At 50.6% G+C, this 117,382-nt stretch overlaps 3 protein-coding genes across 16 annotated transcripts; 1 reads left to right on the forward strand and 2 right to left on the reverse strand.

Moving 5' to 3' along the window:
• Positions 1 to 1,250: 1,250 nt before the first annotated feature.
• On the forward strand, positions 1,251 to 16,546 carry MAFF (MAF bZIP transcription factor F). 2 transcript variants are annotated; one of them, XM_060188962.1, is made up of 3 exons: positions 1,251 to 1,401; positions 14,574 to 14,639; positions 14,923 to 16,546. In XM_060188962.1, exons 2-3 carry the CDS (start codon positions 14,604 to 14,606, stop codon positions 15,367 to 15,369), a joined length of 483 nt encoding a protein of 160 aa, XP_060044945.1. In that variant the 5' UTR covers positions 1,251 to 1,401; positions 14,574 to 14,603; the 3' UTR covers positions 15,370 to 16,546. The 2 variants fall into 2 exon arrangements, with proteins under 2 accessions (XP_060044945.1, XP_060044944.1); XM_060188961.1 differs by having other exon boundaries at positions 1,274 to 1,406.
• Positions 16,547 to 17,953: 1,407 nt separating this feature from the next.
• On the reverse strand, positions 17,954 to 64,721 carry TMEM184B (transmembrane protein 184B). 6 transcript variants are annotated; one of them, XM_016186530.2, is made up of 11 exons: positions 61,245 to 61,437; positions 60,434 to 60,570; positions 39,417 to 39,665; positions 37,441 to 37,606; positions 26,077 to 26,167; positions 25,545 to 25,620; positions 23,619 to 23,710; positions 22,501 to 22,670; positions 22,209 to 22,403; positions 20,944 to 20,964; positions 17,954 to 20,159 (listed from the first exon to the last, which is right to left on the reverse strand). In XM_016186530.2, exons 3-11 carry the CDS (start codon positions 39,606 to 39,608, stop codon positions 19,918 to 19,920), a joined length of 1,245 nt encoding a protein of 414 aa, XP_016042016.1. In that variant the 5' UTR covers positions 39,609 to 39,665; positions 60,434 to 60,570; positions 61,245 to 61,437; the 3' UTR covers positions 17,954 to 19,917. The 6 variants fall into 6 exon arrangements, with proteins under 6 accessions (XP_016042016.1, XP_060044979.1, XP_060044981.1 ...); XM_060188996.1 differs by lacking the exons at positions 60,434 to 60,570; positions 61,245 to 61,437 and adding an exon at positions 64,559 to 64,721; XM_060188998.1 differs by lacking the exon at positions 60,434 to 60,570.
• Positions 64,722 to 91,703: 26,982 nt separating this feature from the next.
• On the reverse strand, positions 91,704 to 104,599 carry CSNK1E (casein kinase 1 epsilon). 8 transcript variants are annotated; one of them, XM_060188965.1, is made up of 10 exons: positions 104,467 to 104,599; positions 104,181 to 104,329; positions 101,644 to 101,872; positions 100,912 to 101,082; positions 98,833 to 98,981; positions 95,633 to 95,693; positions 94,841 to 95,033; positions 94,615 to 94,754; positions 93,968 to 94,033; positions 91,704 to 92,670 (listed from the first exon to the last, which is right to left on the reverse strand). In XM_060188965.1, the coding sequence occupies exons 1-9, from the start codon at positions 104,480 to 104,482 to the stop codon at positions 94,017 to 94,019; spliced, it is 1,125 nt and encodes a 374-aa protein (XP_060044948.1). In that variant the 5' UTR covers positions 104,483 to 104,599; the 3' UTR covers positions 91,704 to 92,670; positions 93,968 to 94,016. The 8 variants fall into 8 exon arrangements, with proteins under 8 accessions (XP_060044948.1, XP_060044947.1, XP_060044946.1 ...); XM_060188964.1 differs by having other exon boundaries at positions 91,704 to 92,673; XM_060188963.1 differs by having other exon boundaries at positions 91,704 to 92,824.
• Between the last annotated feature and the right edge of the window lie 12,783 nt (positions 104,600 to 117,382).

Genomic DNA, 117,382 nt, shown 5'->3' on the forward strand with positions numbered 1-117,382 from the left:
CCTGTCAATGCCCATGTTCAGTGGAGAAGCAATTACAGAAGCCAGACCTTCCACTTTCTGTACCCCATAATGATCCTGGGTCCATACTCCCAGAGGGATAAAGAATAAGAAAGATTCCAATGAAGGGGATGGGATGCGGAACTCTGGTATTGGGAATTGTGTGGAATTGTACCCCTCTTATCCAGTGAACTTGTGGATCATAAATCAATAAAATAAAATAAAGAAGTGCTGCAGAGAGTGGCAGAAAGTGAGACTGGAGAGTGGAGTAGAGACCACATAGCTTAAGGGCCTATAGGGCAAAGAGAGGACTATGGTTCATATTCTAAACACGAAGTGAAACTATTGGGGATGTTAAAAGGCAGAGGGTGGAAGTGTGTGGCTGGACGAGGGAGGACGGCTGTCTGGAGGCCACTGCCAATATGGGAATGAGTTGTTGGGGACTGGACCGGGTGTTGGGACCAGAAGTGGCTGTAAATGTTGAGGTGCAGGTGAGGTGGAAGTAGAGCCCCCTCACTTCTTGGGCCAGGAAGGAGGAGGGAGGCAACCAAGCAAGGTTTGGACTGATACTGGGGATGGGATAGGAGAACGGGAGCTGAGGTGGCATTGATGATTGGGAGTTACATTTTGCCCTTGGGTGTTTGCAGTCCCCATCTGGAACCCACGTGAAGGCTCGGTGGGCAGGTCGTTTGCTCTGGAAATACAAATTTGGGGCTCATGGGCATCTGGATGGCATTCACAGCCATGGCACGATTACAAATGAGATCATCAAGACAGGATGTAGGTCGAAAGGAGAAACAGCCTGAAACTGAGGACTGTGAAGTGAGATAAATGATACCTCCACCCACGCGGCTATCTCTTGGTGTCATGTGAATGAACGCACCTAGCCCGCTGGCCCGTAGACCTGAGAAGCCCGGAGCAGGTCCTGGCTGTGGGCGGGACTGGGCTTGGGGAGACGCTCCGCAACCCGCCGGGTCTAATTGTGGGCGGGGCTGAGATGTGGGTGGTTCCAGACAGCTGTAGAGTCTTTTGGTGGGGTGTGGCCTAAGTGAGGAAGGGGCGGGGCTGTGGGCGGGGTGGTCCTGTGAGGGGCGGGGCTTATAGGCCCGGAGGCCGCTCAGGGGCTGGGGGGCGGCCGGGGCGGTGACGTCACCGCATGACTGAGTTTTTATGAATGAAAGGAATCCTGTGAGTGAGTAATTCCGGGAAGCTCGCCTTACAACTCTGCGCTGGCCCCCCGCGCTGCCACTCAGCCCCATAACAAACGGCGCGGCGCTCCGGGGAGCCGGCTGGGAGCCACCCGCGGTGGGACCGGAGGGCAGACGAACCAGGGCGCGGGTTGGAATAGCAGCCGCGCCAGCGGCGAGACCTGCGCGTGTCGGGGCGCAGCGGGACGAGAGTCGGGTGAGGTGCGTGGAGGGGGCAAGGGAGGCGCGCCGCACCCCGAGGTCGCAGGGTCTCTGCGCCCCGGGAACCTGTCTGGGGCGGGGCTCTGGGGCTGGGTCGGTCGCCGTCCCCGAGCGTCCTGTCCCCGACGGCTGGCGGGGGCACCTGCGGGGGAAGGTGGGAGATCGAGACGGGGTCCGAGCCTGCTGGTCCGGGCGCCACGGGGATGGGCCGCGCTGGCTGGAGGCGCCGGAGCGGGGCAGGAAGGGGCCGTCCAGGCGGGGCCGGGGGCTGTGTGTGCACGTACGTGACTCGGTGAGAACAGTCGCTGGCCGGGTGCCCGCGGCCGTGCGTGCGCGGTTTGTTTACGTCCGGGGGGGGGGGCGTGCGCTTGAGCTCCTGGCGGCGCTCCCGGAGCCTGCGGTGCGTGTCCGTGTGCGCGTGTGTGCGCGCTGGGTTGTGTGTGCTAGTGTGCGTGTGCTGGCGTGTGTATGTGTTGGTGTGTGTGTGCTGGCGTGTGCTAGTGTGAGTGTGTTGGTGTGTGTGTGTGTGCTGACGTGTGTGTGTGCGCGCTCGCGCGTGCACGCGCTTTACTTTGGAGAGAGGCGTTGCGTGTTTGTGTGTCTGCGCACACTGCCAGACTGAAGCCCCCGTGTTGCGCACCTTAGGGAGAGAGAGAGAAGGAGACAGAGCAAACGCTGCCGAATAAGGATCTGAGCGCGGCGGCGGGCGGCGGATACTGGAGCGCCCAGTCCTCCCGGCCGCCCCCCAGCGCCCCCTGGAGTTCCCCAGGCCGCCGCCACGTGACCGCCGTGTTTGTCGGCCGCGCAGCGCCCGCAGCCACTGGGTGGCTGGGTGGGAGCAAGTGCCCCGGACTCTAAGTGGCTCGGCGGGGGCTGAGGCGAGGGAGTCTCCCCTGAGCCAGCACTCGGTGGGTCTAGCAACAAGGCGCCCGATATCTGGGTCTCTGTCCCCCGTTGTCCCAGCTACCTGAGAGACAGCAGGACGGGGGGGGGGGGGGGGAGGCCTCCCTCCAAGGTGGCCGCTCTGGCTGCTTGGTGAGATGTTGCTCCTGGGCCCGGGAGGGTGCGGCAGGAAGGTGGGGTGGAGCCAGTTTCTGCCCGCCTGGTAGTTTCAGTTCATAGGTGGGACTAGTCAGACAGACCTAGGGACAGCCAGACCTGAGCAGCTAGTTGAGGGCTGGGGCCAGCCTGCGGGCCCAGAGGCCTTATCCTTGGCCAAACCCTGGTCAGAGGCAGCAGGGACAAGGGTCTTGGTGTATGGAGGGTTTATGTAGGAGGGCCTCTGCCTCTTATTCCCCTCTCCCCCCATCCTGAAAAAGCTGCTTTATCCCCCCTCCCCCTGTGTCCTGAGAGATGGGCTGGGGGACCTAGAGTTTCCTAGATCTGTTCTGCACACACACACACACACACCTCCAGGCATATAAAATCACAGGTGGGGTGGGGGGAGACGTCTGTGTGTGTTTGATGGAACTTGCCGTGGTAAGAACAGATTATTATTATTACTATTATTACCTTCAGGGTTATCGCTGGGGCTCGGTGCCTGCACTACTAATCCACTGCTCAGCACCCCCCCCCCCCCCATTTTGTTGCCATTGAATAGGACAGAGAGTAATTGATAGAGGAAGGGATGACAGAGAGAGCAGAGCTGCAGGGCAGATTTTCCAGCCTGGAGCCACTGCCTGGCAGCCACCAGTATCACAGAGCAAGACTCTGAGTGACCTGATGTCACAGCCCAGGCCACAGGCTGTTGGGAGATGCAGGCCCCTTGGCTATGACCCAGCAGTGTGGGCCCCAGCTAGAGGCTTGGAGCCTCATCTTAATAGGGAGAGAAAGACAGACACCTGCAGACCTGCTTCACCACAATGAGTCGACCCCCATGCAGGTGGGGAGCTACGGGCTGGAACAGGATCCTAACTCCAATCCTTCCTTGTGCTTGGGTGCCATGGGTGTTTGACCCGTTGTGCTACTGCGCAGCCAGCCAGACTATATATATATATATATATATATATATATATATATATATATATATATCCCTTTTGTTGCCCTTGTTTTTTTATTGTTGTAGTCATTATTGTTGTTATTGATGTAGTTGTTGTTAGATAGGACAGAGAGAAATGGAGCGAGAAGGGGAAGACGGGGGGGAGAGAAAGATAGACACCTTCAGACCTGCGTCACTGCCTGTGAAGCGACTCCCCTGCAGGTGGGGAGCCAGGACTCAAACTGGGATCCTTACACTGGTCCTTGCACTTTGTGCCACGTGTGCTTAACCCGCTGTGCTATATATTTTTTAAGGATAAGTATAGGGTTTCATTTTAGAATCCCAATTACAAAAGGATATTTTTATTAGAGTTTTTAAAAATATTTATTTTCCCTTTTGTTGCCCTTGTTGTTTTAATGTTGTAGTTGTTGTTGTTGTTATTGATGTCGTCGTTGTTGGATAGGACAGAGAGAAATGGAGAGAGGAGGGGAAGATAGAGAGAGGGAGAGAAAGATAGACATCTGCAGACCTGCTTCACCGCCTGTGAAGTGACTCCCCTGCAGGTGGGGAGCCAGGGGCTGGAACTGCCGGTCCTTGTGCTTTGCGCCACATGTGCTTAACTTGCTGCACCTGCCCGACTCACACAAAAGGATATTTATATGAGAGAGAAGTAGGGAGAGTTCCTGACCTAACATCACTTTGGCACATGCAGTGCTGGGGATCGAAGTTGAAACAATGTACTTGAGAGTTCAGTGCTTTATCCACTGCACCACTTCCCGGGTTACATAAGTAACTTTTAAATATATTATTATTAGGGTTGACAAAATAGCTCACTTGGACAGTGTGCTGCTTTGCCGTGTGCGTGATCCAGGTTTAAGGATAAGCCCCCACTATGTGGAAGTGCTGAAGTCTCTCTCTCTCTCTCTGCTTTTTTAAATTTTTTATTTATTATATAGAGACAGAAATTGAGAGGAAAGAGGGAGATAGAGTTGGAGAGAGACACCTGCAGCCCTGCTTCACCACTCGTGAAGCTTCCCCCCTGCAGGTGGGGACCAGGGACTTGAACCTGGATCCTTGTGCACTGTAATGTGTGCACTCAACCAGGTGCACCACCACCTGCCCTCTACTTTTATCTACATCTTACATCTACATATCTCTGCTTTTATCTACATCCAAATATTATACATAGACGTATAATAATAATTATCATAATTATTTAAGAGAGAGAGAGTCCACAGCACCAGAGCTCCCTTCAATGCAGTGAGGACCAGGCTTGAACCTGGGTTGGACAAATGGTAAAAAAGCACACTATCCAAGCGAACTATCTTACTGCTCCTTATTTTGATTGTTTATGGAGAGATCAGTGCACCATTCCATCATATGTAGCATTTGGAGAGTTTCACTTAAGAGAAGGCATGGGCTCGTTAATAGTTGAACCACACACCCCCATGTCCATCTCATGAGCCCTGCCACCACAGTTGGAAACCTCAGTGTCCCCACCTAGATCAGGAAGGAGGACATGCAAGCTGGCAGGGAGGGAGGAGGACAGGGGGGTACAGCAGCCCCTATTCACAGCCCAGGGCCACCATGGGAGTGGACACAGAACACAGCAGCAGGCTCAGGCTTGGAGTCTGTGGAGTCCCAGGGAGGAAGATGGCAGCTGGGAACATCCCTGCATGTGACTGGGGGAGGGGGGCGGTGAGGGAGTTGGCTCTGCCCTGGGTGGAAAGCTAGTGTGAAAGACTTGATCTCCCCCAAGTCTCTTGTGGGTCTTCACCGGTGCCCCCACCTGTGGACCTCTCTTGCCCTGACATCATCAGCCTGCGTCAGGTGCTGGGTGTGATGGTGACAAAGGCAGAGGCAGAGCCTGCCCTCCAGGAGCTGAGGGCAGACAGAGGTGAAGAAACGAGGACTGGCAGCCAGGGAGGTGGCTGTGTGATAGGGCACAAGACTTGCACATGTGAGGCCCCTGCTTTAAACCCTGGCACCATATACGCTGGGCTGATGCTCTGCTTCTCCCCCCGCCCCCACCCCCCATTCATCTGTCGGGACAGTGCGCAGGCTCATCTGAACATCCGATTGCTGTTAGCGTGAAAATCCTAGGGAAGAGGAGAAGGAGGATGTAGTGGGGATCTGAGGGGGTGGGGGTGGGGAAGGTCAGCCGGGGTAGGTTGTGGTCAGGCTCGTGTCAGTGATGATTCCTCCAGTAGCCCTTGGGTAAGGAAGGACTCAGGCCTGTGAGGACGTGGCTGTGCTCACAGTTCTTCTGAAAGAGGAAATGCTCCCTGGCTGTGCAGGTGGGGCAGAGTGATGGTCAAGGCTGATCGTCTCTGTGGGTGTGTTTTTGTGTCCCTGCCTCCTGAAGCCTTTGGTGATTGATTTCCATTCCCTCTTCCAGGGCCTCCAGTCAGTTGTGTGCATGTGTGTTGGGGGGGGGGGGTGTTAGAGCTCTTTTCCAAAATCTGGCACTTTAAACTCTAAAAATTTTTTTTTATATATTGATTTATTTCCCTTTTGTTGCCCTCATTGTTTTTATTGTTGTTGTTATTGATGTCATCATTGTTGGACAGGACAGAGAGAAATGGAGAGAGGAGGGGAAGACAGAGAGGGACAAAGAAAGATAGACACCTGAAGACCTGCTTCACCGCTTGTGAAGTGACGCCCCTGCAGGTGGGGAGCCGGGGGTTCGAACCAGGATCTTTACACTGGAACTTGCACTTTGCGCCACCTGTGCTTAACCCGCTTCGCTACCGCCTGACTCCCCACTTTAAACTCTTGAGATTGCCAGTACTGGAAGGCACTGAGCCTCAGTGGAAGTATGGCATGTGGGGAAACTGAGGCCCAGAGGTGGCTAGGGGGTCACATTCCCAAAGTCATACAGTATGTTTGCTGGAGCTTGAGCTTCCAGCCGTGCCGCCCCCCCTCCCCCAAACACTGCTCTCCGCCCAGCAGGGAGGAGGCTCCACTAGGCTGGCTGCCAAGACCCGAGAAAACACATTTTTTTCCTCTGTCCTCACGGAGGAAGCAGCGTGGCCGGGCAGCCAGAGAGGAGCCTGTGCCAGCGGGTGGGCCGTCTGCAGGGTGTCTCTGGGTGGACTGAGGGGCCAAGCAGAGGGAGGCAACAGGGGACTCAGAGCTGCTGTCAGTGCTGGGGGAGCAGGTCCACTCTCCACAGGCACCTGCAGGTGCTGGGGGTCTGTTCTGGGTGGAAGGGCAGTGGGAGCCAGCCCTGAACAGAGCTGCAGGGCAGGCTTCCTGGCCCCCGAGTCACTGCCTGGCAGCCAGCCACCAGTGTCACAGAGCAAGACTCTGGGTGAACTGATGTCTCAGCCCAGGCCACAGGCTGTCGGCGGATGCAGGCCCCTTGACCCAGCAGTGCTGGCCCCAGGTAGAGGCTGGGGGCCTCATCTTAATAGCAAATTCCCCCTTCTCATGACTTTCGCTCTGTGGTGGCTTGACTTGGGGACGATCCTACAAACATGGGTGTCTCAGTTGACAGTGAGGATATGGTTGAGGGGCTGAAGCCAGAGCATGGGGGGAAATGAACAGAAGGAAGGGCAGGCCCAGAGCTTGCTGGGGGCCTGGAACCTCTTAGAATCGTAACCTGCTGAGTGGATGGGCCCTCTAGTTACTGTATAGACTCAGAGACCATTTTAGGGAGGGTTCTGAGGCCATGCCCAAACTTAGTGGATAGCACTGCAGGCTGGGATTGACTGGTTGGAGCAGAGGGAAGGCAGTGGGGGCCGGGGTGCACCTTATGCCACTCATGACCTTGCTAAGTTTTACACACTACTAACACCATGATCGGGCCCATTTCACCAGGAAACTAAGGTCCAGAGCAGACGGATGGCTTGTCTGAGGGCCAGGCCATGCTTCTGAGTACCCAGTATCCAAGCATAACCTACACCCCAGGTCCCCAAGCAGCTGACAGGGAGACCTGGTAATGTGTGTATTATTTGCATGTCCTATGCAGAGCCCACACAAACCTGGGCCCACAGAGCTGGGCAGCCCTGGACATAGGCAAGTCTCTTCTTCAAAGGAATGAGCAAATAGGGCCAGAGAGAGAGTCCAGGAGGAGGCCTGGGGTACAGTGGGTCTTTGGTCTGGGCCTCCACTCCATTAGCTGTGTGACTCTGGACCACTGAAGTGACCTCTCTGGGCCTGACTTTACAGAGCTCGCTGTTGGGAGGACTAGGATGATGGCAGGGGGAAAGGCATCAGGATTAGTCCTGATGGGGCCATTCCAGATGCTCCAGATGTTCAAAGCTCTGCCAGGTGTGGGGGAGGCAGACATTTACCGGCTGTGTGACTTCAGACCAGAGATGACCTCTTGGGTACAGTGAGCAGAGGGGCTGCCAGCTAGGAGATGGAGCTCCACAGAGGGTCCGGTGCTTGCTGCCAGATTCTCTGTCCCTCCAAAACTGCACAGTTGGCTTCCTTACCACCTTTATCCCAATCTCATATTCTCACTCAGTTCAGAACCCATGCCCCGAAAACACACACACACACACACACACACACACACACACACACACACCTTTGTCTCCCTCCCCTGCTTCATGCTTCTCCAGAGAGAAACTATCCACATCTATTGTATGTATTTCTGCAGTGAACACCTCAGAGTGGAGACCATGGCTTATCCCCCGGTGAGGATATGGGGGAGAAACCCGACCCCTCCTGCACAAGCTCTAGTAGCCCGTGGGTGCTCCCTGGCCTTTATGGCTTATACCAGTCAGTTTTGGTTTGTTTGTTTGTTTGTTTGTCTGCTGTTTGTTTTACCAGAGCACTGCTCATCTCTGGTTTATGATGGTACAGGGGATTGAACCTGGGACTTTGGAGCCTTAGGCATGACAGTCTCTTTGCGTAACCATTATGCTGTCTCCTGCACCCTACCAGTCAGTTCTATCAAAACCTGTGGTGGGCATTGTTTTTTTTTAATTTAAATTTTAATTATTTTTTATTTGATAGGACAGGGAGAAATTGAGACGGTTGGGGGAGATAGGGAGGGAGAGAAGGGCCAGACAGTGACACACCTAGGTAAGCACCACATTACAGTGTGCAAGGACCCAGGTTCAAGCCCCTGGTCCCCACCTGCAGGGAGAAAGCTTCACGAGTGGTGAAGCAGGGCTGCAGATGTTTGTCTCTCACCCTCTCTATCTCTCCCTTCCCTTTTTTTTAACTTTACTTTTTTTCCCCTTTTTGTTGCCCTTGTCATCATCATTGTTATTATTGTTGTTGTTACTGCTGTCATTGTTGTTGGATAGGACAGAGAGAAATCGAGAGAGGAGGGGAAGACAGTGAGGGGGAGAGAAAGATAGATATCTTCAGACCTGCTTCACCACCTGTGAAGGGAACCCCTTGCAGGTGGGGAGCCTGGGGCTTGAACCGGGATCCTTACGCTGGTCCTTGTGCTTTGCACCATGTGCGCTTAACCCGCTGCACCACCACCTGGCTCCCCCCCTACTTCCCTTTCAATTTCTATCCAATAATAAAAAAATAAAAACAATAAAGAGAGAGGAGAGAAAGAGAGAGAGAGGCAGAAAGAGAGATACCTGCAGACCTGCTTCACCAGTCGTGAAACTTCCCCCCCTATAGGCAGGAATCAGGGTCTTGAACCTGTTTCTTGAACATGGCAACATGTGCACTCAACCAGGTGTGCCATCATGCACCCCCTTCTTGGACATTGTTCTGATCCTATAAGTGGGAAAGTGGAAACCCAGAGAGGTTGGATAACTTGCCCAAGGTCACACAGCTTGGAGAAATCAGGGATGGGACCAAAGCTTGACTCTTGGTCCAGTGCTCCTCTCTTGTTATCCACAGCCCTCTGGGGAGCCAGGGGCATGGGGATGGAGTCCCTCCTACTCCCTTCCCATCCTCTTGTTCTCTGTGCACCATCCCCATATAGAGAAGCAAGGAGGAAGACTAGAAGCACAACCCAGGAGCTTTGCTCTAAGATGGACAGTATTGGCTGGGCTTGAACTTGACCTTGGCACTGACTTCAGACACTGACATGATGGGTGATGGGGGCTGGAGGCTCCACCCAGCCACACTTCACCAGAGCCTGTTCTGGCCTCCAGCTCTTGCTTGGCCTGGATCCTGCTGTGAGCTCCTTGTCTGGTGACTCCTAGGACAGGAAACAGACCATGACAACACAGGCTGGGAGGGCCAGGGAAGGTTCCCTGGAGGAGGAAGGTTTTGTATCCAGGACTGAAAGATGACTGACTAGGAGCCTGACTGATAAAGTGGGTGGGGGGAGCTGCCCAGAAACAAGAAATCGTGGGGGTAGGGAGGAAGTGAGAGAAAACCCACATGATGGAGTTAGTGTGGAGGCGGGCAGCCATGGGAAGTGAGCCTGGGCATGTGTGGATGACCTGGACTCTTCCCTGAGACAGCAGGGAGTCACAGAAGGGATGCATCTGGGTGACAAAGGCTGTGTAGAGACTAGGGGAGGCCTGTTGCAGAGCCCATGGGGTCTCTGAAGTGTCCGCTGACATGTGGGCCCAGGAAGGGGTGTGACTTTGAAAGCCCTGGACTGTCCCACCCTAGCCTGAGTCACACTTCAGGGGCGAGTGTGTGTCAGGCTCTGAGCACCAGGGCCATAGCAGTGCACACCCCAGGACCTCTGCTCAGGGAAGCCGGCATCCTCAGAGATGCTGTAGATGTCCACAGTGGGTAATAACACACAGTGAAAACTCCCTAGGGAAGTGTGAGGCAGGGAAGGGAGACAAGGGTGTGGGGTGTATGTACACACCCGTGTGTGTGTGTGTGTGTGTGTGTGTGTGTGTGTGTGTGTGTTTCCAGGACATGAACTCTTTTATTTTTTATCTTTTTCTTAGTGATTTAATATTGACTTACAAAATTAGAAAATAACAGAGTGGGAATCCAGCGGTAGCACAGTGGGTTAAGTGCATGTGACGCAAAGCGCAAGGACCCGCGTAAGGATCCCAGTTTGAGCCCCGGCTCCCCACCTGCAGGAGGTCACTTCACAAGTGGTGAAGCAGGTCTGCAGGTGTCTATCTTTCTCTCCCCCCCCCCCCCCGTCTTCCCTCCTCTCTCCATTTCTCTCTGTCCTATCCAACAATGACATCAATAACAACAACAACTACGACAATAAAACAACAAGGGCAACAAAAGGGAATCAATCAATAAATATTAAAAAAAAATTTTAAAAGAAAAAGGAAATAACAGGAGTATAATTCCATACCTTTCCCACCACCAGAGTTCTGTGTCCCATTCCTTCTACTGGAAACTGTAGCAGTTCTCCCAAGGTCACAGATATGGGTTGACTGTAACTATATATATAAATATATATATATGCCCATGTTTTTCTATGGCCCTGCTTTCTTTTCCTTTCTAAGTCACACATACTACTTCTAAATGTACTTCCTTTGCCCCCCCTTCTCTCTCTGGGTCCTGATGGAATTGAAGTCCAGAGCCCTCTGGCCATCTTCCCTTAACATTTACCCCTCTGGGAGTATGACCAAAAATTTTTTGGGGGGTGCAGAAGGTGGGAAGTCCAGCTTTTGTAATTGCTTCCCCACTGGGCATGGACATTGGCAGGTAGGTCTGTAACCCCAGCCTATTTCTTTCCCTACTAGGATAGGGTTCTGGAGAGGTGAGGTTCCAGGGTACATTGGTGAGGTCATCTGCCCAGGAAGTTCAGGATGAAATCGTAGTAGCACCTGCAACCTGGTGGCTGAAATACAGGAAGATATAAAGTGGGACAAAATGTTTCATGAACAGGAACCATAAAGTAGGGATAGAGCAGGTGGAAATAGGGACTTTAGGGTAGGTAGAAGCTAGGAAATCTATTTTAGGTATGTTGCTAGGAGCCCAAGATGGTGGTAATTTTTTGCTGGAATTTGACAGCTAACCTGCAGGTGGACTAAAAATACTGTTTGTGAAGATGTAGTCAGAGTTGAGAATAGGACTAGAAAACTGTATCAGGGCAGAAAGTAGCTCCCAAACTTGAAGAAACTATATAAACACAATGAACTATTTACCATGTAAACTGTTTACCCAGGGCCCATATCTGTTCATATTTAGCACAGAAGCCCGTATAATAACCTCCAAGTCCCTGTCTGTGTTTGTAGTCCATGGCCATAGTTGGGAGCATTTTAGGCTGCACTCATATCAGGACCAGTTTTCCTTGAGTGGCAGAGTAGGATGACACAGCCTTCCTTTGGAGAGTGAGGCAGTCCCTACCATTGGTAGTTCAGTCCTAAAAAAGCCCACAAGAGAGTTCCGGGGCAGGAATTCAAAGCTGAAGAGAAGAGTTCAGCTCTTGAAAAAGGTGAAGGTGTTGAGGAAGCAGACAATGAGGTTATGGAGGAAACGGTCTGTGCAAAGGCCGTGGAGAAGAACACATGTGGTGTGTGTTTAAGGAGGGGCTGGAGCACTGGGGGCCACAGGGAGGGAAGCCAGGGAGTGCAGGGAGGCGCACAGGGGCCACAGCATCTGGGACACTGTGGTGACTGCCTTTACTCCCAGTGAGACGGGAGGTTTTGAGAGCAGAGGAAAGCAAGCTGACAACACACATTCTATTCTTAGTAATCTGTAGCGAAACTGAGGCACAGAGTGGTTAACCAAGCTGCCAGAATCCCACAGCTAGTGAGCAGGAGGAGGGGTCTCTGTCGCCAGTGTCTCCCAAAGGCTGTCCGGGGCCTGAGGCTGTGAGGTGGCCCCAGGTGCAGGGCTTGGGCCTGGGGCGAGGGGGCTGCTTTCCTGCATCACACTGGGTTGCTGATGAGGACTGACAGGGTGAGGTCTCAGCTCTCACAGCATCTTTCTGGTTTGCTTTTGCGCTGGGGTGAGGGTAGGGGACCCAGGTTGCCACTCGTTTTATCATTTTTGTTTGTTTAGTTTTTTCCTGCAGAGGGAGGTCCTCAGATGCGGGATATCACTGCTCCGAGACTGCTTGTTGTAACAGTTCAGGTAGGGAGAAACACTGCAGTAGCAGAGCTTGCCCCATTTCTGTAGCGCTTCTGTGCTGCCTTACTGGTGAACTCTCACTCCAGCTCCCCCACACCAAATTTCTCATTATTTACTTAGGGTGACAAAGAGACAGGCACAAAGGGAGAGATACTATAGGACTGCTCCACTATTTATGGAACTCCCCCTGATGCCATCCACGTGAGGGCTCAAAACCCAGGGCCTAGAACATAGGAAGGCATGCACTCTACTGGGCGAGCTATCTCCCAACTGCTCAAAGCTCTTCCTTTGCTCATCACCACCATCCCTCCTGTGGGGATAGATCAGCTGGGGACAGAGAGGACTGCTACTTTAAGAGGGGCTTTGGGTGGCTCAGGAGGTAGCACAGTGGATAAAGCACTGAAGTCTCAAGCATGAGGTCCTGAGTTTGATTCCTGGCTGTGCCAGAGTAATGACCTGGTCCCCCCCCCCCTCATAAATAAATTCTTCAAAAGGTCGAGGAGGAGGAGGATTTTGGAAGACAATCCTCTTCTCGGGACAAAGCAATCATCACTGAGCCCCTGAATGTACCCCCCAAGCACATGCCTGCCAGGACCTTCAGATCCTTGAGAGACCCATTAAGGCCGGTGGGCGCCTCATCAGCCCAGTTGTGACCATTCAGTCTCCCAGAGCAGAGCTGAGTTAGTGCAAAGTGTCCCCCAAACACAGGCCTGGATGGGAGAGGCTTGAGCAGAGGCTGGGCATGGACTGACTGGGTTGCATTTTGATGGAGTGCTGGCTGGGTTCTGAGCACTTGTTGAGTAGAACACAGCTGTTACTGTATATAGGCTATACTTTAATGGGAAATCATTTTAATCAAGTAAAATGCACATGTCCAGGCCCTATTGGGGTGGGGTTATGGCCCATTCACCTGGCACATATTCATCGTGCCAGGCATTGACTTAGGCATCCTTTTTTAAAAAATTTCTTTATTGAGGAATTAATGTTTTACATTCAATAGTAAATACAATAGTTTGTACATACATAACATTCCCCAGCTCCCCATATAACAGTACAACCCCCACTAGGTCCTCTGAATCCTTCTTGGACCTGTATTCTCCCCACCCACCCACCCCAGAGTCTTTTACTTTGGTGCAATACGCCAATTCCATTTCAGGTTCCACTTGTGTTTTCTTTTCCTATCTTGTTTTTCAACTTCTGCCTGAGAATGAGATCATCCCATAGTCATCCTTCTGTTTCTGACTTATTTCACTCAACATGATTTTTCCAAGGTCCATCCAAGATCGGCTGAAAACGTGAAGTCACCATTTTTTTACAGCTGAGTAGTATTCCATTGTGTATATATACCACAACTTGCTCAGCCACTCATCTGTTGTTGGACACCTGGGTTGCTTCCAGGTTTTGGCTATTACAAATTGTGCTGCCAAGAACATGTGTACACAGATCTTTTTGGATGGATGTGTTGGGTTCCTTAGGATATATCCCCAGGAGAGGAATTGCAGGTTCATAGGGTAGGTCCATTTCTAGCCTTCTGAGAGTTCTCCAGACTGTTCTTCACAGAGGTTGGACCAATTTATATTCCCACCAGCAGTGTAGGAGGGTTCCTTTGACCCCACACCCTCTCCAGCATTTGCTGCTGTTACCTTTTCTGATGTATGACATTCTCACAGGAGTGAAGTGGTATCTCATTGTTGTCTTTATTTGCATTTCTCTGGCAATCAGAGACTTGGAGCATTTTTCATGTGTTTCTCGGCCTTTTGGATCTCTTCTGTGGGGAATATTATGTCCAAGTCCTCCCCCCATTTTTGGATGGGGTTATATATTTGTTGTCTTGTTGTGACTTAGGCATCTTGATGTAGCGGTAAGGTGAGCAAGGGCTCGGTCCTCATGGGCACACACAGAGGAGGCAGGCCACAAACACCGAATTGCAGACAAGGTGACTATCATGAGGGTTAGTACAGGTTGTTGATGTGACACAGGGCACTGCTTATGGGATAGTAACACCTCTCTGAAGAAGTAGCTCTGGGTTAAGATCTAAATGATGAAGACTTGTGACTGGGAGAGAAAGGGAAAGAGAACAGTGGGTGCAAAGGTCCTAAGGCTGGGACGAGCTCAGGAGGCCACTGTGACTGGCCCCTGGAACAGAGGAAAGTGAGTAGGGAATGAATCCTAAGACTGCTTCGATTGTTAAAGTAGTGAGACGGGTTTTACCTGAAGTGGAGAAAAAACGGTGACCACGGCCTCCTCTCTCCCACCAGGTCCCAGCACAGAGGACACCTTCTGCAAACATGTCTGTGGACCCCTTATCCAGCAAAGCCCTGAAGGTGAGGAGCCAGCCCCTGCTGCCTCCAGTTCTCCCCTCCCTCCCAGGGTGGCACCCCGCACTGGGTTTCTCTGGCTGCCTCTGAGCCCCACGGGGCTCCCTTTGCGGGCAGATCCTGCTTTGCCCTTTTAGGATTCCTGTTCCCCTTCGGGGTCCTGAAGCCGGCCCAGCCGTCCACGGCAATGGGAGCATTGGAGGGGCGTGGGAGGAGCTGGCCGGCGTCCACAGGCAGGCCTGGGGCCCAGGGCCTCAGTTTCCCCACGAACCCACCTTGCCGCCCGCAGATCAAGCGCGAGCTGAGCGAGAACACGCCGCACCTGTCGGACGAGGCGCTGATGGGGCTGTCGGTGCGCGAGCTGAACCGGCACCTGCGCGGGCTCTCGGCCGAGGAGGTGACGCGACTCAAGCAGCGGCGCCGCACACTCAAGAACCGCGGCTACGCGGCCAGCTGCCGGGTGAAGCGCGTGTGCCAGAAGGAGGAGCTGCAGAAGCAGAAGTCGGAGCTGGAGCGCGAGGTGGACAAGCTGGCGCGCGAGAACGCCGCCATGCGCCTGGAGCTCGACGCGCTGCGCGGCAAGTGCGAGGCGCTGCAGGGCTTCGCGCGCTCGGTGGCCGCGGCCCGCGGGCCCGCCACGCTGGTGGCCCCCGCTAGCGTCATCACCATCGTCAAATCGGCGCCCGGCCCCGCCCCCGGGCCCGCCCCCGGCCCCGCCCCCGCCGCCTGCTCCTAGTCCCCGCCCCCGCCCCTCCGAGCCTCGCCCCCTCCCGCTTCCCCAAGTGCCTGAGAGCGCCACCTCTGGCCACAGCTGCCACTTCTTTGCAGCCACCAGCCCCGGTAGTGGACAAGCGTCCTCTCATCTTTCTCTTGCTCAAACTGGGACCGAGTGGCCCCGGGAGGGGCGGCTTTGGAGAGATGAGGGATGAGACGGGGCTCTGAAGTTCAGCCATCTGAGGTTGGGCGGATGGGCTGTCGGAGTGGAGATCACTGCATATTTGTAACGTTGTGCCCACAACCCCTCCCTACACCCCTTCCACCACTCACAAGTTCGGCTGGGCCCTTGGCGGCACCTTGTGGATGTTCCCCCACTCTGCTGTGGGTCTGGGAGTCCTTAGGAGTCTCCAAGTTAACAGATAGGAGCAGGGCCTTACAGTGGTTGAACTGGGAGGAAGAGCCAGGTCTCCCCACTGAGATTCCAGCCATGGGGGCAGTGAACAGGGACTGGAAAGGGCGGTGGGAGGCCCTCGTGGGCCTGGAGATGGCTCTTCTGAGTCAGGGGACCCATGGCAGAAGGAGAGAGAAGGTGATGCAGATGGATGAGTGGGACAATGAGAGGGACGGAAGAAGCTGCACTGGCTCAGCCCAGGGTCTTCCTGTACCAGGGAGCCAGCCAGCCAAGGAGAAGGGGAAGCTAGAAGGTGCTGGCGGGGGAGATAAGGAGGAGATCCTGTGGCCTGGGGTGGGGATCCTCAGAAGGGAAGGCCCCCCATCAGTCCTCTTGTGAATGTCCACTGTAGGTGGGGCTGACCACTGCCACTGACTGCAATTTTGCCTGAAGGCCCAGCCCCCCACCCTGCACTGTATACTGCCCCCCCCCCGCCCCGCGCTGTTTATTTATTGCACGAATCTAAGTTATTCTTCCCTGTCAGTGTCCTGGTACCCACTTCCTGAGAAAAGTGGTGTACATGGCCCTGAGCTGGACTTTATATTTTATATCTGCAAATAAATCACATTTTATCTTATATTTAGGGAAAGTGGAGTGGCAACTTTAACCACAAAGGAGTTTTTTAATTACCTGGCCTCCAGAGTTTTATTTATTTTCTGACCTACAGTAAAGCGAGTTATACGCCTTCTGTATTTTGTAGACTTTCTGAATAAAGTCAAGTTCTCTTTTTCCACAGAGAAGTGTACTTCCTGGACTATAGATTTTTGTTTGTTTACTTATTTGTTTGTTATAGATTTTGTTTGTTGTTTCCTAGAGGCTTTTCAATGAGGGACTGCTTGCAACCCTAGAAGGACCCCCGCCTGGTGGCAGGGTTACTCCAGTCAACTAGCACCATCCCAATTAAGTGCATGGCCATGGGGGTGGGGACGGACAGAGGGATGTTGCTAAAACATCCCTCCTTCCATCTTGTTGCCTGGAGCCTAGGCGCCTCCCCTGAATGGCCCAGCCTGGAGGCCTTGGTGAAACGCAGTTAAATTCCCGGGCATCCTTTCACAGAGTAAACAGCTCTGCCCAGAGAGGAAAAGTCCCGGGCTCAAGAGTCATCTTTCCAGCACTTTCACATTGAGGTCTGCTTTTCTAGAGCCAAGCAGAAAATATTTTCCCCATGTTCCGGAAGGCACAGGGAGGCGGGGAGAAAGGCGGCTCCCTCAGTCCCAGCCTGCTAGTGGGAAATGAAACTGTGTCTCACTCTAGGCTTCAAGCTAACTGTGAGCTAACCTGCCAGCCCTTCAGGGCACTCCAGGAGGAGAGTGATCTGTGTCTGAGCGTCAGAGATCAGGGTTTGGATCCAGCTGTATCTTTTTCTAGCTGCATGAACTTTGCTGATTTAGCTCCTCACAGCGTCAGTTTCCCCATCTGTATGATGAAGGACACAGATGTACCAGGCGCTGAGGGTCTGCAAGTTTTAACAGGCACATTCAGTGGAGAGAAGGCTGGGGAGCCACTGGAAGGTGAAGGGGCATGAGGTGAAAGTTGGGGAAAGGTCAAATCAAATGAGTTCGTCGGACCCTCGGGGTTCTCCCCTGTAGTGATGGGGGGAGGCTCAGTGCTTCCCCTGCCAGACCCATGATCCTAGTCCCGAGGTGCTGAGCTCAGGCCTGGGGAAAGGGCAGCAGGAAGCTGGGGGGCAGCAGCGGCTGGGAATTTCCCCCGCCCACGCTACATTCCTGAGTGCTCAGGTCATCAGCGCCAGGCCCCAGGAAGGCATGTGTGCTTGTGGTGGCTCAGTGCCCTGCAGGGCCAGGCACCTGTGGGCAGACACACGGGGGTGGGGGTGGAGGTGGGCCCAGGGATGCTGGAAGTCGGCCTAGGAGAAGCGAAGACCCCCAGATAAAATGCCCCTAAGGGCCCCTGCAAGAAAGGTGGGTGCACCTAGAGTAGGTGGAAGCAATAGCAAAGCCCCTACTGGGGAGGGGGGTGCTTTGCACAGTGGGGACCTGGACCCCAGCTGTACTCTCGGGCGTTGAGTCCCAGTACATGCTGGAAGGAAGTGGGTTTCCTAAGATGCTTCTGCCCACAACCATTAACCACTGCCCCGCCCCATACCATACAGGGAATGGGAGGGAAGATAGAAAAACCTCACCCACAGGCAGATATTTCAGTACAATCTATATTGTCTCATATATATTTATATATATATTTCTTTCTCACTTTATTTGCTCACTTCTGTCGCGCATTTAAAATGTCACAGAGACCAAAATAGAGTGGCTTTCTGGTGGAATGCACGGCAGTCATACACAAGATACAAAACTAGGGGACTCTGTCTTCTCATACATCATACAATGAATTTTTCAAGTATTTTTATGTACAAAGAGCTACCCTAGGGGGGAAGTTTAAAAAAAAGAAAGAAAAATGGTTAGGTTATACATCCTAGAAAGGAGGGGTGGGTGGACACAGGCACCCCTGGCCTGCCCCCCCCCAGAGCTGCCAGCTCCCTGCTCAGGAGCCCCCCCTCCACGCCCCCCACACCAGCTGGCAGCTAGCTGCTGGGGACTCAGCAGCACTTTGGCCTGGAAGGAGTCAGGGAAAAAGAAAGGAAATGGCAAGGTGAGGACATGGGGGTGAGGGCCTCCCTGCTGCCTTTCCAGGGCAGCGTGGTGCCAGCAGGCCTGGCCCTCCAGAGGGGGGCCCAGAGTTGGTCCCTGGTGCCCCTGTGCTTGGGGGCTGAGTGGATCAAAGGGCTGATGGAGGCTTGGGAAGACTACTGGGATGAACGCTTCCCCCGCCCTGGTCAAGGTCCCCAGGAGGGAGCCTGGCCATCTAGGAGCATCCAGAAGGAAGGTTCTTGTGCGGTCCTGATGCCACGGGGCAAGGTGGCTCTACCCTCCCTCAGGCCCCAGTGCTCTCTGGGTTTCAAGTTGATGGCTCGCTCTGCCGGCGGAAACACGTCACTGTGTTACGTGAGGCTTTTCCTAAGACAGCGGCCAGTGCGCAGGCAGGAGGGGTATGGGGGGCTGGCGGTGCTGGCCATCCAGGTCAGTGCTGCAAGAGCCTCTGAATGCCAGCTACTTATCAGGGTGCCCCGAGGAGTCAGAACAGACTGAGGTCCTGGGAGGGGGCATTCATGGTGGCTAAGGCACAGAGGAGATGAGTCAGGGGCCAGACAAGGCAGGACACAGAGAGAGGAGTCTGGGACCACTCTTCCTTCCTTCTCTCCACTGCAGACTCCATCTCTCCTCCCTCCTGGTGGGCTGCATTCCCTCAAGCTGATCTGAAAGGTGGAGACTCAGACCTTTGCCCTGTAATGGGAAGGAGAAGCCCCAGGCCAAGACCAGAATGTGGCTGGTGCTGACCAATGGGTCTGGGAAGGAGGACTGACAGTCCCTGACCCTTAGAGCAGCCTGGAAGCAAGGCTTCTGCCCAAAATGTCCTCAAGATGTCGTGAGAGGGCAGCATGGGCCACTGGCTGCCAGCAGCAGGCCAGGAGGGAGGGATGAGGCAGCAGAAGGTTCGGCCACAGAGAGGCCTCCCGCTAGAAGAGCCACCCAAGCACCCTTCCTGGGTGGGCCCTGTGGCTCTGGATGTCTGGCTCTGATGGGTAGCCTGGGGCTGGGGGGTGGAGGGCTGCCCAGAGTGTCCAGGTTGCTCCCTCTTCTTGTCCAGGGTGAGGCTAATCTAGTGGACAAATGTGGACAGGGTGGGAGCAGGCCAGGAAGAGCCCAGGTTCAGGTATTGCACGGTGTTTGGGATAGGGGGCTGAGTAGGAGGGCAGGGGGCTAGTCCGTGACACGGGCTAACATCTGAGCCTTGGCCTGGCTGATCCCAATGTGTTCAGGGCACAGGGGTCGCTCCCAGTGTCCTAGCCCCCTGCCAGGGGGCAGTGCAAGCTTGGCCATGTATAAATATTCCTGAAGGCTCGTGGCTGAGCAGGGGCTGTCCCCAGGCAGACACATCTGGCTGTTGCTCTGGAAGCGATATGTGAGCGTTTCTGGTCCAATAAGTTAAAGGACAATGTCAAAGTTGTGCCAGCCTGCCTCCCAGCCCAGATGTGCGGCTGGCAGGGGGCATGCCCTGCCCTGGACCAAGGGGTCTGTCCTTCCCCACTGCTGGCCTCCCTCAGAACTCGTCATCAGAGCTGAGCAGGAGCGTCTTCTCATTGTCTCGGCTGCCACCAAGGCTGTGGGAGCGGGAGAGGCCATGGGCTCCACTGCGCCAGGCGGGCCCAGGCTCCAGGGTGGACTGCTGCGTGTACTGCTGGTAGGCGGGAGAGAAGTTGTGGATGGCATCCTGCACAATGTCATGTGGGTTCATAGTCTCCTTGAGGCTGCTGGAGATGCTCTTCATGGGTGCACAGCGGCCTGCAGGGAGCAGTAGGGAGGTCAGGGGGCTGGACAGTCCCTGCCCCTAATCCTGGGTCACCCCCCACCACCACCACCAGTGCATGGGTCTGTTAACAGACACCGTCTAACACGTCTCCTGGGACAGAGCACGGGTCTTGGATATGATATGGGCAGGCAGAGCATTGCAGGCGCAGGGCATGGCGTGTGGCTTTGAAGGGGTGGCTTCTGGGTGAACAGGGGGAGGTGAGCACCACTGAGGACAATCGCAGGTGGGAAAGGACCTGGGGTAGAGCCCAGCTCCTGGGGTAGAACTCAGCCACTGAGGAGAGGAAATCTGGAGGGGCCCAGGCTCCAAGTCTAGCCCGTGTACTCCCCTGGGGTGCCACCTGCAGAGGACACAGGGTGGGTCAGGAGCAGGGTAGGAGCTGCCTGCCCTTGTGTTCCTCATGAATTGTCCCCAGGGCTTAAGCCATAAAACCCAAAGGTGAAGGACAGCCCAGCTTGGGTCTCCCCTGGCCTTCAGGCTCCCTGCCAGGAAACAGCAGAAGAGCCCTGGTTCTCCCATGGACAAGTACAGTCACCCCAAACCTGAGTGGGGAAGATTCTGGAACAATGCCAGATCAGGACAGAAGCAGGCGGACTCCACAGAGGGAGGCCCTGGGCGGTCAGGTGCTCAGGGCTCTCCCAGCCAGGGGTGCCTGCAGGGGAGGAGACGACACAGATGGGGTAGGGAGAGGCATGCCAGTGACAATGACCAGAACTGACGTGCAGGACAGACGTGCAGAATGTGAGCAGAACCTACCGTAAGGGCCGTATGTTGGCACTGCCCACAACCAAACCAGTGGCAAAGCAGGGCAGGGGTAGAGGCAGGGGAGGGGGAGGGGGGTGCCAGAGAAATAGAGAAGACAAGAGACAGCTGAGTGAACACTGTTTGCCCACCACCAACCAGTCCACACACCCTCCCTGCACCCCCTCAGCACCCCCGCTGTCCCCCCTCCTGGCAGAAGTCCCTGCTTTCCCTTGGGGGGAGGGCACACCCCCAGAATGGTGGCTGCACCTGTCAGGAGCCCACAGTGCAGGCTGGACAGGCAGAGCTAGGCCTGCGCACATCCTTCATCTTATACAAACACACCACTGCTCAAGAGAATAACAGAGGGGCCCTGCTATAGCTGTTTCTGGCCACACTGCATCTTGTGGGGGTGTCTGGGCAGTGGCAGGGAAGGCGGCAGCAACTGGTGAGTCTGCAGGCCCACTGCACATGGAAATGCTTCTCTGCCATGGCCCTGGGCCCTGGGTGACTCTTGAGAGGTCTAGTGACTTTCTGTCAGGACCAGACAGGAAGGTCATCACCCTCCACACTGGCTGGGTCCTTGCAACTGCAGGCTGACAGCTGGCATAGTGCCTGCCCCAGGTAGGTCCACAGTCAAAAGGGAGAGTGCTCCATCTGCAGTGTGCACAAGCCTCCAGAGCAGCAGGGGCTGGAGGGCCTCTTCCCAACCAGGGAAGGAACGTGGCAGAAAGAGGTGGGGACATCTGTAGCCTGACTTTGGGTGGATGTGTTAAGCCAGGAGGTGGTTTAGTGGCTAGTGTGTGGGACTCAACGCTCTGACTCTCTCTCTCTCTCAAATAAATAAATGTAAAATAAAATAATAAAAACAGAACAGGAAGAGACCCTCCCAGCCCATCCCACCCCTGCTCGGCAGCCATGTCTGCATCCCAGCCTCCTCTCTGGGTCCTCCTCACAGGTCCCCTCTGCCACTGAGCCTGCCTCTTCGAGGGCATCAGGCTAGAGAAAAGGAGCTTTAAAGACAGAGACCAAATGGGCAGCAGCGTTTGAGAGCCAGGGCCCTCAGGGGCCTCCTGGGTCTCCCGCCCTGCCTCTCTGAGGGGACACTACTGCATCAACTCAGCGTCCCCACATTTCACAACTGCTGCAGGAGCCAGTGGGCCTGGCTCCCAGGACTTCTTTCTCAACCTGTGAGCCACCTGCTCTCATGCAGTTGGGGACCTCTGACCCATCAACACCTGCAGGACTCCAGGGGGTGGCCTGAGGAGGCTGGTGCGTACCCTGTGCATCCAGTCGCTTGTCAGCATAGACTTTGTAGGTGAAGGCGTGTCGCAGGGCCAGTGCTGCGAAGAACATCTCCACGCAGATGATAAAGTCCTGGTAGCCGGCCGCCACGGTGCCCTCACCCACCGACACTCGGGCGGAGTGGATCTTGGGGATGGCCCCGCACTTCTCCAGGATGGCCAGGAGCATGCCTGTAAGGGACAGTGTGGCTCAATGCCTTGGCCTGGGCCTCAGGGGAACCAGGGATGAGGAAAAGGATGAGGCTTAGGGGCCAGGATGGAGGCTCACCTTGCCAGAAGGAGAGGAAGATGACGGACTTGACCATGAAGAACTTGAGGACGGGGCTGTAGGGGCTGAGCAGCTCCCGGGTGGCGAAGTAGAAAAGGAAGAGAGCATAGAGGGCCAGGCTGACAGAGATGTTGTAGATGATGGTCACATAGAGGTAGCCGCTGGTGACACTGCGGGAACGGGGTGCAGGCTCAGCCTTAGACAGACCCTCCCAAGAGACAGGGGCCCCTCCTTCCATGGAAACTTCCTCCCCCCCCCCCCCGCCCCCCCCAGGCCACAGGACTGGCTCTCTGCAGTCAGTCTCCCTCCAGCAACTCTCACTGTGGTGAGAGCAGGTAACTGATGAGAACACCGAAGCCCAGCTGCCTCAGGCATGGGTGTATGAAGCCGCCCAGTTGCAGCCCTGGGCCCCCTGTCCCAGGTCTGAGCACAGGCTGGGCTGGGGCTTAGCCCGGGGGCAGACAGGTGGCAGATGGCACAGGCTCTACTCTGCTCTTCCCTCCTGAGTCCCTCCCAGGCCCTGTACTTACTTCCCTGAGTGCACAGTGTGGGGTGCAGGGGGTTGTGCAAAGTGTCTGCAGGCACAGGACCACACACACACCCATTTTCACAGATCCCCACGTGAGACGTGTGTGGGCAGTCTACACAGGAGAGGTTTGCTAGCTGGGGGCTCAAGGCAGGCCTGTCTCCCATGACCTGGGAAGTGGCTCAGTGGATAAAGCACTGGACTCTCAAGCATGGGGTCCCAAGTTGAATCCCTAGCACTGCAAGAGTGACGCTCTAGTTCTCACTTTCACTAATAAATAAACAAAAACAAAAATCCCCAAATGGGCTGGTGTGGATCGTTGCTTGGGGAATGATGCTCTCCCTTCTTGGACAAGGAGAAATGAAGGTGCGGGTCACCGAGTACAAGGCTCATTCTGTGCTGTGCCAGTGGAAGGAGGGAGCTCAGTGCCTGACAGCAGCTCCAGAGGTGAGGGGGAACCATCTTGCTCAGTCTCTGCTCTGGGGGCCCTTGTAGCTGCAGCACAGTCTGCCCCCACTGCCTTCTCTAATCCAGGACCACCACCCTGCACTGCTGTTCCTCCCCACATCCCCGTGGGGGAGCCACCGCTTACTCAAAGTCACCATCCCGGTACTTGCCGAAGGCCTGGAGGACCACAGTGCTCACAGCCATGAGTGGCTTCACCACACAGAACTGCAGGGTGGCCTGTGAGGGAGAAGGGTGAGCACAGAGAATGAGCTACAGTGGGGGAGCCCAATGCTCTTCCCCAAGGGGGACTCGGTCTGGAGGGACAGGCAAAGAGCAATGAGGCAGTGACAGGGCCACGAAGGAAGGAGGTGAAGGCAGGCTGGCCAGGTGGTGAAGGGAATAGAAGAACACAGACCGGAGAGACCCCCCTCCCCGAGGCAGCTTCTTGGAGGAGTCTCAGCAGGAATGTGCCAGAGAGACTAGGGAGACTGGCAGAAGGGCCAACTCCTAACCAGCCCTGAGGCTCAACAGACAAGTGTGAGGAGTTGGTCTAGGGAGAGGCAGCAGTGAGGAGCTGGCAGGGAGTGGTGGTTTGGGGACACACACACAGGTACACCAGGCCCCATGCAGGGACTGACCCCATGGGGAGCAGAGTGGGTAAGGGTTTCCTCTCCACACTCCAAGCCTGGCCTCATCTGAGGCCGAGCTGACATGTTACTGAGGATGGAGACGACCTGCAGGAGCTAAGACAGAAAACAGCCCCAGGAAGGAGGCCTGAAGCCCCGGCCTAACCAGCCCCTGCCTGAGCAGCCCCAGGTCACAGGGTCACTGTCTGAAGCACAAGGCAGGACAGTGTCCCCCACCTCTGAGCCAACTGAGCCGAGAGGAGCTGTAGGGCGTCCTCTGGAAGGGAGAAGAGGCTGCTTTGTCTTTCCTCTGACTAGGGCTCCCTGCCACCTCCTGGAACAAAGGCAGAACATCCAAGCCCACGGGGCTGGAGAGTCATTTAGAACTAGGCACTCTGGTTAGTGATCACGGGATCAAAACTTTGTACACAGTATGATCATCAAAGAAGACAGTGAGTCACTGCTGGGCCCTGGTAAACAATGGCTTGGAGAGGCCCCACCCTGAACCCAGGGCAGTTTTAACTCTTTCTCTGCAGGTCCAGTGGGGGGATCTTTGACATTTAGGAAGGACCTGGGGAAAGACAGCGGGAAGATGGAAGTGGGAGCTGTAGGCCAGTGCTCTATGGATGGGCCTGTGCCTCTAGGCTTCTAGCTCCTCAGGGAGGGCAGAAGGGGGCCCCCGGGACCAACTGTGGGTTTCATTTCCCCATGACACTTCTAAGAATGTTAAAGGGGCTGGCAGAAGCCCTGGGTAGCCCCAGAAGACTAATGGAAGTCATGACAGCACTTACTTACAGCACTTATATCCATTACTCTCCCTCTTCCATAAACAATAAAGCTGTCCCTTGAGAGATATTGAGCTACACCCACCTTACAGAAGAGGAAACTAAGGCTCAGAGAGGTTAAGTAAAGTATCTAGTGCCAGTTAGAGAAACTGGAAATCAAACTCAGACGGTCAGACAGCCAAGGCCTAGGCAATTAACCACCACCCAGCCCTGCCCCACCCAGGCTCCACACTCCTAGGGAGGGCAGCAGAGGACACCAGCGGCTGACAGGGAAATGAAGAGACCAAAGACTGTGCCTGTGTCTCTCAAGTGTCCCCTATACAAAAACCTCCCTGGCCTCCATGTCCTCTTGACTCTCAGACACCAGGACTTGGTCAGAATGATGCAGTCTAGGCCCTGAGAGGAGGCATCAGGCACCTGTCGCTGCCCCTCTGGGCACAACTGCCCAGTACACATGTATCCCTGGCAGCCTGAGAGGTGGATGCTGGGACTTAGGATGCCTGGCAGGAAACCAGGGCTTCCTAGAAGGGTCCCTCAACGGCCTGCAGAAGGTCCTTTCTGCCCACATGAGCCTGGCCCATGCTGCTGCTCCAGGGCAGACTTGGGCCCCAATAGCCCACCTGCACCACCCCCCGACCCGGGCAGTGGCTGGACACACACCTGCTTGCAGAAGCGCAGGAATCCAATGGAGTAAGTCTTCCCCCAGAGGCAGCATGTGCCATATACACAGCTGGACCTGGAAGAGACGAGTGGAGACCGGCTCAGCGACTCAGGAGAGTTGGGCTGGGAACACCACCCCCTCCTCACACTCAGACAAAGCCAGACAGAGCAGAGTGGGGTGGAGAAGGAAGGGACACAGATCCCAGCAGTCCTGGAGCCCAAGGTTCAATGCAAGGAGACACAGGAGGGTATTTGTACAGGCTGCACTGGCCTGGGGCAACACACCAATTTGAAAAGCGTTAAATGTGAAAGCTGCAAGACAGAAAGAGACTGAAGGGAAAAGCAAGAGGGAGCGAGAGCCACAGAGCCCTCCCCAGGCCCAGATGAACAGCCTGGCTCAGGAAGTGTGGGAGTGGGCCAAGGGTTCTTGCAGAGATAGTCTGTGTGTCCAGCAGACAGCAAGACAGCTGGAAGAATATGAAGCCGGTAAAACAGGGAGGTGTGGGGGTGCTCGTGGAGGCGTTACACTCACTCGATGGGCTTCCCTCGGATCTCAGACATGATGGAACTTTCTCCGCCGAGATATTCATAGCACAGGCTCAGGAAGTTATAGATGACCAAGGCTGTAAAGAGTGTCCAGAGAAAACCACTGAAATCAACAGGCTGGTTGAAATAAACAGATGATAGACTTGTAAGCAGCAACAAAAGTAAAAGAGGCACCACAGCCAGAGGCAACAACAGGGAGGAGCCGTGGGAACACAAGGACCCGCGCAGGAAGTGTCCACCTGTAAGTACAGCACGGCAACGAGAGATCCCTGCACACTGCACCCACGCTGTGAGGAGAAGCAGGGGTGCGACTGCCACAAAATGCAAAACTGTATGGGAAGGGTGGGCGGAGGGAAAGACCACCTTGGCAGCGGGGGGAGGGGTGGCAACGTAAACAACTGGGGGCTCACTGGGTATTGGATTTATGATTACATGTCAGTGTAATGCACTGCCCTGTTTAGGCATTCTAGATGATGACCTTACAATTAAAAAAACTAATCCAGAAGGGGGCCAGGTGGTGGCACACCTTGTTAAGCATACATGCACAAAGCCCTGGGTTTGAGCCTCCACTCTCCACTGAGGGGGGAAGCTTCTCAACAGTGAAGTACAGCAAGAGTCTCTCTTCCTAGCTCATCCTCCCCTCTCAATTTCTCTTTGTCATATCAAATACAGAAAGAAAAAAAAAAGACTGCTGGGAGGCTTTTAATTTATTTATGTATTATATTTATTACTCATACTTATTTATTATTTGACTTATCCTGCAGGCACTGAGCGCTCACCCAGTGATAACCCTGGTGGCAAACAACCCCAGAGGGCCCTCAGGAGAAATTCTAAGCAAGGCTGAGGTGGCAGGACTTTCCATGCTGTAAGCCGGAGCGTCTCTCACGGCGTGGCCCGCAAGACGTGACAGAACATCAGTATGTACAGAATACAGCACAAAAGCTGCACAATTTGCCCCAGCAGCATGGGAGAAGAGTGGTACAAATGCTCTAGAGGCCAGCCTCCTGGGCAGGGGTTTTTGCTGGGTCAGCAAAATGAAGGATTTCCAGGGGGCTGGGGATGAGGAAGGAGAGGGTGGAGGTGAGTGAGAACAGCTGAACAGAGGGCAGCATCGAGCAAAGGGACCCAAAGCACTATCACATACATGACGAGAAAGGTCTCTTTCCTCTGGCTCTTTCTCTCTTCAAATGCCTGCTTGAGACACAGTTCCCATGCTCTGAGGAGGCCCAGGCTAAACCATGTGGAGAGGAGCTGGGTCTCCTGTGTGGCTCAGACCCAGAGATCATGAGGCCAGGGCAAGCCATCACCTGAGCCCTTTCTAAACCCTTGGCCTGTCACAGCCATAAATAAACTAAGCCACTGTTATATATGAGCTTATTCTGAGGTGTCTGTGTACTCGGTCAGGGTGTATGGAATACTTGTCCATGTGCAGAACAACTTTCTAGTAATTTCTTAAAAAATATTTATTTATTGCGAGTTGGGCGGTAGCGCAGCAGGTTAAGTACATGTGGTGCAAAGTGCAAGGACCGGCATAGATCCTTGTTCGAGCCCCAGGCTCCCCACCCGCAGGGGAGTCGCTTCACAGGTGGTGAAGCAGGTCTACAGGTGTCTCTCTTTCTCTTCCCCTCTCTGTCTTCCCCTCCTCTCTCCATTTCTCTCCGTCCTCTCTAACAACAATGACATCAATAACAATAATAATAACTACAACAACAATAAAAAGACAAGGGCAACAAAAGGGAAAATAAATAAAAAATAAATTAAAATAATTTTTTAAATTTATTCCCTTTTGTTGCCCTTGTTATACTGTTGTAGTTATTATTGTTGTTGTTATTGATGCCATCGTTGTTGGATAGGACAGAGAGAAATGGAGAGAGGAGGGGAAGACAGAGAGGGGGAGAGAAAGATAGACACCTGCAGACCTGCTTCACCACCTGTGAGGCGACTCCCCTGCAGGTGGGGAGCCGGGGGCTTGAACCGGGATCCTTACGCTGGTCCCTGCACTTTGCGCTACTGCCCGACTCCCACAGAACAACTCCTAAAGCACCCAGGATGCACAGCGACCTCTCCAGCCTCCCCATGGCAGAGCAGTTTGCTCTCTCCTGCTAATCCCCAAGGCCAACACAGTGGAGGTATCATCTGTGGCAGTTCTCCTGGCTTCAAACACTAAAACGGCTCAGCCAATCCAGATCATCTTCCCCCCTCTACACCCCCCATATAAGAGAAGCATGAAGTGGCAGCAAAGTCTGGACGCTGGTTGCCAGGCTGCATGGAACTGGCATCGGGGGAGTCTCTCAAGCACACTGAGGCCAGGCCTCCCTGTCCACCAGCTGGGAAGAAGGGTTGCTTCTGTGTGGGGCTGCTGTGAGGACCGGTTAGCATGGCGTCTTAGACAAGGCCTAAGAGCATAGAGAACATTGTCATGTGTGCCACACACTGTCTTGTTTGTTTGAAGATCCTTAGTGGGTAGGGAGAGAACATAATGGCTATGCAGAACTTCCATGCCTGAGGGTCTGAGGTCCCAGATTCAATCCCCAGTACCTCCGTAAGTCAGAGCTGAGGAGTGTTCTAGTCTCTCTCTTTCTATCTCTCTCTCTCTCTCCCTCCCTCTCTTCCACTTTTCTCTGTATCTCTCTTATTTATATTTTTAAAAATATTTTAAATATATATTTTATTTTGCAAAACCACCAGCGGTTTTATTATTTATTTTATTTGATAGGACAGAGAAAAATTGAGAGGGAATCTGGACAGAGGAGAGGGAGGGAGGGAGAGAGAGAGAGGCATTTTGCTTCACTACTCATGAAGCTTTCCCCCTGCAGGTCAGGGATCAGGGGCTTAACCAGGTGTGTCATGGCCTGGCCCCTAATCTTTATTACTTGTTAATGGGACAGAAATAGAAAGACCAGAGCACTGCTCAGCTCTGGCTTGTGGTGGTACTGGGGATTGAACCTGGGACTCCAAAACCTCAGGCATGAAAGTCTTACATAACTACTATGCTGTCTCCCCAGTTCTTTATTTGTTAAGATTATTATTTTATTCTATTAATGGGGAAAGAGGGAGTGGGAGGGAGATATGGAATGAACCAGAACATCAACCTGGCACATGCATTGCAGGAGACAGAACTCAGGACCTCATGCTTGAAGATTCAACACTTTATCCATGGCAGCCAGGCTGCCTATTTTGTTTTTTAAGACTAAATTCCCCATGGGTAGGAAGTAAGATCTACCACTCAAAAACCAAAGGGCCTGAAATGTAAAAAAGAAAAAGAGTGTGTGTGTGTGTGTGTGTGTGTGTGTGTGTGTGTGTGTGTGTGTGTGTGTGTGTGTTAACGTGCGGACGCATGTGCACATGCTCGCTCAGGCGGTGGTATGGCCACACTCGGCCCTATGCTTAAGGAACTCACCCTCTTATAGGTCTAGATCAGGAAGCTGCACCTTCTCCAGGGTGATCAGACTTTCAGGTTCCAAGAATAAAACCCTTCAGAGAAGCCACAACAGCCAACTTCATTAGCCTGTGTCCGGAGCCACCCTTCCAAGCTGGGCCCTCCTGAGCAGAAGTGCGGTCTGAGCGCGCGCCGTTTCCCATGCTGTAATGGACATCAGCACCCTCCCAAACTGCACGGCCTGGCAGTCTAGTCACATCCAGCTTTGCAGGCAATGGGTCAGAATCATCAAATTCCATCCACCACCCTCTGCTCATGCATTTGCTCAACAGTGCTTTGAGGCCAGCCAGTCTGCACCAATATGGTGATAAGCTTCCTTAGAGTCACGAGTGAGTCAACAGTGCATTCTCAGAGAAGGGAGACAGGCTAGAATCTCAGGACGGCTCAGCCAGACCACAGCAGAACCCACTGACCATCTGGACAAAGCCATCCCCTTCAGAGGAAATTACGGTCACATAAAGCACCACACCAACACCCCAGGAGTGGTGCATACAGAGAACAACTCAATACTCACCCAGGAACCACGCACTCTCTAGGTAAGGGAGGATGGCCCTGGACACAGCAGAGCAAAAAGGCCAGGATGAGCCTTCAGTGGGTACGCCAGGCCTCTGACCACAATCCTAGTTCCCTGGAGAGACCCCAGAGAAGCAAAATAATGCTATACCACATTCTGTATTCAATTACAGCCTCGTGCCAGACTCTGGGGACAGGTGAGTGACCAAAGGGCCCACAGACGAGACCCTCCAGACTAGAGAATAGCAGACAGTGTGAGGGGAGTGATGCCCTCTCTCCTGTGCTGAATTTCCTTTTCTTTTTTCTTTTTTTTAAAAAATATTTATTTTATTTATTCCCTTTTGTTGCCCTTGTTGTTTTATTGTTGTAGTTATTATTGTTGTTGTCGTTGTTGGATAGGACAGAGAGAAATGGAGAGAGGAGGGGAAGACAGAGAGGAGGAGAGAAAGATAGACACCTGCAGACCTGCTTCATCGCCTGTGAAGCAACTCCCCTGCAGGTGGGGAGCCGGGGTTCGAACCGGGATCCTTATGCCGGTCCTTGTGCTTTGCGCCACCTGCACTTAACCCGCTGCACTACAGTCCGCCTCCCTGAATTTCCTTTTCTATTTGAGACTTCATGAGAGCCTTGTGGGCAAGGCAGGTGCCTCTATCATTCACTAAACACCCACTGGGCACCTCCTATGTGCTGTGTGTGTCATGGACCTGAGACCCTGGCACTGCTCAGCTCCTGGGCACACCCTGGTATCTGGCGCCAATCACAGGAACCAGCCTTTGCTGCACAGAACCACAGGTTGGCTATCTGCAGAAGCCTGAGGTGTTTCATGCTTCAGGAAACTCATGATGAGCCTGGAGAATTTCACTGTGATTGTTTTGAGCAGAAATCTCTGCTCAGTAAACAAAAGCCTCAGAACACCCCCCCCCCTTTTCAAAAGTGACAAGTGATCACAGTGGATAAGAATGGATGTGACAGGCCACAGCTGAGGGGGATGGGGCCCTGCCCTTCACAAATAGCCCAAGGCCCCAAGCTCCAGTGATAGCTCTCCAAACCTTTCGGCTTGGCTGATCTTCAGGCTGATTGATGCTTTTTGCCCCCTAGAATGCTGGTCTTGATCTCTTTCTTCCGTGGCTTTCTGTAGAATGTCTGTACTCTGACACACAGCTCCAATAAGTTCTGGCTTTGCTGGAACCACACTCAGCCAGAACCACAGGCAGCAAACAAGTCCTGGCGCATAGCAACCTTTGGGTCCTTTGGGTCCGAGGTCCGTGAGTCCTTGGCTGGGTCTGCACTGGCTGTATACTCTCTACCTAGGAAGACGCTTCACTTGTGGGTCAGATTCCAAATCTGAAATAGGGTGAATTCTTTGCTTCTTTCCTACATGTAAAATCTCGGGCCAGTGAGACAGCTCACCTGGGAGCATGTCTGCTTTGTCATACGGGCAACCCAGGTTCGAGTCCAGTGCCCCACAGTACTGAGGGAAGCTTCAGTGATGTGGTCTCTCCCTCTGTCTCTCTCCTTCTGTCTGAAAGAGTCAGCCCAGAGTAGTCAAGTCCCGGTGATGAATAAACAGCAAAGAAGACTTTGACAATCTCTCTTCCCTAACAAGGGCTCATACTTACCCAGGGAGATGGGTGCCTGAGATCCTTTATAAAACCTGGCCCAGCATACTTCCCGGGGAGGAGAGGTCCAGGATGAGTCTGGTCTCTGGTGATCACTCTGCCTAATCTCAGCTGTGTCTTCACCTATTCCCCCACCCCCACCCTAGTGCCACCCAGCTTTAGTTTATGGTGGTTCTGGAGATGGACCCTGGGACCTTTGGCACTTCAGGTATGCATAACCATTATGCTGCCTCCCTGGCCCTCAATTTCCTGCCACACTTGTGAAAATGGAAATGGTAGTACAAATACCACCAGATATACACCTGGGAGGTGAGAGCAAGCTAATGGTAATGAAAAATACGTGGGTTCCTGTAGGGTGCCAAACATAATGCAATGACCCAGGGCCTGCTCACCTCTTCTGAACCCTGGTCCTGTGCCTGCCCTGATCACAGAGCTCCTGGACTGTCTCTAAGTCACTTTCCTGGGTAGCCTCCCCTAGACACAGCTGAAGCCCGAGTGCGGGAAACCCAGTGAGGCGGCTGATGTTCACGCCCTCCTCTTCTGTCTGGCTGCCTGCATACCTGGTGACACATCCCATTCAGTGATGGCCTTTCCCAGATGACAGGTTTGTGACAGGGACCCTGGGCCAGCTACTTCATTCTCTGAGCCTCAGTGCTCTCCTTGCAAAGTGGCAACATGGCCTCCAGCAGCTTGTGGGGTGGGGTTGAGCTCCATTCTCTCCCCTGCCCTAGTGACAGAGATTCCACTGAACGGGGGTCAAGCACAGAGCCGACTGCCCCCAGGAGAGCAGAGGGAGCCCAGGAGAATCCCACTGGTTGGTGGGTGGGCTCAGAATGAGATGTTCCAGTGAGTACTGGTGGCTGTATGTGCAATGCCAAGAGGAAAACTGACTAGAAGTCTCCACGTAGAGCCACTGGGCAGCCTGGGCTAGCTGTCTGCAGAGAACTTGGCCCAGAGAGGTCAGAGGAAACTGCAGAAAACAGAGATGAAGTCTGACCACTGAGGATGAGATGTACTCCTGGTCCCCTCGCCTACTCTGCACCATAATTCAGCCTGCTCAGCAAGAGATGACAGGCACTGTCCTCTGGGGAAACAAGTACCAAATCCAAATGCCTTCATCTTGCTGGAGGAAATGCCCCATCACTAGGGTATCTATTGCCCAAGACTCTGACGGCTGTTGCTATGCAAAGCGAGGGCCTCTCCCAAGTGTGATTTCATCACTCAGGGCTACCTTTTCATTCTGATAAGAGGCAGAGAGGAGAAGAGACACCACCAGACTGAATTTCTTCTGGTTCCATGAACACCTGTATGGTACTGGGGCTTGAGTCTGGGTCACAGACACAGCAATGCAGGTACCACTTTTGGTGAGCCATGGAGAGGAGAGCTATCTTACCCAAAACCAGAAACAAGGGACTATCAAATAAAGAATGGGAGAGAGCTCCAGACACTCTACAGCATGATAAAGGAGGAAACCTTTGACAGAAAGAAGGGGAGGCGTGAGAGGGAAGAAAGTCTGAAAAATGGGGAAAAAACTAATCTGGAAAATTCTAAATTTGAGGCTCAATCCAGGACTACAACATCCTACTACTTGGAATTCTAGAAAGGCAGAATCAAGTAGAGGGGAGGAAATTATCATATTAAAAATATCCTAGAACATGAACTCCCATACTGAAAGGATGCATGAGGTACCCCACAAAAAGATAGCCTACCTCTTTTAGGATTTGAGAATACTGGCAGTGAAGATATACTCTTAGAAGCAAAGCAAAGCAAAACAGAACAGTCACACACAGGCATTAATGATTGACTTGAGCAGAATCCACAAAAATAACACTAGAAACTTCATAAAAGACAAAAAAAAAAATGAAGAATAATTTAGGATTTAGAACCACGTTCCCCTTGAACACTAGTATCCATTACAACAATATAATCAAGTCATTTTCATACAATTTTCAAATTTCCAAAAACAGAACTCCTATGCGTTCTTTTCCCCAGGAAGCTCCTGGAAGATGTGCTCTAGCCTTAAGAGAGGACAAGCCAGAGCTGCAGGGGAAGGAACTCCAGTGGGCAGGTGCCTGGGCTCTGGCAAGGTGCACAGCACCCCCAGGACAGGAAGAGAGGCCCAAAGAAAGAGCGGAGAGGTGGGCAGGGCTCCTGGGGGGTGCTCCAAGGGAGCCCGAGATAAAAGATAATCAACTGTGCAGCTGCACTGAGGGATGTCTTAGAAAATTAAGCTGGGGAGTGTGGAAATGAAGTAATGATAGGTACACTAAAAACAGGGCAAACTCAAAGGCCAGACAAGTAGTGACCGGAGGACAAACAGCTATACAAGGGCATGCAGAACTGGGACACACAGCTCAGCTCTAAACATGTACCAACGTACAATAATGCAATTGCTGGCCACAGGCTTAGAAAAGCTGGTGCTTGGGTGGTGGCGCAGCCGGTTAAGTGCATGTAGTACAAAGTGCAAGGATCTGGGTTCCAGCTCCTGGCTCTCCACCTGCAGGGGGGATGCTTCATAAGCAGTGAAGCAGTTCTGCGGGTATCTACCTTTCTCTCGCTTTCCCTTCATGATTTTTCTGTCTTATCCAGTAAAAATGGCGGGGGGTGGGGGGGAAGGCCACTAGGAGCAGTGGATTTCTAGTGCTGGCACTAAGACCCAGCACTAAAAAAAAAAAGGACAACAAATATGGATGTGGTGGGGCTTGGGAGTGAGACACCTGAAAGCCCAGGAGAGCAGGACATAATGCTGCACAACACTAACTGAGCAGGGCACTGACACAGCACAGGTCTACCGAGAAAGAGTGGAAAGAGAAGTGAGCTTGGAGTGAGCTTAGCCCCTCAACCACTACACAGATGACTTTACTAAAAGCAGACTTCCAGCCACTTTCACTCCGTTCGCAGGAAAGCTGCTGTCTGTGCTAAGGAGCCTGCTCGGAGGGGGCTTGTGGGTGGGGGGACAACTGGATGGGAAGGGGCTCTCTCCAGTCCTGCCAGTTTCTGGTCTCTTCCTGCCCATTTCCAGGATGCTGAGGAGGAAGGGAGGAGGGGCCCAGATGGGGGCTTCTTCCTGGATGTTAAGAGGCATGCCCGCTCCCCACACAGCTCAGAAGAGGCAACAGCTGTTAGCACTTTAGCTGAGGGGACAATGGACAGAGCCTGGGCTGCAGAGGTGTGGGTGGCCCACAGCACAGACCCGGCAGGCTGGTGCTCAGGGCAGCTGCGGTGCTGTTTGCTAACTCCCTCAGAGGCCGGGATAACAGAGTTGCTAGGAGATGGGCTCTCAGGGCAGCAGACTTCCTGGAGGTCCTTTCCGGAGCTAGGAGGAAAGTGGGAATGAACAGGACCTGAACAAAGACGCTCTGGAGTCAGGGGAAGCCTGCCAACCATCTGCTGCTGCCTCTGGGCCCAGAGTGAGGAAAGTACAGAGCCCCCCCACCCCCGCCACCATGCACCCTGGTTTCAAGGTCCAGCAGGGAGAGGCACCCCTTGGCAGGGTTTTTTTTTGCGGCTGGAGGAACCTGTGGGCAGAGAATGCTCTTGGGCTGCAAAGCTGCCCAGGCAGCTGAGTGGAAAAGGGGTCTCAATCCCAACCCCAGACTTTAAAGTCGCTCAGGTGCCAGGGCTTCCCCTGGGCACTACGGCTTCCAGAAACATCAGGCACAAGTGCCCCAGTCAGGCCCTGAGCAGGTCTCACCCAGCCTCAGCATTCTCATCTAGCAGAAACGTGAAGAACATCATCCAGGGACTTCAATGAGGCCTCACCAGGGGTAAGTGCGAGCATACAGCAGCCATTTAATAATAAAGGCCCTTATTCACTCAGAAACTCTAGAAGTGAGTGTCTTTGGCACACCTGTCTCTGTGGGCTTGTGTCTGCCCCCTACGCCTGTTCCCCAGAGCTAACAGTCTACGCTAATGGAAGATCAAAGTTGGACATCATGGTGAGGCCACAGGCACTCGATGGTACAGGACTGAGAGCCATGAGGAAGGCCTGAGGAGACACCACTGGGACAGCAGCTCTCCAGGTACCAGGCAGTGCCAGCACCAGAAGGAAGCCGGTGTCCAGTGTGGACGCAGGAGAGGGTGAGGGCTAGAGGGGCAGGGCAGCTGCAGCTAGGCGCCTGCACTTCCCGCCAAGTCCCAAGGCATTTCCTGAGTCTTGAGGACACACAAGTTCAAAGCAGTTCAGGAAGGCGGCAGGCTCTAGCTTCTTAGGGTCCAGCATGCTGCCCCACAAAATCCAAGATGAAAAATCCAGGAGGCTGGTGCTGGAGGAAAAGTCCCCTGTAGACTGGGCATTGGTTGTGCCCAAGCCACCGAGGCTCAGCAGAGGAAAGCTACGTCTGTCACTTTACCGGAAACCAGGAGGAAATAAGGAAACCACAGACATGAGTCTTCTCATGAGGGTGTGAGTGGCACCAACTGGAGATCTTGAATTCAGGACCCCTCCTTCCCATCCATACTGACCTGTTTGGATGCAGGCCCAGAAATTCCTGGGCTATGAGCTGTCTTAGGGCCTCTGGCCTCCCCTTCACCTACCTTCCACTCCTATTTCTTTCTCTTCTTTTTCTTTTTTTTTGTTATCGCCAGGGTTTCACTGCTTCTGACTGACAGTTTTTAGACAGACAGAGACAGAAGGACACCAAGTACTGAAGCCCCTCCAGTAAAGTGGGAACCAGGCTAGAACCTTGGGGCCACACAGGAAAAACCCTATCAGGCGAGCTGTTTTGCCCTCACCAGCAGGGTTTTCTAACCTGTTGTTTCCATCATATGTTTTATGCAGCAACAGGAAAAGGATTTGAGTTTCTCAGTATGACCTGCCAAGCTGTGCCCGTCCCCACCCTCACCTGACACAGCCCCGTCTCCTGCCACACTATCCTCTGCTCTGGTCACAGCCGCCCCAGCACAGGAACCCACACTTTCCAATTAGACACACTGGACCTCTCTCTCCCCACAATGAACGCTTCTCCTCAGCATTTGTGTGAAAGACACCAGCTCGTGCTCTGGGCAAGGGTGCTGGTCCGTGAGAGCAGCTTCCTGGCTCTGTGTGGGGATGGGCAGGCAGCACAGACTCCTGCAAGGCAGGCAGGGTGAGGCCAGGCTTTCCTCTTTGCAGCCTAGAGCATGGCACAGGGTCTAGCCTGTGGCGGTGGGGGGGCTCAGAACTCAAGCGGCTGATGGTGTTACAGAGGGAACAATGGGACACTGGGGACAGAAAGTCCTCAGACACATGGGGATGGAGGCCCAGCCTAGCCACCACCTGTGCCTGGGCTTTCTAGCCATTGACTGACAGCTTATATGCTGACTGTCTCCCTCACCACTGCCCCCAAGAACAGAGAAGTGAGAAGCAGTTATCTGAGGAGTTTGGGAATCCACATTACAAATACATCTGAGGGGCTGGGTGGTGGCACACTTGGTTGAGCGTGCACACACTACCATGTGTAAGGATCCAGGTTCAAGCCCCCAGTCTCCACCTATGGGGGGAAGCTTCACAAGCAGTGATGTAGGTCTTCAGGCGTCTCTTTTTCTTTCGCCCTCTTATCCCCCTTCCCTCTCAGTTTCTGTCTCTCTATAATATATGTATGTATGTATGTATATGTGGATATATATGATTTTTTTTAAGTGATTTTGCAACCCCAGCTACATCTGTGCTGCTGTCGATCTGGGCCTGAAATGGGGAAGGGAGTGAGTGAGGCTGGCTCCTCAGGGAGAGGGGCGTCTAGGAGCTGAGATACCAGGCAGGAGGGGTGCACAGCCCACGTGACCCCTCTGAAGTGCTCACCCTCATAGCAGTCCCGCACGGTGCCGAAGTACACGTAGTACTGGTCATTCGTGAAGAAGAGGAGGCTGAGCCAGGAGTCGAAGGCATAGATGGGGACGATGAAGAGGATCCGGACAATGTAGCGCTGCTCGTTGGGGCAGCTGTAACAGCGCAGGTGCATGTAGATCTGGGGGAGGGAGGGGATGGGTCAGCCACAGACCCCACTGTCACAGCAGCATGCTTCCCGCCTTCCCCCATTTCTGTTCCACCCGAGGAGGAGCCAGGCTGAGGGCACAGGAACCAGCTCTGGCATCTCGCTCTGCACTCACTTATCTGTGACAGACCCAGCCTGAGTGCCAGCAGCCTCCTCTGTGAAATGAGATGTGGCAAGGCTGCTGTAAACATAAAACTGAACAAGGTGCAGAGTTTGGGGGGGGGTGGTACATGCCAGGGATCAAGGTCAGCCTCTTCTGACCACACTCAAGTCAGAGTCAGCATCCACAGCTTTAACAAGCCTCCTGGCACTGTGTGCACAGCTAGAATTGGGAATGTGGTATCTGCTGGGCAGAGGGAGACATGGATCTAGGTAACCCCCTGTGCCTCCCTACACACCCCATCCCTGGGGGCAGAGTTAGCGCAGGGCTGGGGAGGGGGATCCACCGCACCCTTTAACTAGCTCACGGTGTAGACGTGGGGCAGACGGGGTCCTCTCTGTCTAGGGGACGTGGGGGCGCCCCCAGGATGAGTGGCTAAAGTGAGGGTCTCATCCTGTTTCATTCTCTCATCGGCCTGCCTCGATGAGGGACCAGGAGAATGAAACATGGTTTTCAGAAAGCAAGGGAGAAAGGAAAAGCCACAGAACACGGCCTGTCCCAGCCACACCCCTCGTCCCTGGCTGCCTGAACCCTCACCCCAGCTCTCATGACACTGCATCTGGCCCAGACACAACAGGCTCAGGAGGAAGACAACAGAATAGTCTCCATCTGCCATGGAGACTTGGAAGCAATAAGGTCTTGAAGGGACAGACACAGGGCAGTGGACGAGGAGGTGACAAGGGGTCTGCATGAGCTTGCTCTCCCCTCTCTACCAGGCAACCTTCAGCCTCTCCTTCCTGAGCAACAGAGGCACAGTCAGTCGGCTCACACCGGCATCCCCAGGGGCTGTGAAGACAGGGTGGAGGCGTGACTGCTACCCTAGCACTGCCACCGACCCGAATGTGACAGGGTGGAGGCGTGACTGCTACCCTAGCACTGCCACCGACCCGAATGTGACAGGCTGGTCTTCTCCCCCAGCATTCATCTCCTCATCTGCAAAGGGGCCACTGACCGCCATCTGCCCTCTACAGTACCCAGGAACCCCTCCCTGCAGCTTAGGCTGGACCTGCCTGTGTTGAAACCATGGAAAGCCAACAGTGACAAATATTGTTTCTGGGCTGAGATGGGTGAGTGTCAAGCATCTTATCCTGCCTCCCCCCCGGGGGGGGGGGGGGGCAGACCGATGATGCCTTGAAGCTCCAAGGGCTAGGAAATGAGCAAGCAATCAGCTCTGCCAGGGAAGCCCCTGAGATTTGGGGGTGTACTTTTTTTAACTCTTTGTTTCATTTATTTTTAAATTATCTTACTGGCTAGAGACAGCCAGATATTGAGAAGGTAGTTAGAGATAGGAAGGGAGACAGAGATACCTGCAGCACTGCTTCACCACTTGTGAAGGCTTCCTCCTGCAGGTGGGGACTGGGAGGCTTGAAGCAGGGTGCTTGCACGTTGTAACATGTGTGCTCAGCCAGGTGTGCCACCACCTGGCCCTTTTTTTTAACTTAATTTTTTTTTGGGGGGCACTTCTTATTGCAGCATAGCACAGCCTGTCCTAACCTATATGGCTGAACACACCTGTCAGGATCCTTCTAGAGAGCCTCTGGGGGCTCTCTAGAGGTAGAGGTGTGTGTGTGTGTGTGTGTGTGTGTGTGTGTGTGTGTGTGTCCGTCCGTCCAGTCACGGTACCTGGTGGCAGGTGATGAGCAGGGCTGTCCAGACAAAGAAGCCGGAGATAGCCTGAGCAGCTGTTGTCATCAGGAAGACGGGCTGCTCCATGGCCGTGGGGCTGCCTTCGGGGATAGTGGAGACACTGGGAGACGATGCAGCTGTGGTGGGTGATGCTGGGTCCGGGGCCAGCGCGGCCCCCCTCACCGTCATGGTGCCTGACGGCAGGGGGCTCCCAGAGAAAAACTCCTAGATAAGCAGTGAGCTGGTCTAGAGAGAGGAAAGAGTGACATTAGCCTCCTCCCAAGTCAGTGGCAGTGCTAAAAAGATCCAGCCCTCCACAGTCACCTCTGATCATGTCTAAGCTCACACTGGCCCCAACCACCACTGTGTCTCTCCTGATTAGGGGGACAGGCTCCTGACCAGCCTCTCCACTTCCGCCCTCACCTCCTCAGCCTCCAGGCACAGCCGTGGGATCTGGTAAGCTGTGCACCAGCCCAATGGCTCCTCTGCTCAGAGCCCTCAGCAGCTGCCGTCTCCTTTGACTTTAAGCCCCAGCTCTCCAATGGCCCAGAAGATGCCCTCTACAGTTCTCTAGGTTCACCTCACTCCCCAGCTCCTACTCAGTGCTCTAGCCCAGCCACACCAGCCTCCCGCTGCTCCTCAACATGCCAAGCCTGCCCCTGCTACAAGGCCTTGGCACCAACCGTCTCTCTGCCCAGCGTGAGGCTCTCAAACTGCCTTCAGGTCATGGCCCTGACCACCCATTCAGGCATGGCCAAGCCCCTGCTCCCCAACTCAGTGCCCCTCAGCCTGTTGCTTTATTTTATCCAGAACACTCACTATATCTGCACTCACTCATGCCGTTATTAGCTACCCCTCCTTCCACCAGCACGCACGCTCGCTCCTCAAGGCAGGGCCCTGCTCACAACCAGCTCTCAGCATCTGAAAGGAGCACACACAGTTCTGCATCCTCATCTCGCAAGGTCACTTCCCCAGTGAGGTCGCCTCTGCAGGCTCACTCCTTTTCCTCCCTGTGTCTCTTCAAGCTCCCAATCGCTGCTGCCCAGCCCCCAGCCACCCTGGGCTCCTTCTCCACATGGTATGCCCTCAAAATGCTCATCTTTAACTGGGGTTCATGCATCTCTCTGCCTAAAAGCCTGCCCCATGCACTTTTTCCAGATACTTCTATCAGTTTCACTGTCTTGCTACAGTTCTGTTGTGGGGTCACAGAGAACCCACAATTCTGTCAGGTGCTCCCACATATATCCTCTTAAGCTGTTCCCTCCTTGGGCAAGGCCATCTCTGACTCCCCAGCGTGAAAGCCATTTGAAATGTTTACTGTTTTACCTGGTCATTTTCACTCCTCACTGGATTCTATTTCATCTGCTTTATCCTTTTTGTGGTTTGATCAGAGTGTGGCTCAGTACAGACATGGAGTTACGGCGGATCAAACCTGGGCCCTCCCGGCGAGCAAGTCCCTTGCACTACCAGTGCACATTTTAAAGGGAATGTAGACAAAGACACTTAACAGAGAAGCAAAGAATGTAGGCAAGCAAACTGCCTCAAAGGAGGGTTCTGGGTAGGGACATATAAAGCTGAGAGAGGGAAGGACACGGGAAGGCTCTGAGGTCCCGTCCTCCAACACATGGCTTAGAGCCTCTCCTGCCTGCCCTGTGAGTCAGCCCTGTGAGTGGCGACATTAGCACTAACAATACCAAATCAGCGATTCCACACTGAAAAGCAGCCCACGTGCTGCTGGGAGACAGTTGCTAGGGCTCTTCTGGCAAATCGCTACACAGAGACCCTCCAAGGCTGAGGTTGCAGCCACTTTCAAAAAGCAAAGGGCTCCTGTACCTGTGCCCACAACCCTCAACAGTCTTTTCAGTGCTGCCACCTGTTGACAGGTTGGTCAGTGCCCACAGGGTCACTGAGTGTCTTGCATCAAATGCCCTAGAAGTATGAGCAGAGGAACATCTGGCCAAGGAGGGGAATGTGAAGAGACTGTGAGTGCTAGAAAGAGCCCTGCCTGGATGGGACTGAGTCCAGGGGTACCACCAACCAGCCAGAGGTCCCCACATGGGTTCCAGGGCCCCAGGGAGCCTCTACTGTCTCTAATACCCAGACACTGGCTAAACTTCATAGCTTTACCATCTCAGCATAAACCCCAAATCAGCCCAGATGACCCTTTCAGAGCTCTTCCAAACCTCAGCTGCTCTTCTCAGCCAGGACTGTGACACCACCGGCAGGGTGTCCACTGGTCCCCCACACTTCACAGCTGTCCACACCCCTCCCCCAAATTTCTGGCATCTGTCTCTGTTTGTATGTCTGCTCTGAGCTAAAGGCTTTCTCTTGAGGAGGGCCCTTGACATTGCTACTTTCCTAAAAAAAAATAAATAAATGATCTCTAACACACTGACCAGGAGAGGATCTGGATTAAAAACTCAAGACTGGAGAAGGCGTCTATATAAAGAAACTCAAGACTGGAGAAGGCGTCTATATAAAGACTGGTGGCAAGCTCTGAAAAAGAAACACAGTGGCATGTCTAATAATAGCTCCTGGGAGGATGGCTGCAAGGCTGAAAACCAGCTCCAGAAATATTTCTTTCAAAAGAAGATTTGGGTTGTAAATCATCTTTGTCTATCATCCCAAATTAGATGCACAAACATGCGGAAATGGTGGGGGCAGGTGGGGGAGGGGTAGAGGAAGTGCAAATACTCCCAAGTCTTTACCCTCCAAGGAAGGGTGGAGTGTGTCAAAGATCGTTTTGTTCTTCCAGTAAAGACTGTACCTAGGTCCCCGTGCAGGGTCCTGGACTTGGGACAAGGGCTGAGCTCTGATCAGCACTGTGGATGCTGGGAAGGGACTAGGCTGTACTCACTCAAGTGACCCTTCCAGTGACCCCAGAATGACACCTGACATGCAGACAGTTCTCTTATGCAGGCAATCAGTTCTTGAGAAGAAACTCACTCCTCCATCAGAGCTGGGGCTCCAGCCCAAGATCCAGACAAACTGTCCCCGGGGCTACCAAGTGGGGTCTGGACGGGCTCATCTCCCATTCCAGGGCCTTTTATCAAGACGCGCCTCATCTGCCTGCTCTAGCACAGCTCTGTGAGACTCCTGCAAAGGGCTGGAGGAGTGAGGGGGAATCCTTCCCACGAATGGGAAGCCAGAACCTCTGGGAATGCTCTGAGAACACTGCAGCTGACCCTGAGTCCCCCATGTTTATGCCGAGAACCTGTGATTCACAAAATATGGCTTGGCTCTCAGGCAGTCCTCATAGTTTATGGACTGCACCCATACACACAGACACGCTATCTCTTCCTTGCTTTCCCGGCGTCTCTGATGTAAGCAACACTACTGAGTTTTCCAAGGTAAGGAAAAGGATGCAGAACTTGGTGTTACAACTCCTGGGATAACACCAAATGGTCTGCGGGTTTACGTTAAATTCCACAAAATACTGAAAGCCACATTCTAACTCACAGATGCATGGCCACATGGCACCTAAGAGAGAAGAGACTCAGATCTGTGAAGTTGTTGGTCCCAGCGCTCACCCCCCTCCCAGATTCAGGCTGTCACACACGCCAGAGTCTGCAGGCTGGAGGCTGAGACTTGGAGTTGCATCCACTCAGTGGGGGTGTCTGGCCCACAGAAGTAAGATGGATGGAGGTCTGGTATAGCCTCTGGGCCTTGGAGAGCCAGGCTCCTACAGCCCCTTTGCTCCTGGGTAAGGGGGTTCAATAAGGGTCTTTCTTTAGTGCAGTCCATGTACCCCAAAGCAGGTGGAATGCACAGGATGAGGCTAGACGTCCAAATGCTCTGGTAGGTCTCCATTTTATCAATCCCTTTGTTGGGGTAATGGTTTCCAGTCCAGGCACTGGCATGGGTACAACTTCTCATCACCCATGACAGGTGTCTGCACATTACCTCCCCAGGCTAACTCCTTTCCACCATCATGCACCAGGACCCCAATGCCCCTCAACCCTGTCCCAACCTCTTTCCCCAAAGTCCTTTACTTTTAAGATTTTTTAATTCATTTCACAAGATGAGAGAGAGGTCAGAGCATCACTCTGGACTATAAAGTGCTACAGATCAAACTCAGGACCACATGCTTCAACTACTGCCCTACCTCCTGGGTCACCAGGTCCCCATTCTCATTCTCATTCTCTCTTTCTCCTTTCTCTGTCCCCATTCTCATCCTCTATCTATCTATCTATCTATCTATCTATCTATCTATCTTTTCTTCCTTCTGTTTTGACACTACTCAGCTCTGGTTAATGACGGCACTAGAGACTGAACCTGGGACTTCTTGTATATAAGCCCTGTGTGCTACCACTGTACCATCTCCATGACTCCCCATTAGTTTCTTAACTGACTGCCCATGGGATGTGGGAGAGAGCCCTGCAGGGAGATGCTGGAATCACTATTCCAACAAACATATCCTGAAGCCTCTGGGCACTGCTGAGCACAGGGAGACAAGCCTTGGCCCCCAGGAGCCTCTCCACTAGCCTGTTCTCCCTGGGAGGAGTGGCCTACACTGCAGAGGGACGTGCCCACCATGGACAGAGCTGGGAGAAGCCATGCTCCACCACCTTGCTGGTGTGGGCAAATGACTCCACTGCCCAGAGTCCAGCCTATTATAGCATTTCAGAGTAACTAGTTGCTGAGGGGTGTTCTTCTTTACCCAGGTGGGAGACAGAATGATGTATTAATGATGTTTTAAGTGACCATTTTGCAACTCTTAAGACATAATGGCTGTGGGTAAATGATCACAGATGAAAGGCTGATGAGGAGCCTGGAAGGGACGGCCCACATTCAAACTCAACATCACTAACATGGGGCAACCACAAGTTTCAAGCTTCCAGATGGGAGACACGGGGGCAGAGCACCAGTGGGGAAGAACCCGGGCCCTGAAAGTGAACTGGGCTCAGACCAGATCTCCAGCACTCACCACCAATGTCCTGAAAACATAAGAGGGTGGTTGAACAGATGAAGCCACACAAGGAAGCAGCAGACAGAGCCAGACAGTCTGCAGGACAAAAGGCCCACCTTCTCCAACATGTCAGCGGATTCAAAAACCAGAGCACCTGAGGAGCTGTCACCAGAATAAGAGACTCGAGAGACAGTAAATCTAAATGTGATATGTGGATCTGGTTGGTCCTGATGCTAACAACCCAATAACTTAAAGAGATCTTGAGCCAGGGTAGATAGCATAATGGTTATGCAAAGATTCTCATGCCTGAGGCTCCGAAGTCCCAGGTTCAATCTCCCACACCACCATAAACCAGAGCTGAGCAGTGCTCTGGTAATAAATAAATAAAAATGTAAAGAGATCTTTGAAATAGATAGCATATAACAACTCTTGTCTCAGCTGAGGAGATGGCTCCACCAGGAGAGCACTGGCCTACATGGCAGAGGTTGCTAGTTCAATCCCCAGCACTGCTTGTATTGGAGTAGTGCTGAGGTTTCCCTCCCCCTCAAGTTTCTCAGATGTAATAAATAAAATCAGTATTTCTTCAAAAGCTTAAAAAGGGGGGTAGGTGGTGGCACACCTGGTAAAACATACATATTACCATGTGCAAGGACCCAGGTTCAAGCTCCCAGTCCTCACCTGCAGGGGAGTAGTTTCATAAGCAGGGAAGGAGGTCTGCAGATACCTTTCTTTCTCTCTCCCTCTCTATCTTCTCCTTCTCTCTCAATTTCTCCCTCTCTGTTCAATAAATAAATAAACCATTAAAAAAACTTAAAGAATTCTTGTCAATGATTTTAGGTGTGACAATGGCATGGTAGATAAGTAAAAATAAAAGACCTTGTTAATGGAGGAAGAATATTATTTTCAATAAATAGTGTGATAAAATATTTCAATGAATCTTTTCAGTCAGAAATTCTGGGACAGGAAAAAAAAAACAACACAACAACACATCTCAGGCTAATGGTCTGGGAGGTGGCTCAGTGGATAAAGCATTGGCGTCCTCTGTTTGATTCCCAGCAGCACATGTATCAGCACATGATGTTTGGTTCTTTCTTTTTCTCTGTCCTCCTATCCCTCTCACTAATAAATAAAAAAATATTTTTTTAAAAAATATTAGGCTAAATTTTTATACCATAAGCAAACTGTAATCAGAATGCATCATGGATTTAAATAAAACACTGCAAAACTTTCAGGAGACATGAGAAAAATCTTTGAAATCCCAGCTAAAGAGATCTTAGACCTAACACCAAAAGCATGACCCATAGAAGAAAAAAAAAAAAAAAGAGAAACTGGCCATTAAAACCAAAAAATTTTTTGCACTGCGACTATTAAGAGGATGAAAAGACAGGTCACATGGGGGAAGAAAGTATTTGCTAGGCACATATCTAACGAGTAATTAACACCAAGAATATGCCTAGAATGTTCACAGCCCAATGGTTAAAGACAAACGTTTTTGAATTGAGCAAAATACATGAAAAGTTATTTCACCCAACAAAGCTGCACAGTCAGTAAACACACAAGCAGATGTTAAACATCATTCACAACTGGGGAAATGCAAAATGAAACTACAGTGTGATACCACCACACAAATACCATACAAATACAAAATAGTGACACCACCAAATGTTGCTGAGAATGTAGAGAAACCTGCACTGCTGGTGGGAGCACAGAAAGCAAAGCCATTCTAGAAGAGTTTGGCAGTTTCTTATAAAACCAACAATAAGGGGGACAGGGCAGCAGTCCATCAGGTTAAGTGATAGTGCGAAGCACAAGGACCAGCACAAGGATCCCGGTTCAAGCCCCCAGTTCAAGTGAAGCAGGTCTGCAGGTGTCTATCTTTCTCTCCCTCTCTGCCTTCCTCTGCTCTCTAAATTTCTCTCTGTCCTAGCCAACAACAACAGCAGCAATAACAACAAGGGCAACAAAATGAGAAAAAAAAATGGCCTCTGGGAGTCGGGCGGTAGCGCAGCGGGTTAAGCGCACATCGTGCAAAGCGCAAGGACCGGCATAAGGATCCTGGTTCGAGCCCCCGGCCCCCCACCTGCAGGGGAGTCGCTTCACAGGCGGTGAAGCAGGTCTGCAGGTGTCTATCTTTCTCTCCCCCTCTCTGTCTTCCCCTCCTCTCTCCATTTCTCTCTGTCCTATACAACAACGACAACATCAATAACAACAATAATAACTACAACAACAATGAAAAAGTACAAGGGCAACAAAAGGGAACATAAATAAATAAATTTTTTAAAAGTATTTTTTAAAAATGGCCTACAGGAGCAGTAGATTTGTATTGCTGGCATGAGCCTGATCAATAACCCTGGAGGAAAAAAAAAAAACTAACACATATGAAAGGCATTTGCTTTATCACTGAATTACATTCCTGCCCCTCCCATAAAATTTTTAACACCCCTGTAATGAGATACAGACTGAATTCTGTTAAGGGTAAAAAGTAACTCTTTTACAAAGGGAAAGAGGCAGATAAGACAAGGTTGCAATATGTTACTAACTATTAAACTCTGTACGACTCACAGTTAGAAATTTATGCATGTAAAAAAAAAAAAGAAGTAGAAAAAAAAAAGAAAAATGATGAATGAAATAGTGGGGGTTGTATTGTTAAATGGGAATCTGGGGAATGTTATGCATGTAAAAAAAAAAAAGAAGTAGAAAAAAGAAAGAAAAAAAAAAGAAAAAAAGAAATTCATCACAGGACTTGGTCTGTTTCTGTGTGTTTAAAATTTTCTATAGCAAACAGCTTTAGACAAAGTCCATAAAATTGACAATGACCATGACTTGGGAAATCCTCTGTAGCAGAAGTCTAACGATGATTATATATTGGGTGTCCAGAAAAGTAATGACACGTTTTTTGCAGAGGAAAACAGACAGATGCGTCACATTTCTGACAACCCAACAGAAAACAACAGAATTGTCAAGCAGGGAGAGACAGCATAATGGTCATTCAAAGAGACTCTCATGTCTGAGGTTCCAAAGTCCCACATTCAATCCCCTGTGCCATCCTAAGCCAGAGCTCAGTGATGCTGGTATAAGAAGAAAAAACTATCAAACCTAACAGTGGAGTTCAATACATCTTTCTTTTTCACATAAGCTGTTCCCAGTTTGTCTGTTTTTCCTATGACCATTGCATGTCAGAGATGTTTTTCCCAGCAACATTTTGTAAACTTCTGTTTGTTTGACCAGAGTACTGCTCAGCTCTGGTTTATAGTAGTACAGGGGATTGAACCTGGGACTTTGGAGCCTCAGGCATGAGAGTCTCTCTACATAACCATTATACTATTGAACCCTGTCCCATTTTATAAACTTTTTCAAGCACATTTACTAGAACCTTTCACAGGAAAGGCATAGCTCCACTGTAAATAAGACAGGACCTGTTCTTTAAAAGAAATTGAGCTGGGGCACAGAGTGCTGGGAGCACATTTGGAAATATTTGTACTGGGGTAGGATTTGCTGCTGAGAACAACACAAATCTGTAACTCACAAAAGCTTACATACTTAAACTTCTAAAATCCTACGTAACAGAAATTTCTAATCTGTTAAAGACATTTCCAAAGCACTTAGTAACTTTTGGACTCGTGTGTTAAGAAAGTTAAAATGAAATACCTTCCACTGAGCTTACAAAAGCATGATTGTCCTCCGGGAGGGTGGAAATGTACCAGCCAAATTCCACCAACCCCCTGCACATACACACAGTGGACGGGAAGGAGAATCAAGTCACCGGTTTAGAGAGCGAGCCAGAGGGGGCCCTTCCTCAGCGTGCAGCTCGGATGCCGGGCTAGCAGGGCCCTTTCTCAGGGGCATCAGTCATTAGCGCTAAGTATCTGAACAAGCTGAACATGGAGCCAGACTCCACATCTACTCTCACTAAAAGACAATTTCCAAAAACAATCTAGTCAGTTAAAAATAAAATCAAGCCAATTAAAAAAAGAAAATTAAGCTAGACTTTTTTTTTTTTTGTAACACCTATCAAATTTAACTTTTTTCAGATCATTACGTCCTTAGTGCATTATTATCACTTGGTGTAGGCATTGTAGATGTACACAGAATAACAGAAAGGCAGTACCTGTACCTGTAAACAGTTAGTGACACCAACGCCCACAGACTGCACCCACAAGGGTGGGTGAGGCAGGAAGCCTGAAGGCTGGGAGGTCAGGACCTGGCACAGCTCCCCTCTCCGATGTCGCTGCCCTCTCCTCTCTGGGCCTGTGTCACCCAGTGGGACAGAATGCACAGTCGAGCTCTGGTCCTGCCTTACTGGTGGCTCACCTGCCAGGGAGGTGGCTCCACACCTGTGTCCTCATCTGTGCGTCACCTCACAGGCCACACAGAGGTGAGGCTACACAGTCTGTACTTTGTCTCCAGGCTGAGTCAGGGGCCGTGGGCCAGAGTCTCAGCACTGCCACCCAGCTGTAGCCAGGCAGGTGACTCTGGCTACTGCCTGGGTGTTCAACTATAGCCAGGGCCCTGGGGACAACTGGACTGAGGAATTGCCAAGTTAAGACTTTAGACAGGATTATGGGGCTACATGTAGGGTCTGGACAGGGACCCCAAACCAGACCATAGCATCTCCACAAAAAAGCATGGCCAGTTACACCAGGTGAGGTATTTTTAAGAGACATAAATAGTCTCCCTTCAATTCAGGTCAGATTTTTACCACCAAATTAGCTTGCTGCAGACTTAGGAAGAGCCATGGGGACTTGGAATGTTCTTAATTTCAGAGAGATGGAGAAGGGAGGTGGGCTCAGACCAGCTCCTGAAGTCGTAGGGAGGCTGATGCTTCAGGAAGCAGCACCAAGTGAGCCTCCTGATCTGCAGTGCCCTGAGAACAAGCTCGAACCTGACAGGGATGCACCTCGGCCTATGGCAGGGCCCAGGGTCCCTGGCAGCTGTACTGACAATGCTGGCACTCATTCACACAACCTCCCCTCTGCCCCCTTAGCGAGTGCCAACTCTTCACTTCCAAATTACTCTAACCCTCAGGCCTCCCCGACTCAAGTTGTGCTCACAGCAAGGTACTGAAAGGTTGCTCTGGTAGCATTCCCCAGCACGGCCATCCCTCCTTAGGCCTCACACAGCACCAGGCACACAGCAGGGCTTTGGAAGAGAAGAATCCATTGATTGGCAGAATGCTGCCTGCTGCTGGCTTCCCATCACCTTCCAGAGCTGGGCTGAAGGACTTGATGCCTGGCTGAAGGCAAGGCAGGACCTGGTGAGGGGAGAGGTGGAGACTGAGCCAGGCCTATCTCATACCTTCCAACGTGGAATGGTCAAGCCAGCATGAAGAGGCCACACCAAGGAGGGCAAAGGGACTCATGCCATGTGCTCCATCGGGACACAAGCGGATCCACCCAGAAGGAACAAGAAGGTGGGAGACTCCTAGGTACAGTCAGATTCACAACTAGAACAATGTTCTGGTTACTAGTGGAATAAGGAAGCTCCTAATCAAATAGGTCCAGAAGTCCCCTGGGACAGTGACACTGAGCGAGGATCCTCCGTAAAGTTCCAGTTCCCACCACACTAAAGGAAGCTTCAGGGATGTGGTCTCTTACTCTTTGTGTCTCTCTCTCTATTTTAAAAAAGGGAAAAGGGAGAGAAAAAAGAAAGGGGGAGAGAGAGAAAGAGAAGGCTTGTGTGTCCATTTACATGTAAGAACAGAGGTCCTGGCTGCTCGCTCAGATGGTTTGCCCACAGTCCCAGGTAAGTGACAGAGCTCTCAAGTCCACAGTTTTCTGAGGGCTGTGAGAGACCATGGTTCTGGAGTCAGGCCAATGAGGCCCCACCACTAACACTGCCACTTTCTAGCTCTGTGTCCCTGGGCAAGTTAACATAGACTCTCCAAGGCAATAAAAATGGGACTGCAGGGAGTCGGGCGGTAGTACAGCAGGTTAAGCACACGTGGCGTGAAGTGCAATGACCAGCATAAGGATTCCGGTTCGAGTCCCAGGCTCCCCACCTGCAGGGGAGTCACTTCACAGGCAGTGAAGCAGATCTGCAGGTGTCTATCTTTCTCTCCCCCTCTGTCTTCCTCTCCTCTCTCCAATTCTCTCTGTCCTATCCAACAACAACAACAATAATAACTACAACATTAAAACAAGGGAAACAAAAGGAAATAAATATTAAAAGAAAAGAATTCAACTTGAAAAAAATGGGACTGCAGACACAAGCTACAGAGAGCTGCAAGGAACAAACGAGCGACTGTAAGAAAGTGCTCAGAACAGAGCCTGGCACTGTGCAGAGCCACCTACTGTCATCAGGCTCTAGTTTCAGTCATTTCATCCTTTGTCGGGTTGGGAATTCACATTCCTGACAGCTTCTGAGACCCTGGTCCAGGCTGTCTATGGCTGTTTGTTCTTTTTAAAAAATATTTATTTATTATTTATTCCCTTTTGTTGCCCTTGTTGTAGTTATGATTGGTGTTCTTGTTGTTGGATAGGACAGAGAGAAATGGAGACAGGAGGGGAAGACAGAGAGGGAGAAAGACAGACACCTGCAGACCTGCTTCACCGCTTGTGAAGTGACTCCCCTGCAGGTGGGGAGCCGGGGGCTCGAACTGGGATCCTTAAGCCGGTCCTTGCGCTTTGTGCCACCTGCGCTTAACCCACTGCACAACCACCCGACTCCCTGTTTGCTCTTTTTAAAAAACTGTCTGAGGTCATATTTTCATGAACTCCAGATCCAAACCTTTCTGAGCTGTCGCCACAAAGTGTTCACTCGGGTAGCTGCCACACACCCACAGACCCAGCTAAGCTGGCAGCGCTTTCACACGTGTCTCCAGAATGTGAATGCAACTCGGGGGGGGCCCTCCGCTCTCCTATTAGTATCTGTACAGAAACTCTGCTCCCCAGCCTCTTAGCCGCAGCTCACTAGGGAAAACTGGACAGAGCACCATCCAGCTGCCCTGGCCAGGCCACAAGCGTCTGTTCCAGGGGCTGTTGGGCTCTGTCAACTTCTGGGTGGCTGCCTGGGGTGGGGGTGGGGGTGCTCCCCCACATCAGAGCAGGTCAGCAGCCCACAGCCTGGCCATTCTCCAGAGGGGATTAGAGGGAAAGAAGGGCCCAAGGCTGGGCAGTTCTGCCTGGTTAGCCTTTGGGGGAGCAGCTCACCCCTGGCCACACCCCTGTAATCAACAGGCCAGGCCACTCAGTGCTCCTCAGTGGCCCCTTCTCCTAGGGCCAAGTTCTCAGAAATTCCTCAACCCGGAAGAAAACCACCCAATCATGGGTCTGTCCTTCACTTGGTAATAAGAAAAAGACAAGGGACTGATAAAGTCACCTAAGATCCAGCAGCGAGGGGTGCCTTAATTCAGTCTCATAATCATGTCTCCTTAATTTTCAATACATACAAAGTCAGATTTTGATCATTCCTGTCTTCTCCCCGAAAACAAACGTGCCAACGTCCAGTCCCTTTAGCTGAGCTTTGTGTCCCTCTAAATAAGACTACCTTTCCAGCCAGCAAAGCATCAATCAGCACTAAGCAAATGGGTGACCTCTGGCTGCAGACTCCTGAACCTCAACAGTCCTACATCCCTGTGGGAACAGGCTATCTGTAAATCAACACCCTAGAAGCAGTCTGGACCCCCAGCACCCCTCCAGCAGGGCTCTGGCTCTGGCCCTGGGCACCTTAGTGAGAAATTCCAACCAGAATTTTATTCAAGGTAGGGGAGACAGAATAATGGCTATACAAAAAGCCTCATGCCTGAGGCACCAAGGTTCTAGGTTCAATCCCCAGCACCACTATAAACCAGAGTTTAGCAGTGCTCTGGGTAAAAGTTTAAAAAGAAAAGGGAAGGGGCCAGCTGGTGTTGCACCTGGTCGAGCGCACATGCTACAATGTGCAAGGACCCAGGTTCGAGCCCCCGGTCCCCACCTGCAGGGGGAAAGCCTTACAAGTGGTGAAGCAGTGCTGCAGGTGTCTCTCTGTCTCCCTCTTAATTTCCCCTTCCCTCTCAATTTCTGGCTATATCTATCTAATAAATAAAGATAATAAAAAATTATAAGTAAAAAAAGGGGGAAAGGCTGAGGTGGAGGAGAAAGGAGGAGGAAGGGGAAAGAACAGGAAAGATTTGATTCATGCCAATCCCTTCTGAGCAGGATGAGCCAGTGCTCTACCCCAGCTAGTATGTGAGCCCCAAAGACAAGGAGACATTTCACAGTAGGCCTCTCACAACAGCAAAATGTTGGTGACAACCTAGAGGACCATCACTGGGAGAAAAGATAAACAGTGACAGAGAGGGCAAAGGTCTGGACACAGCCTGGGTGAGGCTCAGCAATGGAGGGAAGGCAGGCAGGCCCCAGAGAGGACTGTCTGTAGGGTTCCACAACCAAGCAGAGTCAGCGTGTGGTGATGAGGGGTGAGTAGTGGGGACTTCTGGGAGGGTGAGTCCCAGGGAGCCACCCGGGACTGCAGAGTTCTGCAGCCTGATTTGGCAGCAGCTTCCAGGGGCACTTATAAAGGCGGGACCCACTGTCCACTCATCACAGACTTCATTGCCTTAAGTGCAGCCTCCTTAACAAGCCTGGAAGTATAAACAGACACACCTCCAGGGACTTCTGTGCGCTGGATCCCAAGCGGATCTCAGGCAAAATTCTCAGTCTTGAAAGCTTACAGTCCAGCAGAGAAGCAGCAACACTCAGGTAGCAAGACTAGGTTGTCACAGCCAGGGGACAGGAAGTGAGTTTGCGGGGTACCTGCTTCACTTGAGATCTGGGGGAGGTGGCAGAATAAATTGATTAGACACAAAAGTCTTGGAGGCCGCCAGATCTGAGTCCAGATCCTGGATCTGGCATTTACCAGCTCCCTACCCTGCTGGGGGCTCACTGGAGCCAGGCATCAAAGTTTCTGTGAGGCTGCAAGAGCACACAGAGGGCCTCAGACTCAGGACTGCTGTCAGGCTTGCTGCCAGGGAGACTGGCCTCTCCTGTGCCAGGCACCAGGGTTCACAGGTGCATTCAAGGGTCTCCCCATGGTTTCCAAACACCCCTCCCCCCCAAGAAGGGGGTGGCTGCCATTCAATCGCTGGGCAAAGATCTACAAAATCAGGGGCTGTAAAGGTGCCTGTTGACCAACAGGAATCTTGGTCACCCGGACAGCGTCCAAGTTCTGAGGTGCTAGTGGCAGAGAAGGTGAAGGACAGGGGGCCTTGGAAGTAGGGGGCAGTACTGGAAAGACAGGTAGGATTTGGACCTGTGGAGCCTGCTATTGAGCGGACAGCAGAGGGAACTGCATGAGCAAAGGTCTGGAGGTGGGAAGATAAGGAAGCACAGAGTGGTTCAAGAGCGGCCTAGATACCCAGTGCTGAGCTGGATTTTATTCTGTCACCATGGGAGAAGCCCCTCAGAGTGTCAGGGGTCAGGAAGAAGTAAGGACCCTCCAAGCAGCATAATGGTTTTTCAAAAGACTCTCATGCCTGAGAATCTGAGATGTCCCAGGTTCAATCCCCTGTACCAACATAAACTAGAGCTGAGCAATGCTCTGGTCTTTCTCCCTGTGTATCTCTCTTTAACTAAAATAAAACTATTAAGTATTAAAAAGTGACAGCAGCATTTTTCAGAGGGGCCAGAAAGGGGGGGCTGTTCTCCAGGGCTAGAGTTGGGGCTCATATTAACTGAGAAGCACCCAAGCTTTACACCCGGCTCCCTTTAGGAAACTAAGCCGGTATTTTGGCAAGAGGCTGTCTAGGGGCCTGAGCTCCTGATGGTTCTTAACTGAACAGTACTGATCGAAATTTTTGAAAGCAAGTGCTATATTCACAATTTAGAGGTGCTCAGAAGTCGTGAAAGGCCCCACCCCACAGGTGATGCATTTGCCAACTCCCCAGGGACCTCAGCACAGCTGTGAGCAAACAGAGTTCCACATTCCATTCCCTTCACACAGCTGGGGCCATCAGACCCACACACGCTGTCCCCCCAGCCACCACTGTGTCCCCTCAAGTGAAGGCACTCACTTGTTGGTGGCTCGCACACTGCTTCATGGTCTACACAGGCCCGTTGGTTCCTGGACCCTGGTGGAGTTTAAGTTGCTTCCTGTCCTCTGCCATAAGGCAGCAATTGCTATGCCACGCTATTAACCCAGGTTTGAGTCTGACCCCGCTCCACTGGATGGAGGAAGCTTCGGTGCTGTGGTCTCTCTCTCTCTCTCTCTGCCTCTCTGGCTCTATTTGAAAAAAGTCATCCTGAAGCAGTGAAGCCTTGGTGATGACCCCCCCAATTAATTAATTAAGGCAGCAATGACTAACACTCAAAGAAATTATTTATTTACATGTTAGCACATCTGTAGGATAAATTCTTAAAAGTATAACTGGGAGGGGGTTAAAGAATATAAACATCTGTAGTTTCCAAAATGTGCATAAGAGGTAGGATATTTTAAATTACTCATCCAAGAAATATGTCTCCTTACTGGGAAAACACTGACACAGAGGCACCTGGGTGAAGAGATGTAGAGAAAGTCCCGTTAGGGCAGAGTGCTGGATCAGGAGAAGGTTCTGGGCCTGGCTCAGCCCTACCTCACCCTGTGTACTGCTCCTGCATCTTGCAGATCCTTGCCTGCAAGTGAAGGGCTGGACCCACTTGGGTCCTCCCAGCAGGGCCAGGCCAGGTGCAAGGGTGGCAGGTGACAAGTCACAACACCCAGGTAGCAATGGCTTTCTGTGGGCCCAGACAAGGGTGGCAGGTGACGAGTCACAACACCCAGGTAGCAATGGCTTTCTGTGGGCCCAGACAAGGGTGGCAGGTGACGCGTCACAACACCCAGGTAGCAGTGGCTTTCTGTGGGCCCAGACAAGGGTGGCAGGTGGCGAGTCACAACACCCAGGTAGCAGTGGCTTTCTGTGGGCGCAGACAAGGTGTGGAGAGCCCAGCTCAAGAGCGTCAAGTGCTCTGGTACAGCCAGCCATGCCAGCTGAGTGACCAGTGGCCTTGCCACTCCCCCGTTCCCCCCCCCCACCCCACAAGCTGCAGGGATGCAAACTGTCACACTCACAGGACTGTTATCTAATACGTGTGCCTGACAGCAACGGCCACCCACACCTCGCCCAGCAAACGGGTGCCTGACAGAAGACGGAGGTGGCTTCTGAATCCTGCCAGTCCCCTGGAGTGAGGACAGCAGGATAAACACAGGGAGCAAGGCAGGGCCTGCTCCTACCTGCTCAGAAGGGACCCAATGGCTGAGAGACCTGAGCCAAAGGGGTTTCTTGCCCCCAGCCGAGAGGAGCTGCACCTTGGGAAAACAAAGGCAGCATGAGCAAGAGGAAGCCCGGCCAGAGTTGCGCTTGGATGGGCTGAGAGGTCGGAAAGTTCTGCCACCTGGGGCCGGGTGGTGACACACCTGATTGAGTGCACATCTTACAGCGCACAAGGACCTGAACTCAAGCCCCTAGTCCCCACCTGCAGGGGGAAAGCTTTGCGAGTGGTGAAGCACTGCTGCAGGCGTCTCTCTCTCTCTCTCTCTCTCTCTCTCTCTCTCCCTCCCTCCCCCTTACCACCCCTTTCCCTCCAGATTTCTGACTGTTTCTATCCAATAAAAAAAATAAAATAATAAAAAAGATCTGCCGCCTAAATTAGACTTCCCAGCTTCTTCTAACATGAAGACCCCAATCTCATCTGTCAGATTCTTGCCTTTAGGTTCCTGAATATTAAACAGTTTGTTCTGCTTTATATCTTAATGCTTTTCAGCCACCAAGCTGCAGGTGCTACCATGATACCAACCTGACTTCCCTGGGCTGACGACCTCACCAATGTGTCCTGGAGCCCCACCTCCCAAGAGCCCTGCCCCACAAGGGAAAGACAGAAACAGGCTGGGGGTGTGGATTGACCTGTTAATGCTCATGTCCAGTGGAGAAGCAATTACAGAAGCCAGACCTCCCACCTTCTGTACCCCATAAAGATCTTTGGTCCATACTCCCAGGGGTAAAAAATAGGGACACTTCCGATAGAGGGGATGGGATATGGAACTCTGGTGGTGGGAACTGTATGGAATTATACTCCTCTTATCCTACAATCTTGTTGATCATATTAAATCACTAATAAAGAAAGTTAGTTAGTTCTGCCATGCAAGCTTAAATGCCCCCAAGTTATCACTGCCCAGATGTCTCTAAATCTAGATACTCAGATGTCTTATTTGTCTAAAAGCCATTGGGAAGCTTGTTACAGATGCACTTTGTTTTTCTAAATGGGAAGCTGTGACCCAAACGAATGGCAGTGCTCACTGGCCTCTGAGTGTGCCCTGGTGGCACTGCTACTTGCAAGGCCTTCCCCCACTTCTCCACTTGCAGTGTCCACTACCCACCTGGGCCCCCAGGCTGCTGGCTGCCCCCAGGAAGCACCAGCTCCTTGTCCACAGCAGGCCGGACAAACTGCTGCCTTCCCAGGCCGAGCAGCCTCTACCTAACCCTCTATTTATCCACTTTGCAGATCTGGCGACAATTCCATCTGTGGGGCTCCCAGCAGGACTGCAGGCTCCAAGGGCACAGCTATGCTGGGGGAGGCAGAGCTGCGAGAAAAACAGGGCACGAGCTTCATACCTAAAAGCCTGGGTGCTCTCCTGCCTCACAGGGTCACAGGCAAATTCCCCTCTGCTGGGTCTAGCTATCTGTGAAAGAGGTACACTGATTCTAGAGTCCAGACCTGTGCAGCATGTGGGGGTAGACAGCATAACGGTTATTCAAAGAGATTCTCGTGCCAGGAGCTCCCAAGTATCAGTCAGTATGGAAATTTCAGTTACTATCCTCACACATACCACTACACAACACCTATTATGAGCTTCAGGTACCATGCAGCACAAGCCTGACTGTGTGCATGTTCTAGAAGAAATAAAGGGCACAGAATGGACCTTTGGCTTGCTCACCTAGGAGGGTGTGTGCCTTACCATACACACACAATCCCAGTACCACACATGAAGGCCCAGCGCTATGGTATCTCTGTTTCTAGCTGATGCAAAAAGAGTGGGAGAAAAAAACAGTTGCAAGTGGTGAAGTCACACACACATGGCAACACACACAGAGAAGAGGCCAGTGGCTCCAGCAGCCATGGAGATGCTATTTTGCCCCTGAGGCTTTGCTGCAGATGGTGACCCAAAAGGTGTGCAGAACAGCACTGGCCTGCAGATCAGAGGTTCTCAGCCACCTGTCCACAGGGATTGTGGCAAGAGCAAAGTAGAAGTACAAACTTTACTCATGTCTGCAGGCTGGAGAGACTCCTGGTCTAAAGCCCTCTTCAGAGTGACAGAAGCAGTGACCTCCAGGGGCCTGACTCCACCTGATTTGGGAGGGGGGCAGGGGAAAGTCAACCTCAGGTACAGGAGGCCCCCCCAGTCATGGAGACATGGAGTCTGCAGAAGAGCCTCCAAACAAACTTCAAGGTAGAAAGGACGGACGGACGGACGGACGGACGGACACACACACACACACATCTTCTCCACACACCTTCAGGGGGTTAGGGGTAGGGGGTGGAGACCTGTTGTCTCTCCAAACATGGTCCCTCCCCTTGGCAGGGCTTCGGGCTTTCTAACCTGGGGCCTCATCTGAACTTGTGGCACTTGTGAGGTAGGCAGGGGAGAAGCAGGTCTTCCTAGCAGAGAACAGTGACTCGCCCAAGGACTGCTGATGTTTGTGTGGGGCTGTCTGCTATTTATAGCATGATGCCATTTAGAAAAAAAGAAGAAAAATGTTGGTGACATTATCTTTGCCGCAGAGAACCTGCGGAATGAATAGCTTCTCTGGCTGTTGTATCTATGACTAGTCTTTTTATTTTAAGGGTAAATGTTTCTAAGCCAGTGGTTTGTGAACAATAGGATGATGCGTGACTATCCCTAGAAAGGAAAGATGCTCAACCTTCAACAGTGATTATTTCTTGGTTATGACATTTGGGGTAATTTTCCTTCCTTGCTCCCTGTCTGTGTTCCATGTTGACTGTACTCAACAAATGCCAAATTATAGAAGCCTATTGTCTCCCAAAGGCTGACGCACTGCGATCAACACTGCCAGCTTCCCATTAAATACTGACTGCTGTGTGGGCTCTGTCGGACGTGGCGGAGCTGGAAGTGACGCCAGTTAGGCACAAAAGCTTTCTGGGTGGGATCTTCCCCCTCTGGTTCCTGTCACAGAGAAGAAAGGAAAAGGAAGTGTCTGAGAGGCTTCCTGCCTCCCGCTCAGGCTTGAGACATCCCAGGCCATGGAGAAGGCCTGCCTTGGACAGACCCAGGGCAGCGTAATATACCACGGGCTCCTGAAGAAGCTTGGTTCTAATAAACAGTCCTGTTCTGATTGCCTTCATCCCAAGTAGAAATGACCATTCAACAGTTCACTTGTTTAGACAAAAACACTTTATTTTAAATTGGCTTTTTTAAAAAGTAGATTTTATCATATTTGAGAGAGAGAGAGAGGCAGGGAGGGAGGGCTGCTCAACCCCAATGATGATGGTGCCAAGGACTGAACCCGAGGCTTCAGAAGTGCAAGTCTGGTGTACAAGCCACTGTGCATCACCCCAACCCAATGAAAAATACTATCCCCTTCAATTCTGAAAGGCGCAGTGCTGCACACCGAGCCTTCACTAACCTAAGACTGGGGAAAACGACCAGGCAGGGGCCCGATGTCGTCTTCCCAGGCATGTCAGGTGCACTGAGACACAGGGATGTGAACAAGTGCCCCCTGGGTATGTGGCCTCATTCCCCTCCTGCTTCCCTCTTCAGGCAAAGCAGGCTCCCAGACAAGCCCTGCTGTGAATGCTGGGAGCTCAGCTGCAACCCAACCCACCTGCAGAGCTGGATGTCACAGGGAGCAGATACAGGGAAACCCAAAACCCTGGGCCAATCTAATTCTCTACACAGGTCTCTCCTACATAACTTCTGCCTTTTCTGGTTCTCTTTCTGGCCAAGAAGACCACATTCAATTATCACACAGTGAGTGCTCATTCAAACTGGTCAGGTTTGGGGGCAAGGAGATAGCTCACCTGGTAGAGTTCATACTTCACCAGGCACAAGGACCCACGTCGAGCCCCTAGCCGGCACAGGGACAGTTTCAAGAGTGGTGGAGCAGTGCTGTGGTATTTCTTCATCTATGCCTGTCTGTCTGTCTGCCTCTCTCTCTCTTTCTCTCTCTCTCTCAAAATCCCTATCTAAAATAAACAAATAAAAAGTCCACATGCAGTGGTAGATTCATGTAGGCACAGATATCAACCCCCCCCCAAAAAAAGTTGTCAGTTTCCTAGAAACAGAATTAAGTGAAAGAATAAAAAAAAAAAAAAGAAAAAAGAAAAACAAACAAACAAACCAATCTGACTTTAGGCCAACTGATATAAGTAAGAGCTAAGTTCCTAACATGTGTTTCTGGTCACAAAACATCTCTGAACATCTAACTGAAGAACAAGAACACTGGGGAGTCGGGCTGTAGCGCAGCGGGTTAAGCACAGGTGGCGCAAAGCACAAGGACCGGCATAAGGATCCCGGTTCGAACCCTGGCTCCCCACCTGCAGGGGAGTCGCTTCACAGGCGGTGAAGCAGGTCTGCAGGTGTCTATCTTTCTCTCCTCCTCTCTGTCTTCCCCTTCTCTCTCCATTTCTCTCTGTCCTATCCAACAACAACAACAATAATAACTACAATAATAAAACAACAAGGGCAACAAAAGGGAATAAATAAAATAAATATTAAAAAAAAAAAGAACAAGAACACTTCTAATACTGGACGATAATCTGTATTCATTTAGTCATTCACTTCCCATCCCATTTGCTCCAGCTCAGAGTTGTGAATGATCAGAACCTCTGCCAGCCGGTCAGGGCCCAAGGAGAGAGACACAGCCCAGGACAAGACTCCCCTGGCACCTCAGGTGCCCTCAGACACACACCCACCCCAACATACACCTGTTCTAACTGGGGCCAGACACACAGTGAACCTTCGGGAAGTGGGAGAAAGCTGGAGGACCCAGTGGCATGGGAGGACACGCAAAGTCCTTTCTCACACATGATGACAGCACAAACATGATCGCGCCAGAGAAGGGCCTGCTTGCGCGGGGTTGCCCAACCTCCCTCAGCATGCCCGGGACTGTGGCTGCCCCCACACACACTGAGCTCACCTCCTGGAAGGCAGCTCCTGCAGGGCGCTCTGCATGCAGGTGTGTGGCACTTCTTTTACCAACACAGTGCTGGGAATACAGCCAAGACCTCGTGTGCAATACAGCCGAGAAGCTTTCTGACCCAATTGCTAGTCTTCCTTGAGACAGAGGAGAGAGGAGGGAAGAGGAGGAGAGGGAGAGAAGAGCAGGGAGAGAGGAAGAGATACCCAGGCAGCACTCCACCATCCACTCAGTCCTGTGGCACAGTCTCTGGTGATCTCATTGTAAAGAGCGCATGGCACCTACGGCCCCACCTCTGGGCCCCTTTGCTGAAGAGCCCAAGTGGCCTGTGAGTGACAGCAAAGCCAGTGTTCACAGAGCACACTCCCTACACTGCGTGCTGAGCCGCACTCCATGCGGACAGAGGACAGGCAGCTGCACAGCAGCTACACTCCTGCCACACCCACTTGACCACGACGGTTATGTCGCTGTCACCCAGTCGTCACCATCACCAGTATTACTATTATTATTCGCTACCAGGGCTATCACCAGGGCTCGGTGCCTGCAGACTGACTTCACCACTCCTGGTGGCTATTTTTTCCCTTTTATGATAGCGACAGTGAGTGGTCAGGAGGGAGAGAGAGGAAAAGAAGAGAAAGGCCTATAGCGCGGCTCTACCACTCATGAAGCCCCACCCCCGGCAGCTGGGGGCCAGGGGCTTGGGACTGGGTCTTCACACTTAGTCATGTGTACACATCACTGGGCCCACCACAACCCGGGCCCTGCCCCCTTATTCTTAAAGAACTAAACTTAGAACGCAGTGAGTACTTACCCAACACCTGGGGAGGCGTCTCCTAGTTCTCTCCCCTAGGCACAAGAAGGAGGTTCCTCATTTCTCTCTCCACAGTGCCTACAAGGGCATTTCTTTCTCTCTTCTTTTTATCCCAGGTACCATCTCTGTCCTCCTCCTGAATTCTCAGCCTCCTCTCCTAAGGACTCAGAAGTCTCCCCCAGCACATGCCCTCCCATCCCACTTCCAACGTGGGCTGCATTCCCTGTGCCTCTGCAGAGGTCATGTGCAAATACCCCCAGCCTTTCAGCCCCACCACAGGCCTCTGCTTAGCCAGCCCCCAGCCCACCCAGCAAAGCAGGTAGGCAGAACAGGCATATCCTCAGAGAACTCATGCACGGGATCTGGGAGTTAAACCCAGGCCCCACCCCCACCCGCTTTACAGCTGATGGGCTGGGAGTCTTATGGTCGGCCTCATGGCTCTCACTAGGCCAGAACTGCCCACAGGCTCTTCAGATCCCAGCGAGAGGTCATCAAGGCCCAGCCTAGAGAGTCAGGAAAGACTTCTTCAGCCCCAGCCCAGCAAGCCACTGCAGCAGGCCAGAGAGGTCAGTTTTAGCGCAGACACCATTACGGCAGTGGGCTCCAGAGGCCCAGCCTGGGTCATGTGAGGTTGTCAAGACCAGAAGCTATGGAGGAAGAGAAGCGAGAGGCAGCAGGGAGCAGCAAGGAAGCCAGTGAGGAAAGGGAAAGCCAAGGAGAAGGGCCAGGCCACGGCGCCCTCTGCAGGGAGACCAGGAGGCAACAGGCCTGTCCTCAACCATTCAGCTGGGGCTATCACTTCCTTCCTGAAGCCTTCAGGGGTCTCTGGTAACCATGTGGGGGTCATATTCACACACCTCAGCAGGGCTGTTAAAGCTTTTCAAGTCTGGGCCCACCACTACCTGAAGATGTCTGGGGTACAGGCTCACTTCTGGCACATCCCAGGCTGAGAGTGTGAAGTCCCAGCTCAGACTGCCAGGTTCCAAGCTCAGATCCACCAAGCAACCTGGTTTTAACCTCCAGGCTGCCTCCTCTACAGACTGAGAAAGCGTCTGTTCCCACCCTCCTGGCCAGGATGGAGTGCAAGAATTCATGCAAACGCTTTGAACTGTGCCTGGCACACAGGGTGAGCTTGATAAGCAAGCTGCTATGCCCATTGTCCTCTGGGTCCCCTTAGGGACCGGTTGCTACAAGTAGATTCTGTCTCGCACATATTCATCACACTGGTTTTCCCCGGCCAACTATGCCCTTCTGATAGCGGGCCCCAGGCCTAGCAGTACAGCAGGCATATAGTAGGTCTTCAGTAAGTGATGACCGCCTATGTAGGGACTGTGCAGACCTCACACTGAGCTCCCAGGACCATCTGCTGCCTTTACACACACACACACACACACACACACACACACAGAGAGAGAGAGAGAGAGAGAGAGAGAGAGAGAGTCTAAAGGCCCCATGGAGCGAAAAGGGCATTTTGCTGTTACTCAGTTTCAAAACAATAAAGGACCGCACTATGCTTTGCTGAGGCTGTTTCTACTCCAGGGAATTTATGGGGAGAAATGAGCACAGCAGGGACTGGAAATAGCACTGAGCCCCTCTCGGGGAAAGGGCTGAGCTGGCCTGCCAGAAGCCAGGAGCAAAACCTCAAAGGCAGAGGGGTGAGGGAGCCTCCAGACAGCTCAGTGCCACAAAACTCGGCCAACACCAAAGAACTAGGACAAGCTCCCTTACACCCATTCTGTCTTCAAGCTCTTCCTCCTACCCACAGGGAGAGCTTCAGAAGGGGGCTCCTTGTATAACCCATCGCTGTGGGAGAGCAATCTACCACACACGCAGACTCCTAAGTGCTGCACAAAGGCATTCTAGGTTGCGCTGACTCTTGGGGGAGTTAACGGCACTCTACCCACAGGGGTCATCATCGGGGGCTCATTTGAATTGGGGTCACTATGTCCATTTCCCCAGCAGACTGGCATAAGGTCTCACTCACCTTCAGACCAGGTACCCCTCTTGTGGTACCTGACACATCAGAAGATGCTCAGCAAAGTACAGAGCAGCAAGACAGAGTTCCTGCTGGCAAAATGATCCCACTCAGGCCATGGACAAGTGAGTCCCGCACTCCTCCTGGGCCTCAGTTTCCTCCTTGGCAAGTAGAGATAATAAGGGCTCCATACTCACACAGCTACGTAGAAACTGAAAGTATCTGTGGGAAGCGTGTGACCTCTCAGGCATCAACTCAGCTGTCCCCTTTGCATTGGAGGCTCCCAGGCACTGAGCCCACCCTGCACCCCTTCTTTTGTGTTCTGTTTTCAACATCATTGTGATGACTTCTTTCCATGTTTGCTTCTCTCCTAGCCCCTCCCCATTCCCTCCTCCATCTCCCAGGTGCTGGAGGCATTATGAGTTGATATCCATGGCCTGACTTGCAGAGGCCACCGCACCCCACAGTCCACGCTCTGGCGCGCGCGCGCACACACACACACACACACAGCACCCTCCGGCAAGATGCCCCGATGTACAGCGCCAAGGGGTCCCACCACGCACGCTGAAGAGGAAGGGGGCAGGAGGGGATGCGCAAGCATAAGCTGCGAGGGCGCCCGGCAGCACCTCTGAGCCCTGTGCCTCTGTGGCAGGTGCAGGGGCGCTTGTTTGCCCGGCTGATTGCAGCCCGGGGCCTCCGGGCCACAGATTGCTGCTGCGGCTGCTTCCCTTCCATAAAGCGCCCGCATCAGATAAAGCATCCACGGCCTTCGCCTCGCACACGGGTACCAGCGGGCGGACACCTGTCTGGGCTGCTGGGTGTGTGCACGCGGCCAGGCCTTGCCCGAGCCCGCGGGGGGCAGGGGGTGGAGACAGGGACCCCTGCGCTCCGCCTCGGCCGGGAGGCAGCCAGGAAGGAAAAGCGCAGCCCGCGGGCTGCAGACCCCCCTGCTCGGGTCTCCACAGCCCAGGCTCCTGCGGGGAGCGGGGAGCGGACCCTCCGGGCTTGCACTCCCAAAGGCCTCGCCCAGCCACAGGGCGCCCTCCCGGAGCACACGAACTCCTGCAGGGGTCCTCGGGGCGCCCCCCACCCGCCCGCACCTCGCCCCGCAGGTCCGCTGCCACGCTGGCGACCCGGGGCCGGGCACACCCAGGCGGCCCGGCCACCCGCACGCGGGCGCAGGGCGGGACCGCGGGCGCCGCTTCCTCCCCGTCCCCGCTGGGGGTCCGGCGGCCGGGGCGCCCCCGCGCGGGCCTCCCCTGAACCAAGCAGCCCGCGACCCCCGGGAACCCGCAGCCGCCCCCCTCTGGGCCTGGGGGCGAGGCGGACCAGCCAATACCTCAGGAGCCCATGGCGGCCGCGGCGGCGGGTGGAGCGACGTGCGGCTGCCGGGCGCTGCGGGCTGGGCGGGCAGGGCGGGTGCACAGCGCCGCAGCCCCCAAGTCTCGCCGCCGCCGGCGCGTCCGGGGCCCAGCGGACTGCCGCCGCGCTGCGCCTGCGCACTACCTGCGCCTGCCGGGGAGGGCGGGGCGCCGGCGCGCGGCTGAGATCACTATCCAGGACTTAAAGGGGCCGTGTCCTGAATCCCTCGTCTCGCCTCCAGAGAATGGTGGGCGACCAGGGTCTCCAGCCCCTCGCAGACCAAGCAGTCAAGAATCACCTCGGTCTGTCCCTGCCAATCCTGCCCACTGCACAACTTTTTGGCGTGTGGGGACAGAGTCCTGAGATCCCAGCCCTGTCCTCCAACACTGGCTGGCTGTCGTTTTTTTTTTTTTTTACTTCGCTTCATCCCAGTTTCCTCCAGGTGGGCCTGATTTTAAAATGAAGTAGTATTGAAGGGCTATGTATCCAGAGACCGGCGGTGACGCACCCGCTTGAGTGCACGCGCGTGTTACCATGCTCAAGGACCAGGTTCAAGGCCCCATCCCCACCTGCAGGGGGAAAGCTTCATGAGTGGTGAAGCAGAGCTTCAGGTGTCTCTCTGTCTCCCCTCCCCTCTTAATTTCTCCCTGTGCCCAATAATTACATATATAGCTGTGTGTCGAGTGCAGGACGCATGCGGGAAGTGTGGCTTGAAAGCACAGCGAGCCCAAACTGCTCTGTGTGCTCGATGGGCCTGCAGAACAGAGAAAAAGCCTGTTTTCTTCCCACTCTGCTCAGCGCTCAATGGCTCTTTCTTCCTTGCTCCACTTTGGTCGCCCAACCAGCAAAATTCTTCAGATATTAACCACCACGGTGTCAAACCCATAGATGCTTGCCAGGAACACACTTCACCCAGGCTAACTGGAAAACATAAAATTTACTCAAGTCCTGGGGTCAGTGTTTTCAAGAGCTCAAATTTATTTATATGCTCAGCCCAGATTCCTGAGTTCTATTCAATGAGGGTCAAGAGGCTACTCAGTGGCTACATCAGAATCTCTTCATCTGAGCATAAAGACAAGACCTGTTTGGGCTGGGGAGATGGCATAATGATTATGTTAAAATACTTCCATTCCTGAGGCTCCTAGATCCCAGGCTCAATCCTAAGCACCATGAGAAGTCTGAACTGTGCAGTGCTCTTGTGAAAATACATACATACATGCATGTATGCACACACACATACATACAATAAAATCTTGTGTTCTGGGGGAACCTCTCCATCTCCTAGCCCCCAGGTCACAAGTGTGCATGTGAGGGGTCATCCTCACTCCTCCCACCCCCTGAACAGCCCGGGCAGGAAATCACATTGCTCCTATCTGAAAAATAAATGTAGACTCCAAACTCTTAGGTCCCAAAAGAAAAGGAATTTTTAAAAGGCCCTCACATCTCATCAGATGTGGAAGTACATGCTTGCAAAAAAGGTTTCAAAGGACCTGCAGGCCTGGAAATTTTTATTGCCAACTTCCACACCTGAAAAACAATGGAAGGTGATTGACAGGAGATGAGCCAGCCTGCCAGGACCTTGCCAAGCCATCAGCCTCCACGACTGAAAAAAAGAACTCACTCACAGGAGGGCATGGAATGAACTTGCCTGGAAGCTTGCAGCAGAGACCTGAAAACCTTTAATGGGGCTAAAAGGACATTAGGGAGGAGGGAGTAAACTACATAATTGCCTGGAGTTTTTTTCTTTTGTTTTTATTTGCTCTAATAATACAGTTTCCCTGGGCGTTGGGCAGTAGTGCAGCGGGTTAAGTGCACATGGCACAAAGTGTAAGGACTGGCTCAAGGAACCCAGTTTCAGCCCCTGGCTCCCCACCTGCAGGGGGTCTCTTTACAAGCAGTGAAGCAGGTCTGCAGGTGTCTGTCTTTCTCTTCCCCTCTCTGTCTCCCCTCCTCTCTCCATTTCTCTCTGTCCTATCTAACAACAATGATATCAATAACATTCATAACAATAATAACCACAACAATGATTAAAAAACAAAAAGGGGAAATAGGATTCGACTTCCGGAGGCGGAGCTATGAGCAGCAGATCGCTTTCTCTACTCTCCTCTCCTCTCCCGGATCAACTAGGAATACCAAAGGAGACCACCCGGACCGAAACAAGACAGGACTAGAATGACCACAGAAACCCAGTAAATCACCCGTGAGTACAAACACGCGTGGCTGGTGACAGAGAGGAGAGAGGGGCGTAAGGAGAGATTAAGTGACTGCTAACAGTTCAACAGTTTGTCAGTGGAGACACCACCTCCAGTCTGCTCCACCAACAAGGGGACAGCTGAAGGGAGGAAAGGACTCCCCAGAGACTCACCAAGTACAACTCTGAGTCTCCATTGCTACTACCCTCAGAATCTGGAGCAGCAACAGGGAGGGACACCAGGGCACAGAGATCTAACCGGGAAACTCAGGAGAAGACCTATACCTAGGTGGCATAGCTGAAGGGCTGTGAAAGTCTCTTTGCATAAACACTGGATTATCTCTGCCACACCCTGCTTTATCTCTTGGTCAGGAGTCATTGATTAAGCCAAGAAGCCTATTGAGAGTTTAAAAGCCCTCAGGCTACCATAGCCTACAGGGGAAAAAAAAAAAAAGGCTTTTACACCACTGAACTCCAACTCAGGGATTGAAAAAACTGTTAACTTATATAAAATGGTTAAAACAACAAGAAAAAATAATGGAGACTCGAACCAGGACAAGAGTCCAGCTAAAAGTCCTCCAGAGGGCGAAGCACAAAACAACGAGTTCAACATCCAAACATTAGCTAAGGAAATAATAACAGGAGTGAGTAAAGAATTTGAAAAAATTGTAATCAGAACTGCAGGAACAACAAATGAGAATATGGAAGAAAATTCTAATAATCTCATGGTTATTAGAGAGCTGAAAGCTGAAATTGCTGAGCTAAGAAGGCAACTAGCTGAACAAGCTAAAACAGTATCAGAGCAGGGCAACAAAATAGATGAACTCCAGAAAGCAGTAGAGGGCAGAGAGAATAGAATCAATGAGGCTGAAGACAGAATTAGCAAGATTGAGGATGAATTAGAGACAACTAAAAAAGAAGTAAGAGATCTCAAAAAGAGATTAAGAGATGCTGAAAACAACAACAGAGTCCTATGGGATGACTTCAAAAGAAACAATATACGCATTATTGGCTTACCAGAGGAAGAAAGAGAAGGGGAGGAAGAAAGCGTTCTCCAGGCCATAATAGCTGAAAATTTCTCTAGTCTAGACAACACCAAAGACATAAAGATTCAAGAAGCCCAGAGGGTCCCAAATAGAATTAACACAGACCTAAAGACACCAAGACATGTCATACTTAGATTGGAAAGGAATAAGGATAAACAAAGGATCCTCAAGGCTGCAAGAGAAAAACAAAGAGTCACCTACAAAGGAAAACCCATAAGATTAGCAGCAGACTTCTCCATACAAACACTACAGGCCAGAAGAGAATGGCAAGATATCTATCGAGTACTCAATGAGAAAGGCTTTCAGCCAAGAATACTATATCCTGCTAGATTGTCATTCAGACTAGATGGAAGCATCAAAACCTTCTCAGACAAGCAACAGTTGAAGGAAGCAACCATCACCAAGCCTGCCTTGAAAGAAGTTCTGAAAGGTTTCCTATAAACAACCAGACCACCACAAATAGAACATATATCAAAACACTCTAAAACTCTACAAGAATGGCGTTAAAATATCTTCAATCTTTGATATCAATAAATGTGATTGGCCTGAATTCACCTATTAAAAGACACAGAGTAGGAAGATGGATCAGAAAACACAACCCAACAATATGTTGTCTACAGGAAACTCACCTAACGCAACAAGACAAACACAGACTTAAAGTGAAAGGATGGAAAACTATCATTCAAGCCAATGGCCCACAAAAAAGGGCAGGAACAGCTATTCTCATATCTGACATGATAGACTTTAAAATAGATAAGATTAAAAAAGATAGGAATGGACACTACTTAATGCTCAGAGGATCAGTCAATCAAGAGGACTTAACAATTATTAATATCTATGCACCCAATGAGAAGCCATCTAAATACATCAAACTTCTACTGAAAGAGCTACAGCAATATATTAACAGTAACACAATCATAGTAGGGGACTTCAACACCCCACTCTCTCAACTTGACAGATCATCCAGGAAGAAAATCAGTAAAGACATAAGGGAGCTAAATGAAGAGATAGATAAACTAGAACTATTAGACATTTTCAGAGTCCTTCATCCCAAGAAACTGGAATACACATTTTACTCAAATCCACATGGATCATTCTCAAGGATAGACCATATTTTAGGCCACAAAGACAGCATCAGCCTATTCAAGAGCACTGAAATCATCCCAAGCATCTTCTCAGACCACAGTGGAATTAAACTAACACTTAACAATCAACAAAAGATTAGTAACAGTGCCAAAATGTGGAAGCTCAACAGTACACTTCTTAACAACTTCTGGGTCAAAGAGGAAATCAAGGAAGAAATCAAAATGTTTCGAGAGTTCAATAAAAACGAAGACACAAGCTATCAAAATATTTGGGACACAGCTAAAGCAGTCCTAAGAGGGAAGTTCATAGCTATACAAGCACATATTAGGAAACAAGAAAAGGCACAAATAAACAGCCTGATTGCACATCTTAAAGACCTAGAAGAAGAACAACAAAGGAACCCTAAAGCAACCAGAAGGACAGAAATTACTAAAGTTAGGGCAGAAATAAATAACATTGAGAATAGGAAAACCATACAAAAGATCAATGAAAGTAAATGTTGGTTCTTCGAAAGAGTAAACAAAATCGACAAACCTTTAGCCAGACTCACAAAACAAAAAAGGGAGAAGACCCAAATAAATCGGATAGTAAATGAAAGAGGAGATATCACAACAGACACTGCAGAAATTCAACATATCATGCGAGGCTTCTATGAACAACTATATGCCACCAAGCTAGAGAACCTGGAAGAAATGAATGATTTCCTAGATACCTACCAACTTCCAAAACTAAGTAAAGAGGAAGTGGATAACATGAACAGGCCCATCACAGCTAATGAAATTGAAACAGTTATCAAAAATCTTCCCAAAAATAAAAGTCCTGGACCAGATGGTTTTACAAATGAATTCTACAAAACCTTCAAAGAAGAACTAATACCTCTACTTTTAAAAGTCTTCCAGATGATTGAAGACACTGGAATACTCCCTGCCAGCTTCTATGAAGCCAACATCACCCTGATACCAAAAGCAGACAGGGACACAACCAAAAAAGAAAACTACAGACCAATATCTCTGATGAACATAGATGCGAAAATATTGAACAAAATTCTAGCCAACCGGATACAGCAGTATATCAAAAAAATTGTTCATCATGACCAAGTGGGGTTTATCCCAGGCATGCAAGGTTGGTTTAATATACGTAAATCAATCAATGTGATCCACCACATCAACAAAAGCAAGACCAAAAACCACATGGTCATATCAATAGATGCAGAGAAAGCCTTTGACAAAATACAATATCCCTTTATGATCAAAACACTACAAAAAATAGGAATAGATGGAAAATTCCTGAAGATAGTGGAGTCTATATATAGCAAACCTACAGCCAACATCATACTCAATGGTGAAAAACTGGAAGCATTTCCCCTCAGATCAGGTACTAGACAGGGCTGCCCACTATCACCATTACTATTCAACATAGTGTTGGAAGTTCTTGCCATAGCAATCAGGCAGGAGCAAGGAATTAAAGGAATACAGATTGGAAGAGAAGAAGTCAAACTCTCCTTATTTGCAGATGACATGATAGTATACATGGAAAAACCTAAGGAATCTAGCAAGAAACTTTTGGAAATCATCAGGCAATACAGTAATGTGTCAGGCTATAAAATTAACATTCAAAAGTCAGTGGCATTTCTCTATGCAAACACTAAGTTAGAAGAAATTGAAATCCAGAAATCAGTTCCTTTTTCTATAGCAACAAAAACAATAAAATATCTAGGAATAAACCTAACCAAAGAAGTGAAAGACTTGTATACTGAAAATTATGAGTCACTACTCAAAGAAATTGAAAAAGACACAAAGAAGTGGAAAGATATTCCATGCTCATGGGTTGGAAGAATTAACATCATCAAAATGAATATATTACCCAGAGCCATCTACAAATTTAATGCTATCCCCATCAAGGTCCCAAGCACATTTTTTAGGAGAATAGAACAAGTGCTACAAATGTTTATCTGGAACCAGAAAAGACCTAGAATTGCCAAAACAATCTTGAGAAAAAAGAACAGAACCGGAGGCATCACACTGCCAGATCTCAAACTATATTATAGGGCCATTGTCATCAAAACTGCTTGGTACTGGAACATGAACAGACACACTGACCAGTGGAATAGAATTGAGAGCCCAGAAATGAGGCCCCACACGTATGGACATCTAATCTTTGACAAAGGGGCCCAGACTATTACATGGGGAAAGCAGAGTCTCTTCAACAAATGGTGTTGGAAACAATGGGTTGAAACATGCAGAAGAATGAAGCTGAATCACTGTATTTCACCAAATACAAAAGTAAATTCCAAGTGGATCAAGGACTTGGATGTTAGATCAGAAACTATCAGATACTTAGAGGAAAATATTGGAAGAACTTTTTTCCGCATAAATTTTAAAGACATTTTCAATGAAACGAATCCAATTACAAGGAAGACTAAGGCAAGTATAAACCTATGGGACTACATCAAATTAAAAAGCTTCTTCACAGCAAAAGAAACCACTACCCAAATCAAGAGACCCCTCACAGAATGGGAGAAGATCTTTACATGCCATACATCAGATAAGAGTTTAATAACCAACATATATAAAGAGCTTACCAGACTCAACAACAAGACAACAAATAACCCCATCCAAAAATGGGGAGAGGAATTGGACAGAATATTCACCACAGAAGAGATCCAAAAGGCCGAGAAACACATGAAAAAATGCTCCAAGTCTCTGATTGTCAGAGAAATGCAAATCAAGACAACAATGAGATATCACTTCACTCCTGTGAGAATGTCACACATCAGAAAAGGTAACAGCAGCAAATGCTGGAGAGAGTGTGGGGTCAAAGGAACCCTCCTGCACTGCTGGTGGGAATGTCAATTGGTCCAACCTCTGTGGAGAACAGTCTGGAGAACTCTCAGAAGGCTAGAAATGGACCTACTCTATGACCCTGCAATTCCCCTCCTGGGGATATATCCTAAAGAACCCAACACATCCATCCAAAAAGATCTGTGTACACATATGTTCTTGGCAGCACAATTTGTAATAGCCAAAACCTGGAAGCAACCCAGGTGTCCAACAACAGATGAGTGGCTGAGCAAGTTGTGGTATATATACACAATGGAATACTACTCAGCTGTAAAAAATGGTGACTTCACCGTTTTCAGCCGATCTTGGATGGACCTTGAAAAAATCATGTTGAGTGAAATAAGTCAGAAACAGAAGGATGAATATGGGATGATCTCACTCTCAGGCCGAAGTTGAAAAACAAGATTAGAAAAGAAAACACAAGTCGAACCTGAAATGGAATTGGAGTATTACACCAAAGTAAAAGACTCTGGGGTGGGTGGGTGGGTGGGGAGAATACAGGTCCATGAAAAATGATGAATGAAATAGTGGGGGTTGTATTGCTAAATGGGAATCTGGGGAATGTTATGCATGTAAAAAAAAAAAAAAAAAAAGAAGTAGAAACGCAAAGCACAAATTGACTGAGTTTGGAGTATGGCACCAAAGTAAGAAAGCAGAAGTATACTAGAGTTTGCAGTGAGTACCTCCCTAATACTTCCTCTCCACTTTTCCAAGCTTTGGGTCCATGATTGCTCAACAATTTGTTTGGCTTTGTATGTTAACTCTCTTTTCAGTCACCAGGTTCCAGGTGTCATCAGGATGCCGGCCAGACTTCCCTGGATTGAAGACACCACCAATGTGTCCTGGAGCTCAGCTTCCCCAGAGACCCATCCTACTAGGGAAAGAGAGAGGCAGACTGGGAGTATGGACCGACCAGTCAACGCCCATGTTCAGCGAGGAAGCAATTACAGAAGCCAGACCTTCTACCTTCTGCAACCCTCAATGACCCTGGGTCCATGCTCCCAGAGGGATAGAGAATGGGAAAGCTATCGGGGGGGGGGGGGGGGGGGTGGGATATGGAGATTGGGCGGTGGGAACTGTGTGTACCCCTCCTACCCTATGGTTTTGTCAATTAATCCTTTCTTAAATAAAAGAATTAATTAATTAAAAAAAAAAAAAAGGGGAAATATTAGCCTCCAGGAGCAGTGGATTGGTCGTGCAGGCAATGAGCCCCAGCAATAATCCTAGAGGCAAAAAAGAAACAAACAAAAGACCACATTTTCCCTAGCACAGATGGGGTTATAGAACTCTTAAGGACCATGGGCAGACAAGCCCAGAATTGCCTATATTTTAGACTATTTATTTCACTTCCACCCATTTGCACCACTACTACCATCACCTACCACCCAACACCACCCATCCCCCATCACCTCCTTTGTGTCTCATGGGGGGTATTGATTACAACACTCTAGTTATGAGCAGAAAGTCTTTGCTCACTGAATTTCATACACTAAAATCTATCCCCCAGTGTGATGGTCTTTGGGAGGTGGCCAGGCTATTAGAGTGGTGTCTTTGTGGACAGGCCAAGTGCCTTTATAGAAGGGACCTTAGAGCATTCTTCAGTCTTTCTGTGACATGAGCACAAGTCCAAAGTTGGTAACCCCAGCTAGCACCTGATTTCAGATTTAGGACCTCTGGAACTAGGAAAGATAAAATTCTGGTTTGTTGTTGTTATTGTTGTTGTTGTTGTTCAGAGCTCTGGCTTATAGTGAGTGGTGTGGGGAATTGACCCTGGGACCTGAAGCCTAAGGCAAGGGAGTCTGTTTTCATAACCATTATGCTGTCTCCCCCTCCCTAAAATTCTGTTTTTTATAAGTCTATAATAATTGTCACTGTAGCCCAAGCCAATTGGGGTTATTGCAATCAATATATGTACATTTTCTTTCAGCACTAGTGTTGTGCATGCGTAATCCCAACTTGTTCATTCTTTCCATAGCAGAGAAATGGTGGGGGGACCCCACACAGCACCACTCCCCCACCTCTGGAGCTTCCTACCATGTCATGGTGCCCCGTGTGGCGCTCGGTCCTCAAGCACGGGTGGCTTGTGCTCTGCCAGCTAGTTGAGCTCCTAGTCCCTATAACCTTCTCCTCATTTGTTCCCTTCTTCTGACCCACCACAGTCTGTATCACTGTAGGACTCAGTTGTTCTAATTAACTAATTCATCTTTTGCTGGAGAGATAGCTCATTGCTAGAACATAGAACTTGTATGCTTGATATCCCAGATTCAATCCCCAGAGCTGCATATGTCAGGTGCTCTGGTCTCTCAGCTTCTTTCTCGTTTGAAAAAAAAGGGGGGGAGAGCCAGGTGGTGGCGCACCTGGTGGAGTGCACACATTACAATGTGCAAGGACCCAGGTTCGAGCACCCAGTTCCTACCTGCAGGGGGAAAAGCTTCACAAGTGGTGGAGCAGTGCTGCAGGTGTCTCTCTGTCTCTCACCCTCTCTATCCCTCCCTCCCCTCTCGATTTCTGTCTCTATAAAATAAATTAATAAAGGTAATAAAAAAATTAAAGAAAGATAAGTTAGGGACTTTGTGGTGATATACCATGGGTGCAAATATTACCATGTGCAAGGACTTGGGTTCAAGCCCCCGGTCCCTACCTGCAGGAGAGAAACTTCATGAGTGGTGAAGCAGTAATGATGATGCCTCTCTGTCTATCTATCTGTCTCTTTATCTTTCTACCTCTATCTCCTTATCTCACCTTTTTAACATTTTTTAAACTTTATTTTATTTGATAGAACAAAGAGAGATTAAGAGGGAGGAGGAAGAAGAGAGGGAGAGAAAGAGATCTGCCATACTGCTCCACTGATCTGAGGCTTTCCCCCTGCAGGTGAGGGCCGGGGGCTTGAGCCCCCTCCCTGTGCATGATAATGCCTGCACTTAGCCAAGTGGCCACCACCCAGCCCTCAATCTCTTAATCTCTATCTCCTACTCCTCTCTCCCTCTCAGTTTTTCTCTGCCCTATCAAACAAAAGAAAAAGGGAAAAAAATAGCTACTGGGAAGAGTGACAGTGATAATCCTGGTGGTAATAAAACATTAAAATAAGTAAATCTTTCAACTTTTTTTCTTTCTTGAGAGCAAGCCAAAGTGCCACTCTGTCACTATGTGCTGCCACGTATGAAGGAGCCCAGAGCCTCATGTTTCCAGGGCACCGTCTTCGGCTGAGCCGTATCCCTGGGCCAGAAGGAGTATTTGAAATCTGCAATCCAGAACATGGTGCTTATTTGCTTGGATCCCTTCACAGGATTCACATATTGTTCTGTGAAAGAGTCAAGAGCTTTCTTTTTTTAAAAAAAACTTTTTATATTTATTTATTCCCTTTTATTGCCCTTGTTGTTTTATTGTTGTAGTTATTATTGTTGTTATTGATGTCGCGTTGTTGGATAGGACAGAGAGAAATGAAGAGAGGAGAGGAAGACAGAGAGGGGGAGAGAAAGAAAGACACCTGCAGACCTGCTTCACCACCTGTGAAGCGATTCCCCTGCAGGTGGGGAGCCAGGGGCTGGAACCAGGATCCTTACCCGGGCCCCTATGCTTTGCACCATGTGTGCTTAGCCCGCTGCGCTAAGGCCCAACTCCCCCCGCCCGAGACCCCCCATCCCCATCAAGAGCTTTCTAAAAGTCCTTCCCAGGTCCCAGCATGAGGCTCTTCCCACTCCAACATGTCTCCTGTATCAGATGTCGGCACAGCCACTGGGATCGAGGCCTGTCCAGCCACCGCCAGCTCAGCACCCTGCACAGGCTGCTCCTCTCACTTCAGGGCTTGGCGAAGAGGGCCCAAGGTGGGCGTACACACACACACACACACACACACACACACACGGCAAGGAGATCTCCTTCCACGGTCACCCTTGCTGTTTCTAGAACAAGCCAGGCACTCTCAGCCTCAAGCATTTTGCACTGAGTGTTCCCCCTGTGGGGTTGCTGTTCTCTTCCATGTTTGAGTAGCTCCTCCACCTGCTTCAAGGATCTGTTTAAACGTCCCTAGTGAGCCCTGCCTGACCACCTGACCACCTAGTCAAAGTGCCAGCCCACCCCCGACAGCTCACACTTTGCCATGCACTTGACCCAGATTGCGCTCCCTGGCATATTAGAGGAAGATTCAGAGTTGTGGGGCATATCTCTCTATATAGTAAAAAAGGTAAAAAGTGTGGAAAACAAAATGTTAATGAGAGTGCCAGACCTACACCTGTGCTCCAGACTCCCTCCTTACCTTGCTCCATCTTCCCCCAGATCACCCCATTTCTATCACACTGTGTCGTTCACCTGTCTTTATCTTCTGTCAGTAGGACTTAAGATCTGTGAGGACACAAGAGCCAAACAGTGGAAGCAGCTTAAATGCCCATCAACAGATGACGGGCTAGAGAAATTATGGGGCATCTACTCCATGGAATACTACCCCGCAACCCAAAACATGATTTGGTGTCCTTTGGGACAAAATGGATGGAAGTGGAGGTGACAGTGAAATAAATAAAGAGATAAAAGAAAACAACCAGATGGTTTCACTCATGTGGAATCTAGAGAACTGACACACATGAATTTGGGAAGAAAAAAAAAACAGTAACAAGCAAACTGTTTCTAAGATTTTGTGAGAAGTCTGGTGGTTCTCGTTGGGAGGTAGGAGGCTGGGGACACGGAACTCTGGTGGTGGGTGTGGAACCATACACTGTGATCTTACAGTCTTGTAATCCACTATTAAGCACAAATTAAAAAATGATCAAGAAAAGATCTATGAGGAGCAAGATTTTTGTCTTTTATGTTTCCTGACATAGTTTCAATATTTAAGACAACACTTTTTGTAGGCTGACAAAATTGTTCACTTGGATAGTCTGCTTCTTTGCTGTGTTCATGACACCAGGCTTGTGCCCAGCCTTCATTGCGAAGAAGAATGCTTTGATGCTATGGTCTCTTTCACTCTCTCTCTCTCTCTCTGCCTCTAGAAAGAAAGGTAGGAAGAAAGGAAGGAAAGAAGGAATAGAGGAGGGAAGGAAGGAAAAAGAAAAAGAAAAAGATTTCAAGCAGGGGTAGACAGCATAACAGTTCTGCAAAAAGACTCTCATGCCTGAGGCTCCAAAGTCCCAGGTTCAGGGCCAGGACCACCATAAGCCAGAGTTGAGCAGTGCTCTGGTCTCTTTCTGTATCTTTCTGTATCTCTCTAATTAAAATAAAATGAATAAAACAACTAAAAATAAATAAAAATTTTTTTAAAAAGAAAGAAAAAAGGGAGTCCGGCGGTAGCACAGTGGGTTAAGCGCACATGGAGCACAGTGCAAGGGCCGGCATAAGGATCCTGGTTCAAGCCCCCGGCTCCCCCCACCTACAGGGGAGTCACTTCACAGGCGGGTGAAGCAGGTCTGCAGGTGTCTGTCTTTCTCTTCCCTTCTCTGTCTTCCCCTCCTCTCTCCATTTCTCTCTGTCCTATCCAATAACAACGACATCAATAACAACAACAATAATAACTACAACAATAAAACAAGGGCAACAAAAGGGTATAAATAAATATTTAAAAATAAAGAAAAAAGGGAATAAGTAAATGAATAAATATAAAAATATTTTTAAAAGATATCATATTTTTCCCAGCAGAGCACTGCTCAGCTCTGGCTACTAGAGGTGCTGGGGAAGGAGCCTGGAATCCTTCACATGCCGAAAGAATTTATAGCATGAAGAAAGATCCCTACAGAAAAATCCTTTTGCAGCCCTGGGTAGGAAGTTCCTTGAGGATATCCCAGAACTGGAATGAGCCTTATCAACTGCATCACAAGCATTTGTGACACTCCAAGTCTTCCTTCCAATCTCCAACCCCACCAGAGTGAAGTCCTTATCCTGACTGTCAGTATAGCTTATGCTCAGGGTAGAAAGCAACAAACCAGACACTGTTCCTCCTCCCTCCCAGAGTCAAGTGACACCCAGCTTCAGATTCTTAGCCCCTACTCATCAAGGGCACTTTGGGGGTCTCAGTTTACAGAGGCCCCAAGCTGGCGAGGGCAGAGCCAGGTGATGGGTATTTTTAGGCCTGCACTGCCAGAATGGGGCTCAAAGACAGAAAGTCGCCCTTTGAGTGACATGGCAGGTCAGCTGCTGACATTCAAACCCTAGCTGTTGCTTCCCATGAGGGTGGAAGCATCCTTTTGGCAACCTCTCCTCCAGGTTACCCGGAGTGAAGCTCCTTGTCTGCTCCCCTCTCCACGCAACCATGCACCACCCATCTGGGCTCAAGGGTGCTGCTCACACTCACCCAGCTTCTCTTCGGGCCTGGCCCACTGCCTTGGTCCCAGTCACCCGATCTTCTGAAAAATCGTATCACTTCCCCAGCTCAGTTGTCAGCTTCACACCCGCCCACTGGCTACTGAAGGGATACTGTCCGACTTTCTTTCTCCAGCTCTACCTCTTGTTGTTTGTTTGTTTGTTTGTTTGTTTGTTTTCCTCCAGGGTTATCACTGGGGCTCGGTGCCTGCACTATGAATCCACTGCTCCTGGGGGCTAATTTTTTCTGTTTTTGTTGCTCTTGTTATTATTATTGTTATTGTTGTCATTGCTGCCATTGTTGCTGGATAGGACAGAGAGAGTTTGAGAGAGGATGGGAAACCAGAGAGGGGGAGAGAAAGATAAAACACATACAGACCTGCTTCACCACTTGTGAAGCGACCCCCCTGCAGGTGGGGAGTGGGGGGCTTGAACCAGGATCCTTATGCCGGTCCTTGCTCTTTGTGCCATATGTGTTTAACCTGCTGTGCTACCACCTGGCCCCCGCTCCCCCCTTTCTTTTTTTTAATTTTTTAAATAATTTTTAAATATTTATTTATTTTCCCTTTTGTTGCCCTTGTTGTTTTATTGTTATAGTTATTATTGTTGTTGTTATTGATGCTGTCATTGTTGGATAAGACAGAGAGAAATGGAGAGAGGAGGAGAAGACAGAGAAGGGGAAAGAAAGACACCTGTGAACCTGCTTCACTGCCTGTGAAGCAATTCCCCTGCAGGTGGGGAGCCGGGGGCTCGAACCAGGACCCTTATGCCGGTCCTTGCACTGTGCTCCACGTGCGCTTAACCCGCTGCGCTACCGCCCGACTCCCTCCCCTTGCTCCACCCCTTTCTATCCAGGAAGCCAATAGTGGGGTCACTGGTTGGTACCAGTGAAAGCCAAGCACTGTCACAGGAGCTTTTGCACATGGGGAAAAAGTTCCTTTATTGTCTTTTTTTTTTTTTTTTTATTAAAGAAAGGATTAATTAACAAAACCATAGGGTAGGAGGGGTACAACTCCACACAATTCCCACCACCCAATCTCCATAACCCACCCTCTCCCCTGATAGCTTTCCCATTCTCTAGCCCTCTGGGAGCATGGACCCAGGGTCATTGTGGGTTGCAGAAGGTGGAAGGTCTGGCTTCTGTAATTGCTTCCCCGCTGAACATGGGCGTTGACTGGTCGGTCCATACTCCCAGTCTGCCTGTCTCTTTCCCTAGTAGGGTGGGTCTCTGGGGAAGCTGAGCTCCAGGACACATTGGTGGGGTCTTCAGTCCAGGGAAGCCTGGCCAGCATCCTGATGGCATCTGGAACCTGGTGACTGAAAAGAGAGTTAACATACAAAGCCAAACAAATTGTTGAGCAATCATGGACCCAAAGCTTGGAACAGTGGAGAGGAAGTGTTAGGGGGATACTCACTGCAAACTCTAGTGTGCTTCTGCTTTCAGGTATATATTTTGCAGTAGTTTATGGATACGTGTGAACATATGCCCTCTCTCACAGAAACTGGTGTATATCTAGGTTTTGGGACTTTGTTAGAAAGTGAACCACCTGGGATGGAATTAGAGAATACTATGAAAGGGAAGGTCTCACCCGAGTAATGAAGCTGAAGGGTTGTCATTCCACACGTGAAGTCTCTGGACACAGTCTGAGGTGAAGCATGTTGAGGTGGCAATCGTTGTGTTGATTTCTTTTACTGTCATTCTAATGAGCACACGGAGGTCAGCCAGGACAGTGCTCAGATCAGCCTCCTTGCTCCATCCCAGAGAATGTTTACTCAGGTATCCTGGCTAGACATGGGATCAGGGCAAACAGAATGGAGCCAAAGCCATCAGGTCTTCCTCCTGGACCATGAGTGGCCTTCTGTGAATGTCCTAAAACTGAGTCAGTGACAGATTTGAACGATTTTTTTGTATGTGTCTCCAGGGTTATTGCTGGGGCTCGGGGCTGGCACTACGAATCCACTGCTCCTGGCGGCCACTTTTTCCCCATTGGATAGGACAGAGAGAAATTGATAGAGGACAGGAAATAGAAGCTCTTCTTGGGAGTTGGGCTGTTGGTATGCTTCTAATTCTGCTTCTAAAAACCCCTTCTGTTTCCCCCCTTGATTGGTTTAATCCCCCCTGATTAACACTGTATTCTATTTACATAACCACTGTATTCTATTTACATAACCACTGCAGGGCATTGGTTTAATCCCCACTGGTTCATGATGTGTTTTTGCTTCGCCTCCTCCTGTTTCAGGCGCCATTATGTCAGGCTGAACTTCACTGATGGGAGACAGACGACCAGGGACTCATGGCTGGGTTGTACGCAGTATCTCTTTATTCATGCAGGACGCAGAACAATCTAAGCCGAGCTAAACTAAAACTAAACTAAACTAAAACGAACAGTGCTGTCCTTATATATACTTTCCAAGTATGGCATGAACAAGATGTGACGTAGAGAGGGTGGAGAGAAAAGTGACTGGTGAAAATCAGGGTGTACTACAAGAGGGGGGCAGAGCAAAAACACATCATGAACCAGTGGGGATTAAACCAATGCCCTGCAGTGGTTATGTAAATAGAATACAGTGTTAACCAAATTAAACAGAAGGGGTTTTTAGAAGCAGAATTAGAAGCATACCAACATTGGGCGGTAGCGCAGCGGGTTAAGCGCACGTGGCGCCAAGCACAAGGACCAGCATAAGGGTCCCGGTTGGAGCCCCCGGCTCCCCACCTGCAGGGGAGTCGCTTCACAAGCAGTGAAGCAGGTCTGCAGGTGTCTATCTTTCTCTCCCCCTCTGTCTTCCCCTCCTCTCTCCATTTCTCTCTGTCCTATCCAACAATGATGACATCAACAACAACAACAACAATAACAACTACAATAATAAAACAAGGGCAACAAAAGGGAATAAATAAATAAATATTAAAAAAATAATAAAACCAGGTCCACCAGCACCACCGAGATGGGTTCCCAGAGGCTGCAATGCAACAAGGAAACTTCAGGGCTTATTACAATGTGAATATTTGAAAGGAAAAGAAAAGAAGGCCTTCTTGATATCCATGCCTCCCGCTACCCCCATTTTCCTTGGACCCGCTTAGTCTTGGCTATTGGCGAGGCTAAGGATCTGCTGGAGACCCCAGAGTGTGAGTCCTGCTGTCCTGCTGTCCTGCTGCTGCACACCTGCCGGCCCTTCCACACCAGAGAGTGAGTCCTGCTGTCCTGCTGTCCTGCTGTCCTGCTGCTGCTGCTGCTGCACACCTGCCGGCCCTTCCGCACCCCTTTGTCTAACAAAGCAATGGGGAAGATCTGAAAGTCATCACATAATAGTGGAGTAAAGTATGTGAATCCAAACAGTGGCATATTGTGTAGATACTTGTCTCTTTACACATTTAAAAAATTTTTATTTTGGATAGATACAGAAAGAAATTGAAAGAGAAGAAAGAGATAGAGAGGGAAAGAGAAAGAGAGACATTTGCAGCACTGTTTCACCACTTGGCGATGCTTCCCCTGAGAACGCAGCGCCTGAGCCAGGGTCACTCACTGATCACGATAATGTGTGTACTCAGTCACATGTGCCCCCACCCAGTCCCTCTTTACACATTTCTACTAACACTGGGGAAATAGGCAGGAATAATATTGTATGAAAAAAGCACTAATTGGCCAGGGAAGATAGCACAGTGGTTATGCAAAGATACTGTTATGCTTAAGATTCCAGTGGTTTATTCACTGTGCTATTTCCCAGATTGCAAAAGGTTTTATATTGTTGTTGTCATTGTCATCATCATCATCACTGGGGCTTCACTGATCCAGGCTAACTTTTTTCAGATAGAAAAAGAGACATAGAGTGGGGGGGTAGCATAATCGTTGTACAAAGAGATTTTCATGCCTGAGGCTCTCAAGTCCCAGGTTCAGTCCTCCACACCTCCATAAGCCAGAGCTGAGCAGTGCTCTGGTAAAAAAAAAAAAAAAGAAAAAGAAAGAAAAAAGAAAAGAAAAGAGAAACACAGAGACAGAGAAAAGTTACTAGGGCACTGAAGCTTCCTTCAGAATAGTGGAGTCCAGGCTTGAATCTGGGTCATACCTCTGAAAAAGCAAGCACACTATCCAAGTGAACTATTGACTATCCTGCTGACCCATTTTGTCTTGTCTTATCTTGTCTTAGAGCACTGCTTAGCTCTGGCTTGTGGTGGCCAGGAATGAACCTAGAACCTCAGAACCTCAGACATGAGAGCCTTTGATGGAGAGAGAGATAACATAACAGTTACACACAAAAATTCTTTCATGCCTGAAGGTCCAAAGTCCCAGGTTCAATACCCTGCACCACCATATGCCAGAGTTGATCAGTGCTTTGGGAGTAAGAGAAAGAAAAAAAGGAAGGAAGGAAGGAAGGAAAGAAAGAAAGAGAGAGTGGGAGTCGGGCTATAGCGCAGCGGGTTAAGCGCAGGTGGCGCAAAGCACAAGGACCGGCATAAGGATCCCGGTTCGAACCCCGGCTCCCCACCTGCAGGGGAGTCGCTTCACAGGTGGTGAAGCAGGTCTGCAGGTGTCTATCTTTCTCTCCCCCCTCTGCCTTCCCCTCCTCTCTCCATTTCTCTCTGTCCTATCCAACAATGACAACAATAATAACTACAACAATAAAACAACAAGGGCAACAAAAGGGAATAAATAAATAAAATAAATATTTAAAAAAAAAAAGAAAGAAAGAGAGAGAGAGAAAAAGAAATAAAGGAAGGAAGACTCTGACATTGTCTTTATGTTATCTTTCAGCTAATTTATGTGTCTGTATGTGCAACTGAAAATATAGAGAGGATAGAGATGTCACTCATTGCTTTGCAAGTATGAGATCTTAATTTAATCACTGGCACCCAAAAAAAATAGCAGCAAAATAAAATGCATAGAAAAGTTCTAGAGACCGGGAGGATAGCTTTCATTCTCAAGAAGGAAAAACAAAACAAAACAGCAAAAAAACTAAGTATAAATTCTTTGCATTTCTAAAACCAGACACAGGCTGGCATCAGAGTCTTCATCCTCTTCACAACCACTATTTACCAAAAATTATCACATGGCAGGCAACATCCTAAACACTTTATTATCTCAGCAAAGCCAGAGGGACTGCTTTTTGGAAGATGAAGACAATGAGGCACAGAAAAGCTTTGTTACCTGGTCAGGGTCACACCTGAGCAGCTGTGTCCACAGGACCCACACCAGTCTCCAAAGAGAACCGGGAACATCAGCCAGAAGAATTGCTTCTGACTGCACGTGGCCCTTTCTGCGTACACTTTCTGTAACAGTGCGTACACTTACACAAAAATCCACCAGTGTTTTGTGCACCCACCTTCTAAACAATAACCGCTATCGTTCTCACTAAGTCTTTGTTTACTTCTGTTTTCCAAGTCCATGTGTTTCAATTCTTGAGAGTCTATGGATGGCAGCGTCTTTGCTTCCATCCCTGACTTGCCAGGGCTGGGCCATGGCGCGCCTGGTTAAGCACATGGGATGCGTGTGCCTGTAGCTCCAGCACATAGGTGTGGTGAACCCTAATTCAAACTTACTGAGCCCAAACAAACAAGCAGAGAATTTAGGCCAAAGAGGACTGTTGCCAGTTTCATTGGAGCCACTGGGAACATGCTTCAGATTCTCTACAAACCCCCAGCTGGCAGCCAACTCTCCTTGAGCACTGCCTCTGGGCAGGAGGAGACCGACCCACAGGGTGGAGGCATGCAGGCAGTTGGGGAAGCCAGGTCCTGTGTTTTCTCAGGGACACTTTCATGAAGAAAGAAAGGAGGAGAAGAGATCCTAGCTGCCCCACTCCCAGACTGCAGTGACTTATAAACCTGAAGGTAAGACTTCAAAAGGGCCGCACCTTAATCACAGGTGCTTTGAAGATACTAGGATGAAAGACCTTGAGAGGAATAATTGCCAGGGGCCAGATGGTGGCACACCTGGTTGAGTGCACGCGTTACAGTGCATGAGGATCCAGGTTTGAGCTCCTGGTCTCCATCTGTAGGGGTAAAGCTTGTGAGTGGTGGTGAAGCAGGGCTGCAGGTATCTCTCTGCCTCTCTCCCTTCCCCTCTCAATTTCTGGCTGTCTCTATCCAATAAATCTAATAAAGATAATAAAAAATTACAAAAAGAATTTAAAAAGAGGAATAATGAACTACCTGGGGACCTCCTTAAAGGGGCAGTGTAGCAGCTCCCTCCTCCCAGAGGTCCCATCCCATCCTCCTCTCCTTGGTGAAGCCAAGTCTAGGACAGGCAGCTTCTGGAAGCTCACAGGCATTGAGAGAGGTGGGAAGGCAGATACTGTTGTACCCTGAGGTCAGGGGAAAAGAAGAGGTGGCAGGAGCTGGGCCGTGGCACACCTGGTTAAGCACACACATGTTACCGTGTGCAAGGACTTGGGTTCAAGCCCCTAGTCCCCACCTGCAGGGGGGAAGCTCTATGAGCAGTGAAAGCAGAGATACTGGATCCCCTCCTCTTCTCTCTCTATCTTCCTCTCCCTTCTCAGTTTCTCACTGTATCTATCAAATACATACATTCATTCATACATACATGCTGCAGGGAGTAGGCCAGGGAAACAGGGAAAGATGGGTGAGTCACTGTCACCATGGCAACATTTAAACCTCTGCACAGGGATGATGACTCAGCAGCAAAGCTTGTGACTTGCATGCGTGAAGCCCTGTGTTCAACCCCCACACATGAGAGCACCAGACAAAACAAGTGCAACTCCAAGAATAAGCGGTGCTCTCATCTCTCCTGCAGAAGAGGAATTGTCGGCTGGGTAGACAGTATAATGGCTGTACAAGAAGACCTTCATGCCTGAGGCTCTGAAGTCTCAGGTTCAATCTCCCTGCACCACTATAAGCCAGAACTGAGCAGTGCTCTGGTCTCTTTCTCTGTCTGTATCTTTCTCTCTGTATTTGTCTTTCATTAATAAATATTTTTTTCAAAAGAAGAGATTTAATTAGATTTGTTGACTCCAATTTTTTTAAATTTGTTTGTTTTTGTTTATGGTGATGCCAGGGGTTGAACCTGGGACCTCCAGCTGCCTGAGGCATAATTGTCTGAGATGGTGTATTTCCCCAGGCAGTTAACCCTAATTTGATTAATCACTTAGATTATTAGATTTGGTGGTTTTTTTTTTTTTACTGGATCAGCTCACCAATTTGTCTTGGATTAATATTGGTCCTTGTGTTGGATTAACCTAACACTCTATCTTTCATTAGATTTCAGGCTTTTGATTAGATTAACACAGCGATTGATCTTTGATTAAAATTATGGTTTTGCTGGAATCTAGACTGTCAGTGTATCTTTGATTAGATTTGGGACCATTTTTGAATGGTTCTTTCTACATGTCTTTGCTTATTAAAGTCTTCTTTAGAAGTTGTATAAACTCTGTTACATATATTTTTTTCTAGTTTAAAATTTTTTAATTTATTTTAAATAGAAATAGAGAGATAAAGAGGGAAAGACACAATAGAAAGACAGACCAAAAGACTGCTCAATTGTGCCTTATGCTGCACCTCAGCGCCTCAGACATGAAAGTCTTTTGCTTAACCAATATGCTGTCTTCCCAGCCCTTTTCTGGTTTCTTGTCTATATCCACCAGTACAGGTAATTTCCTCTGTCTTCTCTTTATGGTGTGCTCAGCAGTCACCAGGCTACCATGGACAGAGGCTCAGTTCTGAAGAGACTGGAACTTGTAGGTCTGGCAGGGAACAAAATCTGGTAAACAGTCAGCTAGCGAGGGAACAGAGCGGGCAGTGTGCCCTCTAACTAGATGGATATTCTTTGGAAGGTTTTGAGAGCGCTTGTTGTCTGTAATGTGTTATTTGCTGCCAGGCAGATGTGAACTGGCAAGGTCTGTCTTTCTTGATAAATTTCTTCCCTGATAAATCTCTGGGTGGGGTTTTCCTCCCAGAATTTTCCCCTACGGTCTGTTACTATGGAGATTGAATTCCAACATGGTGTCTATCAGCACTGCTCTCAACATGATTGCATAGCTCCCTGGGAAGGTAGCAGCCCTTCTTATCAAGTCTATAGCATGTGGTTTCTTGTCTTCCATTCTAGTGTTGTTTAAGTATAGAATTGCAATAGGATTGGGGTGCTGAAAGTTAGAATAATCCCCTGCTCCCTAGAGTAATATTCTGCACCTTAAGATCTCTTCCTGATTAGAGATTCTGGCTGAGTGGTGGTCAGATTTCTTTCTTGGAGAAGTCATCTGTTAAGTCACTTCATGGCCTGAATTCTGTCCTTTCGTCCCTTGCAGTGGAAGTCTGCTTCTCTGGTGTTCGATCTGTTCCTGTGCAGGTTAATCCACAATTCAGTGTAGATTTTCTGTGATTGTGGATGTAAGCCAGCAGAGGTTCTTCCTGTTTGGCAATCTTGTTCCCCCATATTAATTTATCTTTATTTAGATTTGGGGTCTTTGGTTGGATTAGACTATCAATTACAGACCTCTTTGACCTCAGAATCACCTCCTCCCAGCAGGTGGTCCCACAAGTGACCCCACTCAGGCCTTCTTGTCAATCTCTGTGATCACTACCACCATTCTCAACCCCTCTTTTGGCATTTTCCCCCAAAGATAAAAAGTCACCTATTGATAGTGTTGACAAGGTTGTTGTCTATGCATGTAAGGTGGGGGGTGGAGCATGAAGGAACCCTCCTGCTAGGTTATAGGCAATTGGCTATAGTGCCATCCAGAGATGAGCAGTAGAAACAGGTGAAAAATCATGAAACTGTACACTTGAGATGTGTGCAGTTTTTTCCTGCATAAATTAGACCTCAAGGAAGAAGGAAGAAGAGGAGAATAAGGAGCCAGGAGGTAGCTCAGTGAGTAGGATATACCATGCCCCACACCTCAAGTTCAAGCCCTGCCACCACATGAAAGCACCATCTATATGAGACAAATTGGGGAGCAGTAGAATCACACATGCACAAAGCCCCATGCGGCGGGGGGGGGGGGGGAGAGGGGAAGAGCTGGGGATATTGTGCAATGGTAGTGCACAGGGGCTACATGTGAGAGGCTCCAGATTCAAGCCCTGGCACTACCACATGCCAGAGTGGGGTGGTGCCCAGGTCAGCAACAAATGAAGGGGAACAAAAAAGACTGGGGATGAAAGTTCAGACAAGACCTCATTTCTCAGAAGCCTTGCCCGTTCCACCCTCCACTGCTGTGTGCTGAGCGTGCCCTCCTCCCACCTCTCACCCTGGCCTCCTCTGGATGCCTGAACCCTGCTTCCTGTTACCTGACCCTTCCTGCTGACCTGCCCTGAACCCTGAACGTGCTTCTCATTCTCTGGTGGCCCCTGCTTGGTTTAGGGCTGGGAAGGTGCTCTATCACCCAGGCTGGTCACCTTGGAAACTACCTGCCCTTTTCTCCGTTCTGAAGCCTGACTGTCTCCTGTCTGGTTTATGACCATAACTTCCTAGTTTATCCTCCTCCTCTTTTCTCCCCGTTTTTCTTCAAGACTTTTTTCTTTTTTGATCTTTTATTTATTACTGGATAGAGACAAATAGAAACTGAGAGGGGAGGGGAACATAGAGAAGGAAAGAGACAGAGAGACACCTGCAGACCTGCTTCACCACTCGTGAAGCTTTTCCCCTGCAGGTGGGGAAAAGCACCCTGCAGGTGGCTTGAACCTGGGTCCTTAAGCACTGTCATGTGAGTGTCTAACCAGGTGTGCCACCACCCGGCCCCTTCCTAGGTCTTCTCTCAACTTTTCTCGTCTTCAGTCTCCCTGCCCAGCGCTGCCTCCAGTTCACATCCATAGTTCCCTCTTCCCCCCATCAGAGGTTTTTCAGTGTCGGAGTTGGCAGGTGGAGTTCAGGCGGGTGAGGCTAATGGGAGCCAAGGCTCAAGGTTAAGGCGCTCACAAGTAGAGAGGTGGGGAACCCTCGGAACCCCTCCCACCGCTGAAGGTCTAGTCGCTGCCTTTGCCAGCTGCTGTGGCTTCCCTCTTTTCCTCTCACTCTGCTTGAAAGTTTCCTGAGTCAAGTGAGTAAGATAGTTCACCTGAGCAGATGACTACTTTGCCATATGTGCCAACTAGGTTTGAGCCTGGCCCCCACTACCCTGGAGGAAGCGTCCGTACTGTGTCTTTCCTTTCTGTCTCCGAGTTGGTCCAGAGTGGTGAAAGCCCAGCAACGGGGGTGGGGGTGGGGGGGAGCAACTCTTGATTCTGTCCAGTAAGTTTCTGTTGCTAGGTATTTGCACATGATGTTCCTTTGGGAATGATTTTTCCCTTTCACCCACCCTCCCCCTCCTTTTTTTATATCCCAGTAAATTCCAAGGTCACACTTATCCATCCCAGTCAGTCTGATTTCGAAATGCAGGTCAACGTCTTTGAAACACCTTATTGGATAGTATCTTCATCCTCTGCCCCTAGTTCACACTAGGTGTCTCACTGAGCTCTGGACTGGGACAGAACTTTCACTAGTCTATCTTTCCCTGAGTAGGTGTGAGGCCCCAGGAATCATGGTCACTACTTGCATGAGAATTTCATTCTGGGGGCCGGATGGTGGCACACCTGGTTAAGTGCACATATCACCATGTATAAGGACATGGGTTCGAGCCCCCACTCTCCACCTGTACAGGGAACGCTTCATGAGTGGTGAAGGTCTGTAGATTTTTTTTCTCTCTTCCTCTTTACCTCTCCTTCCCCTTTCAATTTCCCTGTCCTGTCAAATAAAAACAGGAAGAAAAAAAAAAAAGGAAAAAATGGCTGCTGGGAGCAGTGGATTCGTAGTGCAGGCACTAAGCCTCAGCAATAACCCTGATGAAAAAAAAATCCATTTCTACTAGGAGCCTGGTTACAGGGAATGCTGAGAGCATGGACTGGGGCAAGGCTGTCTGCTCTGTGCCTGTGTTCTCATCTCTAAAATGGGTGACAGAATACAGCAGCACCCTAGGATTGCTGTGAGCAAAGAGTGGGAACAGGCCAGGCCCTGACAACCTGTTGTCTTATGCTCATCTGTGGTCTTAATCCCGCAACCCTGGGGAGCAGCCTTATCCCCTCCACTCTACAGAGAAGACTGAGAGCCAGGTGTTGCTCAGTCAGAAGCCAAGCCAGGGCTCTGGACTCCCCACCTCTCACCCTGCTCTGTCTCAGCCAGGCACCAGCACTCCTGGTAAATACATACGCCCAGTCAACATTTGTTGCATGAATGAAAATGATTCACAGGGGCTGAGCAGTAGCGTAGCGGGTTAAGTGCACGTGGCGTGAAGCACAAGGACCCACCTAAGGATCCTAGTTGGAGCCCCCAACTCCCCACCTGTGGGGGGGGGGTCACTTCACAGACAGTGAAAGCAGGTCTACAGGGGTCTTTCTCTCACCCTGTCTTCCCCTCCTCTCTTGATTTCTCTCTGTCCTATCCAACGACAGCAATAACAACGATGATAAACAAGGGCAACGAAAGTGAAAAAACAGTCTCCAGGAGCAGTGGATTTGCAGTGCAGGCACCGAGCCCCAGCGATAACCCTTGAGGCAAAAAAATGAAAAAGAAAATGATTCACCAGGTCTAAGCAAAATTTCCTGATGACTACTCGGCAAACTTAATAAAAATAACCTTTGCATTATTGACACAGTCCAATCACCTTTTTGGCCTCCACTGAAATGTCTGTCCCTTCCTCAGAAGCTACCAGTCACCACCCTCTCCCATGTGCATTCTTATTCAGGGGAGCAAAGAACACAGGGAGGAGCTAGACATCAGCGAGGCTGGTGAGTAGGAGCCAGTGGTAGAGGTGGAAGGGCTTGCGGTGACTCTGCACCACTCAGGTTTGAGCCCTGCCCAGTGCACTGGGGGAAGTCTCCGTGCTGTGGTCTTTTGACCTCTCTCTCTCTCTGTGAAAGTCAGCCTGGAGCAGTATAGCCCCAGTGACCACCCCCCAAAAAATATTTTCAGATTATTGTTTTTCATATAGTTTAGTTTATGATATATGCAAATATTTCCAAAAACTAAAGTGTGAGGGGAGTATTAAGTATTAAAATTGGAAAAACAAACAAACAAAAAAAACCACACACACACACAAAATTACTTCAAGTAACTTCAAAGGTGGGGACAGGGGCTTGAACCTGGTTCCTTGTGCATGGTAGCATGTGTGATGTATTGGGCAAGCCACTGCCCAGTGATGAAAGTCTAGCAACAGCAAAAAATAAACTCGAGTCTGTATAGCAAGTTTATACTCCTGGATAAATCATTCTGATACTGAGGTAAGAGGACAAACTTAAAATAACGTTTTACTTAATAGTTCACTTGGATAGTACACTGCTTTGCTATGGTGACCCAGGTTCAAGCCCAGCCCACCACACTGAAGGAACCTTCAGTGCTATGGCCTCTTTTGCCCATTCCTGTCCTACTCTTTCTCAAAAAAAAAAAAAAAAAGCGGCTAGGTAGACATATTAGTATTATTAGGGATACATATTTTCACAAGAGCACCTGGCTCCTTGCGCATGGTGACGTGCACTTGACCAGATGGACCGCTACCCATCCCCTCCCCATTACTCTTAACAAACATGTACTAATGAGAGACGACCAGAACACCACTCTTGGCACATGCAATGCCTGGGATCAAACCCCGGACCTTGTGCTTATAGGTCCAGAATTCCACCACTATGTCACCTCTTGGGGCCACAAGAGTAGCTCTAGGGTCTCAGTTAATGAGAAAGTGTTGGATAAAAGTGTCTTGACAAATCCTCTTAGAAAGGCAGGCAGAGGCAGTCTCTTTACTGAGGCGTGTCACACACCCTCCACTCCCCTAGGTCACCTGGGAATTCAACTTGTGACCTCACTTGCAGGGCTCTGTGGTCGGTGAAAGAGAGGTGACAAACAATGACTCTGGAGAACAGTGACTCAGGTTCAAGTACCAGCTCTGCCACCTGAGTGCTATGTCATCATGGGTCACTTAAAAAAAAAAAATTCCCTTTTGTTGTTGTAGTTACGTTGTTGCTATTGATGTCGTCATCGTTGTTGGATAGGACAGAGATAAATGGTGAGAGGAGGGGAAGACAGAGAGGGGGAGAGAAAGATAAGACACCTATAGACCTGCTTCACCGATTTTGAAGTGACTCCCCTGCTGGTGGGGAGCCTGGGGCTCAAACAGGGAACCTTACACTGGTCCTTGTGCATTGAGCCACATGCACTTAACCCGCTGCACTACCGCCCAACTCCCGAGTCACTTTTTTAAAATACTTTTTCCCCCCTCCAGTCACTGGGACTCAGTGCCAGCACTATAAACCCACTGATTCTGGTGACCTCCCCCCCTTTTTTTTCAACAGGACAGAGAGAAATTGAGAGTGGAGGGTAAGATAGAGAGAGGGAAAGATAAACACACCTGCAGACCTGCTTCACCGCTTGTGAAGTGATCCCCCTACATATGAGGATGGGGGACTCGAACAGGGATCCTTGCGCGTCGTACTCTCTGCTTACCCGTGTGCCACTGCCCGGCCCGTGGGTCACTTCTAAATGGACCTAGGTCTGGATTCTCATGTACAGAAGACAGTGAGAAGGGCATTCTGAGCTTTGCTCTTTAGCTGTCCGGGCCATGGGCATCATCCAGAGCCCCTGCCAACCTTCTTGGCCAGAACCTCCATGTGAACCCCTGGGTGCCGTTTGCTCTAGAATGGCCCTAGCTCCTCAGGCCAGGCCACTCTGGGGAGAATCCCCTCGAGGAAGTGAACCAAAGGCCACCACGTCACTTTATCCTTTTCTACTTTATTACTTCAAATTAACAACCACAATAAAGCTCAAAAAAGTCCAATATTTACACAGGAAAAAAGTACAAAAGTCCCCCCAAAGTTCTTCAGATTTTTTTTCAGTTTTTTAAATTACAAAGTAATAAAAAGCTTTACTCTTTAATTAAAAAAAAGAAGAAAAGAGAAAAAAGGGGAAATAGAGGTAAATAAATTAGGAAATACACACATGGCAAAAACAACAAAAAATAAAAATAGGTGTTAACTAGGAGGGATGGATAAATCTGGCAGCCAGCCCTGAGTCTGGGTCCTCCTCAGCAAGGCTGAGCCAAGGAAGAGGGGCATCCCAGGTGGCCAACAGGATCAGGGAATTAATTTAGAGCCCAGGAGCCAGACTGCTTTCCGGAAGTAGTCTCTAGGGATTCTGCCCTCCATCCAGGGAAGGGGAGGAGGCTGCCACAGACTACACTCTCAGGGGTTGGTGAGAGTCCTTGTGCCCCTCCTGAGGGATGTGGACCTCGCTGGCCACCTGTGTCTGCTGGGGGTACGAGAATAGGCCAGCATGGCAGGTGGGGCAGGCACCGGCTGTCCCGGGTGACAGACCAGACACATAACACACGTGCACGTGGACACTTAACCCCACCCCACTTCACCACCCGCTCCAAGTTGCTGTTGAGAGGCAAAGGGGCCCAAATGCTCAGGGGATGCTGGGAGAAAGACCAGGACAGGAAGCTGGCCATGGTCATCCTGAAGGCAGGGCTGCATGTGTCTCCTGTGGTCACAGGCTCAAGAACAGGTGGCAGGTCCTGCTTCGAGTCAAGTCCACAGTCCCCTGGCCTCAGGAGAACCAACTTTGGCTCCCTCTAGGCTAGGATCAACTCCTTGTGTCCAGGAGTGCTGGGCAGCTTGACAGGTGGGGCAGCGGGAAATACAAAGGGACCAGAATCCTCTGTGCTGAGAGCATCCCATCTTCTTGACATAGGTTTAAAAGAAAAAAAGTCAAATAAAATCCATTGTGAGATTTGTGCTGGTTTTTTTTTTCCTTTCCCTTTTTGTTCTTTTGAGTGGTATTTCTCCCCATCTTTTTTTGTTCTTGGTTTAAAAAGAAAATACAGTGAAGACACTAAAAAGGAAGGGAGAAAAGACAGGTTAGTTGCTGGCGAGAGTGGTATGAAACTATACCCCTATCATCTTAGTATAAATCACTTTTAAAAAGGGGGGGGTGAGTCGGGCAGTAGCACAGCGGGTTAAGTGCAGGTGACACAAAGCGTAAGGACTGGCATAAGGATCCTGGTTCGAGCGAGCCCTGGCTCCCCACCTGCAGGGGAGTCGCTTCACAGGTGGTGAAGCAGGTCTGCAGGTGTCTATCTTTCTCTTCCCCTCTGTTTTCCCCTCCTCTCTCCATTTCTTTCTGTCCTATCCCACAACGACATTAATAACAATAATAACTACAACAATAAAAAACAAGGGCAACAAAAGGGAAAATAAATAAATAAATTAATTAATTAAAAAAAAAAGGTTAAGAATGCTTCAAGTCACTATCCATCACAACCCCTCCACAGGTCTGGTCTATAAGCCAGTCTTGTTTGAGTCACATACTCAGACACCCTGAGATACTGGGGTGACTCCAAGTTACCAGAAACCCCCAAATATAGTCATGTCTGCTAGTCTGCACATCCCCATCCAGTACAGACCTGTGTTGCCTCCAATATCCCTCTCCCCCACCTCATGGCCTTCTGCAGCCATGGGGGCCCCTTGAGGGTCATACTGACCAGAGGGCTTCACCAGGGCCTCCCTGACAAGAGATAAACATCTGTATCCAAGGAGCCTAGCTTAGAACTCTGCATGAGTTCACTGTTAGCCCAGAAACTGAGGGGCACAGGAAATGTGGAGGGTGAGGGCTTGGGTGTGTGTGTGTCAACATGTGGGCCCAGAACATTCAAGCAGAGAAGATGGAAAACTGGCTGAGGCAGAGAATGGCTGTCCCCGCAGAGATGTGGCAGTGTGGCTGGGTCTGCTCAGCAGATGAAGACAGGCAGACTTGGGGTTTCTGTCACCCTCCCCGTATGAAAGTGCTCAGCAATCTGGAAGTTCCCTGAACCCCCTACTACAAGGGTTTTGTGGGGCTCTATTATAAAGGCATAAATGATTGTTACAGCGATTATTCTGCTCCCAGGCCGCCCTCCTCTCTTCCTGGCTCTCTCCTTCTGGGACCCTGGGCGTCTCTTAAGCTGGTGGGCTGTAGCTGCAGTGAACACGAACTCACCTAAGCAAATACTGGTCCAATGGCGGCGGCTCCTCACTTCCCGAGATGGTCAAATGGCACGCTTGTCTTTGGGGTGGGAAGGAGGGATAAGGGGCTGTCAGCGGCAATCTGGCAGTTTCCCCCCACTGGGCTATCCCAACCCCTTGCCTACAGAGGCCTGGAGCCAAGGCAAGGACACTGCCTGGAGAGGCCGAGCAGCTGCTTCTGGCCACCAGGCTCCTGGCTCTGGCCCTGTGCTGAGGCCCACTGTAGGCAGAAGTGCCAGGGCAGGTCCCCCTCCTGTCACTGCCACAATACTGGCCCTGGACAACCATGGAGCCCTCCTTCCTTGTCCATTGTTTCTGATCGAAATGTGGCCTGTAAACTGGGCCACTGGAACAGGGTTCACCCACTCCACAACCCAGCACTGACTGGAGGGCCTCCCTGACAGTGGAGACCATGGAACCCTCCTCTCCACACTCCCTGCTGCCTACTCAGCTGCCCCCGCCCACTGCGTCTCCCCGCTCTCCGTGGGCCCACTCAGTAAACTAAATGAGGCTCCATTCCTGCTCAGCAAAAGGCACTGGGTCCAAGAGTCTGGAGAGGCAAGTGGTAGAAGAGAAAGAGAAGGATGAGGTGTGAGGGGCCAAGTCCTCAGGGCTGCTTACCTGTGAGGCTGAGATCCGAGAGACCTCTTGCCGCCCAGTGAGGTCTGAGGAGGAGACGTTGGCGGGTGCGCCCCTGTGTAGCCTCATGCTCACCTTCCTCTCTCTGTCCACCCGTGAGATCGCTCTGGGAGAAGTATTGCCTGGAGGGCGAGGTGGGGGCTGTCATGCTAACATCCAGGCCCCAGAGTCTAGGAGCCCCTCCCCACTGCCAGGGGTCCCCACTCACCGGCTTGCTGGATGCGGGAGGCTGGGGTGGAAGCCACAGGCTCTGCGGTGTTGCGGAGCCGGTTGGCGGTGGCCCCCGTAGGTGGGCCAGGGGGCAGGGCACGTGTAGCGGACCCCCGGAGCTGCCCCATCCTCTCCTCTCGCTCGTGTTCTCGCCGCTCCCGGTCCACATCCTCCGGGTTCCGGGCTGCACCCTGCAGGGGACATGAGAGCTGATCAGGCCCCCAAGGATGGTTCTATGCGGCGCCTCAAAGTGGCAGCAGGTGGCCATCTGGGAAGAGGTATCTCAGAAACCCACTGATCCAACCTCCTCCCAACAGAGCCAGAAGCCTGAGGCCTAGAAAGGACCCACGACCATACAGCAGAAAGCAAAGCCACATGACTGCTGGGAGGAAGCTCGGCCCCCAGGATGACCAGGGGCACCTGGCACCTCTCCAACCCTCCAAACAGCAGGGCAGGAGCTCAAGGGCCCAGTCAGGAAGACTTGTTGCTGAATTAAAGGTCAGGACTGGAACCAGGGGTCCCCACGCCCAGGCAGGGGCATCTCCTCAAAGGGTACTTCCTCCCTTGTCCTTGCCAGTGGCCTCTGGCAGGATGTGGCCTGCCCTGAGATGGGAGCTCAAAGGAAAGGGGAGTGGAGTGAAGATGGGGAGAAGTTCCAAGGAGGCAATGAGGCCCAGCAGGCTGGGGCAGAAGAGAAAGTGAACCCCGGGACCGCCTGCCAATGTCACTGCCTGGGCAAGAGGAAAAGACAGGCCCAGAGAGCAGCACAGGGGTGGCCTGGCTGAGTTACCTAGTTGGTCCTGGGGTCGTCCACAGGGAAGGGCAGGGGGCTGGCATGGGAGGGGCCGCATCTGTGAAGGAGAGAGCTGGGGGCTGAGTTGGGGGGCCCTGGACCCCATGTCTCTCCCAGGGAGCTGGCTAAAAAGGCCCTGCTACCCTTGGGAAGTGGGGGTAGCCTTTGCTTTTTTTTTTTTTAATATGTTCTCTCTTTAAACATTTTTTAAAAAATTATTTATCTTCCCTTTTGTTGCCCTTGTTGTTTTGTTGTAGTTATCATTGTTGATGTTGTAGTTATCATTGTTGATGTTGTCGTTGTCGGACAGGACAGAGAGAAATGGAGAGAGGAGGGGAAGAGAGAAAGAGGGAGAGAAAGACAGACACCTGCAGACCTGCTTCACCGCCTGTGAAGCGACTCCCCTGCAGGTGGGGAGCTGGGGGCTCGAACCAGGATACTTATGCCGGTCCTTACGCTTTACGCCATGTGCACCCGCTGCGCTACTGCCCAACTCCCTGTGGCCTTTGCTTTTAAGCAACTCGGGAGTGGGTAGAGGTTGAGGTCCAGAATAATCCTGAGCTGGGAAGTAACTGTTTGCATGTCTAAGGCTCTGGGTTCGATTCCTAGTGCCAAAGCAAACAACAACCCCCAATTACACGAAGCAGCCAGAATGACCTTTGAGTCCTAGCCAGGAATCAAGTGGTCAGAGGCCTCATTACTTGCTTGGTACCAGGGCAGAGCTAGGATTTGAACCGAAGCCTCTGCCATTCAAGGCAGGCCTGGAACCACCTCCAGGCCTCATTTTACTTAGTTGTAGGCTGGCAGACAAGCAACTGAACTAGAGCCTTAGTCCCAGGCAATAAGCCTTCTGCAGGCAGGTTAAACTTACACCCAGGTGGGAAATCTGGGGCTTAGAGGAGCACGGCACTTCCCTGGGAGTTAGCCTGGGCTCAGAGGCTGAGGGGAGGGCTGGAGCCCCTGGCAGGCCCAAGGTGGCAGTCCACTGAACTCCAACCCCGTGACACCTCAAGAAATGCAGAACAGTGAGGTTTCTTGGCTTTTATTTGCCCGCAAGATACAAAAGGTCAACAATAGAGTCACACAGGCATCCACTGTCGTGTGGGCCTGTCCTTGGTTATACTGATGTTCTTAATGGCAAGATCTTGGGACACGGAGCTTCTAAGTCCCCGCTGTCAAATAAGACGGAGTAGCCACTCCAAGGACAGACACTCTCCATCCAGGGCAGGGTCCTTCCCATGGAAGACCTATATGTGGTGCATAGCAGGATGTCCAGCCTGGGGGCAGGTGCTGGCGAAGGCTTTCTGCAGATGTTGTGGCAGGGGCCTGGCTTGGGGAAACAGGTGTGCGAGGTTCCCAGCATGTGTCTGCAGATGATTCTGTCAGGAGCCGGTGCTCAGCTAGGAACTCCAAGATCTACTCCAAAGGAGGTCTGGGAGCAGGTGTCAAGAGACCCAGCAGTGGCAGAGGTGGCACTTTCTGGCCTGGCTTGAGGTGACATCTTGTCAGATACACAGTCCCGAGTGGCCCTGTGGTGACCCCTCTGTGGTAGTGCTGTTCTAGAGAACTGACTGGGATAAAGCCACTGCTGGATGTCTGCCTGGCCAGGGAGGGTCACCACCAGCCCATGTGGCTCTGGGAACTCGAAACTACATTTTCAGTGTTGGTTAAATTTTAAATCATTAACAATGAGCTGCAGGTATCCCGTGGCTCCCATGCCAGAGGACACAAGGCTGAGACAATGCCAACTGTTCTTGGGAGCTGTGCTGGGAAGGGCCACACCAATCATGGACCAGGTGTCCCCAGGCCAAGCTCCCAGACAGGGTATTTGAGGTGAGTGGTGCCCCACCGCCTGTAAAGCTCCCAACCACACCTCTTGAGGTCCGTGGTCAATGGACCCCATCCTCAGCCTGATCCCAGCCTGCTTGCTGGAGGACAGTCATAACAAGCCACCATCTGAGGACCCCCGTACACAGGAGAACTAGCTTCGGTGCAGAGCATGTGACAGAGGGCTGCAAGCATGCCAGGATGAAGCTGGGCTGGGCTGTTCCTGAGTCCAGATGCCACCGAGGCTGTGTTCAGGCCTGGCTGCGTTGTGCCTGCTGCCAATCCCACCAGGCCCCTCCAAGGCAGAGCATGGCTCATCCCTCAGGCTCGAATCATCAGACTGATTTATTTCTGAGAACCCTGGGGCACCTTCTTCTCTGCCACGCCCTCTCCACGGCACCCCACCATGCCAAGGGATGCCTCCTCAGGCCTGGCCCCCGCGGGCTCAGGAGCACCTGGAGACATCAGAACTGGGGTCCCGGAGTCCAGACCATGGGCCAGTAGTTTTGAGGAGGCAGCTCCTCCGCCTCCTCCATGGGCCTCTCTGGAGGGCCCTGGGTGCCCAGGAGCGCCGGGCACCTGGAAGGGACAGAGAGAGCACAGCAGAGGCTCAGCTTCTTGTGCCTGTCCGACCGCGTGGCAAATCTTCGAAAGGCCAGGACACGGAGGGTTCTTACCAATATGTGGACGGGTAGGTGGTCCCGGCACAGGGGAAGGGGCGGGGGCAGGGCAGTGCGGGAGCGTCGCTGTCCCGGGGCTGAGCCTGGCTGGAGAGAGCCCCCTTCTCCAGAAGAGACAAGACATACGATTTCACAGACTCGGGAGCATCAGGCACGGCCGAGGATGCCCCACCCCCACCCCTCCCACCCCCAAAGCCCTTAAAAGAGGGAGGCAGAACAACTGCCTAGCAAGACCCAGGGGCCCATGACCAGGAGCAAGGAAAGCAGAGTGGGCGGGTCCAGGGTGTCCAGAGAGGCCCCAGTGAGGGCCGTGGCCTGGGCTGTGCAGACCAGCAGGAGCAGAATGGTGTAGATGACAATCAAGACAGCAGGGGACTGCAGAAGTACCATGCACATCCAGCTGCGGCCACCCAGGAGGGACCCAGGGCCAAGCCAGGGCCTCCTGGGGCCGGTGGGAGGCGGTGTCCTGCTTGGACACTGCTGACCACCATGGAATACAAGGCCAGCTCTGCTAAGAATGGAGTGGGAGCACCAAGAGGGCTCAGGGACCCCCGTGAGGTTGCTTGCACTCTCCAGATCGTAGCTCCCACTGTTGGGGAGCCCTGCCCACCACTGGGCCACTTTGGTCCTGTGAGTCAAGGCCTTCCCCATCCAGTCCCCCAAGCCCGCCTCAGCCTCTAGGTGACTCACGAATTTGAGCATGTTCCAGTCGAAGACGTAGTCGTAGGAAAAGCCCTGTCGGTGGAAGAGGTTGCGGAAGAGCTGGCGCAGGTAGGAGTAGTCAGGCTTGTCATCAAACCGCAGGGAACGGCAGAAGTTGAGGTATGTTGAGAATTCAGCTGGTGGGGGTGACAGGGGGACAGAAGAGGCCACCATGAGGCTCAAGCACCCAGGGAACCTGTTGTACTACCATGGCCCCCTCCCTAGAAAAGCTCTCAGTCTAAGAGGAGGCAAGGTGGAAGGTGGAACCACAGCCCTCCCTGGGGAGACAAAACCCCAACCTGGTTATGAGCAGAGTCTCTGAAGACTCACCAAGAATAAATGGAGCCCCAAGGACAATGAGCAAGGGATCCCTTTTCAGCAGGAGTCAAGTTCTGCTGCTCTAGTCTAAACCTCTGGGTCTCACTGATCACTGACAAGCATTAATCTAAAGAATGTTCGAGAGTCTGATAAAGGGCTGGGAAGACAGCACAATGGTCATGCAAAAGACCTTGATTGCTGAGACACTGAGATGCCAGGTTCAAACTCCAGCACCACCATAAGCCAGAGCTGAGCAGTGCTCTGGTCTCAAGTCTCTCCCTCAATCTCCCTACCCACCCACCGTATAAAATAAAATATTAAAAAAGTTTGACAGAAATTCTCCATTCACACATAATAGGAAAACTCCCACTTCTTCCTTCAGAAACAAAGAAAGGGAGAATGCCCTGGTGTGCCAACAGGGTATCGGTATGTCATTCTCTGTTCCCAGTTCCTAGCAGAGCTAATAAAACTAATCTCCTCGGTGCTAAGAACACCTCTCATCCCACTTGGTCTCTAACCACCTCTCTTTCTCTCTCTCTTTTTTTTTCCCCTCCAGGGTTATTGCTGGGCTCGGTGCCTGCACCATGAATCCACCGCTCCTGGAGGCCACCTTTTCCCCCTTTTGTTGCCCTTGTTGTTGTAGCCTCATTGTGGTTATTATCATTGCCATTGTTGATGTTGTTCGTTGTTGGACAGGACAGAGAGAAATGGAGAGAGGAGGGGAAGACAGAGAGAGGGAGAGAAAGACAGACACCTGCAGATCTGCCTCACCGCCTGTGAAGCGACTCCCCTGCAGGTGGGGAGCCGGGGCCTCGAACTGGGATCCTTACGTCAGTCCTTGCGCTTTGCGCCACATGCGCTTAACCCACTGCGCCACCGCCCGACCCCCGCCACCTCTCTTAAACTCGGTTCCCCAAACCCCTTAGTCCCCGGATAGGAGCACCACGAGTAGCTTGGCTCTAATGAGGCAACTCTGGGGGAGCTTGGGAATAGAGACTGGTTGGCAGAATGACCACAGCCTTGGAATTTTCAGCGCCTTCCATCTGGGCTGGGGTGGGGGTGGAATAATCGCTTTAGCAATCTCTTGTGCCTTTATAAAAGAGGCCCCACAGAAGCCTGTAGTAGGGGTTTGGGGAACTTCCAGGTTGCTGAACACTTTCACATGAGGAGTGACAGAAGCCGCTGCACTCAGTCAGGTCCCTAGCTGACCCCACGCCGTGTGCCCCTTCATCTGGCCGGCAACTGTGAGCTTAAACCAGCTGGTAAACAAGTCCCTGAGGTCTGCAAGCCACGCGAGCAAAGGAAGGGCTGTGGGAGACTCTGATTTACAGCCAACTAGCAGGAAGCACAGGTGACATGTGGTGTCTGAAGTGAGATAGGAACCGGTGGGGGGGGGGGGCAGTTGAGCCCTTAACCCATGGGATCTACACTCTCCAGGTAATGGTGTCAACACTGAGTGCATTACAGAGCGCCGCACTGGTGTTCTAGAAAATGGGAAGAGGTAGAGAGGCCATACACATTTTAGTGACCAGAAGAACAAGTGCTCTGTATACGAAGGAAAAGAGACTCAAGGAATCGAGCTGTTGCCAACACGGGGCCTTGAGAACCAGGCCAGAGCACAGGTCAGGGAATACTCAGTACGTAGCAGGCCCCAGCAGCTCCAACCGCCTGCCTGTGTGCCTGGCTTCACTTCTCCTCTCAAAGGCCCTCAGGGGCCCCAGGCCAACCAGACCCCGGTGGCATACTCACAGGGGTAGCCTTTGCAGAGGACCTCGATGGGCGTTGACATCTTCTTCTCACTGATCCGCTCGTACTTCTGGCGCTTCGTGGCTGCCTTGAGGCCCTGCCAGGGCAGGGAGCCCAGGTTGAAGTACATAAGCACATAGCCCAGACTCTCCAGGTCGTCTCGGCGGCTTTGCTCTGCAGAGAACCAAGGACAGGTGAGGGCAAGGTGCACCCTGGCTCCCAGCTGGGAGCACCAGTAACCCCTTCCTCCAGGACTTCCTCTTCAACTAGAGAGAACCAGAACTGCCTCTCCCCTCCTCCACAGAAGGGATCTAAGGCTGAGCTCCTAGACTCAACACGGACCTGGTGTTTCCAGATCAGGCACCTGCTCATGTGACAACTATGTGCTTGGCAGCCTGGCCACCCTGCAGACGGGGCACAAGCTGCTGCAGCTGGCAGGGCTGAAGCAAAGTCAACCCTGCACCTGACAACCTAAAGGACTGTCATCAACTTGTGCTCTGCCTGCGAGTCTGTTTCTAGCCCTACGAAATGAAAAGACACCCTCACCCACTCTCCTAAGACTGCTGTGGGAATCAAGTAAGACACGTGGAGGTGTTTGTCATGCTGGCACCCCACTTAGGATGGGAGAGACTCAACTCTGTGTCCAGCTGGGGGAATTAAGTCCAGACTGCAGCAAACTCGGGAGAGGGCTGGCAGCCCGAAGGTATGCTCTGCCCCTGGGCCTCGCCCACTCACCGATGCCCAGGTGGGTGTTGATGGAGGCGTAGCGGGCAGTGCCAGTCAGGTTCTTGTTTTCCCGATAGGGGATGTGCTGGTGGGTGCGGGCGTCCCGGTACTTTTTGGCCAGGCCGAAGTCGATGATGTAAACCAGGTTGCCCTTCTTCCCCAGTCCCATGAGAAAGTTGTCAGGCTTGACATCTCGGTGTATGAAGTTCTTGGAGTGGATGTACTCGATGCGGCTGATCTGGGGAGGGAGAACAGAGAGAGTCCGTCAGCAGGTGGTCTGGGAGGAGGCCTTCACCCCCATGCTTCAGGCCAGGCCCTGGACTGGGGACTGACAGCTGAAAAGCACACGTGGGCCCTGGGAAGGGCAGGGGCGCAGGTTTCTGGAAGAAGTGATATCAGTGAGGGCCTCTGGAGGAAGAGGCCACCAAGCCTCCCCTGAGTGAGGGGAAAAGGACGCAGGGCACGGGGACACCACCACCAAGTGGAACGACCTGGCTGAGGGCTGGGAAGGCATCGGCCCCGACGGAAATCCTGGGGAGCTGGGGTCTCAGAGGCAAGAGACATTTAGAAGGCTGCTAGCCTGCTCTAAGCCTGGGCAGTGATGCGTCCGGTAGAGCATACACATCACAATGTGGAAGGAGCTGGGTCCCTGGTCTCACCTGCAGAGAGGGGAAGCTTCACAAGCAGTGAAGCAGGTCTGCAGGTATCTCTCCTTCTCTCAGTTTCTCCAAAATAGAAAATGAGTAACATATATAAAATAAGCTTGCTTTGGCAGTCAGACTGGGAGGAGAGTAGGACAGGCTGTGCCTCAGTTTGGCAGTGGGGAGATGCAGCACGACAGCCAGCCAGTCCCCTGGCTCCCAAAGCACATGGAGCCCGGACAAAGTGGCCTTTCTTTTCCATTAAATAGCTTGCTTGTTTGTTTTTAAATCTTCCACTAAAACTAAACCTGCCTGACAAGTTCTCCATGTACCCATGTAGGAAGAAAGTCCTATGCCTTCATGTATTTTTTAAAAGTCCCCTAGCAGCTGGGCACTGGCTCAGTGGCAGAGCACAAGACCTACAGGTGGGAAGCCGCAGGTTCCAGCCTTGGTACCACATATGCCACAGCAGTGGTCCCTCTCTCTTTCTCATAGAACAAAAAAGCACCTTACTCTGTGGCCAGAGAGGTTATCCGGTGGCTGAGTAAAGGATACACCAGTGTGAGCTTCTGAACACGATCATCAGTATCACAGTGCCAGAGTGGTATCCTGCCTCTCATAAACAGAACAACAACAAAAAATTTTTTTTGCCTCCAGGGTTATTGCTGGGGCTCAGTGTCTCCACTACGAATCCACTGCTCCTGGAGGCCATTTTGTTGCCCTTGTTTATTGTTGTTGTTGCTACTGCTGTTGTTGTTGGATAAGAGAGAGAAATCGAGAGAGGACAGGAAGATAGAGAGGGAGAGAAAGATAAGACACTTACAGACCTGCTTCACTGCCTATGAAACGACTCCCCTGCAGGTGGGGAGTCAGGGGCTCGAACCGGGATCCTTAAGCCGGTCCTTGCACTTTGTGGCATGTACACTTAGACCACTGCGCTACCACCTAGGCCCCACACACACAAAAAAATTAATATTTATTTGTTCCCTTTTGTTGCCTTGTTGTTGTAGTTATTGTTGTTATCATTGATATTGTTGTTGGATAGGACAGAGAAATGGAGAGAGGAGGGGAAGACAGAGAGGAGGAGAGAAAGACAGACACCTGCAGACCTGCTTTACCGCCTGTGATGCGACTCCCCTGCAGGTGGGGAGCCGGGGGCTCAAACCAGGATCCTTCTGCCGGTCCTTGCGCTTTGTGTCACCTGCACTTAACCCACTGTGCTACCGCCCGACTCCCCACAAAAAAACTCTTTAAGTTCTCTCCAGTGGCCAGAGACAGGGTGCCTGCACTGCAGTGTACTCGGCCCAGGTTTGAGCCTGTTAGCACCTGACAGGTGCGATGGCATTAGAATAAAGCCCTGGTGCTGTGCTCACTCCCTTCCTTCCTCTCATGAAAAACCAGCCTGAGAGTGGTGAAGCTGCAAATGTTTAGGTCCTGGCTCTAACAAAAATGAAAAAGTCCATGCCTCTGAGTTTGACAAGTGTCAGGACCCAGTAACACAGTGAGCCCCTGCTCTGAGTGGATCCCAACAGATCTGATAACCCTGCAAAGGAGAGGCTGTGGGCTGAAGAGGCTGAGAAACTCACTGAGGGTCACTGCACAGGGGCAGAACGCAGGCCCTGCCCTGCAGGTCTGACTCAGCAGGCCAGGAGGTGGCTCTGAGTCTGCACTAATCCATCCTGTAGTCAAGGGTCAAAGCCCACTGGTGCAGGTCTAGGACTCAGGCCTGTCCTAGCCTATGTCCCATTTACTTCTGACCTCCAGCATCACTCAGAGGCAGACCCAGGCAAGACCAGTTCCCTGTGTGCACTGGCACACGAAGGAAGCAGCGGGTGGAAGGGAGGCAGGCGGTCAGCCCACCAGGGCCCTTGGGTCCGTGCTGGGGTGGGCAGCTGGGGGAGTCACCATTTGGTCGGCCAGGAGCAGCACCGTCTTGAGGCTGAACTTGCGGGAACAGAAGTTGAAGAGGTCCTCAAGGCTGGGTCCCAGCAGCTCCATGACCATGACGTTGTAGTCCCCCTCGGCCCCGCACCACTTAATGGACGGGATTCCCACTGTCAGGGAAGGGGGCTGTCAGAGCTATTCCTTGTGGCATGCATGCACACATAGCACGGACATGCCCCACATGCACACAGACACACCGAGCTCCTCAGCCCCTCCACCCCAAGCCACGGGCCCTCGTGGCCCTCACCTCCCCCTTGCATCATCTTGTAGAACTTGCTCTCGATGTGCAGCTGGGGGTGCTTCGTTTTCACACACTCCAGCTTGATGGCAACTTCCTCACCAGAAGCAATGTTGGCACCTGTGGGGCGGGGGTGGAGCAAGGGGCCCAGTTACCCTCTGGGAAGGCAGCCCCAGCCAGGGCCAGCATGGGGGGTGGGGGAGTGAAAGGGGCTGCAGGGCCCAAAATGTGTGCAGAGGAAGGTGAGGAACCACTGGCTGGAAGAGCAGGTGTGAGGGCCAGGGGGGCACGAGAGGCTCCGATCAGTAAGGAGTGCCTCGTCCTGGAATGTGGGAGTCACCAAGAACTAGAGAGGTGAAGGGAGTGGGTATCAGACTGAGGAGTGAGGGGGGAAAGGCCAGTGGGAGGCCTTTTGGGGGTGCTGTACACACCACAGCAACCCTGAGCTGGAGGTTGGTTATGTTTCAGAGAGCCCTGGGTGGGTCCTCACCCTCATGTCACAGATGAGAGAACTGGCCCAAGGTGACAAGGCAGCGTAAGCAGGCCTGAGTCCAGCTAAGGGTTCTGCCTGCACCTCCACCTTCCCCTCCCTATCTCCCGCCCATTTCTGTCTCAACAAAGAATCAGATTCAAACTGCGCCCTGTCTCAGTTTCCCCAGCTGTAGGAGCAGGCAGGCTGAGCAAGGAGTCAGTTGGGGTGCCTCTCAAGTGTGGCCCGAGTGAGCGTAGCTGCAGTGAGCACCTAAAGCAGCCGAATCAGCACAGACAGACAGACAAAACAGGAAGCTGAGGAGCACAACCCCCACACCCACCAGCAGAGTTCAAGAGAGGCGGGAGCTGGCTCCTCAAGCCAGGGCTAAGACGAGGCCCGGCAATAAGCATCCCAGCCTTCGGGAGAGGGTGGCACAGCTCACACCACAGCCAGGAGACACTCAGGTGGAGAAACCACTCTGAGGAACATGTACATGGCGACTGGGAGGAGGCTCCCGAGCAGAGAGTGCTCCAGTACAACTGAGGCCCTGGGTTCGAGCACTGGTCCTGCACACGTCAGAGTAGCACCCTACTCTGTTGGTCTCTCTCTTATAAAGTAATCGACCAGACTTTTTTTTAATGGATGTAGGTTGTGGCAGTGCTACTCTGGAAGGCAGGCCGGCCTTTATCTAGTGAAGCCGACCGAGCACACCCTTTCAGAGACACTGAACCCGAGAGGACAGGACAAGGACAGGGACAGCACTAAGTGACCCAAATGCCCAGCAGAGGCCAACGAGTGGTTACACAGGGCTGCCACAGGACAGTGGTTTCTCACAGTACCTGGGGAAGATCACCCATGTCTCAACCCCCAACCGCAGGAGCAAAAGGCAGCAGCAGCTGCAAGAGGCAGAAGGTGGAGACGACCCCGGCCTCGTCAGCAGGTGTGGATAAATGGACCGCACAGCGTGCAGTGGACGAGTATGGACTCACAGGGAGAAAGAAACCAGCTACTGACTGCTCAGCACCGGAGCACAGAGGCAGGGGGCTATGCCAGCAAGGCAGAGAGAGAGAGAGAGAGAGGCGCACCCGGCTCAAAGGAGAGCTCGGGCAGTAGGCAGAGTGCCTTGTGCGTGGTGTGTGGAGTGTGGCAGCGCCGGGGGAAGTCCCAGTGCTACGGTGTGTCTCCTTCCTCTGTCACTGAAGTAAAAAGAATGCAAAGTGAGCTCGAAAGCAGCAAAGGCAGCCTGTGAGAGGCCACAGCGCCTCACACATCACTCCACGACACCCCACGAGGGGAGTCCAGCGGCAGAGAGCAGACCAGGCTGCCAGGACTGGAGAGAAGGGGCAGCAGGGTACTTTCACCTCTGGGGAGACGAAAAGGTTATGGAACTTGTTATGGGGTGGTGGTCACATAGCACTGGGGATGCGGCAGATGCCAATGAATTGTACACTTTAAAATGGCTACTTTTATGCTATGTGACTTTCATCTAAATTGAAGGGGGGGAGAATGCAGACAGTTCTATTTATCTACTTTCAAAACATGCAACTAAAGCATGCGCACATGTGTGCATGCGTGTTTTAATGCTACAAATCTTAACAAAAGTTAATAGTCAAATAACTGCTACGGGGGGGGGGGGGAGGATGGCAAGAGTATAGGACATGGGAGAGGACCCAGAACCCCAAGGTGAGAGACATCCCACTCCAACCAATGGTGGAAAACACTATGCCACACACATATCTAAATGTATTCTTTCTGTACAGTGAAACCAACAATAATCAAACAATGAAATGTTAGGAGGAGACACTGCCTTACGACTCTCGGATAGGTAAGACTTCATAATCCCTGACTTAAGATCCTACTACCATTAACAAACAAATTAACTAAAAACAAGCTTCCTTCTCTGCAAAAAAAGGAATTCCTTCACCATTGCCAAAACACCAGAAACAAAGTTGTGGCCTGGGTGGCAGTGCAATGCATAGTTTTAGATTTTCCAGCTTGTCAGTCCCTAGTAATTACGTGTAACAGAGTGATACTGTTTCTCTCACCAATCAATCAATCAACACACATTTTCTTTAAAGCACTGGGGCCTTATGCCTGTGCAACCCCATACACACACACATACATTATTTAATTTCAGAGAGAGGGGAGAGAGAGACAAAAGAGAGAATAAAGACATCACAGCACCACTCCACTGTTCTGGAAGCAGTTATGCACAGTGCTAAGAACTTGAACCCAGGTCCTTAGCAATGGTAAAGTGGGCAGTGCACTGTGGGAACTATCTCCCTATCCAGAAATATATACTCTTATCAACAGCATAAAATTGATATGGCTAAAACAATCAGTTCCTCCAAATAAATAAATAAAAGCTTCTTTTAAGAGAAATGAGGGTGAAAATTATTCTAAAAGATCACTTTTCACTTTTAATTGGCATCTCACAGTGTGTGCTGGCCATAGGGGAAGTGGGTGGGCACTCCTCCTAGGGGGTCCCAGTGAGAAGTGAAGCCATTTGGCAATACCCAGTTCCCACTTTAAGGAGCTTATCTGACACCCTGTTTGGGGCAAATGGTGGAAACCCAGGTCTGGAAAAGGCTGTCTGCAAACAACCCAAATGCCCATGGCTGGGAACTAGTTAAATAAAGAATAGGCCCTCTGTGGAATATAGCACAATGGAAAAGGGGTAGAAAAGCAAAAATCTGCAAAGATTCAGGAAATGACAAAAACAAAAGTGCAGAACAGAATGCACTCTGCACCTTCTTTTCAGTTAAAAATAAATAAATAAAAAGGCGAGGAAACAGTGTGTATCTGTGTTTGGTTGTACCTACAGAGAGAAACACAAGACACCCACGAAGGCTGGGCAGGGCCAGGGATGGGAGGGGAGATTTCACTGGAACCCATGTTATGTGCTACCATTTTTAACACCTTTGTTGAAACAATTCAGACAAGATACAATTCCTAGCTTCAAGTGTCTTTTGTCACAAGGTTGCACAGCCACACAATAGACTTTAGCATACTTTCTCATGGCCAAAACACCTAGAGGCCTGAGCAGTCTGTCATTCAAGCCCACCTCCCCCAACTCTCCTGGGCAGCTTGAAGGAGAACCTTCTCTGTCCCAGTGAGGTGCCTGTTCCGGACAGGTCACACAGATAGAACCACGTACTCAGTGGTATTTTGTAACTGGGTTCTTTCATTCGGTATACTTTTCTATTTGGACTTCTGGTTTTGCTTCTCACTTTTTAAACCACATAAGGTGAACTTAAGAAAATAAAATTGGGTGTTTCTCTCCTCTTCTCTCCCAGGTCAACTAGAAATACCAAAGGACACCACCTGGGACCGCAACAAGATGGGACCAGAACAACTTCGGGAACCCACCAAATCACCGGTGAGTGTAAACACGTGTGGCTCGTGGACAGAGAGGAGCCATGGGAGAGATTAAGTAGCAGCTAACAGTCCGGAAGTTAACCAGTTGAGACACCACCTCCAGTCTGTTTCACCAACAAGGGGACAGCTAAAGGGAGGAAAGGACTCCCCTGAGACTCACCAAATGCGACTGTGAGTCTCCATTGCTACTGCCCTCAGAATCTGGAGCAGCAGCAGGGGGGCCCTGTGAGACAGAACTAACGAAGAAATTCAGGAAAAGATCTATACCTCAGTGGCCTAGCAGTGGGGCTGTGAAAGTCTCTTTGCATAACCACTGGATTATCTCTGCCCCACCCTGCTTGATCTCTTGGTCAGGAGTCAGTCTTCTAGCGTTTGCCCTTCTTCCGTAGCCAGTCAACAGCGTCAGGTTGAGCCAGGCTCAGGCTCAGGAGTCAGTGATTAAGCTAAAAAGCCTACTTAAAATTTAAAAGCCCTCAGGCTCCCATAGGCTACAGGGAAGAAAAAGAACAAAAGAGGCTTTTAAGCCACTGTGCTCCAACTCAGAGATTAAAATACTATTGAAACAACTGTCAGTTTCCACAACTGTGAACCCTTTAATTGCCTTACTTAGACACAAGTCAATCCAGGCAATAGTGATCAGTAATTTCAAAAGTAGTGACAGAGGTACCTCATAACATACTATATAAAATGGTTAAACCAAGAAGAAGAAATATTGGAGAAATGAACCAGGACAAGAGTCCAGCTAATAGCCCCCCAAAGGATGAAGCACAAAATAATGAGGTCAACAGCCAAACACTAGTCAAGGAAATAGTCACAGGAGTGAGTAAAGAGTTTGAAAGAATTGTCATCAGAAATGCAGAAACAACAAAGGAGACTCTGGAAGAAAACACTAATTATCTCAAGGTTATTAGAGAGCTGAAAGCTGAAATAGCTGAGCTAAGAAGACAACTAGCTGAACAAGCTAAAACAGTATCAGAACAGGGTAACAAAATAGATGAACTCCAGAAAACAGGAGAGGGGAGAGAGAATAGAATAAATGAGGCTGAAGACAGAATTAGCAAGATCGAGGATGAATTAGAGACAACTAAAGAAGTAAGAGATCTCAAAAAGAGATTAAGAGATACTGAAAACAACAACAGAGATCTATGGGATGATTTCAAAAGAAATAATATACACATTATCGGCTTACCAGAGGAAGAAAGAGAGGGAGGGGAAGAAAACATTCTTAAGGACATAATAGCTGAGAACTTCTATAATCTAGACAATATCAAAGACATAAAGGTTCAAGAAGCCCAGAAGGTCCCAAACAGAATTAACCCAGACTTAAAGACACCAAGACACATATCATATTGAGAATGGAAAGGAATAAGGATAAAGAAAGGATCCTAAAGGCTGCAAGAGAAAAACAAAGAGTCACCTACAGAGGAAAACCCCTAAGATTAGCAGCAGACTTCTCCACACAAACACTATAGGCTAGAAGAGAATGGCAAGATATCAAGTGCTCAATGAGAAAGGCTTTCAGCCAAGACTACTGTATCCTCCTAGACTGTCATTCAGACTAGATGGAGGCATAAAAACCTTCTCAGACAAGCAGCAGTAGAAAGAATCAAATAGCACCAAGCCTGCCCTGAAAGAAGTTCTGAAAGATCTCCTATAAACAATCAGACCACCATAAATAGGCCATATATCAGAACAGCCTAAAACTGTACAAAAATGGCATTAAAATATCTTCAATATTTGGTATCAATAAACATCAATGGCCTGAATTCACCTATTAAAAGGCACAGAGTAGGAAGATGGATCAGAAAACACAACCCAACAATATGCTGTCTACAGGAAACCCACCTAACTCAACAAGACAAACACAGACTTAAAATGAAAGGACGGAAAACTATCATACAAGCCAATGACTCACAAAAAAGGGCAGGAACAGCTATTCTCATATCTGACATGATAGAATTCAAAATAAATAAAATTTAAAAAGATAGGGATGGACACTACTTAATGCTCAGAGGATCAGTCAATCAAGAGGACTTAACAATTATTAACATCTATGCACCCAATGAGAAGCCATCTAAATACTTCAAACATCTACTGAAAGAGCTACAGCAATATAGTAACATCAACACACTCATAGTAGGGGACTTCAATACCCCACTCTCTCAACTTGACAGATCATCCAGGCAGAAAATTAATAAACACATGAGGGAGTTAAATGAGGAGATAGATAAACTAGGACTATTGGACATTTTCAGAGTCATTGATCCCAAGAAACTGTAATACACATTCTACTAAAGTCCACATGGGTCATTCTGAAGGACAGATCATATGTTAAGCCACAAAGACAGCATCAGCCAATTCAAGAGCATTGAAATCCTCCAAGCATCTTCTCAGACCACAGTGGAATTAAACAAACACTGAACAATCAACAAAAGATTAGTAACAGTCCCAAAATGTGGAAGCTCAACAATACACTCCTTAACAACTACTGGGTCAAAGAGGAAATCAAGGAAGAAATCAAAATGTTTCGAGAATTCAATGAAAATGAAGACACAAGCTATCAAAATATTTGGGACACAACTAAGGCAGTACTGAGAGGGAAGTTCATAACCATACAAGCACACATTAGGAAACAAGAAAAAGCACAAATAAACAGCCTGATTGCACATCTTAAAAATCTAGAAGAAGAACAAAGGAACCCTAAAGCAACCAGAAGGACAGAAATCACTAAAGTTAGGACAGAAATAAATAACATTGAGAATAGGAAAACCATACAAAAGATCAATGAAAGTAAATGTTGGTTCTTCGAAAGAGTAAACAAAATCGACTAGCCTTTAGCCAGACTCACAAAACAAAAAAGGGAGAAGACCCAAATAAATCAGATCATAAATGAAAGAGGAGGTATCATAACAGACACCACAGAAATTCGGCATATCATGTGAGGCTTCTATGAACAACTATATGCCACCAAGCTAGAGAACCTGAAAGAAACGGATGATTTCCTAGATACCTACAAACTTCCAAAACTAAGTAAAGAGGCACTAGATAACATGAACAGGCCCATCACAGCTAATGAAATTGAAACAGTTATCAAAAACCTTCCCAAAAATAAAAGTCCTGGACCAGATGGTCTTACAAATGAATTCTACAAAATCTTCAAAGAAGAACTAATACTTCTACTTTTCAAAGTCTTCCAGATGATTGAAGACACTGGAATACTCCCTGCCAGCTTCTATGAAGCCAACATCACTTTGATACCAAAAGCAGACAGGGGCACAACCAAAAAAGAAAACTACAAACCAATATCTCTGATGAACATAGGTGTGAAAATATTGAACAAAATTCTAGCCAACCAGATACAGCAGTCTATTAAAAACATTGTTCATCATGACCAAGTGGGGTTTATCCCAGGGATGCAAGGTTGGTTCAATATACATAAATCAACCAACGTGATCCACCATATCAATAAAAGCAAGACCAAAAACCACCAGGTCATATCAATAGATACAGAAAAAGCCTTTGATAAAATACACATCCCTTTATGATCAGAACACTACAAAAAATGGGAATAGATGGAAAATTCCTCAAGATAGTGGAGTCTATATATAGCAAACCTACAGCCAACATCATACTCAATGGTGAAAAACTGGAAGCATTTCCCCTCAGATAAGGAACTAGACAGGGCTGCCCACTATCACCATTACCATTCAACATAGTGTTGGAAGTTCTTGCCATAGCAATCAGGCAGGAGCAAGGAATTAAAGGCATACAGACTAGAAAAGAAGAAGTTAAACTCTCCCTATTTGCAGATGACATGATAATATACATAGAAAAACCTAAGGAATCCAGCAAGAAGCTTTTGGAAATCATCAGGCAATACAGTAAGGTGTCAGGCTACAAAATTAACATTCAAAAGTCAGTGGCATTCCTCTATGCAAACACTAAGAAGATGAAGAAATCCAGAAATCAATTCCTTTTACTATAGCAACAAAAACAATAAAATATCTAGGAATAAACCTAATCAGAGAAGTGAAAGACTTGTATACTGAAAATTATGAGTCACTACTCAAAGAAATTGAAAAAGACACAAAGAAGTGGAAAGATATTCCATGTTCATGGGTTGGAAGAATTAACATCATCAAAAGGAATATATTACCCAGAGCCATCTACAAATGTAATGCTATCCCCATCAAGATCCCAATCACATTTTTTAGGAGAATAGAACAAATGCTACAAATGTTTATCTGGAACCAGAAAAGACCTAGAATTGCCAAAATAATCTAGAGAAGAAAGAACAGAACTGGAGGCATCACACTCCCAGATCTCAAATTGTATTATAGGGCCATTGTCATCAAAACTGCTTGGTACTGGAACATGAATAAACACACTGACCAGTGGAATAGAACTGAGAGACCAGAAGTGAGCCCCCACACCTATGGACATCTAATCTTTGACAAAGGTGCCCAGACTATTAAATTTGGAAAGCAGTCTCTTCAATAAATGGTGTTGGAAAAAATGGGTTGAAACATGCAGAAGAATGAAACTGAACCACTGTATTTCACCAAATACAAAAGTAAATTCCAAATGGATCAAGGACTTGGATGTTAGACCACAAACTATCAGATACTTAGAGGAAAATATTGGCAAAACTTTTCTGCACAAATTTTAAAGACATCTTCAATGAAATGAATCCTCTGTGTCCCAAAGGCCCAGCAAGAAATCTGGGTGAGCAGTCCAGGAGGTGGTGCAGTGGGCAGGGTGTCAAGAGTTAAGGTCTTGAGTTCCAGTTCCTGGTAGTATATGTGCCAGACTGATGCTTTGTTTCTCTTTTGCTCTCCAATCTCTCTCATTAATACATAAATAAAATCTTTAAAAAAAGAGAGAGAAAAAGAAATCTGGGTGACAGTCCATGCATGGCTCATCAGGCTGCTCTAAGGTGCCACGGAGCTTTACAAGAGTGCCCAGCTGACAGTTAAGTCCCCAGTGAATGGTGGGCTCCAGACTGAGGCCAAAGGGAGGTAAGCAGGAAGGAAGACGAGCTGCAGGGAGGCCAGTGCTGGGCTGCTGATGTACATGTGTACATGTACAGGCTGGCCAGCCAGGAGCGGGGTGCACTGAACCCCGAGTAGGTGCAGCAAGAGCTCCTGGCAGCGAAGACAGGGGAAAATGCTGTGAATGTCTGATGATGGCGCTTCTCAGCAGCCTGCCCCGAGCATTCAAGCCCCACAGCTCCTGCTCATGGGAAGCTGAGCTGCGTCTTCAAAGCTGCTCAGCCCACGAGTTGCTGGCAGTACTCTGAGCCCAGGCTGAAATCACCAAACATGGCTGTAGACCCCCACGGGGCACTGGGGAGGGATGGAGGGGGCTGTGGCAGCTGTCCTGACAGGAGCTGATGGCGCTCTACCCAGACAGGGGCAGGTCCTGAGACATGTGACTCTCACTGGGGGTGCAGGATAGGCACCAGGGTCGGGTCCCTTTACTCCCTGAACCCTTTCACTGACAAGTGGACAAAGATGCCAAATATTAGAGACTAGATGATACACTGTTTCTACAGGCCAGGGACCCAAACTGCCAGGCAGCTTTCTAATTCCCACCAAGTATGGGAAACCAGCTACAGCTGTCTCCCCCACCACTTCACTGCCTCTATATCTTCTCAGAAACAAGAGTCTCTTCTCTGGTTTCTCTTCTCAAAACTGCTGAGCTCTCCAGCCTCAGGTCACAGACAGGCTGGGGCAGAGGCAGAGTCTGAAACTTGGTCAAAATCCCAGCTTTTCCAAACCCTACTGAGATCCCCTAGCATCTCCTTCCCTCCACTAACAAGCATACTAAGTCCTGGACCAGTTGAGGTGCCCAGTGCCCACCATTCAGCTCACCTTCTGACTGGTGAAAAGTGCCAGGGTAGGGGGCATAGGCTGATCTAGAAGACACAGAACAGGGCTGAGGCCTGGAAGCATGGCAAGTTCTAGGTGAGAAGAGGTGGGGCCAACCACACCCAGGGGCTCACAAGAATGCCCACCAGACATGATCAGGGTCCTGGAGGCAGGGCCCACACAACAGAGACCTAGGGTACTGGCTCTCACACTACTAGCCTGTGAGCACTAGGGCCTCTCCTCTGCTCTGCAGCTAGAAATCAAGAAAGCAAAGTTCCCAAGGGTGCCTGGCTGCTGGCTGGCAGAGTGGGAACAAACTGGGTCTCCTCTCCTGCCTGCTCCCACCCCTGCCCCAACAGGTATCAGGAGAGTGGAGGGGCCAAGGAGGAGCTTGCAAGTGATCCTGGAAAGCAGGACTCAGAGGCCGTGCCCAGACCCACCTGCAGAGCCATCTGGAGTCAGGCCCTGGCACTGGCACCAGGAATGAGAATGTGGCCAGAGTTCTGAACAAAGGCAGCCAGCAGGGCCAGCTGAGGAGGCCCGACAGTGGTGGTCATCCCCATATCAGCAAAAGTGGCCCAAGGGTGCTGGGGAGGTGGCTCAGTGGGTAGAATGGTGCCTTCCATGTGAGAGTTCCTAAGTTCTACCTCCACTGAAGAAAGAAAAAAAAAAGTAAATAACTACCTAGTGGTCGGGGATGTCGTTCATTGGGCAGAGAGCAAAACCTGCAAGGTTGAGGCCCTGGCTGAGCAGAGTGCCAGGGACCCTTGACCCTTGAACTACATATGCCATGATACAAATAAATCATTTTTTGAAAGTTTTTTAAAAATTATTGTTACTTATTTACTTGGATAGAGATAGCCAGAAATCAAAAGGAAAGGGGGTGATAGGGAGAGAGACCTGCAGCACTGCTTCACCACTTGTGAAGCTTCCCCCCTGCAGGTGGGGGCCGGGGGCTCAAACCCGGGTCCTTGTGCACTGTAACAGGTTCGCTCAACCTGGTGTGCCACCACCCGGCCCCCTTTAAAAAAAAAAAAAAGGAAAGGGAGAGATAGGACAGAGTGGGCAGACAGTGTCGAGAGCTGAGGTCGGGGAGAACTAGCTCCCTGCCCCCATTCAGACCCAAGGAGACTCAAACCCTTACAGAAGGAAGGTCAGGAGAGCTGGCACACGGTGCAAGGACGCCACCGCGGGGCAGAGGGCATGCAGGTACCCTAGATCTCCTGGCCCTGCCCTTTGGAGTATGACCAGGAGATGACTTCATTTTAGAGACAGAAAAGCTAGGTATGGCAGAGACCACCCCTTGCTGAATGGCACAGAACCTGCAAAAGCCTCGTCTTCTTTCTGCCCGGTGAGAATATGCCCTGTGGCCTGAACAGAGAGACCAGGCTAGACCCAGTGTTAAACCATTAACTGCAGGGCAAATACGAAATCTTGCATCCAGGGAACCCATACCACAGGGCCTAAGTACATCAGCTTCTTGAGGGTCCTAAGGGTGCCCTTACCCCCTCTCCTGGCCCAGCTATGGTATTGAAGCACAGCAGAGTTCCCTGTCATGCTCTCTTTTTCCTCAAGCCCCCAGGCTTCATTTCTGAGTCCAACAACGTCTATGCTAAGAGGACCACCTTGGTCCTCACCCCAAAGCCACCAACAGTAAGTAGACAGTCACCCCATGTTACAGAGAATGCTCAGGCTCAGAAAGCAACACACGCCAGGTCTCACAACAAATGATAATAGCCTGGGGATCTGAACCAAAATCCTGCCAAACCCCACCCTCTCCCCCTCAATCTGAGGCCACTTCACAAGCCATTCTGCAAGTGACAGTGCTGTTTCCTTATTCATTCATTCATTCATTCCAGCCACCTCCATGAACATCCACTGTGGACAGTTCACAGCTGGCCACTAGAGAGGGAAAGGACAATGTTTAATCCTGCTTCCCTTAGTGGAGCTCCAAGTCAGAGCTAGAGGACAGCTCCAATCTGCCCTGCTCTTTCCCACTATTCTGTGCTCACAGAGGAGGGTCGGCTACTAGGTGCTTGTCAACCATTTGTCTGTCCAGGCACTTTACAGCTTAGAAGGTGCTTCTCTGTGAGGCGTTTCGCTTGTGCCTCATGACAGCTCTGGTCTAGCCAGGCATCACTATCTACATACACTTTGCAGATGGGGACACTGAGGCACAGAGTAGCCACAACTGTTACCCAAGTCACACAGAGCCAGGTTGAAACCAGGGCTTGTCTGCAGTGTCCCTCCCAAGATATATATCTTCTACGCGCTCTCACAGGAAGACTACGAGTATAAAGGCTGCCTCTTCTGCTTCCTTGGGTGGTCGACTTGGCCACGCTGTGCCTCAGCTGTCCAATCTGTGAGGCTGGAAAGCCCACAGGCTGCTGGGAGAGGAGACCATCTTCCAAAGGCCCTGACAGGACAACGTGTGCACCGCTCTCTCTCCCTCCTAATGGTCCGGAGAAGCAGGGTTCATTCATAGCCCCTGAGGGCAGTGCCCAGGTCACTGGACAAAAGAAACCCTGGTTCTGAATCAGCATGGTTGGCAGATTTGTCACTTTCCTCTGCCCAACACAGAAACGATTTATTCCCCTTTCCTGGGGAGGAGAGAGGCACAGAAGCATCCCAGTGCACAAGGACAGGCTTGAGGATAACGTAGGGCTGGCCGCCAGGCCTAATAACCCCCCTGTATGATCTCCAACATCCCCAGGCCCCGGCTGTGCCTCTCCCCAGACTAGGGGAGGCTGAGAAAGTGGCATGTGATGGCACAAGCCTCCACCAGAGCAAGCATGGGGGTGAGGTGCTGCCTAACGTGACCATGGCAGAGCTGAATGTGCTGACTTTCAACAGGAAGCACATCCGGAGAGCCAGATCCTCCAAACAAAGACCACCCCCTCACCCCAGGGCTACTAGGGGAGCCTGCGTCATTCCCAGGCCTGCCTGGGCAGAATTCCAGGAAGATCACAGGAAGAGGGCCTTCTCCCCAGGGGCAAGACCCCTAGTGCTGGTTTCCCATGCCCGGCTCGAGGCTTAGGTCAGGTTGAGTACAGCTGGAAATAGAGCTAAAAATATTCTCTGTCCAGCCCATAGCCCTCAACCCGGTCCTGCCCTGATTGCTGAGGGACCCCCACCCCCTCCTCACCCTCAACCTAGGAACCAGCCCACTGAAACAGGCCACCAGGACTCCTCCAAGTCCCCAGGC

This window comes from Erinaceus europaeus, chromosome 4 (genome assembly GCF_950295315.1).
Source record: "Erinaceus europaeus chromosome 4, mEriEur2.1, whole genome shotgun sequence".
Lineage (NCBI taxonomy): Eukaryota > Metazoa > Chordata > Mammalia > Eulipotyphla > Erinaceidae > Erinaceus > Erinaceus europaeus.

What these genes read in the sequence shown, in the direction of transcription:
- CSNK1E (XM_060188965.1), bottom strand. An exon ending in CAACACCCACCTGGGCATCG is followed by an intron (nt 101,083 to 101,643) that starts GTGAGTGGGCGA and finishes GGTTCTCTGCAG; the next exon opens with AGCAAAGCCGCCGAGACGAC. An exon ending in ACTGGAACATGCTCAAATTC is followed by an intron (nt 95,694 to 98,832) that starts GTGAGTCACCTA and finishes TCTCCTTCACAG; the next exon opens with ATGCGGCCCCTCCCATGCCA.
- MAFF (XM_060188962.1), top strand. Translation starts at nt 14,604, where the DNA reads ATGTCTGTGGACCCCTTATCCAGCAAAGCCCTGAAG. An exon ending in TATCCAGCAAAGCCCTGAAG is followed by an intron (nt 14,640 to 14,922) that starts GTGAGGAGCCAG and finishes TGCCGCCCGCAG; the next exon opens with ATCAAGCGCGAGCTGAGCGA.
- TMEM184B (XM_060188996.1), bottom strand. Translation starts at nt 39,608, where the DNA reads ATGACGGTGAGGGGGGCCGCGCTGGCCCCGGACCCAGCATCACCCACC. An exon ending in TCCTGCGCTTCTGCAAGCAG is followed by an intron (nt 23,711 to 25,544) that starts GTGTGTGTCCAG and finishes TCTCCCTCACAG; the next exon opens with GCCACCCTGCAGTTCTGTGT. An exon ending in CTTCCTCTCCTTCTGGCAAG is followed by an intron (nt 22,404 to 22,500) that starts GTGAGCCTCCAT and finishes TGTCCCTTACAG; the next exon opens with GCATGCTCCTGGCCATCCTG.